Source organism: Oryza sativa, chromosome 1, assembly GCF_034140825.1.
Source record: "Oryza sativa Japonica Group chromosome 1, ASM3414082v1".
Classification (NCBI taxonomy): Eukaryota; Viridiplantae; Streptophyta; class Magnoliopsida; order Poales; family Poaceae; genus Oryza; species Oryza sativa.
This window is the reverse complement of record NC_089035.1, coordinates 1,710,552-1,832,447: the sequence shown is the minus strand read 5'-3', so window position 1 is coordinate 1,832,447 and position 121,896 is coordinate 1,710,552. Positions and strand designations below refer to the sequence as shown.

Here is a 121,896-nt window from a genome sequence, read left to right as displayed (position 1 = left end):
CGCCCCCACGCCGCCGGGCCTCGACGCCGCCACGCCCCCACGCCGCCGGGCCCCCTCGCCGCCGCCGCCGCGCCCGCACGCCGCCGGGACGGCCCACGGCGCCCCGACGCCGCCGCCGCGCCGCCACGCCACTGCCGCACGCGCCCAACATTGCCGAACGTGATTGAAACGTGACCGAACGCGAACGAACGTAAACGATACGTGGACGACCTTTGAACGAACGCTGAACGAACGTAACGAAACGTTAACGAACGCGAACGAACGTAACGAAACGTTAACGAACGCGAACGAACGTGGACGAAACGTTAACGAACGCGAACGAACGTGCACGAAACGTTAACGAACGCGAACGAACGTGAACGAAACATTAACGAACGCGAACGAGCGTGAACGAAACGCTTATGAACGTGAATGAAACGCTTACGAATGCGAACGAGCGTGAACGAAACGATTACGAAACGCGAACGAACGTGCACCAAACGCTTACGAACGTGAACACACTTGTACTAAAAGTGTGAGAACGAACGCGTTTATACTAATACGATTTACTGGTAATACATATATGATTATATATGTAGCTTGGCCCGTTTAGACTAATACATTTTCCTGGTAATGTTGCAGAGAAGACGTCGTCGTCGTTCCTCAAGCCGAAGTGGTAGCTAGCCATCGAAGGAATTCGCGCAGGCAAGTGATGTAAAGAAGTAATTGTTACATATTTAATATAAGATTGTTAGACTTAGCATATATGTTTATTACAATTTTAATATAAGATTGTTATCGATTTAATATAAGATTAGTAGCGATTTAATATAAGATTGTTATACTTAGCATATATGACTATTACAATTTTAATATAAGATTATTAGAGATTAAATATAAGATTGTTAGAGATTTAATATAAGATTGTTAGACTTAGCATATATATGTATGATTATTACAATTTTAATATGAGATTAGTAGCCATTTAATATAAGATTATTAGACTTAGCATATATGACTATTACAATTTTAATATAAGATTATTAGAGATTAAATATAAGATTGTTAGAGATTTAATATAAGATTGTTAGACTTAGCATATATATATATGATTATTACAATTTTAATATGAGATTAGTAGCCATTTAATATAAGATTATTAGACTTAGCATATATATATATGATTATTACAATTTTAATATAAGATTAGTAGCGATTTAATATGAGATTAGTAGATATTTAATATAAGATTAGTAACGATTTAATATAAGATTGTTGTACTCAGCATACATATATGATTATTATAATTTTAATATGAGATTAGTAGCGATTTAATATAAGATTGTTAGACTTAGCATATATGATTATTACAATTTTAATATAAGATTATTAGAGATTAAATATAAGATTGTTAGAGATTTAATATAACATTGTTAGACTTAGCATATATATATATATATATATATATATATATATATATATATATATATATATATATATATATATATATGATTATTACAATTTTAATATGAGATTAGTAGCCATTTAATATAATATTATTAGAGATTTAATATAAGATTAGCAGAGTTTTAATATTACGGTACGCAAATACATCCTATATACCTAACAAATATTTTTTGTATGTACAGATGGCTGATCGCGATGAGGAACATATACTATACGATACAATCGCAGAGGGAAGCAGCCAGTACTGGAATGAAGGAGAGGGAAACGAGGATCCAAACCAGTACTTGAACGAGGAGGGGAACGTGGAGAGGGATGCGGAGGGGAACGAGGAGGGGAATGATGAGGAGGAGGCTAGTGGAAGTCATCCCTCCGCTGGATAGAAGAGGGCACGTGGACAACGTGGTGCCGCGAAGAAGATAGAGGGTCGGCACATCATAACTAAGGTGGATGAAGACGGCCGACCTAGTGCCCCGGCAGAAGCAGCCAAGAATTTTGTACGCCACAGCAGTTGGGTTGTGAGGGACAACGTGCCTGTCAGCACGGTGTACTGGCGCAGAACAAGGGCACGCAGGGATAATGACAGCTTTGTCCCGGACTCAGAGAAAGAGATGTTGTGGACCACAATGCTCGAGACGTTCACGCTACCCGCGGGTACGGAGAACATAGTGAAACAGTGGACTCTGAAGAAAATGGCAGAACAGTTCCAGAGCTTCAAGGGAGATCTCTATAAGAAATACATCCTGAAGGGACTAACACCGAACTTCGACGTATTCCCAAAGCTAAGGGATCATTAGGACGAGTTCGTTGCTTACAAGACAGGGCAACAAGGGCAAGCGATGATGGCAAGAAACAAAGACAATGCCGCCAAGAAGAAGTACCATCACCACTTGGGGTCAGGCGGATATAGCGTCGCAATGCCGAAGTGGGAGGAGATGGAGGCAAGTTTGATTGAGAGGGGTATCGAACCGGCCACCGCTAAATGGCCGGATAGATCGAAGTTTTGGTACTATGCTCACGGTGGAATGCTTAACCCAGTTGATGGATCCCTTGTCTTCAGCGATCAGATACGCGAGGCTGCCAGTCGACTAACGGACGCAGTGGTAGCCTCTTCTCAGGGCACATTCCGACCCGACAGAGAGAAGGATGAGCTGTCACTCGCCCTACAGACTCCCGAGCATCCAGGACGAACACGAGGGAAAGGCGTGATTCCCTGGAAGATTGGATTTAAGGAGGACATCCACACGTACAGGAGTCGGATGAGGAGCAAGAGAGATACCGAGGCGAAGATTGCAGATCTTGAGTACAGGGTATCGAGCTACGAGCTCAGCATGTAAGAGGAGGTGGCAAAGAAGGTGGATGAACGTATGGCCGTACATCGGTCCCAAGATCCCCAGTCGTACATTCATCCTGCAATGGTCAGCCCATCAGACAATCGTAGCAGCTGCGCCTCAACGGGGCAGGTCGGATCACAGAGCATGGACGCCATGCAAACCCATGACGAAACCACCTGCCCCGTTGATGAGATCACGCAGCGGACACCATGTGAGCTGCATATTCCCTTCAAGAACTTATCAATCAAGGTATGCTCGTAGTTTGATGATTTTTGACTTGTACATTCCGCAAGTTGCTGCTTAGGTTGATTACTAATAGATAACCTCTCATCACGTGAAGGTGGCGTTGGGAATGGCCATCCCAACGGACCCTTCCGGGACTTACCACTGCAGGCCGATTCCAGCAGGATACTCGAGGGTCGAAGTTGAGCTGGTGGAAGCCGCGTACGAGGACCTCGAGTTGGACTACCCAGGAGAAGACGGTGAGACGCATCTACGAGACACAAGCCACGCCATCATACTATGGCGCAAGCGGTACATCATCCTTCCTGGGCGACAAGCGGCGTCTCGTGCACCATCTCCTCCGGCTCCGCCATCTCCTCCTGCACCATCTCCTCCGGTTCCTCCGCCACGTCCTCCTGCACCATCTCCTCCGGCTCCTCTGCCACCTCCTGCTGCACCATCTCCTCCGGCTCCTCCGGCTCCTCCAACTCCTCCGCCTCCACCGTGTCCGCCTGCACCTCCCAAGACAAGGTCTCGCCAAGCTCCACCACCTGCCCGCACAAGGGCAATGAAGAAGGCGAAAATTGATGCCACCAAAAACAAGGAGCCACCGTACGATTGCAGTCAAGAGGAGCTTGATGCTTATGTGGCAGGAGAGGTGAAGAGTCAACTCAAGCCTCGGAGTCCTGAAAAGAAGATACCTATTGACCCGAGCGTGAAGAACTTCTTCAAGGGAATGTTCACAACAAACAAGGAGGCGTTACAGATATCGGACTATGACCGAACACTTCAGAGAGCCTATCACAAGAAGTCCAAACCAGTCCCTCAGCTTGGAGAACAACCAAACCAAGAGGTCGAGCTGTTGGTGACCGGCGAAGATTTTGGCATAACGGAATTCATTGCAGACACCGGTCTAACTGTGGATCAGTTGGTTCGAGGCGCACCAATCCCGAAGGCAGAAGTGGCATACAAGTTTGAACTCGGTAAACCGCTTGTCAAACCTGAACAGCTGCAGTCCCTACCGACATAGATGTACAAATTCCATGAACGGTACATGGAAATGAGTGCCAAGGGTAGAGAAGATGTTCTCATGATCCATTTCAAGGATCTCTTCGATCTGTACCAGTTGGACGCCCTCGACGTCTCTCTTCTGAGCGCATGGATTTTGTGAGTATCTTTGAGTTCGATTTGTTTCGTTCAATAATTAGCTCATGGCATATATGTAAGCAATAATACTTTCCTTTCATCGTTGTAGAATGGAGATTCAAAGGGCCCGACGGCGGAGGGTCTACGATACTAGGTTCATCGACCCTCGGAAAATCAACACCGAAATGATCGACAAGTATGAGAAAGACATAGAGGACAATCTCGTCCATCTCCTAACGCAGCAGCATTTCAAGACGTACATACTACTGCCGTACAACACAGGGTGAGTTTTTATTGTCGTTCGAACAAATTTCGTTCCCATACATATAGCATGTACATTTTCGATCATATATATCTCATCTCACGCATATTCCAGATTCCACTGGGTCCTGTTATTCTTCGACTTGGACGCATGCAGAGTCACTGTGTACGACTCAATGAATAAAGAGGAGAAGATTTTTGACAAGGTCTTCAAACTGATAGACAGGTAATATAATGCCATCTATTCCAAAGTCGCGGGGAATCTATTGCTATTATGTTGATCTCAGATAATAATTAATCATAGCTTGCAAATGCATATGTAGGGCTTGGGATCGGTTCCGTCAATTGGTCCGCGGGACTTGGAAAGAAAAACTTGGACGGAGGTTTCATTTTCCAGTGAGTACATGCATGATCCAAAATTATATTGAATTGAATCTCTAATTACAGTTAATATAAAGAGTATATTAAATCTCTCATCGTTTCTCATGTAGTGTGCAAAGCAGGACCAGGGAACTAACTTATGCGGCTACTATGTATGCGAGTATGCCCACTGCCTATCAAACCAAATATGCACAACAGAGAGCTCGATGTACGTATACATAAACCATTCAAAAGTTCATTGCGTATCGATTTGTTAAGTTGTTTATTAATTTCATATATTGATACGTCATTATTTTTCGAATGATAGCGTATTCACATGAGGGATAATCTCCCACACAAGGATTTTATCACGGCTGTTCAAGAACAACTTATGGGATTCATCAACGAAGAAGTCCTTAATCCCGACGGTGAATTCTACTACGACGGATCGACAATTCATAACGTCGGTCCTTCCTCTTATGACATAACGCCGGCGTCGAAGTCGTAGCTATATATAGCTACCGAGCAAAAGAATTATACTATATACGCATGTATATATATATATATATTTATATATGTACATATTTACTTTTGTGTTAATATATATTTTGGTAACATATATATATGCACATAAAATGTTAAGTGCTTTAAATTATACATATGTGTGTAATATATGATTTACACACACACACATGTATATATATAACTAACCATGCAGCAAACAGGGCCATGAAAAAAAAATGGTGCACCGATCTTTACTCCCGGTTGGTAACACAAACCGGGACTAAAGATGGTTTGGCCGGCCATGTAGCTGATCGATCTTTAATCCCGGTTATTTCACTAGGGACTAAAGATAGCTATCTTTAGTCCCGGATTTATAGTCCCAGTTGGACAACCGGGACTAAGAGGGGGTTACCAACCGGGACTACAAACGGTTTCTCCACCAGTGAAACATTGGGTAAAGGATGATAAAAAAAAATGGTCCAAGTAATACTTCTTCTACTAAAAGTATTTGCCTCAACCCCTCGTCCCCAGATCCTCTTCTATCTCCCTTAATCCTAAGATGAGTGCATTGCATCATGGCATGCATCATTTTGTTTTGAATTGCATTGTCATCACATTCTCACTAGAGATCATCATGCCTGTCCGGCCAAACAGATTACTGTATGCTGTACCTACGGCTGTAGTAGTAATAAAACCTCAGACCTCAGTAGTCGAGAAAGAGAGCGGCAAGATGGATCGCTTTTTTCTCACTCTTTCGCTCGTCCCTTATGAATTATGATCGACATGCTCCAAGATCCAAGATCCATCATCCATGATTTGTTAATGTTTGGGTGGTTAGTGGCGTACGCAGTGTGGCCATGATACTATATACTCCAATCAATTTGCTCATGATCGATGCAAACCTGTCAGATCCTCCCGTGTGTAACGTGCTTTTAGTGGTAGGCGTTTAGTCTAGCCGAAAATTTCGATTTCGGTATTCAGTTTTTCGATAATTTCGGTTTTTAAAAAGTCAGGACCAAATTTCATCCAAAAAAGTTAGGACCGATAAATTCGGTCTCGGTCTCGGTCTGACCGAATTCGGAGGAGCCGGGACGGAGGTGTGCCGAGACGGGGCCGACTTGAGGCGGCACACGCCGTCGATGCCGATGCGGCGGTGGTCGGTGACTCGGTGGGAGTATGGTGGTGCCGACGCATCGTGGTGGAGGTGGAGGATGGATCCAGCGGGCAGCGCGACCGGCGAGGCGGCATGAAGGCGGAGACGGCGCTGGCAAGATGGAGGCGGAGGGTGGAGGGCGGAGGACGGAGGTGGTGGCGCCGCGCGATGGGGGTGGAGACGGAAGCAGCGCGGCCGCGCGGGATGGATAGGCATGCGGCGGCGATGGGGATGCGGACCCAGAGGGCAGCGCGATGGGGGATGGATGGGGATGTGCCGATGCGGCATGTGGGTTGGAGCGGGTGGCCTCTAGGGTTTAGTGCAGTATTGGGCTTATTGGGCCTCTAGACCTATTGGGCTTGTTCTCTCGGTTAATTCGGTTAACCGAGCCCAATAACCGAATTACCCAAACAAATTTTGGTCTTTGACAGGCTGAGACCGAATTACTAACCAAATTTCTTGGTCTCGATTTTTTCGGACTTGGTCTCGGTCTTTTTGTTTGGTTATTCGGTTAGGTCTTATATTGCCCACCCCTACGTACACAATGATCGTTGACAGTAGTGGGCCTATGGTGATCCTAGCGATGAAACCGCCTAGCCCCGTTAGGTTTCAGGGTAACCACGTAATGGGCCGAAAACTCCAGCCCAACATAGATCCCCTCGTATCCGGCCTGGCCCAAATTTTCCTGCGGCCCACGTACTCCATCCTTCACCTGGGATTAAGATATTTTCATTTTTCTCCCTCCAAAGCAACACGAAGGGCGGCTAATGCTAATCTGAAATCTCCTCTCGCCCTATCGGTTCCGCTTCTCCTCTCCCCTCGCCATGTCGCTTGCCGTGGCCACTCCCGCCTCCGCCCGCCTCTCCCCGCTCACCACCTCCTCCCCCGAACCCTGCCGCCGCCGCCGCCTCCTCCTCTCCGCAGCCGCCCCTCTCCGGCGCACCCGTCTCCGGCGCCGCATCGCCGTCGTCGCGTCCGTCCCCGACCCCGCGGCGCGGCCGGCGGAGTACACGCCCTGGCTCATCGCCGGCCTCGGCAACCCCGGCAGCAAGTACCACGGCACGCGTCACAACGTAAGCGGGATGCCTTCTCTCGTTGCGCACCTTCCTGTCCGATTTGAGATGCTCACCCTCTCACCGCTTTGTGCTCGCGTTCGCGTTCGCGTTCGTGATTAGGTGGGGTTTGAGATGGTCGATCGCATCGCGCGAGACGAGGGGATCACCATGAACACGATCCAGTCCAAGTCGCTGCTCGGAATAGGTACCGTACTCTCTTGTTGCAGTGGAGTGGACTATTTTGTTTCATGCTAGGGATCTAGTTGTGCAGTAATGTCTGCTGTTGCAACTGGTATCTAAATTAAGTCCCGTACTTGGTAACAGCAGCTAGACCTACATTTTAGCTGAAATCACAGTAGTTGAAGCAATTGATTTGGTGCAGAAGACCACATTGACCTTTGTATGAGTTATTGGGATGTCAATTTAGAGTTTGGTGACGTAAAAACATGTTTTCAGCAAGTTTTAACAGAACGAATTCAATGTTTTACTGGTTACCAACTTACCAATCTTATTCTGATATGGAGCCCCTGCCTTTTCTACTCTCGAGTTCTGTCCTTGTGGAATACTGGCGGGGATGTTTTTCATGAACTCACAATATTTACTCCAAATTTCAGCAGTTCTTAGTTTTAGCGAAACTGGATTTCGTTGTCTACTTCTCTCCACTGCCTTTTGCAGTTCCTCCAAATCCAACTTAAGAAATATTATTGTTTTTCAGACTTAAGATTCAATGAATATAGGTACTGTATTCTTTGGCCTTTTGTACAGGGATAACTTATTTTTTTAGGATAGCACAAGTTATTTAATTTGATTGCATTTAACTGTGAAAGTTCTAAGAAACAATCTTCATGTTTAAGAACAATCAACCATATATTTCTGCCGATTGACAGGGATGTTGTTTGGAAGTACCCCATCCCATATGTTGAGCTAAAGCCAAGTATGCTCATGTCCTATTTCTATTTGAAAACCCAGAACTTCATATTTGCATTGAAAGTTTAATTTGCAGATTGGATATCCGACCATTCTATCATGTCTGATCTACAGTTGCACTGAGCTGTCGTTTCTTTCATTCACATATAATGATCACAATACATACTGTACTACAGAGGATCATTGTTAAAATTGCCTTCATTAGTGCTCTCATGCCTTTATTTAGTATTAGTAATATTGTTCAGATTGTCGGAACTTGGAAGTACTAAATATGTGCAGCAGCATATGTTTGATGCACCAATTACTCCTGAAGAAAGTACAATAACCTCTTTCACTGAAGTTTGTCTAGTCCACTGAATATTTTTTTCTTGCTGGAAGTATAGTCTCATGAACTGCAGTATGTATAGCAGTCAGCGTCATAATCTTGTTATTGATATTGTAAATTCCTGTTGTTCGGTGGAATTTTTGTGCAGGTTCGATTGGGGAAGTGCCTGTCTTGTTGGTAAAGCCACAATCATATATCAACTACAGTGGGGAGGCAGTAAGTTCTTACTATTGTTTTTTTTTAATTTGCAATTTTTAGCTTGTGAATAATAAAAAGCAACTTCATACTGGCTACTACAAATAAAGGCCTCTTTAGAGGGCTCTCCCTCATTGTTTTCCCATAAAAAAATTTGTCTGCAGGTAAGTTACTCATAGAAATAGCAGCCTCTTATTTTCAAAAGAAATGCGACATATTTTTATGTGCCAAACTTTGTCGTACATGACCTGTTATAAAATATTCAGGGCAGCTGAACTATAAAATTAACTTTTTGATCTGTTTGGTTCTATGCCAATCTTAGCCAAGCCATTTTTTTGGGCAATGGCAAGATTTGGTCATACCAAAATTCTTGGCAAGGTTGTTGATTGGATTGTTGCCTTTTCTTTTTTTTGGCAAGACTACCTAAGCTTTGACTTGTATTGCACCGAAAGGGATGCCAAATAATTTGGCAATGCCAATTTTTTGGATCTAAACCAAATGAATGCAAAAAAAATTGGAATGCAAAATTTTTGGCATGGTTGAGTTGGGCAATGATCCAAACAGGCCCTTCATTCTTTTTTTTTTTTGAAAATTACTGCCTGCTAGCAATTTTGACAAAAATAAGATCAAGTAAACACAAACCTTTCCTAAATCTTTGATCAAGTAAACACAAATTAATCTCTAATTAATAAGAAACAAGATGAGTCTGCGGGGATCTTCAAGTTATATTTCTACCTTTAGACTCTCTTATTAATTAATTAATAGTAACTTTCAAAGCAGAAGTACTTTGAATTGGGAACATGATACAAAAGGAAAGCACCAAATGTTGATAATATTTGGAATGAATAAAAAATATACCTCAGCATATAACTCCTTATTTCTGCTCTTTTTTTTTTCTTAAAATATCATGCATTATGTCTTATGGTGAAATGAGACTATAAATTGTTGTTAGGACTTAAGGATCACCTGTTTTCTTCATTCTAATGTCATATAATTTCTTGCAACTTCTCAAATCACCCTGTACGATCGTGCTATCTTGTGAAGATTGGACCTCTTGCTGCCTATTATCAAGTACCATTGCGGCATATCCTTGTGGTACATCTTGTCACTGTTCTTGCGCTGATTTATGGCTGGTATTGAGTAGCATGTGCTTGCAACTAACATCAGTATGTTCTGTTTACTAAGATGTATGATGAGATGAGTCTACCCAATGGTGTATTGCGTCTTCAACGGAAAGGTGGTCATGGTCGCCATAATGGGTAATATCCAAGTTTCCAAATATCTTATACCTTTCTCAGTATCGTACTTGAATGTGAGTTGATGAAATCTTCGAAAAGGTGGATAGCTGCATTGGGTTTAAATGCTTCAGTATGCTTGCGCCTGTTCAGCTTTACTCTATATAGAGAAAATTGTTAATTTCTTTCTTGAGAGGCTCTATGGAGCCTGTTAGTCTGCTTATAAGTATTATGTGTTTGACATAGCTGTCTATGTGGTCCTAAACTCCTAATAGTTAGAGACGTTACCTTTTATTAATCCAATACCCTGACATCGCTTCACATTAACCAGTTTCTGTGAAAAACAGCCTGCAGAACGTAATGGAATGTTTGGACAGTTCCCGTGAACTTCCTCGTTTATCTATAGGTACGTCACCATGTTCACCATGCATTCTCTGGAAATTCATATTGGACCAATATTGAGCTATTGACTGCTGGATATAGGCATTGGTAGCCCACCCGGCAAAATGGACACGCGTGCTTTTCTTCTGCAGAAGTTCAGTTCAGAGGAACGGCTGCAGGTATTGCTTTGCTCTATGTTTTAGTGTTTTGTAGAAGATATGCCATATAGTGTGAAAAACTCTTGCCTGTAATTTCTTGTCTGCTGTGACCTATTTTTTCTCTGCTTCACCATGTTCTTCCCTCCTTTCGCTCTCCAGTAATGCTCCAGTACAGCTGTAGTGATAACAGGCTAGCGCTATTATAAATTTATTATAATTCATCATAAAAGGATAAAAGATAGAAACAGGAAAAAGATAAAAGATGTCCTACCATTTGGTTCGATCACCACAATCGATGCACATTGATATTGGATGTAAGTTGTAATGTTCACACTTTGTAGAAATGTTCATGTGCAAACTCATCTTATTTATATACAAAGAATAAGCTTCCAGGTTGAAGAGACTAATACTTTGGAGTACCACAACTAGATCCCCCCGACCCCCCAACCAGGAAAAAGTTGGTTCTGGAAAAGAACATTAGGGATCTTACCTTTTGCTTTGTCATTATAAAGAAAAAAAACTGCTGTTAGTTAACCCTCAAGTTTTCACATTTTCCATTGAGCCTCTATTTTTCTCAGAGCAACTCTATGATATGGTTGTTGCTTCTTGAATAGTGATCTAAATTTGTTCTGTAAATTTGATCAAGATTGACACTGCTTTGGAGCAAGGGGTGGATGCTGTGAGAACTCTTGTGTTGAAGGGTTTTAGTGGAAGTATTGAGAGATTCAATCTGGTTCAGAAGTACAAGTTCCACAGTGTTTGAGAATTATTAAGAGGCTTGGATATACTTGCTGAGGACGCATAAATACGCATCATCAATATCATTGGAAGTGTCGGACGTGGTACTTTGCACAATCTACGTAAGTGCACTAAGTTGCTTCTGCAGTATCCTATAATTTTGAGGATGCTAAGAAACTTGCAGGGTGTATATAGGTAGAGTACTTTTGCATTCTTTCCTTAGAGCAATTTTCATTAGAGAGGTAGTTGTGACCTCTAATTTTGTTCATATGTAAGCTACTTATTAAGTATAAGAGGTAGCATATACAATACACCACCTCTACACTAGCTTTATTACACTAACCCCAATAATCTAAAAGTATTTTCATTTTATTTGTTTGTTTAATCTACTCTTCTCTTTTCATATAGAGCTTATGTAGAGATTGCCCCTTGAGTGAGGGGTGGCTCCTCCTATCCCTCTTCTCTTCTCTCCCTCACCTCATCATGTGAGCCAACATGCAATCTTGGGGCAAGTGCTTAGGGGTTTATTTTAATTGCTCTTAAGAACACAAATTGTTTACTCAAATTGGAAGCTAAATATGTTATTTTGACAAAGTCTAGAATTACTTGTCACTTCTGTAGGTTAATGACGAAGACACTTTAGTGATGTAAAAGAGGAAAGAGTCTTTCCTTCTCCTGCTTCCTAAATCTCTGATTTTATCATGCAAATAAATGTAGCTGTCTTTGTTGGAGTGGATCATCTGCCTGCAAAGTGATCGTATAGGTGTTTTTATTACTCCGGCCGTACAACTCATTTTCATCAACTTGATGTGGTAAAGTTGTTTAGTAGTCTGGCATGTTATATATAGACTTATAGTTATACATGTCTATGCCCTGATGTTATCTTGTCATTAAGAAACTTAAGGAGATCCTTAGCAAATCTTTGATAAGGACTTGATATTGAATATTGTTTTCTATTTTCTTGTGCTGATATGTCAGTCTGAACTCGTGAGGGTGAGTATGGGCAGAAAATTTTCTTTGCCATGTAAAAGTTATCTCAACTTCTCGCATCAGTTAACCTACAGTACTATCTAGAATAAGAGTCAAGCTGATTTAACCCTCTACTGTTCAGGGCTAATCTGTAACTTTTGGTGATTAAATGCCACCTGCAGCTCTCTTGCAACCTATTATCTAGCTTAGCTTAATAAAAAACTAGGTCTAGAACATTGCGATATGTGATAATTTAAGGAGGCGACATCTGTTAGGCTTTGGTTAATCTATTTTCAAGTGATGACAGGATCCTCTGGGTATTAGAGTACATGAAGATGGTGATTATAATTGTATCACCTTCTGCTTTCATGCCTTGTTTCCCTATTCTCACTTTGTTTCTGCAGTCATCCTATACTTATATCTGTGCATGCTAATATGCTACCAAATGTGCACAAAGCCACAAAATATACTGAAGGCAGTTGTTTACCTCTTAACATGGGGCCATATATTTTTTAGTACCATGAAATGCAAACAATAATCTGATGCGAACATCCATAACACTAAAATCGCATCATATTGTTTTCCTTTTTGTGTTTTTTGGTGGCTGGTACCATGAGCATGAAAAATATCATTTGTTTGTCAGTTTTTATAAATTCTATTTTTTTTTCTGTGGTATACTTTCTAACAAGAAGAAAGGCAGTGAGGGAGCAATGGGTGAGGAGAGCATCATAGAGTAGAGACTGAGGATACATGGAGTTGAGCAAGAAGGCTAATAGTTTTTCTTTTTTTCTAAGGTGGAATGCCATGTGGGCTAGCTCTGTCCAGCATGCGTGATTGTTATCATTTGATGAGGCATTTAACACACTTATCCCACACACTTGCAGTAAGTATTTTTTCTGCCTTAAATGGTTGCTTGATTAAATTTATGGTTATGCATTGCATTGTCTGGCATTGGAAGTGTGTGAAAGCTAAAGGAAATAAGCATGCACCCCTTCAAAAATAAGATGCAATAGCTGTTGGGTTCTTCATTCATATTCGGTGAAGAGATGCAAATCAAATTTTAAAAAAATCATCGATGTTGAGTTACTATTATACATTGGTCCAAAATACCCGTGTTTTAGTAACAATTTGTAAGCTGCTACTTCCTCCTTTTAACATTTCTAGATCATCACTTAAAATATCTTGTGAAAGAACCATCTAGAGGTGAATGTCTCATGAAGTGGAAATTCTATCTTATGATGATCCAAATGTGTTCGTTTCTTGCTGGCTTAAAAACAAAGTGTAACATTAACTTAATCAGTTCTTTTTACTAGTACATCAAAGTGAAAATGGAAAGAACTAGTCCAAGTGCAGTACTACCTATGTTCCAGAAAAGCTAGAGATAACTTGTGGTGTGATATTACCAATAAGGCAATAACCACCAGGTGATTTGTCTAATACATCACAAAGATACGATATTTGTCAAAGGCTTAGTTTTGACCTTGGTTTAAAGACCAAAAAGCATTAGTCTAATTACCTCACTTCCACTACTTTCTGCTAGGAAAATTCCCTCCGCCTAATTCTTTTCTAACCACCAAGTGGATTCCAAAGTTTTAAAGATTATATTATCTAAAGCTCTTTCCTCCACCATCACGTTACCTAAACTACTTGCTAATCCTTTTCTTAAAGCCATCACAGAAGTAGGGTATGGAGTAATCATACATCTAATCCATGTGCATCCATCTGTTGATCACTCGCTCACAGAGGCGCATTAGATTTACCAAGTGTCGTGATTGTAGCTGTATATATTAGCTTAATTCACGGGCTATGCTGGATCCCTGTTTTAAATATTTTCTGCTGTGACGATTAATCCTAGTGCTTGGTTAAGCTTTGGACATTCTAGATTATAAGATTTTGTTCTAGGTGTTTCTTTAATCCCTCATTGCATAATTAAGTATACTGGAGAATCACTTCACATGACTTTAAGTGAAATCCACCCAATCTCAAGTACTTATTTTTATGGAGTAGGTAATGTCACTTGGCATACTAGAACATAGTTTATAGTCCTTGCTCACACTGCCTGGGTTTATTAACTAGCTTTGAAACTTATTCTTAAGGAAGATATCAAACCCAATTATTAAGCCAAACCATTCTTTAATCCCCCGTGGTGGCCCAAAAAGCACTTGTGGAGAAAATAAAGAGATATGGTTACTAACTTGAGTGTTATATATACACGCATTTATATATATATATATTTCCTAGGAGCAAAATGGGTGAGGTCATCCAGGGGATTAAACTATGTGCTAAACTTGTCATCATGAGCCCAAAAGAAGGATTTTCCTTTGAGAGCACAACTTGGTGCGGGCCCCTTATGGGATTCGGGTGATCTTAAATGTTGCCAACTTTGTGCTTGCAATCAACTAACAAAAATGTTGGGGATGTGACCAGGAGCCTTTGTTGAGGCAACACAACAAACAACAAAAACATGGGACCTAGTGTGTCTAGCTTGTAATCAAGCGGCAAGTGACATGCATTGTATCTTATCAGCACCCGTCAAGGCTACTGAGTGGTGTTTTCCTGCTGCTGTGATTAAATGCTTAAATGAATGGTTCACATGTGTTAGGTGCTCCATGGAGTAAGGTGCCGTGACTGCCGTCTAGGGAAGCCTTGTGCAAGCCATACAAGGCAGTGGCAAGCTTTCTTATCTCCTTTTTATAGCCTTGTTTCTGAGCATTATTGCAGTAGCTTTGTAGAAGATATTTGGATCAAAACTATATTTTTTCTGTTTGTATAATTGGATAGTCAACTTGATAGATTTTATTTTCTAGTTGCAAATAAGGCTCTGTATTATATTAGAGAAGCAAATATGCATAACCAGCTAAGAGTGCCACAGGAGAACTATACGAGAGCCAAGAGTGCATAATTTGTGTTTTCTTTTCCTTGAGGGTTAGAGAATGTGTAGATGAGGTGCTCAGTGCACTGCAATGCAAGGTGGAGACCACTGTAGCAGAAAAAGCTATTGACCTATGCAACACCCAAATGAAGTTGTCCCTTGTTGGATAACCTCTAATCTTTAATTGGTGGGACACTCAGATGATTCAATGACCTTATGCTTGTTTTTGGTCATAAACTAGGAAATAGTAAGTGGAACGACAAAAGGAAACGGGTACATGCATTTTATTCCCTACATTTTAGATAGGACATAATCAAATAAAGGGAGATAATATTGACATGTACAGAGATACATGTAGGAACTCCTCTTATTGTGTTCCTAAAACCAAACCTGTCTAAAACCCTAAAAGAACCTGTCTAAAACCAAACCTGGAGGTTCATGACAATAACACAATTGTTAAACTATATAAAATTATATCCAGAGCTTATGTTTGAATTCAATCCTGAGATAATGCTTTCTAGCACCGTTTTCATATTACAATGATTACTTACACTTCTGGGATCAAATCTTAATAATTTGAGTAAAGATGAATGTAACTGTAATACTATTTTATTAACTCAACTTGCAAAATATGATCAAGTGCATCTGCATGTTATGATCAAGTGGATTTTTTAGTTAACTATCTTGCCGAGTCATCAAAAACCTGAACCTCATCATACAATGCATGTGCATTTGCTGGTCGACTAGAATGCATATTAGATTCTTTGCAAGCATAAACAATTCATATTAGTGAAGGAGAACTTGCATATTAAAAGAAAAGACCATGTGCTTTGCTGCAACCTGCAGTCTGCAAGGAAAGCATTTTGGATGGCTTGCCTTCCAACCGTCCAAGCTTCTTTCAGACAATTCCTCCTGGAATAAAACATGTTAGATATTCCGAAAGTAGTTGGTGTCTTTATGGGGTCCTAGAATTGCTCATCCTATAAGGAAGCTCAGAGTATGGAAGGACACAGGACAAGTAGATGAGGACTTTTGAAGTTAAAGAAGCCAAAGTTTCTTTATAGAACGTAGCAACTTGGCTCCTCTACATTTTTGTATTTTGCTAGAATAGTCACTAGCTTGGGGGATGGGTTAGAATCAGTCCTAACAAGTTAACTTTTACTGCTCTCTTCTTGTTCGATCCATACATGGGAGATGAATATTTTTGGCTCAAGTTCTGTCCTATGAGATTGGATGGTTGATCATAATGAATATGTATTTTTTTTGTTCCACTTTAAATTATTAGATACGTTACAGTCCTTTAAAATGATATTATGGTTTGTGGAACTAGCTACATTTCTTCAGATTCATGGAAAAAGTAGTTACTGTAACTTGACTAAAACGGTGTTTGTTTGGACAAATTTATTGATAACTGACTATTAAAAATTAGATGGTTGGACAAATGGACATATCATTGAGATCGAACCTAGCTAATATGCCTTCTATGTCAAGGCAATTGGTATTCATTTCATGTCATCTTTCCCAGTTGCTCCCTGTAGAGTGAAGGGGTCTCAAAATCAGAAGAAGGTTTGAAATGAAATATGACTAGATCTGACTGAAAGGAACACTTCAACCACTCTGTTTTGGGTATCTGACAGGAAAATTACTGTAGTAGATAAGAACCCAAACAGGTTTAGTGTTCCTAATAATTCAAATTGGACCTGTACAGGAGTAGGATCTATCTCAATTATAGCATGCATGGTGGTCACATGTGTACAACTTTCCTTCCTCACATCATTGCTTTTCTGAAATGTGCATCATATTGTGTAATATTGTTGATGTTTTTTATGCTTTCCATGCATTAGCTTACAGGCTAGAAAACAATCTTTTCTATTTTTCTTCTCTGTTTCAGGACAGTCATCTTAGGAATTCACGTGAATTGGTACCTCATTTGGCATATTAATTACACTGTTCTTCGTAATCTAGAAACTTGAAACGATTGAGCTGCTGGGTTACAAGTTAATAGAATTGTTTACTAGGAGATCCTATACATTGATTGAATTAGATAGGTGATTAGTCTAGATCCTCCAATTATTTAGAAACAAAAACTCCCTCGTCCATCTGTTCAAAAAACTGTAATCACAATATGAACTCGTGCCGTGTAAAATAATTCACAAAGAAGCTTGCTTAGTTTTTGTCGGTAAACGGTCTTGAGCTCATTGTAAGCCGATAATTATGCATGATGTGAGTAATTATTGGCTCTTACAGGAATATTCATGAGCTTTGGTTATTGAATGCTTGTCTAGATATGTAGCACCGTTTACAAAATGGATCAACTGGGGAGCAAGGGAAGATTCAATGCATGTGATGTTTCTTATGTAGCGTCTGCTAGTCTGAATTAGAATCTAGGAACTGTTACTAGCTATGTATATCAAAAGTTTATCATCTATCTATTACATATATTTGTTGGTTAGTTTTGTACAGAATATTAGTTTAGGTTACAGGTGTCAATATCAAATAAAAGGCAGCTTTGTTGAAATGAAATGGGCTATCAGGTTAACTGATTCATAAGAACCTATGGACGCTTATTAAATGATTCTTTGACTCTACATTTGTTGTGGATGGAGGCTGTTTAGAATAAAAAAGGGTACGGACATATATACTTTATGGTCACCAATGCAATCAAGTATTTGATCAACTTGTCTAACCTGAAACAATTAAATTAAGCTGAAGGTCCATGATCTAAGCATAGGTAGAAACTACAGAGTAAAAAACGAAATGGATCAGATTAAAGCCACCTTAGGTGACAGCTATATAACCACCACTCCTCTATGTGAAACTACTGATAATATATTGAAGATATCGTCATTTCTTTAATAACAGCACTTGCTACCTCAAAGCTCATGTTTTGGTATTTGAAAGGGATAGAAAGAAAGGAACTGAGGGGAGCTGAGTTTAGGGGACAGGGTGGGCCTTGTTTAGAAGTTGGAGAAAGACTTTAGAAAGAGAGGAGATAAGTAGGGAATTTGGGAGTGAAAGATACATAGAACCTTTCTTGGATGGTGGAGGCGAGATTATGTTAGAGAAAAAAAGATGCAGAATTCTAGCTTTCTCTGGGGTTAGTAGGATTTGGGGAGATTTCTTTACAACCGGGTTGAAGCAAAAGTCTAACCAAAAAGGTTGCTGATTTGAACTTGAGACGCAGGAGATTCTGGGCTTGATATACAGCCCCCAATTAGTTTAGCTGTGTGAAAACACGTACTGTATTAAGATAAAAGGCAATCTCTGCGCACTAGTTACAATTGTGACTTATAAAGGCTTGCACACACACATGATCTGATCCTCCTGGATGCTGCAAAAGTTGCAATGTGTATATAGTGAATGCATGGCAATTCCTTCCTCCTTTTGATTGTAAGTCAAACATGATTTCTTCTAACAAGGTAGTTCAACTTTACAAGTGCCAGTGACCTCTCAGGAGTTGTCTTTTCTCTACAAATGACGCCTATGGCAAGTACAAAGACAAGAAAACCCACCGCATCAGCTGAGCTTTTAAGGTACATGTTTTTCTTGTTAGACATGACTGATCCAATGTTCAGGTAAAAGAATTACTAAAGATGTTAGTAAAGCAAACGTACAAGAATATCAGATGACTGTTCTTGAAGAGTTGTAGGATGATCTAGCATAGCCTGGTGCTTAATTACTAACCTGCACCAGCATTCTACTCAATTACATCATAATACTGTGGTAGTGCATAACTGTGCAAATTATGACATACAAAATAAGATCGTATTCTAATTGACATGGATTCCGCTTCTTATTTTACTTTATAGATCAATTTCTTGAAATTGCCTTTTATATTTCGATGATCCCAGCTTCCGTTGCTGATTAATTCCCACTCATAGTAGTACACCAAGTGGAACTCTTTTCACTTGAGTAGACTAGCAATAATTGAACAAATCTTAATGCTTCATTACTTAAATTAATAATGTGAAATGTTGGGGAAAATATAACTAGCTAGGTTGGCAAAATATATTTTCCATTTTATCGTGCCTCTTTTATTTCCCCTTTTGCAAAGTTTTTCTTCTGCATTGTGTTCCTTTTTTGTGATTAAGCTTAAATTTCTGCCAGATAAAAACAGATACATTCCGAACACTGGGAACATAATTGCGTCAATTCTTGTCCTTGCCACTTTTCCTGCAACATTGTTTATTATTGTGATGGAATATATGTTTAATGCTTGCTGCAAGAAAATTCCAAGTGCGTCTCAATGTGCGTTCCTAGTGACATAAAATGCGGTGAGGACGAAGCTGTGCCTGCATGTGCGCTCATGAGCTAATCAGTGAATATTCTTATTTGGTTGATCGTATCTCAATGGTTTATAGAAAGCGATTAACAAGTTTTTCGAGCTGTGGAGTGGTAAATTGCATCTAGATGAAACGAAGAGAACAAAATAACTTTTTTGTGTACGTATATGAAGTAAATTGAACAGATAATCCCTACTGTTTAGAGCATGCAACTGTGCAAATGCCTGTTGAAATCAAGCTAGAGAAATACAGCTACAAATCTACAAGTTAAGCTAAAGGGTTATTATTTCGAACTACTCTGGTTGTCGGTGATTTGAGCTTTGAAGTTGTTGATTGCTTACCATCCGTTATTAATTTGTTTGTGCTTGTTGATTTGCTTGATACAACTATGAATTGTAAGTTGATTTAGGTGCTCGAGGAAGTTGCTCCTGCGGCTTTAATCCGTTGAATGACGTTGGATTTCTTAGCACTTGCGCTTCTTCCAATTTTGTATTTTATTAATCAGTTTCTTGGAAGAGCAATAAATGTTATTCTGTCGCCTGGTGGAATCATATATAGACCCCCACTTAGCCGCTAATAGCGATTGACTATACAAGCCATTTCATATTGGCAGTATTACACTGGGATCTATATTCTACTCTGTTTTTTATAGCCTTAAAAGAAAACATATTGTTCATACCTTTTCCGTACGCAAACACGAATATACATGCATGCTAGCTAGGGCTGATTTTATGGCTAGAATATTTTTATGATGTAGGAGTACTTCATTTTATTTGTGAAAGAAAATCATGTTGAAAGTTTTCTTTTCTTGACGAATATCTATATATTGTTCTGCAGAGACATAATATTGATTCCAGGGATGGGACTCAAAGGCGATTCTTTGCCGAGGTCATCCATCATCATGATAGGAATTGAAAGCTATAGCCCACACAACGGAACAAAACGGAGCAAATACGTACGTACATCAGTACATGTACATTTCCTACGTACGTACTACTGCTATACTCTTCTGCATCATATACATTTCTACATGGAGAATTTTAAAAAGCATATAGTCCAACCCCAACACGCATGAGCATTGCAACTTTAGTTTGTACTCTACACGCGCAGATCGAATAAGTTGAACAATCGGGTATAATTTAGCTTAGCTAAGTGGCACCCACTTAATTAATTAGCTCTCCTGCACATGCATGGTCCCTCACTGATCTCTTATCTCTTTCTACATACATCGATCGAGCCATAATACAAGGCAAATTAAGATATTTAATACATAGACACAGTTATATATAAGTACAAAAGCGCCGTAACAACCAGGAACCCTTGAATAAAATTATATTGTATTCCGTTGCCTCTCCTCTACACAACACCGCGACTCTATCGGTATAAACTATTTGCATTACGTACACAAAACAACATAATTGAGCATCCGGCTGCATGCATCGGTCGATCCAGCTTTGATTAAGAAATGAGCCCTAGTACGTATTAGTTGGCCACAGACCTAAGCTACATGCCTACAAAGATATACATATAGTACTCATATATATATTTATTTATATATCTAAATATCCTATCATGCGTGTGCCTCTAGCCCCGGTAGTAATTAACAAATCAACGAGGAAGACGAGCACATAAAATAGTGCAACATGGAGCCGAGACAAGCGCAATCTAGACCTCGACCTGTCTCTTGTGACCTCTGTGTGTGTGTTGCTTCTCCTGTTCATCACAAGTACTCCAACTCATACTACTACTAATCTCTCTCTCTTTCCTACTTTGCATCGATCGTCCCTCTCCCTCTAAAGTGCAAGAGGCCGGGATATAATATTGTGTACATGCTGCATGTATTCAAATCATTCACCTGCCTAGCTATGAGCTCCATGATATATCCATTCTCGCCTGTGCAAATCCTGCAGCTCCAGGTCTTATATATACTGCCCCTTCTCACCTGACACAGCTCCAACCCATGCACATCCATCCAACTTAATTTGACAGCAACTCACTGCAGCTTAGCTCTCTTTCTCTCTTAGTTCTCTTCTTCTGTAGCAAGTACCACCAGTGCCAAGCTTCTACAGTGTGCTGCTCGCTAGCTACTCGTCTTTGCAGCCATGAGCATGACGAGCCCCAGGCTAAAGCTCTTCGGCTTCGACGTCTCCGAGGAGGAGACGGCGGAGCACGAGGAGCAGTACTCGGCTGAGCCGGAGAGCGCGCCGGTCTGCGGGGGCAACGGTGGCGGCGGAGGCGGCGGCTCGGACTCGTCCTCGTCGTCTACTACGACCACCACGACGGCCACGGCCGGCGGCGACGGGCGGAGGTACGAGTGCCAGTACTGCTGCCGCGAGTTCGCCAACTCGCAGGCGCTCGGCGGCCACCAGAACGCGCACAAGAAGGAGCGGCAGCAGCTCAAGCGGGCGCAGCTGCAGGCGGCGGCCGCGGCCGCCGGCCGTGTCGCGGGCGGCGCCGCCGCGCTCTACCCGCGCGCCAACCCGATGGTCTCCGCCTTCGCTCCGACCCCCCACCTCCTCGGCGGCGGCGAGGCGGGGCCCACCAGCTGGGTCTACTTCTCCCCGCGCGCCGCCGCGGTGGCCGGCGGGGCGCAAGGCCAGCAGTTCCACGTGTCCCACGGCTGCGTCTTCCCCGCCCGCGGCGCCGGCCCTGCCGCCGTCGCCGCCGCCTCGCCGGCTGTGTTCTCGTACACTCCGGCGACGTCTGCCGCCGCCGTCGCCGCGGCCTCGGCACCCTACGTGACGACGGACGAGCACCACGGGCGGAGGATCCACGCGAGCTCGGCGGCCAGCCTTGCGAGATATCCCGGTCCGGCGATGGTGGTGGCGGAGCCGGTGGCCACCGTGCCGGAGGACACCTGCCTGGGGCTTGACCTCCAGCTCAGCCTTGCGCCCGCCGGCTTGTGACTTCACCGCCGCGCTTGCATGAGTTCGCGCGCGTGGTCGACGACGACGACGACGATCCGGCCACACTACTGCGCGAGAGCGAGCTAGCTACTGTTTACTATGGTAAAAAAGAATTAATTACCTACTAGCTGCCTACGTCCGTAGTTGATCCGTACTAAGATCCCTCTCCCTGGCTAGGTAATTAGCACTAGTAGTACTTAAGTAAATTAAGTATTTTTAGCTTCTGGGACTTGGAGAGCTGCATGTAAGCTGCCTGTAACTCCTGTTCTTATTGATATGCATGATTTCAGAGAGATCAATGACCATGGACGCCATGTAAATTTTTGTCCCCACCCTATAGCTTGTTCCTTGCAATTTTCAGACGAAATTACCACCGATTCTTTGGTTGATCTGTATCTAATTAAATTGGAGTGTCCGTGTTTTGTTTTCTAATTAAGGAATTATAAGGAGACAAGACAATTAAGCAAGCAATCTAATTGGGCGTGCATATATACACATTAGCAATGTAATTAACCCTTTTGTGTTTGAGTGCTCCCTGAGTCAGTTTTCCTCTTTCTTTTCTGATGCCACCACCTTAGACTTTGCCCCTTGATATGTTTTACTCCATTAATTAATCATCATTTTTTCAACATGCATGGCTTGTGTACAACAAATTAAGAAGACTAATCAAGCACTAAGATCTTTTTCTAGAGTTAACCCCGGCCCCCAAAATCTGTTACTTTTGCACGTAATCAGTTACTGAAAGCTACCCATAACCTAAATTAATATTACAACTTACAGTGAGCAGCCAGCTAGCTAGTGCAACTCTAGAATTTATATATTTTTGCAGCGTACTACACATGGGTGAATTAGCTCTACTAGGTTAACAATTATCATAGCAAGTTGAGATAATTAGATGCATGCATATGGGTCATTGCAATTGGAAGGATTATGCGTGCAGCACCAAGCTAGCTAGAGATAAATGTTGAAGAGCGCACCAGAGGTGATGTAACAATCTTGTTCCGTGTGCAACAACCTAGCTACCATCAAAAAAATAATATTTTTTTATATAAAAAATGTCCATCACTTGTGCATGCCCAAGTTGTGTTTCAGCGATAGATTCATCATACTGCACTGTTCATGAATACTATTCAGTTCAGTCATACGTGTCAACGACATGCAGCTGATGAGCTTAGCAAATTAAAGATGACGTATGCATCTGTACAAGCATGCATGCAACACGTCACCTTTTTTATCAGCTGGAAATTGACTAAAAATATTAGGAGCACTAATTAGTCCAAGCATATTGCTAATATATTGATCTTGCAAGATAAGCATAGTTAAGTGAAATGAGTTAGGAGATGGCTACTCCGTTAATGGGCAATGGTCTCGGCTCTCAAACAGAAGCAAGAAAATTTCTTTTTATGGTAATGTCCGGCGAATCCCTGCATAGAGATTCTGGTGGGCCCCACACACCTACGCACACTCCGAACTCGGTTCGTCTCGGCCACATAAGCTATAAAAAAACCGGCCTCCACGTTTCGGGCTCTGATTGGACGAATCATCCACCCAGTGAGAGCTCGACACGTGTCCTGCACTCTGTGCCGTCCGATTGGCCGCCTCAGCGACAGCAGCCACGACCATGAAACGTTGGCAAACGCAGGGAAAGCCACACATGGCAGCCAATAGGATCAGGCTGTGCTGCTTTACTCCAAGGGTTTTTTTTGTTTTGTTTAGTGCATGTGACAGGGGTTTAATTGGTACTATTATTTTGTTAATTTTGTAGGCATCCCCTAAACTAATTAAGATTAGCTAGTCAACATGTGCACAGTAAAGACACTCAGGGAATGGATGATGATAGATCATCCTAAGATCCGTATCACTTATATTAATCACAGGTTGCCCACTTTTGGGCTTTATTTTAACTGATCATCCACCAGCTGTCATGCGTGGTCTTATTGGTCCCCTCTTCCTTCTTCCATCCCTTTTATCCCGCCCCTGAAGACCGTATTATAAGACAAAACTGTCGGTGATATATTGCACTCTACGCATATATTAATTATCGGTAGTTCCGTGCGCACAAGCTTTTCCTACCATATATGCTAGGTTCACCGGTTAGAGAGTGCTCCAAAACTAGAGTCCATAGATTAAACACCATTAATTTGTGTGCCTAGCGTAATAATTAATTTGTTGCGACGACGGACTCTTACCAAAAACTCGCATCGCATTCAGATCGATACGAGTGGATTATGCTAGTTTAAACTATACAGGGTTAACCCTATTCGAAGCTAATAAAATATGCAGGTTAATTGTATAATGCCCTACACAGGTCATTATGCAGTCACTTCACTTAGCAAAGCATCATCATATATAAACTAATCGCCATCAGCTGCTATAATTGTACGGGATGCATGTAGAAAGGTTTTGATAGGATGTCTCCAGACAAGCAACTAGCTTAGTTTAATATATAATCCTAGTTAATCTAATTGTCCTTGTCAGATGGGGGTGTGTACCACAGCACCAGCTCAGTCTACTCGACAAATCTATAGCTGACAAAACTGCACATATATTGACCCCCTCTACATCTCTTTAATTGGCTTAATTTAGTTAGCAGTCTTGACGAAATCAAATAAACCAATCATAATTAAACAAGCTAATTGAGAGATGGCATCATCTTTTCTCGAAGATTTACTGGCTAATTGGCTACGAATTGCATGAGATGGAACTACTGGTAATCTAGGCTTGCATCATCTTGGGATCTTGTGTTGCTTGTGGGTTTAGTTAATTGGTGGCCCAAGTACACGTAGGTATAGGTCTTTTAATAAAAAGACAAGCTGTAGGTGACGCATGGCGAGTCCTGTCTAGTGCAGAGAGAATTCATTCTATATCTCTCCTTGGAAGTTTAGACCAACAAGCAAGTTAATTACTCTTTGAAAGAGCTAGCCGGCCATTTTTAATTTACTACTAATTAATTTGTATTCAATTGTTTGGTGACTAAAACCGGAGATGAGCTCTAGGTTGTGGTTTGAATATTTGCACAAGATCAGGAAGGAAATTTATAGCTAAGAAGATAGCTGCTAGATGAAAGGGATGGCCAAATTAACATTTAATTAATTAATTTGTTTGAAGTGATATGCAATTAATCATCTTCTAGAATTGCGATGTATGCATGTGTGGGGCCGGATTGGCAACTTCTTAGGGTTCAAGTTGCCAAATTCTTGTTCCAAGTGATGTGATATGAAAGGTGATGTAAAGCTAGGCATGTTGATAAACATATTGCGCCGGTAGGTTTCTATCCTGATATCAACTCAGACTTGTCCTTCTTCTTCCTGTCTCGATTTTCTGATGCAATTGTAATCTTCAAAGCACCGAATAATTAAGTATTTAATCTGTACCATTTAGTCCACCAGCGTACGCTTTATTTGAAGACTAATTTAGTCACAATTGTACTGCAAAAAGCTTGCTTTCACTAGGCCCATAATTGCTCTTTAAGAAATTATTTTTTTGCCAGAATTAAGCAGCTAGCTAGCACTCATCTGTATGTAGCCGTTGGACTTTTCCAAAATACTAGAGTTCGGCGGTTGCTAGTTTAGAAGTTTTTATTTTGTAATTATTTGTAGTTAATTGTGTGGTCTTCCTGTGATCTGCAAGATGGGTGTTCTAATTTATTGTTTCCGCCCCTGGAAACATGTTTGCCCATTTGCCATTGCCACCTCTTTCTGTCGAGAGAGCTTGCAATGCACGTGATAAAAAAAAATGGTCTCTGATCACTTTCTTATATGCAGAGATGAACCCTCGTACTACTTATATTCAGTTTCAGGGATCGCTTTGTCAGGGTTAACATATTTTAAATCCAATTTGCTGCTACTAAACATTCCTCTGTGACCAATTTGGCACACAATGAGTACGATTCCTTTTGGACTGTGCATTGTCCAGTTTCATCAGCTTTTGTTTGGAACAGAAATGCAGGGGATGAACTGTTTCATGTAAACTTACATGTTACATGCTCCTAGTAGTTCTAAAATATATGTAACTGCAAAGGTTGAGGCGTAATATATATGTTACACAGAACAAATTCTTCTCACTGCTAGTTTGACATATAGTTTAAAATTTCTGTACAAGTGGAAGGCATACTTCCAAAGGTCAATAATTGATCACCATTGCACATTGTTATGTTCTGAAAAAAAAAAGTACCTGCTTTTGAAAGAAGGGGACATAACAAACTGAATGACCACCAAACAACATTTTCCCAAAGCTTTCTTAAACCATACTTGTAAGTTGGACACCCAACCACTAGAAGCAATAAGTTGATGAACCATCATATTTCCCAACAAACTGCTAGCTATGTTGAATTGATACCCTTATTACCACAAGGCACCTAGAAAAAAAATATTTTTTGACCCCTAGGAGTAAAGGCTAAAGAATTAATGCTAGCTAAAACCTTTGGCCTGAGGCCCATGTGAGTCACCATCACCAAGATGTCCCAACTACAAACAAGATCTCAAAAGGGGAGATTTGAAAACACTTTTGTTATGATCTCACTTGAGTCCTTGCATTGATGTAGTTTTATGTCAAGAAAACCTTATCTCAAATGGAACGTGATTAGATTGTGGGCCCTACCCTGCCTCTTATTATATTGTTTGTTTTATAGGCCTTCTCTCAACTTGATTATTATGCGCCGAAAGATTGCATCTTAATTGTGTGATTTTTGGAGAGTTCAAATATGCTATAAGTAATTGCGGTGTTCCCAATTTTGGGCAAGCATCTTAGTTGGCATGCAGCATGCATCCTCTAGTGGAACCAGGACATAAGGTAGAAGCACATCAAATTAGGCTTTGACAGACAAGGATGCACTTGTTGATTGAACCATCTATTTGTCTCCGCTATATAGTCACAATGGTTATTAGTGTTATTATGCTATTCTTGACCAATTTGGCTTGAAGCATTGCTTGATGAAAAGGACCATCGAGGAGAAAAGTCTTCAGAATAGAACATATCTCTTTTATTATCATTATTGAATAGAACATAACTCTTCAATATTCTCTATATTATTTTACTGTCAAATTGATAGGTTGCTGTAATATTCAGTGACGTAAACTCGTTTCTTACTTTACTGTAAGGAAGATGTAAATTCATTTTCATGTATATACGCTTCTCTAGTTTTTTAAGACCCTCTGTGGTTTTTAATGGGTTACTTATATGTCCTTTAATTTAACTAGGAAGGTAGCCCGCGCATTCGTGCGGGCATGTATCGTAGGTTGCATTTGAGAAACTTATAAGATAATGTACTAACGGAATAATACATGCCATATTTCAAAACTATGATTTGTCTATGTTTTCTCCGTTAGCATTGCATGACGAATTTAATTACGTTATTTATAAAATTGTCTATTGGAGATTGGATTTTATGGTACCTAGGACATCTGTCTGTTGAAGTTCTATTGGAAAAGAGAGAAAACTTAAGTTGCTATAAAAGACATTGGATATGTAACAATATATAATTAATTGCTCTACCAATTTATGTAGAAAACCAATAATTAATTTATTATTTGATAGTAGACGTAATCGAATTATCATAGCTAGCCAGCTAGGGATAGTTCCTCATAGAAAATTATGACTATTGTATAAATGGAAATATGATGAGACATACAGTTGTTTTAGTGTTCAACCTTTAATAATTAAAAAAAATGATTTAAATGGATAAAAACAATAAAATTTATGATTCAAAGGTAATAGCCATTCAAAACCTTGATATCTCAATCGACTAATGCATTCGACCAATGTGGTATTTTTTTTTTTTTGCAAACACTCTTGCACACCCTTATATTAGAAGAGAAATGTGAGATATCTACGATGAGATCAAACAGTGGAGGGGATGGACATGTAGGTTTGATTAATTTAAGCAGAAATAAGGATCATACGTTTAATTTGTTTGTTTCTTTACCATAACTTTTATAATTTCCATTAACTTATTAGAGGCGTTAAGAGAATTTTTTAGTGGCAAGGTGTTTAATACAATCACAAATATTTGCTTTGATTTAAAATACCTTTTTATGTTACTATGGGGTATTTATAAATCATATAATCATTTATCGATTCCAGGTTTAATTTGCCTTTTTCTTTATCAAATTTTTTGAATTTTCTTCAACTTATTAGAGGTGTTAAAAGAATTTTTAGGAACAAAATATTTGATCTAATCACACATTTGATTTTATTTAAATTTCACAAAACTACATGTATTTTGATCAAACTATCACAAAATTACATATTTAAGGCGTTGTATTATAAAACTACAGATTTAGCATCATATTTATCAAAAAAATAATATTTAAGGTTAAGTATCACAAAACTGCATATTTAATATTGAAGTTAACACAAAACTATAGTTTTTAGAGTTTAATCCCTAGCACCATTATTATGCTGGAGCTGTAAACATTTTTTTTGACTAAATTGGTTCTAAATCTGTAGTTTTGTGATAATTTAGTTACTAAATGTGTAGTTTTGTGACACTTCATTTTAAATGTGTAGTTTTGTGATAAATTTGGTGTTAAATGTGTAGTTTTGTGATACACCAATTCAAATCTATAGTTTTGCAATAATTTGATCATAGTATCTGAAGTTTTTTGTGTTATTTACTCTGAAATCATTCATGGAATCCAGTATCATTGTCCATGGAGTGTACATTAATTGAAATTTCAAAGGTTAGCTGATGCTTTCATGTATACAAGCATGCCAGACATATATAATTTCTGATTGGGATGAAAGAGTATATATATAAGTTAAAGGTATCAATCTATTAAAAACCAAAGTAACTAACAAATTGTAAATCGTGAAGGTATATGTCTCACACTATTTTTTATTTGACAATAAAATCATAGTCAATGTGCACCTTAAATAATTGATTGATATATTAGGATATAAAAAGATAGACTAATAAAAGAACAATTCAACATATATATATAGTTAAAAGGTTATTCATCGACGATCACATACATCAGTACATGTCCATGCCGGTAGGCTCGCATGAAGATATACTTTGAGGCCGGGAGATCCGGCTATATACCATGGAAATTTTATTTAAAATTAGTTAACAATATAATGCTTATCTTAACTACCGTGGAGAAAAAAGAGGATGGAGAAGGGCGTGCATACGTACGCGCGAGCCGTGATGGGAGAGGATCGGATCTGTGGGGGCAGCGGCGCCGTACATACACTATTTTATATATAAATTTAATGGTTTATAATATTGGACCCACGTATTTAAGTGAAAAATAAAAGGGTAGATGTTTTTGCCATGTGGCAATCTGAGAGCGTTTTTAGAACACCACATGGCAGCTTGAGAGCGTTTTAAGGAAGTTTAATGGACTTTTAGTATATAATAGATAGATAATAGATAGATAGATAGATAGATAGATAGATAGATAGATAGATGGATGAAAACCAACACAATTCACACACAACAACAACCTACCGGCATTCATCAGACTAGCAAGAACTGAAAACTTCTATAAAACTCATCCATATGACTATAAACTTAAGTTGCTGCATCTTATAGTACTCCAAAATATGTTTTTTTTCCTGTAATCAGATGACTGCTTGTTTGTTTTGGGTAATGAAAATTTCCTGTTATCTAAGAAAAGAGTACTCCAAAATGACACTAAATTGTTTTTGAAGAACATCAATTTTAGGCGAGGCAGTTTGAAGAACATTAATAAGGCCTAAAAGGCTACTGCTCATATATATGAAATAAATAAATTTTAACTAGCTAGCTAAACCAATAATGTTGCTTGCCAAGAAGAAAGAAACATGCATGACTGCAGTGTGCACTAGCATGGATTTCCAATAGAGAAGAGAACAGCTTTGCTTCTTGTTCCGGAGTTCATCAATCCCCCTCTTTTAGGCCCCCTTTGATTCAAAGGAAATTCATAGGAATTTTAAAGGATTTAATTCCTATAGGAATTTTTCCTATATAGCCCTTTGAATCAAAGGAATGAATCCTATGGAATCCTATAAAATTCCTATGGAATGGCTCTTCCCATGCAAATTTTGAAGGAAATTTAACATGAGGTTCTACCTCATATTAAGAATCCTTTGAGTCTTTCTCTCTCCTCAAATTCCTGTGTTTTTCCTGCGGCTCAATCAAACGGTCATTCCTATGTTTTTCCTGTGTTTTGCAATCCTCTGTTTTACACTTGTATTCCTATCAGAATCCTATGTTTTTTCTATTCCTCCGTTTTTTCATTCCTGTGATTCAAAGGGGGCCTTAGGGGGTCCTGCAGGAGGTAGCTAGTCTAGAACTGAAGCAATGGAGTCAATGTCTCCTTCAGATCGAATCATGGAAGACATTAGGGCATCATCATGCTCAAGTGCAAGAAGTCCCTGCGTTTTCGTGGAGGGTGGGGTCCTCCCCCTGTGGCGCCAACCAGTCACAAATCAACAAGTAGAGCCAATGTTTTAGTAGCCCTAGGAGTGAGTGCTATGATTAGAAGGAAGATGCCATGCTTAAGCTAGCAGCTGACACCTTGACATGCATAGCATAGCATTATGTAGGGGAGATCAAGGAGGAGGCAGGGATTAAAGTGCACAACTATGGTGGACTGCTGATCATTTGGTCTGATGAAAGCTTGCCCACTTTATTGGTATCTGTACTTTGCCTTTCACTTGAGACTTAGCCTGTTTTTTCTGGTATAGCTAAGCTAATCTATGCTTGCTCATCTTTTCCACAAAGGCTTTGTGCTCAACTGGTGAGTTTTGATTGGCTGGGAGAGTACTTGATAAGTCTTCAGATAAAAACACTACCTTTTTGTTCAGCTCCAGCATATGCATTTCAGGTTTCACTCCTAGTAATTAAGATAATGTTTATGCATGATGTGTGTCTGCAAGTGTGAATTTTGGCCTACTTAGTAGCTTTCAGTTGGCCAAGCACTTTGACAGTGCCCTCCACCCTGGCAAATTAAATTAACTCTGGATTAATTCTGCAATGCAATCTGATCCAAAGACCCTAGCTAGTTGCTGATGCCATTATAATTAACTCTAGATTAGCTAGGCACTGAGTTAGTTATAAAAACCATGCACATTGCTAGAGCTGAAATGTTTAAGTGTAGCACATGCATGCTAAGTGCTGTAGGTTCCACGTTTAAGTAGATGGGTCCAAACACTATAGCTTGGATCATTAAGCAACAAAGGTATCTCATTATTGAGCTGCTTTCTAATGTACTCAGAGCTAATGCTCAGCTACTGATGGAGTCAGTAACTGTGCTAGATTAGCTATAGTGTGGTGTATGCTTGATTACCACTTGTTGCATAGGTACTTAATTAGGTAGGTTTGTTAGTCATCAGTTGTAGGCAGGCATCTAATTAATGGTGATTGTCGGTCGGAGCTAGCTAGGTAGCCACCATCATCAAATTTTTCCTTTTAAAAAAACAACTTGAGTTACTTGCAAGGCAGATTAACAACAGTGACGTGTGATGGTAAACCTGACGTTGATCAGGGACATGATGCAGCACCCAACACGGAACAGCAGATTAGCTTAGCTACAGCAGCAGCAAACAGCAAATTCGGAGTTCATCAGACGACAGAGAGAGATGGGGAAAGGGAAAGGAACAAGAAAGCAAAAGGAAGCGAGATCGATGGATCGAAAGGTGGTGAGAAAAGGGAGACTGAGAAAGGAATCGGGCAAAGCTGGTGTCAACTCCTGTTCCCGATCCTTTTTTTCTCTTTCTTCCCAAAAAAACATTATTCTCGTGTATACTCTTCTTTGCTTGACATATCAGATCAACCAGTGTAGGCCCATGTCTTGGGTGAACGAATCTGCTGTTTTTGCATAATTCTGTTCGTCGAATTTGGTCAGATTCAGGAACTGAAGGGTTATTACTCTGCTTCAGATTTCAGACAAAACTTCGATCTGTTGGGCCTTGGGAGGCCCAATCACACAATCACTGGTCTAAATAAGGAATATGTATATTTTTCTCCTTCCTGTCTTGCTCTATGTAGAATCGCCTCCCTCAAGACTTATTCATCCAAAGGGAAAGTTTACTTTAGGTCCCTCAATTTGTCGACGAGTCTGAATTCATCCCTGAACTAAAGTAACAAGATATAACATGCCCCTCAACCTTCAAAACCAATTCAAATAAGGTCTCTGGACGGTTTAGATGGTGGTTTTGGCTGACGTGACGCCTACGTGGCACTTAAAGTATTTTTAAAACTATGGGACCCACCTGTTAGTGAGTTCCAATTAAAATAAAAAATTACAGTGGTCCCCCTTATTTTTCGTTCCTTCTTTTTTTCTCTCTCACTTTTCTCCTTTCTTGCTTCTTCTCATTCCCGGTACCTGGCGGTCGGCCACAGGTTGCCGTCCTCTTCTACATTCTTGATGTTGCTCAACCTGTTCTGGAAGAAGATTGGCCCGCCCTAGTCGGTCACCACGAATGAGAGGGAGAGAAAAGATGGAGAGAGCGGAGAAAAGAGAGAAAAAAAAGGTGAGATCCACTGTAATTATTTTATTTTAATTGGACACTCACTGACGGGTGGGTCCTATGGTTTTGAAAAGACTTTAAGTACCACGTCAATGTCACATAGGCTCCATGTCAACCAAAACCACCATCCAAAACCGTCTTGCAACCTTATTTGCACTGGTTTTGAAAATTGAGGAACACGTCATATTACTGCGGTTCAGGGACGAATTCCAGACTTGGCAACAAGCTGAGGGACCTAAGTGAACTTATTCCTCATCCAAATAACTCAGAATTTGCGCATTCCGTGGCCCAAGAAACACCCGCAAGTCAAGTCTCGTCATGGGCCTTCGGATAGCCCACGACGTGGTGCTATGAAGTGGGCCTCGCATTGCTTCCTCTCCCGACGAAGCCCAGAGACGAGAGGCACCCACCTGCGCCGCCGCCATCGCAGCAGCAGCAGCAACGATGAGCAAGAGCGCCGGCGCGGCGGCGGGGCCGACGGCGGCGGCCGCGGCAGCCGCGGTGCAGAAGCAGAAGACGCTCCTCCAGAAGGCCGACGCCGACGTCTCCAGCCTCGTCGACAACTTCGCCGCCTTCATCAACATCGCGCGCGTACGTCCCCCCCTCCCCACTTCTCCCTCCTCCTCTTCCTTGGTGTCGTACCAAACCCTAACTCCTACTTCCGCTCCGCTCGTCTCAGGTCAACGACCCGCCCGTGCGCAACACGCAGGAGGCCTTCCAGATGGACATGCGCGGCTCCCGCTTGGTACACACTTGCTCCATGACTTGTTTCTTCGCGGCGGTGTTTAAATCATGCCCTATAGTATTTGTCTAAATGAGCAAATTTAGAGCTACGATGCCCCTAATTTTAAGCTTTAATATCACATTTGATGTGCCGGCTGGATGGAGAACTGGAGATGTTCCTCCTACCTCAGTAGTGGAGACAATTGGTGTGTAAGAAGAAATACCGAGGAATTACTTGCTCAATTTGGTATTACCATTGTATTAGGGGTCAAATTAAGCCATGGCAGTGAATCCTTGGTGCCATATCCTTGATAGCTGTTTGTTAGGATTTAGGAGTTATAGTATTGATTTCTTGATTTCAGGTGCACCCTGATCTAGTTGGAACTTATAACTAGAAGGCAATCCTAGGCAAGAGTGAAACTAGCTTTGCTTGGAAACCTCAGCTGTTTGGTAGAGGCAAATTAATCTTGCTTTGCTAAGCAAAGTAGGCAATAACCGTCAACAAATCCTTGCCCACCATGGAGAGCCAATTTGGCTCTCCCTGGACGGCAAGCAATGAAGCCCAATGTCATGGATGCAAGCAGTCAAAGACATGCTGGAACCACTTGGAGGGACGTACAGACAAGCAACTCGCTTGAACCAAACAAGCATACTAACTTCTATGAGCTAGCGATCAGACGGCCTATCCTATCTTATCCTGGCTAAGTAAACTTAGTGAGGATTCCAAACGCGCCTCTACTGAGTCAAAGTTCAAATAGACGAAGCTATCCAACGCAGAGGAGATATCACCGTGTTTAATCCGACACCCAAAAACACTATCTGGAAAGGAGATATCTAGTGCAAACAAGGACATCGCTATAGAGATGGAATTTGATATTTGAATAACGGTAGGGATGTTATCTGGGTAGGGTGAAAATGCAGTGCATATGAAACAGGGAATCAGGGATTGGTTAGTTAAAATTCAAGCAAGAAACTGACTCTAGTCACGCAGAGTAAGATTCAGAACATGATATCATAGTTTGTGTATATCTGTGGATTGAGAAGAACCTACCTCAGACACGCAATGGCCTTACTTATCATAGACAGTATGGTAATGGTAATGAATAATGAGTTTGAATCACATTTTGTTGCCTATGTATTTTCTGATCTACCTTTATGTTAACATATTGCAACCATCCATTCTACAAAGTATGCTTTTGTAATATAATTGGAAGCTAGTTCTAGTAATCAGTATCATTTGGCAAACCCGTTGAATGTGTAATTTCAGCTGCGATATGCTATCATGCTTTTCAGATACATTCAGCTGATTCTCTGTTGAAACTAGTGTCAGAGCTTAAGAGAACAGCTATCTTTTCTGGGCTTGCTTCGTTAACTGAAAATGTGGATAGGCGGATTGAGATCCTTAGTCAACAAGCTGAAGGAACAGAGAGAATGCTGGAGAGGATTGGGCAGGAGGCAGCAGGAAGCCTAAAGGAGTTGGAGGCACATTACTACTCATCTGTTGTGCGGACACCACCGGATGAATGAGGTAAATTCTACCTTTCTCTGAGTGAAAGATATTTCCTTGTAATTGCTGGAGGTGCATAGTTGCTTACAATACTAAGATTTGGTGTCAATTCATGGTTAATTGCAATTTTCAGTCAAAGACCTTTGCTGATGAAAAATTGTACATCAATTGATATGCAAAGCATAACGTTTAGTTGGGTCTAATTTGGAATTCTTGCAAGATGGACAAGTTGGTGGGTATCCCATAGATTGTTTTGCTGCCTCCATAAAAGATAGCCAGTTAAATTTGTTGAATTTAAGGGCACCCACAATGGTTATCTATAGGCTCTCTACAAGAGATCCATGTCAGCATATTTTTCTACTTGGAAGATATTAAATGAAGAGAGAGAGCAAAGCTATCTACTAACTTAGAGATAGTCTATAGAGAAAAACGAGGCAAGGCATGAGAGAGCTATAGATACCTATGTAGACATACTATTGAGGTGGTTTACTATTAATCTAGTCTATTGCTGAAATGTACATGTTTTATAGAAAGCACATTACTTTACCATTGCGGGTGCTCTAAGCAACGTCTTTTGGCCATTCTACATGCTATGCTTATATACTACTCCCTCCATCTACTTTTGATAGTCATATTTCATCTTGGCACACAGACCAAGGATAAGTAATTCTATTTATCTTTAAACATGCTACTCCCTCCATTCCAAATTGATCTACATATAGTTTTTTTGAGGTTATTTCTAAATGATCTACATATTTATGTTCATTCATTAGGTCTATTCGTTATTTGTGCGTTGGAGTAAATGGACATTGATGCATGCATCCATGCACACAAGCATTTATAACCCACATGCAATATCTTGATTTGCTATTGGCTAGGAAATAGTGGGGATGATGCATGCATTGAGTTTGTTGCTAGAGTAAATATAGTATGAGAGAGTTATTATTTTTTTTTGTCTTGGTATACTTATGAAATATGTAGATCAATTTGTAATGGAGAGTATACTAGTTATTCCTCGTAAATATGCGATTCATTAATATTTACATTTCTCGATGCACATATAGCCAATCTTGTGTGGAAGAATAGAGAGTTACGCATTAAATCCGAGAAAGTCATTAAGAGAATAGGTTGTTGGATTGAAATATGCCTATCAAAAATAAATTTTTCATATTTGGAAATATGCCTATCAAAAGTAGATGGAGGGAGTAGTAATTAGCAAGCACCTAGATAGATTCACAGCAAAAGGTTTGCCTATTGATAATTATGGAGACATTAAGGCAGCGCGGCTGTTAGTACTCTAATGATTTATTTTTTTAAGCTTAAGTTATTTGGTTTGGCTTTTAGATGCGACCGTATATGCTCTTTTTATATATGAAATAGACTAAATGACCAACTCCTAACTAGTCAGAAATGACTAGTAAGTCTACAAGCTTTCTACTCATTGATCGTCTTTACTATGTTATCAGGATTATCCCTTCTGAATAGGCGTGGACTTTAAAGCAGTAGTGACAATGACTTGTTCAGTATGTCTTATGTAAAATCACATTTAATTTAATCAAGAACTGATTTGATCTTTTAGCCCCAACTTTACTGTATAAGTTGTTGGGAACTTGGGATGCCTTTCTGGTTTCTACCTTTTTAGGCGTTCTAGTTTCCACCCAAACGAAGCTGTTTGCTCTCGTACGGCTGTGTAATTTATCTCTACGTGCTAAATTGATTACCTTGCATTGGAGGAACAATATTGACGCTTAACATGTGTTACAGCGGACTTGTTCAAACTGGTTAATATGAGTACATACCATTTTTTGCATACCCTGCTGATGTTAATCTCAGATCGTTCTGTAGAAATTCATAGTACGTTCTTCAGAACTGTAGAAAATCTCAGATTGCTCATCCGACAGTCCTTGTGATGTTGGATTGTAGGAGTACCTATGAGGCTATGACAAATGACAATCCTTGTGATGTTAGAAAATATCAGGTTGTAGTAGGATTCTGTAGAAGAACTATGACACGATCTTTACCTTTTCGACGTCCTCCTGCCTCGTCAAATGTCAGTTCCAGCACACTTCTGTGAGCTGTGACGAGAAGGACCGGAAGAAGTGCATGGTATCGTGTCATTTTACAGTGTTATTTCCTTTTGAGTCTCTTTTTATAGCACTATCTTTGTTGGATCTTTTCGTTCATTACTTCTACTCCCCCTTTCCAATTTTTTTATTTTTTTATAGATTTTTTCTAAGTCAAGTATTTATATATTTTATTAATATTTTTTTAAAAAAAATCATAGTTTAACAACGTGTGAATAACTCTCTGTTTCTTTTTTTTTAATTACACAGTACAACACAGACACTCACAACGTACATGCACTCACTCTTATAAACGTACGCACGTAAACCCTACCTCTGTTTCTGTTTACGAGGCATGCAGGCATGCCACTATACAATGAAAATGTCAAAGCCAGCGAACTTTAGCCATTGATTCCTCATAAATGGTATTGTTAATACGCATACAAAAGTAATCTTTCACGAAACTACGTAACGTAAGAGTATAATTCTATTGATATCGTTTTTAATACTAAATGTGCAAATCCTGGAGTAATCATTGGTGAAAATTCACTAACTTTGACTCTTTTACTTTATATAGTAGCATGTTTTATAAAAAGAAATGAAGGGAGTTTATATATATCATGAAAATATTTTTAAGATGATGTTAAGCTATATGAATTTTTAAAATTTAGTAATCAAAATATATCAATGTTTGACTGATGATAAAACTATCTATTTTAGGGAATTGATGATCAAACTAGAACGAGACAAAATTTAAGACGGAGGAAGTATTTTAATGGTGAAGCTAGTGTAGTACTCCTTCCTTCCCTAAGGCCCTGTTTAGATTTCATCCTAAAACTTTACACCCTATCACATCGAAGATTTAACATCTGCATGAAGTATTAAATATAGACTAAAAATAACTAATTGCACAGATTGCAATTAATTTACGAGAGAAATCATTTAAACCTAATTGTTCCATGATTTGACAACATGTTGCTACAATAAATACTCTCTTTATCTACTTTTGATAGTTATATTTTCAAATCTGAAAAAATTATTTTTGATAGGCATATTTTAATCGAACAACCTATCATCTTAATGACTTTCTCAGATTTAATGCGTGACTCTCCATTCTTCCACACAAGATTGGCTATATGGACATCGAGAAATATAAATATTAATGAATCACTTGTTTGCGATGAATGACTAGTAGCATGTTTAAATAGATGATAAGTAGAATTACTTATCCTTGGTCTATGTGCCAAGATGAAATATGACTATCAAAAGTAGATAGAGAGAGTATTTGATAATGACGGATTAATTAGGCTTAATAAATTCGTCTCGCGGTTTACTGACTGATTCTGTAATTAGTTTTTTTATTAGTGCCTGAACACCCTATGCGACATCATATATAATACCCAATGACACGCTAAAACTTTATACCCATAGAACTAAACACCCCCTAATTAGAGGGCTGAGGATGTGAAATTTTGTTGATGTTGTCTGTCCCTCGGCTATTTGCATGCATGCGGAACGACGCTTGGAGAATTGCTAGGTAGTAACGTTTAGAGAACCGCTCTCTGCATTCCAAAATTTAACATATAACCACCCTTAATCAAAAACCAAGAAATAATTATTAACATATCCTAATTTGGATCACCAATAAATATATTTTAAGAGTAGAAGATTTTAAAAAATAATAATTTAATGGAGATGAAGTTCTAGTCAATTGCATACTACATGAATGCAGAAAAAATCATAGTCAATTGCATATGAACGCATGCCTTATATTATACTCCCTCTATCTATTTTTGATAATCATATTTTATCTTGGCACACAGATCAAGGATAAGTAATTCTACTTATCATCCATTTAAATATGCTACTAGTTATTCCTCGTAAATAAGCGATTCATTAATATTTATATTTCTTGATGCCGAAGTAGTCAATCTTGTGTGGAAGAATGAAGAGTCACGCATTAAATCTGATAAAGTCATTAAAAGGATATGTTGTTGGATTGAAATATGCCTACTAAAAATAATTTTTTCAGATTTGGAAATATGTCTATCAAAAATAGATGGAGATAGTACAATACTAAAAAAAAAGTTATACCTTATATTATAAAATGGAGGGAGTACAACCATTATAATTGAGGACAATGAATAAGGTTAATTAGGACGTGATCTTTTTGGTATTGGCCTGTGTATAGTTCACGGCAAAATTAGAAGTTTGATTAAAATTTTAATGATGTGACGAAAAATTGGAAGTTTTTGTGTAGGAAAATTTTAATGTAATAGAAAAGTTAAAGGTTTAAAGAAAAAGTTAAAAACTAAACCAGGCCTCGGTGATTTTTCTTCACGCTCTCTGATTAGGGACGGAGAGGGAGTAGTATTGACTTCAGTCCTTGCATATCCCGGTACCGCCAAGTCTATCTTGGCCATGAAGAAAAAACATCTGAGCTTGCAGGTGTTGATAATTGTAGTAGATCGATCTTGAAGAGGACGAGCGTGGCCTCGGTGCACAATCCGAGGAGCACGAGAGCTGCCGACACCGCAGAGCGTCCAGCTCGACCTCCCCTGGCTCGAGATCTGTGGACGCATGCATTGCCCAGCACAAAATGGTCACTCAACTTTCCTCGCGATAACATTCATCTCTAGCTTCATGTTGCTTAATTAACTTCCCGTGTAATGTTAGTATTACTTAACACTGTCAGTTGTGACCATTTATACACGGGAAAAGCTACTTTCCAAAACCGCCAGGGCCGGGGTTACAGCACCCCGGCGGTAAGCACGGTTACTGCGCGGTAATTGCGGTAACCGTGAAAAACCGTATGAAATCTATCAAAAATTTAAATTATTTTTTAAATTTATTTAAATTTAAGAAGGTTACCGTTGTATTTATATTACCGTACCCCGCGGTAAGCGCGGTTATCGACGGTAAGTCGAACCCTCCATCCATGTCATATGGTCTCATTCTTTTCTAATTGATGCATTTCATGAAAAATATTTTTTATATATAGAAGCTTCAAAATATCAAATAATTATATCTTTCAAATTTAGTAGAATTAAAAACTTAATTAATCATGTGCTAATAACTCATACTTAATCATATAATCGTGCGCTAGTTAGACACATAAAAGTTGATTTCATTTGAAACAAAGAGCATGTAATAAGTACGTTCGTGTAGCACGTTGTGTGTTGCATGATTCCATAGAAAAGGCAGAAGCATCAAACACATCCGCACATTCAGTTGCGTGAGTTCTTGTGCGCCATACACATATACTCTCCCTCCGTTACTAAATATTTGACATTGTTGATTTTTTAAGCACATGTTTAACCGTTCGTCTTATTCAAAAACTTTTGTAAAATATATAAAACTACATGTATACATATAAGTATATTTAACAATGAATCAAATAATAGAAAAAAATTAATAATTACTTAAATTCTTTAAATAAAACGAACACTCAAACATATTTAAAAAAGTCAACGGCGTTGAATATTTAGAAACGGAGTGAATACATACGTACAGTTCCAAGGCGAGAGAAAGCTATGATGCTCGTTGACATTGTGTATTTTTCCTTTCTGGAATCAAATACGAGAAGACTAATTTAGTTTTGTGTCAACGCGTTGACAGTGCACCGCCACTGAACGAATTCGACGGAGTTTAGCACGTGCCAGCTGAAGGCTAGGTTTCTCTTTACAAAATTTTATTACAACGCGGGATGTCTTGGTCAGAATCTCACCCAAAGCACACATAACGGCAACTTTCTCATGCACGTTTAAATTAAAAACTTTAATTACAACTTCTTACAGAATAGTAATTGAAGTGGATAACCTCCGTTTTCTACTCGCAAAACCTAAGAATGTTTTGGTCTCAGATGCAGGTGTGCATTTGCAGATCATTACGGTTGGACTACGTTGGCACTGTTCAGTACTGGAGTAGTACAAGCTCGCTTTTGTCCTCACCCCCATTGCTCAGCAACCACGGAACAGGGTAGACTTCTGCCCAAGTACGGCTGCAACTGCAACAGCTGCACTGCAAGTCAGCAACTGCTATCCCGAATCATAATGCACTGGGTTTGGGAAAGTTCCTGAAGCTTTGCCAAGCACAACCCATTTCTTGAACAAGAACAGCACTACACCTGTAGGACTCTCTCAATTACAGTAAAAATGCTTTCAGCAAAACAGTTCCTTTTGTCGACTGTCGACATGGGGACTCGATGACTCATCATTTCATCGTCAGTTGAACGATCATTACTACTACCTGCCATACTTTGTCAGAGTTGAAAGTATCCCAGAAAGAAGGAACTACTGCTGCTACATGTTTGAGCAACAATTGCATCCATGCATGTCGCCCTGTTGATATTATGTTAATCCCATATGAATGTTAGGTGCAATGTCAAGGTCGCACGTATGATCGATCTGGACCATCCGCTACCAATCAGATGGCCTCTACTGTACAAGGATCGCCCTGCAACTCGACCTGCAGAGGAGAGGACCATTGGCGTGCCGTGCCATCTATCCATCTAATAATCTACTTGTCCACAGTCTCATCACTGTTATTTACTCACTCATCACCACAAATCGAGCCGTCCAAAATTGACCTAAAATGGTAAGGTAGCAGTCCAAAAATTTAATACCACTCCCACTAGCAACCCGTAATTCCGTATCAATAGCTCTCGTTTAACACATGAAAACAACCGGCGCAGCAGCAGCAAACCCTCTTCCGGCTAATTCCAGCAACGTGCGTGGACCAAGCCCACCATGGTCCGACTGGCCGAGCAAACCTGGCCCGGTCCACGTCCACGACCGGGCCCACCCGTGATTAGATACGTGTCAACCATCCTCAGTTCCTCTGACAGGTGGGTCCCACGAGGCACTAAAAAGCCAAAGTAAAAACAGGCGACGAAAAGGCTCTCCCTGTGCTCACTGGCAAGCAGGCGCCAGGGTTTGCAAAACTGTTCGGCTCCAGTGCGGGCCGGGCCCACCCGTCAGCCTCACTCCCTCTGCTTGCGGCAAGCGATGCTGTTGGCCCAGCCGCAAACCCAGCAGTTACCGGTATGCGACCATGATTAAGGATAACATTGGTAATTAAATACTATAAAACTTACTGATTGGAGTACTACATAGTCAAATAACTTGCATAATATCGTTGCCACCTTGAGCATGAAGCAGTGCAATCGAAAAAAAAAACAAAAGGGAATTTAACGATGGATGCATGGAAGGAAGGTAGCATTAACATTGCAATTGAGATGTTGTTAACAAATGTACCATCAAGGAGGACAATACCACTACTGCTACCACTTCATAATTAGGAGGTCCTTCTGCTAACAAGAACAGCTACTCCTTAATTAATTACCACTGCTAATATTGCCGCTACTCCCACTCTGTTCAATCAACCAATCGATTTACTACTACTAGCTCGTAACAACAACACCATAACAAGGGAGGAATTTAACATGGGGTTAATAAGGATCGATTAATAACAGGAGATTGTTGTGATTGTGATGATCGATGAATTACTAGCTTCTGGGATTTCTTGCCTGATAGTAGATGTCACAGTGCTCTGATCTGCTCTGCTCAGCTCACCGATCGTCGGGCACCCGGTAGGACTCGACGGTGATCTCGGACAGCCATGCACCGGGAAATAGCAGCTGGGGACGTGAATTTTTACGAAATTACGGATGGGTCCCTGGAGGATGAACGGTGGGGGCCGAAGCGTAAGGAAAAGGGAAGAGATGGAGGAGGATGAACTCACATCGAGTTGCTTCTGCACGGGGCGAGGTCGCCGCCGAGGCCGGCGGCGAGGGCGCGCGCCGGTGACAGCGTAGACGTCCTCCTCGATCTCCTCGCTCGTCAGCGTCACCGAGAACCGCGCCCTGTCGAGGGCCTCCGCGCGGGCCCTCGCGGCCCTCCGCTCCGGCGGCGGAGACGCGCTCGACGCCGGGGCGACCGCCGGGCGACGTCGACTGCGCAGCTTCCACGGGCGCGAAGCAGCCGCCGCCGGGGCCGGGGCGGCTACCGCCGCCGCAACTTCCGCGTCGGCCACCACGTCGCTCCCATCCACCTCGCGGAGGTGGAGCAGGAGCCGCTCCTTGACCCCGTCGAGCTGCTCCGGGGAACGCCTGGCGGCCGCGATGGCGTCCCCGGCGCGGTTGACGTGGGCGCACCGCAGGACGCGGTGGCTCCCCCACGTCTTCAGCGACGGGAACGACGAGAGGACCGCGGCCTGGTGGCGAGCGCTCGACGCCGCCGCCTCCACCGCCGCGGCGCCATCCGCGACGGGATCCGGGGGAGGAGGCGGGTGCGGCTCGGCGGAGATCACCATGGCCGCGGCCGCGGGCAAAGCCGCGACGACGAACGCGCGCGTGGAGGCCGCCGTCACCCAGACCTCCTCCGACTCCGACTCCGGTGGCGGCGACAGCGGGGGAGGGGGAGGGGAAGAGCGTGGGACGTGGAGAGGAGGGCGGCTTTGGCTTTGGGGCTTGGGTGGGGCGATGGAATGGAAGTGTGGGGGAAAGGAAAAATAGATGGAATAGTTGGTGTTGCTTGTGAATAAATATTGGGGGCGTGTGCGTTGAGGCCAAGTTTTTTTTTCTTTTCTTTTTTGTTGTTGGATGATTTTTTTAAGGAGAGAAGTGTGTTTTCTCTTGATGTTGATGGGTGGTAAATTTGGATAATTATGGAACTGCATGGGGGTGTGGTTTTCTATTTTCATGCAACACCTTCCTGCCGTCTTCTAGGTCCATTCTTTAACAATTGACTAAATTTCGCGGTTAAGCACAGCACGGATAAGCACTATTTTAGGATGATATTAGTAGGATCGAATGATGGTTTTTCCCAACGTTGTCTCCCGACACGGCAGTTATAGCAAGATTAATTGAATATTAGTAAAAAACTTGAAAAATATATTAATATATTTTTAAAAAAAGTAAATTTTCATATAGAAAACTTTTTTAAAAAAATATACCATTTAATAGTGTAAAAAGCGTGTGCGTAAAAATCGAGGAAATTGAGTTGGGAAAGAGGAGAAAATAACATGGCCTTTAGGCAGTCCCAACCCTCTACCTAGGATGGTGTTTATGGCATTAATTACATTGCTATGTAGAACTTTTATCTTATGTGGCACTATATTAATTAAGAGAGAGTGAAGAGAGGAAGAAATTGGGTCTCATGCAAGACACAGCTTTAACACGAGAACCTATGCAATAGACACTATCAAGTTTTGCATTGGGAGAGAATAATGTCTTCATAATAGATGAAGAATAAATATGATTGGTAGAGAAGATAGATGATGTATTTATTAATGGCCCACTTTATGAAACCATGGGTTGTGAAGTGTAGTTTCTATTGTGATGTCTTATTGGCATAACATCATAGACACTACTTATGGACATTATGAGTTGGGACTGCCCTTAACCTCTACTCCTATTTATATGTTCTTTCCTCAAGATTCCTAGCCTCACCTCTCATGTTATCCATACACACGCTTTCCAAAATACTAGACTATGCGAGTTTTTTAAAAGTTAATATGCAAAAGTTACTGTAAAAAATCATATTAATTCATGTTTTCAATTTTTAAGTTAACACTTCATTAATCATGTGTTAATTCATCGTTTCGTTTTACGTACGACGAGGATGATATCCTAACCTCTTCAAAATAACAAAGCCTTAGAATTTGATTAAACATACCTTTGTATATGCTTGGTGTATTTCCATGTTTGTTTTGTGCTTCACAAAACAGCGAACATATTTTATTCACGGGATATAAAATATCTACTTGAGTGTAGTGATACATTAATATCTTAAAAGAAACAAACTTTACAAACAACTTAGGACAGTTGTCTAAGCAATTTAAGATTTTTTTTGACAAATCCTATTTTTAGAAACATAAAGCAAATAATCATAAAAAACAATCCAATAGATTAATTACAAAATCACATAAGACCTTATTGGTTTGGAGAAGATTAAAAAGGATTGGAGGGAATTGATGGAAAATAATTTAACACAATAATAAGTGTAAATAAATTGCTTCCAATCCCTCCTTTACGGGGATTAACTGAACATGGTCTAACTGAATTGTCACTACAGTCGATTGGTATTATGAGATGAAAAACTGAACAATTGTTGACACGTGCAATGGCAATATCTCTCCGAGCATGATCCGAATCCCCTGCAGTTTGAATTGCTAATGCTACAGTCTTTCTCGGTAGCACTTGAGCACTTAGATTAAAAACGAAACGGTTCAGATCAGCAAGTATTGTAGCATCAATATTTTATTTTTTAGCTTGTACTATCACGTTAATACCGTAGAGGTTGGTTATAGCCCTAGAATTATGAATAGAAGGTGCAGATTTCTCCTAATTTAATTTACTGTAGCACCTCTCCATTTCATACTCTAATGCAGAGGATCCCAATCCGAGCAATACATGCTTGATGAAACATGCTGGATACAACACAAATAGGATTGTGATATGATTACGAAAAGTGGTATGGATTTCGTGATGATTGTTGCAAAGTACCACTGCCGACCATGTACGCAAGGAAGCGCGAGATGACGAGGGGCAAAATGGGGAAACCACACTGGAAACTGGCTGCGCGGCGTAGCCCGAGACCAAAGAGCATCCATCTCCATCTCCGAGCCCGACCTCGCGAACAGCCCACACGTACGTTACTGACGCCATAACGTCCGAGCCACCCACCAACTAACCAACCGACATGTGGGCCACAGCCGTTGAGCCCCACACTCCAGTGTCCGTTTACGTATCGCGTCCAGGGAGGAGAGCACGGATCGCAACGGAAAGTGCGGCGTGCACAAAAAACTCCGTATCCAGCAACTGGCATGTGGGCCCCACAGGATGGAGGCCCCACATGTCAGTTTTTTTGGGGGGTGTCTCCGTCTTTTCTCTATGGTTTGAATGTTCTTGGGCGTACGGCTGTCACGTGTTTCCGGCGGACGAGTCTTTTTTCAGCGGTAGGGGTAGTACGGCTGCCATGTGGGACCCACCACCGAAAACCGTAGTGACTCTCTCTCTCTCTCTCTCTCTCCATGCAAAAGAAAGGAAAGAGAACAGCTTTCGCGATGGGACGGTTGATTCTCCTGCTTGTCTCGCTCGACCGCCGACGACGAAGATACATTGTACTCCCGTCTCACTGCCAGGTGGGCCCGGACGTCGTGTGCGGTTGGCGCAACGCGCAACGATTTGGGCAACACGACTACCACGCCGGTTTCGAGGTTTTTGTTGTAGACGCAGTCCATGGACCGACGCGATCAGTAGCCGTCCATTCTGGGCCTCTAAGATTCTCGAAGCGGTCGATCCTGTGGACTGGGTCTACGCTGAATCTACGGAACCAACCGACTAACGAGGTAACCAACTGTTTACTGGTCTCCATCAAGTTTATAACCGCTCGCGTCGCGCCCATCTCCACCAATCCACCACCGCCACGCCACTTCACCCTTGTTTTTTTTTTCCCCTTCTCGCAAAGTTCAAACCCCCTCTTCTTCCCTCCCTCCTCTCCTCTCCTCGCTTCCGGGTTCCGCCGCGGCTTCATCCGATCGCCCGCGCCAAGAACTCGATCCTCATGGAGGAAGGCAAGCACGCGGTTGTTGATCTCTCCGAGGAGGAGGAGCGCAGAGGAGGAGGGGCTCCGGGGGAGGGTAGCTCCGACGAGGTCGGCGATGCCGTGGGCCTGGGGCGAGGGGCCGAGTCGACGGAGCCGGAGGGCTCATCGGCGGTTGACGATGCCGGCCATGGGGTCGCGGCGGAGGTTGCCAAGAACGACGATCTCGAGGTGAGTGGATGAGGGATGAGCCGCATTGGGTGCTGGGTGCTCGACCGACTCTAACTTCTCTGTTTCTTGGCGGTTCGTCGGTGCAGGAACCGTTGCTCGAGCCGGAGGGAGTCACGGCGGTGGGAAGCGGCGGCGGAGATGGGACCGCGTCGGACGGCGGCGAGAACGAACTCCATGAGGTGCCCAAGAACCCGATGGCGACTCGCTTCGGTGAGTATTCCCGAACCGCTCCCCTGTTCTTGGTCATCTTCTTCCCGAATGAATGTTCCCCTGTTCTTGGCCATCTTCTTCCCGGATGAATGTTCCCCTGTTCTTGGCTATCTTCTTGATTCGTCTGACGATGATTCTTTTTCAGCGTTCCGAGCCACGGATGCAAACGCGACGCCGGTCTCCACCTATCGCGGCATGTTGTCACGAAGCAGGAAGAATGCCGGCCCGACGCGCTTCGTCTCCGCGGGAGCTCCCCCGTCGGCTGATCCCGAGACTCCTGCTCTGAGCACGTCGTCGTCAGAGCTCGTGAAAAGCTCACCGGAGAATGCCTCTGCAGTGCCCGATGCTGACCATGGCGCCTCGCCAGGCAGAGGAAACGAGCAGGATCTTGAGGCGGCCGAGAAGCAGAGCGAGGCTCGCTTCGGTAAGATCACTAACCCCGACGAGTTCTTGTTCTTGGTTTTCTTCTTGATCGATTCGTCTGACGACGAGATTGCCAGTGTCCGGCCACACGGCGGCGAACGCGATGCCCCCCTCCACCTTCCGCATCCGGCCGTCTCGAAGCAGGAAGCAATCCAGCCCGACGCGCTCCATCCTCAGGGAAGCCGATCCGCCTCTGCCTGGTAAGATGACAATTCCAATTTTCCAAACGGCTTCTGTTCTTGGCTTGGTTTCCATTCGATTCCTCTGATCAATCGACTTCGATCGCCAGCTCCGGACGCGGCGGCGGCGGCGGCGGCGGCGGCGGAGTCCTCGCACCGCGAGCCTTCTCGGAGCAAGAAGCAGCCCCGCCCTGAGCGCTTCATCCCGGAGGAAGGCGAGGCGGCCGCCCGCGCCAAGGCTTGCCGGAGTGGCATTGCTCTCGACAGGTTCATCACCTCTCAGCTCAACAACCCGTCGGGACCGAGCACGGAGTGGGAGAGGGAAGTCACGGCGGCTGACGTCGTCGGCGGCGGCCAGGGAGAGGAATGCACCACGAGCGATCAGCCTTCTTGCTCGATAGCCATCTCTGATTCGGGGCCACCTGAAGAGCCGCTACCTGACGACAGGCGAAGAATCTACAGCGTTCTGGCCGTTCTTGGCGTTTCACTGGCCGTCAGTATGGCCGTGCTCGCGCTGTTCTACATCTTTGGATCCGAGTCTCCATCTCCGCCCAGCGACCCGAACCAGGAGGTAATCTTCAAACAGTACTGATTCTGAATTTCTGATGCATGGTTTAATCTGTTGGTTTTTGTGAGTTCTGATGTGAAATGTGCTGTTCTTGTTGTCTGTGTTCTTCAGTGACAGGGAGCGATCTGAATGATTCAAGATTCAGGAAAGGATAGCTGACACAATTCCTTATCTGTAATTACTTTTTCCTCTTCGGTGACGCGCTGGTGTTATCTGCTTCACTGCTTGTAAGGGAGAAGATTTGCTGAGTTCTGTTCGACGCGTTGCTATTAGATGGTTGTAAATGTAGCAGAATTACTGATTACTGTCTGTCTTGTACAGTTTCGATCGTGTGTTGTTACACGGTCGCTCTGGTGCCTGTATATAAGTGAAAGAAAGAATCACTGCAAGATAGCATTAGTTTCATGAACTTCAGCCTTTCTGTGTTCAGAATGGTTGCAATATGCAGTTTCCTTTTTTTTCGTAAAGAATCTAAACGATATGGAGCTGCCATTTTTCAGTTCCACAGGATGAAAATATCAGCTTACAGATTAATGAATTCTTGTTATGTGAAGTGTGAATGTTATGTCGGAGATGTATTCTCCCCTCTTAATTGCGGTGGACATCTGTACACTGTTTCAGACCTTGTATGTTCATCTGAATCGTGGATTCTTTGCTTTGGCCTGAAAAATAAGGAAATGGAATACTACTGTTCTGAACCTCCTTATTCTTGGTCTTTCTTAAGGAAAGCAGGAGCTCTGCAGTGCATTAAATATAGTACTCTAGAAAATAAGTAGGGTTACAACATTTGCGTAATGGAAAAAAACTGGAAGAAACAGAAAATAAAATGAATAGAATTATGGATTCTTTTCATAATAAAAATATGCTTTCGTTGAGAGTCGAACTCAAGACCTCCCGCTTACTAAACGGGTGCTCTAACCAACTGAGCTACGAAAGCAACTGTTAGCTCGCAAAACGGCACTTGTTATGTTAGCTTTGTTCTTACTAAACTGCATTAGTACAACATGACCAGAGCAACAACTTACACTGGTAAATCATAATACTCATCTCTTGCATTTACCAATGTGTTAATTTGAAACATTCACAACATTTCTTCTTTATTTGTTCTGCTCTTGAATCCAACCCCTGAATCCATCGACTGCAGACGGCCCAAGACTCTGAACTTTGTGAAAGTGCAGTGTCCCGTAGAGGCCGGATTGGATGCATCCATTGAAGTTAGTATCCAACAAAGCTGGCCCAAGCACTAGAATCCCAGAATCACTGCTTCCATTTTCCTTCCAATTTTCTTTTCCAGTAGAGAGGAGACACCAACAGGTACAGGCGGAGGCTTGTGCTATCCGGCATGCGCTGTGGCTGGCCAAAGAAGAAGGCTTCCATAACGTGATTGTTGCTTCCGACTGTCTTTATGTTATCCAAAAGCTAAACTCAACTGGGCAGGATCGCTCCAAGATCGGTTGCCTGGTTGAGGACGTCAAGAAGTTTGGTGTTGAGTTTATCAGTGTTTCCTTTATCCATGTTAGTCGTTGTTCTAATGTAGCGGCACACACATTAGCTCGTTGCTCTGAGCCCTCTGTCTGTAATGTTTACCGTAATGAGACTCCGGACTGTATCCGTGAGATGCTCCTGTCTGATGCTCAGTAATCAATAAAGTGCCGTCTTCATCTAAAAAAAACAGGTACAGGCGGCTGGACAGCGCCAAGCTCGCCGTAACAACAGTGTAGTGAGCTATAAAACGTCAAGAAACACCATAGATCCAGGGGGTTGGCCCCCTAATCTAATCAGAGAGCAAGCAAACACGAGGGCAACTGTAACACCAGCCTGAAGCCAGTAGAAGATGCCAGCCGAGTGAACAGTGATCACTGAGGACGAACAGAAAGAACTGTTACTATACACAGCACAGCCAAACATTCGTTCATATGGCTTCCCTGAATACAAGGGCGACCCTGTTTCAGATGCTCCCCTATACTTTGACCATTGCCGCCTCCATCCTTAGGTTTCAGTTTCTTCAACATCAGCTTAATCTAAAGCTCAGGTTTTTGTTATTAGTAGTACTTTTTTTTCTCGCACGCACAGAAGGATTGCACGTCAATATATTAGAAGAAAAGAATATTTGTTACACAACACATTAAGCCAGACCGACTTATGCCAATAGAGGAGAGAAACAAAAGACTAAGGAAAAAAAAAAGACTCGGATACTACGACTCCAAACAGCGGGAAGGGGGCATAGCCCACTACTCTCCTAATAAAACCCCAAAATTAGCAATGCCAGCTAACAAACAAAGATGGCCCTACTAGTAGTACTTTTTACTTCTTTCTCATATTGAAGCAACATTTGGAGCTGGTGTTAGAAGTAGAAGTGAAGAGAGGTTGCATTACTGCGTCAGAGTTGTGTTAGCTGTGACTGATTAACAGGTCACTTGAACTAGATGTGTCAGTGAGATATGATCATATGGTTGCTAATTAAAAAAACTCTTTGGCAATTATGTTAAATAAATCGTTTGCATGCATGGCACTGCACAATGATTTCTGATCTACTCTGGTCCAGCATCTCTCAAAAGCGAAGGCACGGAAGAATAATTGGGCGTGTGTTCAGAAGGAAGGTGACTGTTCAGTTGCTTTAATACTTTTATACAACTATATATGATGTATTGTCCAACACGCTGTTTCCTGATCGATCATGCAGACGTGTACACGGTTGGAGAATGGAGACAGTTACCTTGTCATAGATAGAGTTCATGACTTTTTACCAGAGACCCAGACTAGATTCACCTGTGTGGTCAAAATGGAGAAGAATTCAAAGATCTTTTCGCTTTTTCTTGTTTCTTTCTTCAGTGCGGCGCCTGAATGGAGAAAGAAAAAAGGAAAGAGAGGAGGGCGAGAGGCTACCTTTTCTGATATTTGTTTCTGTCTTACTGTCTAGAGAGCATGATTTTGGGATATTTGATCGAAATATGCATGAAATGGAGCCAACATGGGTTGCCCATCCCCCCGTGTTTGCGCTGGTTTCACTGATTGAGAGATAGGGACTAGTTAGGCCACCCCCATCATATTCTGTTCCAACAAAGAGCTTAACAATGTCTTGCTGTCGATGTCTCGCCATGCATTACATTACAGCATCAACAGTGACACAGTGATCATGCATTTTCTAGCCTTCGTTGTAAGTTGTACTAACTAATTGTGAATATCTCATTCTCACCGATGCTAAATTTAACTAAATCCCAGTATATATCGATGTCGCCTCTGTACATTGCGCCTCATGATTCAATGATGGTTGAATGCATGGGACTAGCATGGATTTTAGAAAATGGACAATGCTGCAAACTGAGTAGTACGAGCAGCAGTACAACATACGAAATGATTAACATGACGGTTTTGGGTAGAAAGCAGAGCAGCGGCCTATGTACGTAGGCTAAGCAGGATGAAGGCTGCACGCCACCAAAAATGCCAAGCTGGATTGCCAAAATTTCACATCCAAATAAACGAGAAAACGGCAAAGGCATATGTCATTCACGTAGGTAGGTGACCGACCAGGGGACCCGTCCCGCGCGCGTTACACCGATCGAATCAATCGCGGTCCGCACCAGAAGTGGATTTTTATCTCTCGGGAGATATCTCTTTCCATGTCACTTAGATGATTATAAAAAAATTTAAGAAAATATATTAACATGTAATATATCACTCAGCAAACATACAAGTTCAAATTCAACTTCTACGTATCGCAACGAAAAAGATAAATTTGACTGTGAATGTGAATATATGTTAATTAGGTGCAGTTTAATTTGTTTTTTTACGAGATGTAGAAGTTGAATCTGTACTTACATGTTTATGGAGTGTTATATCATATACTAATTAATCTTTTTAAATTTTTTCTTAACCATCTGACTGACATAGAGGATCAAAACGGTTTCCCGTCCGCACCCACAATTCCGCTGCGAAATTTGCACACACACATGCATGGGTCCCCTGCCCTTCCAGGCCTCCGCTCTATTTATCCATTTCTTCTCTCCAAACCCGCTTCGCCTCGATCTCGATCTCTCGCTCGCTTGTGGTCTCACACTACTACTAGCTGTGGCAGTGGCGCCAATGGAGGAATTAGCACCGGAGCTGATCGGCCCGAGGATCTCCTTCTCTCACGACGGCGTCGTGGCGACCGCCGGAGCGGCGACACCGGCGGCGCGGTCGGACACGTCGCTCGTCGTCGTCATGTCGTCGTGGCGGCGGCTCCCCGAGCCGGAGTTCGACTTCGCCAATGCGGCCGCCGCCGACGTCGCGCCGGCCGATCGACTCTTCGCCGGCGGGAAGCTGCTGCCCGTGCCGCCGTTGCCGCCGGTTCATCCCAAGCCAAGCCCGTGCAAGCAGCAGCAGGCAACAAGCGGCGGCGGCGTGAAGCCGACGAGTTACCAGAGGCGGCCGGGTTCTTGGACGTCGCCGTTCACGCGCAGCTGCAGCGTGAATTCCGCCACGACGGCGGCGCCGCGGTCGGGGTCGGGGAGCTTCAGCTGCCCGTCGTTCCCGCTCATGCGGAGCCGATCGGCTGGCTCGGCGGCCGCGGCGCAGGGCGGCGGCCTCGGCGGCGTCGTCTCGGGCGGCGGTCACCACCGGCCGCCGCAGCACAAGAAAGCCGGTGCTACAGCAGCAGCTTACTACTATGGGGGCAGCAGAAATGGCAGCTCCGGCCATGGCGTTAGGGTTAGCCCGGTGATCAACGTGCCATCCATTGGCACCAGCATGGTGAACATGCTGAGCTACTTGCTCTGCGACTGTGGCAACAAGACCACCAAGAACAGGGGTTTCGGACTTAATTGCTAGCTTAGGTGGTAGTAGCTTAGATAGAAGTAATTAAACGATTAAGCAAATGTACTCATCATGCTTGCTAAGATTCTAAATTCACTACTACTAGTCAATTGGGCTATGAATTGTGATAAATTTTCGCTAGTTTGACGCTGATGATGATGCTCCTCGATCTAGCTTGTGTGAGGGGAACAGATGGCAATCAATTTAATGAAGTGATCTTTCTTGAAAAGATCCCTTTAATTTAGCTAGCTAGCTAGCTATTGGTGCATTGATGATTGGTTTTGTGTTTGGCAAGGCATGGGTGAGCGACGAGGAGAGGAAAGGGGGGAAGTGCATGCATGTGTAATTGTGTGTGGGGGACGTGCGTTGGAGGAGCCATGGAAGGATGGATCATTTTGCGGGGTTGATGGGGTGCATGGGGGAGTAAGGGTCCCCGTCTTTCCGCCTGCGCTTGCTTGGCTTCGCAGCATTCTTCTCCTACAGCAAAATTGCCACGAAATCGACGGGCATACTTTCATTAATTTACCGCATAGTTCGTTGAATTTGTAAAAAAAAAAACTTTCGCATTCTTCACGGCATATATAGTACGTCCATTTGCCACAGTTTGATACTGTGGTGTAGATCGATTTGCACCTGTGTTTCTCCCTGTTCCCTGTCTCTTCTTCTTCATCCTGTTGTTTGCATCCTGTATGTCGCACCGGATGCCCTACCTCTACCTATTGGACAGACCATACTAAACGAACATGTTTAATTAAGCACAGTTGTCTAGGCTTCAGCTCTAGAAAAGATGGAAGAGCTGTGCCAAACACACCGTAGCTAAGCACGGATAGTTCGATTGCAGATTTTACATTTTTTAGGTCAACTGTAACCAATTTTGGCCAAGTGTACTACAGTGTACTACTAATAACAACAACAATTGGTAAATGGTAATGTCATAACGCGTAGCAATAACTATGATCTCGTGGAGTGCCGGAGAGGAAGCGATCAAAGCGAGGCATTTCTGAGACCCACACAGATCACATATTCACATGCCACCGATCTAACGTGCCTGGGCCTCCGAACCCTGATTTTTGATCGGACTTGGACGATCCAGATCGGGTCGCTATTATTGGTAGCTCTCCTGTTTCCGTTAGTCTTCGTGGGTGGGCCTACAAGCAGCAACAGGAATTTTAGGCAGAATGGGCCTAAAAAGCCCTTCTAGTAAGGTTCGGCCCATATTAAGTTATTTACGGCCCAGGTACCAGGTGGCCCGATTCTCTCGTACCAATTTCCACCAGCTAGGCCCACTTGGTGGTGAGGGCCCACAGTACCAGGCCTCGCTGCGAAGAACCGGCCCAAGTGAGCTTAATGGGCTCCGATGGAATCGCCGCCGCGGTCGTGCTCAGATCACGCCGCCGCTATCTCGGTGTGGGGAACCCGCCGCCGGCTGCACATCCGAATGGCGGAGCTCGCTGCTCGGGAACCAGGCAGCCCGCAGCTTGATTCCCTGCAGATTTCCATGCGCAGCCAGCATCTTGGCTGCGCCGACGATGGCCGGACGGCTGATGCGTCGATAGCTTGTGGCATCGAGCTCCACGGCCTTGCCTGGCCGCGCCGCACGCCTCCATGCGCAGCTACTACTGAAGCCAGGCGTTGCGCGAGCCACCCGTGCGGCGCCGCGCGGAGCTCGGCGGCACGCGCCATGGCCATCGGCTGCCGCAAGTGCCATCAATTTATTCTTTGATGAGTGACGGTCGGCAGTGGTTGAATCGGTTAGTTCACTGACTTGTCTGTTCATCATGTTAACGAATAGAAGCCCAAAATCCTAGTTGGTCATATAATTGATCCGAATGTCTCAAGCTTCACCAATTGCAAATGGGTTAATTGCCGTCATTGTAAAGAATTGGCAACCTGTGGTTTGAAGCACAGTTGATCTGATGACCAACTACCCAACGAGAATTTTCAGAACATAACACCCAATACGTACTGCTTTCAGGATTTGTCATCTAATTCGTACTACTTTCAGAATACACCACTGGAGTGCGAATTTTCTTCGTTCCGTAACACTCCGTCCCCTAGCGTCAGTTGGCCCGTCGTCCTCCGTCCTCCCGGCGCCGCCGTCGTCAATCCGCCACCGCTCGCGCCCGCGTCAGCCCCGTCGTCGCCGGTCCGTCGCCGCCCGCGTCAGCCCCGCCGTCGCCCGTCCGTCGCCACCATCGGCGCACGCGGTGGAGGGCCGGAGGAGAGGGGAGCAGCGGTGGAGGGCGGAGGGCGTCGAGCTCCGGCGGCGGAGGTTGGACCGGCGCCGGCTCTGGGCGCGGTGGCGGCAGCCTGGTGCGGCGGCGGCGGCGGCTGAGCTCGGGGACGACACGAGCTAGCTCGCCAGATGCGTGCGGGAGGAGGAGCTCGCTAGCGTGGGGAGGTCGAGCTCGCCGGCGTGGGGGAGGATGAGCTCGCCAGCGGCCAGATTCGTGCGGGCAAACAGACAGGCGTCTTTGGGTGGACGGAGTGTTACGGAACGAAAAAAATTCGCCTCTAGTGGTGTATTTTGAAAGTAGTACGAATTAGGTGATAAATCCTAGAAGCAGTGCGTATTGAGTGTTATATTCTAAAAATTCTCACTACCCAACCTCTAGCTGGCTAGCTGTGTAAATATTAGTAGTCCAGAAAGTCAGTAAGCACTTGATAAAATTTGGCAGGCGCCAGGCGTTCTTTCACTGGACAGCTGAGGAAAAAGAGAGAAAACCAGTAAATGATTCCAAGCTTACAGCAGAGTGTATCATCCTGAGTAGACATACTACGCATACCAACTACTAAAGGTGGTGTAATTAGTACTAAGAACTGAATCCATGTGTTATAAGTAGTAACTAATGAAAATACAGATATCAAGCTACACATTTATGCATTGCACCTTATGTATATGCAGGTCAGGTTCGTCGTTGTTTGACCAGAGAGTGAAACCGTCTGCTACACCTCATATATATTCAGGTCAAGTTCGTTGGCGGCTGACCGCCGAGTGAAACCACCTGTTAATCCAACTCGTTTTCATCAGAATACCTACTGCAAATCCAACTCCAAAGCCCACGCCAACAAAGAGAAACATCACAATATCGACATGCTCAGAGGAGCTCTCTACATGTGGTTCAGCACTTGGAGGACTCCAACTGGCACATTTAGGCAATGGGTCTCCACAAAGTCCTGCGTTGCCTTCATATGAACTGTTTTCAAATGTTGCAAATTGACGTGACTCTGGTATCTTTCCCTCCAATTGGTTATTGCTCAGGTTCAAGACGGTTAGAAATGTCAGGTTAGTAAGCTCTTGAGGAATCTCCCCTGAAATCCAATTCGAAGACAGGTCCAGTGACTCCAGAGCAGTTATGCCGCCAATCTGGGGTGGAATTCTTCCACTGAAGGCATTATGTGACAGGTTTAGCACATGTAGTGAAACAAGTTTTCCGACCGACTCAGGAATGCTTCCTTCCAATGCATTATCAGATAAGTCGATTGCTGTCAAGGTAGTTAAGATCCTTTCAAAAGTCATAGAGAACCCTTTGCATGAGATTGTGACAGTATCTTGGTAAAATCCATCTGATATGCTATGACGATGGCTGATAGTTTCTCCTGTATTATTGTACTTCTTCATAGATATAAACTTTTCAAACCATTGCGGATGCAAACTGCCAGTGAAGTTGTTTGAGGCCAAATCAATGATTTGCAAGTTTGGGAAGTGATCTCCAGATTTGTCCTCAAACGTATAACCTATAGAACCGTACAACCGGTTTGATCTCAAGACAAGGACACGAAGATTGGAAAGACTTCCTAGCCAAGATGGAAAAGTGTCGGCAATTTTATTATTTCCCAAGTCAAGGACTTCCAAATATGTGCAGTTACCTAGTGCCCTTGGAAGCCGACCTTCAATCTTATTCCCATTTAAATCTATTGTCTGGAAAGCACATCTTGTAACATTGGTAGGTAACATCCCTTCAAAGTGATTTCCCCTCAAATTTAATATGTTTCTGAAGTACGTTTGTTCCATTAGGCAGGACGGAAATGGCCCACTAAAGTTGTTATGCGCCAGGTTAAGTACCAGCAGGCTTGAATTGCAAATAGAATGTGGTATATTTCCACTTATATTATTCTTGGACATGCTGAGATACCAGGTTTTACTAAGATATAAAGTGAAGTTTGGCAGAATAGAAGAGAATGCATTATGTGAATAATCCAAGAATTCAGCTGATAAGTTTGGTATAGGAATCTGTCCTTGAAGCATATTGGAACTAAGATCCAAAGTTTCAAAGTGCCTATTAAAAGGGAGAAGATATGAAGCAACTTCCATACTGGTGAGCATGTTGTGGGAGAGATTTAAATGCACGACGCTACTGCTCCATTTCTCCCATATCCACTTTGGTATGTTCCCACTGATTTTATTGCAAGAAAGGTCCAAATAAGACATGTCACTCAGACGAGTCAAAATACTTGGAAATTTAGTTATATTGCAACATGCAAGTCCTAGCTCTTTAAGTTCAGAGAGATACGTAGATGAAGAGTTATCGCCTTCGTCATCCATAATGACAGACAAGTTATTGTGTGAAAGATTCAAATCACGGAGCTTTTTTAACCTTTTAAAAGATGAAAGATCCACAGAGCCTGCCAAGTTGTTCAAGTCGATTTCTAGAGCAATTAAACTAGTGAGTTCAAAGAATGACTTGGGAAACTCTCCTGTCAATTCGTTGCTGGTCAACTGCAAACTCATCAGATATGAAGGCACAGCATCAAACTCTTGTATAGGACCAGAAAAATGATTACCAAAAAGATCCAAGAAGAGTAGTGCTGGAAGAGTGAAAAGCCGTGCTGGAATTTTGCCGCTCAGATAATTTGCTGGAAGCCCCAAATATATCAGTTTGCTCATGTTGACAATTGAATTTGGTATTCTACCAGACATATTGCACCCTTCAATAAATAACGCCCTCAATTCCTTAAGTTGTCCAATTGAATAAGGTATTGGTCCAGAAAACCGACAAGCTGCAATTTCCAAGGTCTGCAACTTAGTGAGATTGCCAATTGTGGATGGCATTGGCCCAGTAAATTCACAATTTGAGAATACCATGCTCTTCAAGCTTTTGAGGTTGCCAATTGCAGCCGGCATTGGCCCTAAAAACCCAGGGCTGTTGATATACAAGCTTTTTAAATTTGTGAGATTGCCTATTGAAGATGGCATTGAACTGTATGTATTGCAGTTTGACATATCCAAGCTTTGCAAGTCCACGAGATCACCAATTGCAGACATTATTGGCCTAGTGAGGTTACAGCCAAACAACCACAAGCTTCTCAAATTCTTGAAGTTACTAATGGATGAAGGCTTTGTGCTAGAGAAGTCAAACTCAGATAGTATCAAGCATGTCAAGTTCTTGTGGGCCCCTATCCATGACAACAAATTGGATCCTGAATCTCCTAACAATTCCGAATTAAGGAGTTCTAGATGGCATAAAGACCAGATCAAACCAAACGACGTGAGAAAATCCTTAGAAATTAATTTCCCTTCAAGACCCAACTCCTTCAGCATATTGAAATTGCTAGAAGAAATTCGTTTAGCATAGGAAAAGTTGGTCCCCTCTAGTCTCAATGTCTCCAAAGAGGTTGGAACTTTTGGCAAATGCCCTAACAGATTCATATTAAAGGACAAATCGAGGATTCTTAGATTTTTCAGTTGGAAGAATTTGTCAGGAAACCACCCTTCGAGATTATTATGAGAAAGTCGGAGCACAGTTAAATTGGCGAAACCCATGAAGAAATCTGGAAATAGATTGACAGCTATACCAGGGTTGGACTGAAGATTTATCACTGTGAGAGAATGGAGCCTCAAAAGGGAGTGATGAATAGGAGTGTTGAGAGAGCAACCATCTAAACTAAGTACCTGAAGACGAGGAACTGATTGAGCAAGGGTTTTGCACCAGTCATCTACATTTGTAGACATATCCACATGGTCGAGGTAGAGCTCTTTCAAATTGCTTAGGTTTTCTACTAGGGACATTAACCTGGATTCCTGCAGATGATTATAACTGTCACCTGTAAAGATAATCTCATCATCACTCTCATTAAAAGAGATATCACTGTTATCGTTAACATAGCGCTTGGAAAGGTCCAAGGACACAAGGTTAATGAGTTTGTTGATGCCCATAGGTATCTGACCATCCAAGCCCGAATTGGAGAGGTTGAGGTGGGTGAGCGAAGTGAGCCTATCGAATTCAGCATCTTTGGTGGTACTGCTGGTACCCAAGGAATTCATGCTAAGGTCTAGGCGTTGTAGGGATGTGAGACTGAAGAGTGCAGGTTCAAAACTATCACTGTACATGCCCCGCCCACTGAGATCAAGTACCGTGACAAGATGAGAAGAAGCATCGCAGCCAACTCCCTCCCAGGTACAACAATCGGTTCCATCTTGCCATGTCGGAAGGATGACCGGAGAATTAACCCAGAAGAAAGATTGCTTTAGCTGGAGGAGCGCTGCAGCCTGGTTTGGATGGCACCTAACAGTGTTGTTACCGCCAAAGTGGGCACTGGATCCGGTCGCTATTGTGGGAAGATGTAAAAGGAAGAGTAGTAGTGCCCAAACTATGAAAGCCATTGATCTGAACACAAGCACTTAACAAGATGGATTATGAGTAGCAGGATGTGGTATGGTATCTAAATGACACGAATATATAAAGGAGAGCAGCTGCAAAACTAGCGCATGCAGTGGATCAGAAAAACCAAGGATAGCTCTTGTGACGGAAGACTAGGTGTAACGTGTTAGATGGGTTTCACGATTGTAACTCAGCTCTTACATAATTTTCCATTAGAAAGCATCTCGTAATCAATGTTGCTTCCTCCATTCCATAATATTTTTTAAAGTTATTTAATAACGTATACTCCTCCGGTTCTATAATAATTGACGTTTTGGACAAATTTGAGGTCAAACTTTAATAACTTTGACCATCAATAACTTCAAAAATATTTAGTTTAAAGAAACTATAACAACATATATATATTTGTCTTTCAAAACACTATAATAAAAGTAAACATGCATTTATTTATTGTGTATATTATAATAAAAAATAAGGTCAAAGGTATATTTTGTAGACCGTGTCATTGTTCAAAACGTCAATTAAAATGAAACCGGAGGGAGTAACTATTTTTTAAAGTTATTTAATAATATAAGACGGACATGCATGCATGTCATTACCTAGCACATATTTTTCACTAAAATATTATTATTCAAATCCTTGACCATCAAGATCTATAATTGTAGGGTGCATGTATTCTACTCCCTCTGTCCCATAATATAAGGGATTTTGAGTTTCTGTTTGCAACGTTTGACCACTCGTCTTATTTAAATTTTTTTAAATTATTATTTATTTTATTTGTGATTTACTTTATTATCTACAGTACTTTAAGCACAACTTTTCATTTTTTATATTTGCAAAAAAAAATTAAATAAGACGAGTGGTCAAACGTTGCAAACAGAAATTCAAAATCCCTTATATTGTGGGACGGATGGAGTATTTATTAAGATAATTCAAACTATAAGGTGATAATAATTACTCCCTCCATCTACTTTTGATAGTCATATTTCATCTTGGCACACAGACCAAAGATAAGTAATTATATTTATCATCCATTTAAATATGCTACTAGTCATTCCTCGTAAACAAGCGATTCATTAATATTTACATTTCTCAATGTCTATGTAGCCAATCTTGTGTGTAAGAATGAAGAGTCATGCATTAAATCCGAGAAGGTCATTAAGATGATATGTTGTTGGATTAAACTATGCCTATCAAAAATAATTTTTTCAGATTTGGAAATATGTCTATCAAAAATAGATGGAGGGAGTATTTCTTAGCGTTTAGGTTAGAGTGGTTATATTTTAGAATGGAGGGAGTAATTAACTATAGTGCGATTGTGCGAACGTGGACTGAATTTGGTTCGCGGAATCAATGTCCAAGAGAAACTAGATTTGAGTACCAATAAATCAACCACCATACATTGCTGTAGGTGGCACCATCACCTTAAAAGAGCCGATGACCAGTCCTGAACAGTTACCTCTGTAACGGGTTACACGCTACTGTGACTGACTCTTGCTAGCCCAATCGTCAGTCAACACAGGACCATTTTGTACGTCAGGATAATTATGGATGTCCAAAAGAAACGGAGAAAAGGCCCCGAAAAGAAGGGCCTATATAGATTTTTGGCCCATCATCATGAAGATTTGAAGAATTAGGCCCAGATAGATACAGAGATTAAAAAGCGGAAAGGAATAAGTCTACTTCACCTCCCTCCACTCATGCGTCTGGGTGAATCACACCCCTCAACCGCAAAACCGGATATAACTTGTCCCTTAACTTCAAAAACCGTTGCAAATCGACTCCCTCGATGGTTTCGGAGGCGGTTTTTCCCACGTGGCACTTACGTGGCGGGTTTATCTGGTCTTCATCCCATGTGACATCGACGTGGCGCTTACGTGGCAGTAAAAAACAAACCTAAATAAAAATAAAAAGAAATTTTGGGCACACGTGTCAGTTACTCGTCTCCTCACTCGACGGCGAGCGAGATGGAGAGAGCGGCGGGGCAGACGGCGGGAGCTTGGCAGAGCGGTGAGAGCAGCAAGACGTTGGAAGCGGTGGGACGGCGAGAGCGGTTGAGGGATACGATTTAACCAGGTACATGAGTTGAGGGACGCAATGTAAACTTATTCCTTAAAAAGCCATGGAGGCCCATTTATCAGGTTTTCCAGATGGTACTAATTGAGAAGCAGAATTGTGTTGAACCACGCAACATCAGAATGGTCAATGCTTCTTAATTAGCCGCCTGCCGCCTTCAACATCCAATCCACACGATGCCATACTGACAACCTCCTGTTTGACACAGCTCCACCTCCACCTCCACCCCTTCTGGAGCTGGAGTTCAGCCAAACAGTTTCAGCTCCACTAAAACTGGAAGCGAAGTTGGGAAGAGCTCTCTCACAAAATAAACTAGAGTTGTGAAGCTGCCAGCTCCACAACTCCACTTCAGACCTAACTCCTAGAGCTAAATTTAGGAGTTGAAATTGTACCAAACAGACCATCAGATGCTCTGATTTCGCTAATGACAGGTTGGTAGTGAGGTTTGGCAGCCAGGACGTATTTACGTGGAGCCAGAAACATCAAAAGAGGGTTTGGTTTAACGCTGGGCCAGTGAGAGTAACGCTCGATAGCGACCTGTGATCTTATCCTCGCCTCTTGTTTGGCTTTGAGATGCTAGAGCTGATCAATTGATCATGCGCATGGCGGATTAGCCAAATTAATCTGCGTTTCTTATAGACTTGGGCGGAATGTCATGATATGCAAGAAAGGTGTCGTGTTGCCTAATACCGATTATTGGTTTTGGAGTCTATTATCTCAGAGGATCATGTGCGGTCTTCAGCTAGCATTATTGTTTTTGGGTTTTTTAAGGGCACAGAGTACCTTCTCTCCCGTTGATCAGAGTTGTGTTTAGTCGCCGCGGTAGCTTTTCTTTTCTATAGCTACAGTTTTTTTCTTTTTCTTCCTTCCTCTATCGCCAGTTTAACTGATTGTACCGTGTAACAAAAACTATTTTTCTCTAATATATTAACGTACAATTTTTTTACGCGTTTGAAAAAAAATTGCTTTTCGAGAATGAGCTCGTGATTAATCTCCCAACGGACAGCTCAGCTTGCTCGGTTATCCAAGTTTGCACGTACAATCATTTTGTCATCCAAGTGTGATGAGAAGATCATGATATACCTGTAATAAAACTGGGTCCATTTCGATACACAGTACAGTTAGTCCTGATAAGCAGGGGATGCTGACACGCAGGGACTCTAGTAATCAGTATTACCATTTCTAGTTAAGCCGCAGCATACTGCTTTTCTATATATTACCTTCGTTTTTTAATAGATAACGCAATTGACATTTTATCACACGTTTAATCATTCATCTTATTTAAAAAATTTACGTAATTATAATCTATTTTATTGTGAGTTGTTTTATCACTTAAAGTATTTTATTCGTGATTCAAATCTTATGTATTTATATAAAATTTTTGAATAAGATGAATAGTCTGATAAGAAGTCAATGGCGTTATCTATTAAAAAAACGGAGAGGGTACATCCTAGACGAGTCCAAGGAAAAAAAATAGGACTACTAGTTGATAAAATAGTGTTTTGAACCCCCATGAGTTCTATTTATACATAATAATATAAAACAGGTAATTCGTTTGTGTGATGAGATGGGGAAATCATTATTAATTCCCTTAAAGATTTGCAAAGCTTACCACTGTACAACTGAACGATTTTTGTTGGTGCTGGTGGTGTCAATTTCGTCCATTTTGGACCGCTGACGAGGACGATAGGAGCGTGAGTGTGACATGGAAGAATACAAAATGTGTTCAACGCCTCACACTCTAGCAGCCGCGTCAGTCAAAGGCACGCCTAACATGCATCCCCAAAAAATATATTCGATATCAAGCATGAAAGAATGGCATTTGGCAACATGCTAATATGTTGTTCAGATCTGAACGCCTATATATACAGATGCTCTCCTGGGCTTTGGCCATAACCACAAACACAAAGCGTAAAGCCATCTACTAGTACCAAGTAGAGGAAATAGCTCAAGGCTTTGGAACGCAAGAACATCACCATGAAGAGCAGCACTCTCTTGGTGATCCTGGCTGTCCAGGCCGCTCTTATCATGGGAATCTTTGCTGCTGTTGCAAAAGAAAATGGTACTGTACTACTGTATACATTAATCTCTTGCCGCTGATGGATATATATGATTCGCCTATCTTAGCTAGGCTGCTTAACTGCGTTCTCACACTGACCATTTCTGTCTTCTCAGATGTTTACTGATGATAATGTCATGCAGTACAATGTAGTCCCTATGATTGATCTGAATGATCGAATTTTCATGTGTGCAGCCGTGGGTGAGAGCAAGGCGATCGACATCAACCCGGGGCAGCTCAAGTGCTGCAGCAACTGCAACTTCTCCTTCTCGGGGCTCTACACCTGCGACGACATCGTCAAGAAATGCGACCCTGTCTGCAAGAAATGCGCCGTCGTCAAGACCTACCCTGTGAAGATGTTCAAGTGCACCGACACCTTCCTCGGCATGTGCGGCCCTCCCTGCAAGCACTGATCGATCGATCGATCGATGATGACCTGAATAATGCATGAACGCGAGCCATTGCTGTCATATATCTGTGATCTGTGTGATATACAGTGTGCATTATATATCATATCTCGATGCTAGTATACTGTATACTCGAACAATAAGCCGTTGTCTGAGTGAAGGACCAAATAAAAATAATGAAGCTAGAAGGTGTTTGCATGTTACTTGGGAGACTTGTGTTTCCCCTGGACTTGAGAGGGACATGAGAACAATGTTAATATTATCTTGTGATAATAGATATATATTGTCTATATTATCTGTCAGCAAGGAAAATCTGTCTACCTTAATAACCATCAAGTTTAAAAAGATCAACTTCTTTTATTACACTTTACTGATTAGCACATCATCATGTCAGAAGAACATATTACATATACTCCTAGTACTATATAACATAGAGAATCTTTTTCATGTAATCAATTAATGATTAAACCTTTCATAACAAAAATATTCCTTTGAACGGGGAAGCATCCCATAATTCCACCCACAGACCCACCAGATTTGAATCATAGTGTGCACAAATATTATGTATGCTTGAGTGCATAAGAGGTGCCACAAATCATAGTGTACCACAAATATTTGGTACATCGGCATATTTTCTAGTGTAAATTTTGGTACCTCTAGTGTAAAGTTTGGTATCTCAAGATACCAAACTTTTATGTGTAAAATGTGGTACCTCGAAATACCAAATATTGGATGGTAAAATTGCTCTTTTTAATAGGATAGTAAAACCATAGATTTGTTGATTGGATTTATTTCTTTGAGTGTGATAAGAGGTGCACTCAACGATGGGGTGGAAAATAAGCTCAAAGTCGTAGTCTAATGAGTCTAGCCAAGCTAAGCTTTTAGCTCATTAATATTATAGTTTCATGTAATTAGCACTTCTTAACTAAGTGTTTGGTCTTTCGGTTATATCTAAATTATTTGTATTAAGATGATAATCGTGTGGCTACATTTAGTTTTTAGTGCCAAATATTTGATAATATCTATAGAATTTTGGCAATATTACATTGAGTCTATTCTACCAAAATTTTGACAAACCGTCACTTTACTAAAATTTTGATATTACTAAATTTTGGAAAGATTTATTTTGGTATCAATCTGACTCTACTAATTTTATAGGACGGAGGGTGTGATTTGTTTGTTGAGGCTGGGGCATGTTCTCGGGGAATAGATCGAATCCATTCCTGTAATTATGAGAGGTCACCGTCAGGTTTGCAAGTTGTTGCAAATGGCGAGCATCGTCCACGTGATATGTAGGAAGAGTTGCTTAATTAGCCGTGGTAGATCACTCGACTGTACTGTGCTGTGTGTACCATCAGATTATGCTGTGGAATGATGCTTCTCTCCATGTTACTGATACTGAGAAGTGACGTTGGGTTATACATTGTAAGGAGGTATAGGTTTTGCAATTGCCAAATTAAGTGAGGTTAATTAAGCACTGATGTCTCCTAATAGCTACAGTTCTTGTACTTTAGAAAGTAAGCTTGGGAGAAACACCAAGCTGACATGTGCATTCCAGATCGCAGACCAGGGTCAAAAAAAGACGCACCTGACGAAGTTAATTTCCAAGAGAAAAAAAAATCCGATCTGGACACCTATAAATAGAGCTGGTCAGATGCGCTTAGCCAGCAGCAACCACAACCGCTCAAAGCACTCTGCAAGTAGACCGAGCAAGGGCAAAGCTTTGTGCATAGCTATAGCACGATAACAATTTACAGGTGGCCATGAAGAGCAGCACGCTCATGGTGATCCTGGTTCTCCAGGCCGTCCTGGTCATGGGGATTTTTGCAGCTGTGGCTAAGGAGAATGGTTACGTGTGTTTCTTAATTGTCAAATTAAGTTTTGGCCCGGGAAAATGCTAGTTAACCTGCTCTGTAAACTGGATTTACACTCTCACGAGATTTCTAATAACTGGATCCAACAAAAGCCAGTCAACTACTTTACAGTTTTAGAAAGAACAACCATGGAGTGTGCCTTTCCATTCCCGTACTGTGTTGTTGTTATCAGGATTCGGAATTGCGGTGATTGATGATTATGCATCGTATACTTTAGAGATTTTTCTAAGGCATACCGAATGAATGAAACTACAAGGTCGCCGTCGAGAGGATAGGCTCGTAGATCTTGCCATCTTGGGGTCGGCCACTCTCATTCACTGGGCTCACTGTCACTGGCACTCGACATGCACAAAAACATCCAAAGCATGCATTGGCTGGGCTCCATCATGCCAACCAACCTAACAGCCTGTATACACAAGCATCATTCATCCACATAAATGGATATAGGCTCAAAGCCGGAAAGAACCCAACAATTCAACCCAAGTTTCTACTGCTGCGTAACCAACTTTCACCGTTTTAACTATCCAAATTAGTGTAAAAAAATGTCTGATTAATCACTGAATGGTTGCACGGATAATTGGTTGCAGCTGTGGGAGAGAGCAAGGGCAACACTGAGACCAACGGTGGCAAGCTCAAGTGCTGCAGCAACTGCAACTTCTCCTTCTCGGGGCTCTACACCTGCGAGGACGTCGTCAAGAAGTGCGACCCCGTCTGCAAGAGCTGCGCCGTCGTCAAGACTCACCCTGTGAAGAAGTTCAAGTGCACCGACACCTTCCTCGGCATGTGCGGCCCTCCCTGCAAGCACTGAAATCCTCTCAATCCAAACTCCAATGTGCTGTGAGAGCATGGCCATGGTGCTTGAGTTCGTGCATACGCATGCCGTCCCAAGTTACATGCCAACAAATAAGCCGTTGTTTCTTAGATATATGTACTACGCAGTGAGTGAAGATGTAGCTGGTTGATGTCAGTACTTCACTGACAGTCACTCTGCCAGCACATGTAATGCATCTCTATGTGCTCAATCGAGCTGGGGCAAGAATAAACGCAGCCGCTGTTTCTGTGCTTTTCATATGCTGCTTCGGTTTTCCATCAATTATCCTAACGTATGGCAGATGCCAAATTGGAAAGAGCATTTTGCCTAGGATGCACAATGCTTAATCGTCATGTTCATTAGAGGATTGTTACCAGATCTACATGTGTGAGTCTACTACAGAACTGATCAGATAGAGCAGAGCTGCTCAAGATGTATAGGAGTCTGGCAGGTTGAACTCTGAGAGAGCCATTCGATCCCGGATCATTACACCGGCCTTGGGCATGACATGCCAGTGTAGAACAAGCTGAACTTTCTTCCCGCGCAAACTGCTTCCCTGATGAGAGCAGAGCAGATGATTCTAGTCAAGAGAAATTCCAAGAATGCATGCAAACTAACACTCGATTTTGAAGCACGATTGACGCTTTACCTGGTCAATCAGAGGATACTTGCTCTTCACCTCCACTTGCAAATTCGCTTTGTCCTTGTCGGGTATGATGTGGTCCCACAATGAAACCTGTCAAATATCACAATTTCAACATGAGCATGGATTGATCAACCGCAACCACTAGAATATAGAATATAAATTGACCAGCTTAATTGTATATCTGACTACATAGTATCAAAGCAATGAGCAACTTGTTGGAACAACTTGATCAAAAGTTTACTTGCTGGTTAAAGGAAAGACTGCACTATACCAGCACAATGAATACATGTACCAGAACATTACTACAGATTTCAGCCAGTTTCTATAAGGTAGCGTTCAAAACAAATTATTCACAGAATTATTGCCGCAGATTATCTACTTGGTTATAGGGAAATTAAATATTTTGAGAAATAACCTTAACAGATAGCTTAGAACAAGAGGTCTAAGCAATTGTATTTGTAGAAGCGTGGAGCAAATAATCCAGTGAAAAAGCTAAAAAGAAAGGGGTAGGTATGTACAGTAGTCTAAACATTCCATGCATGATTACAGATTTCATGTAATCACTGATTGAAGACCAGCTACTTGTTCGTAATAGTACAGATACTGGCAGGAAGAATCTGCTGGCCAAGGTAAAATGTGAACTAGTTACCTGGTTAAGCGAATTCTTCGAGTTCTCATACTCAGCAGTCAGAAAAACGAACACCTGTATCAAAGGAACAACTTAGTAACTGGCTACGAAAACATTGAAGTAAACCAAAACTTTACAAAATCATGTGATAAAAATTGGGAAATCCTACAACTGAAGTATGGACTGCCAAATTAAATATGTATGTAGCAAGTCAATAACATTCAGTAGATCGTCGGTGACCATCTTTTTATTACTGGTTTCACAGGATAAGCAATCATGAACCATGACAATGTTAAAGTATCAAATAGTGATGGTCACTCATTGCTCAAGTTTTTCAATGCTTCTATATTGAGGACAGCAGTCCAGTTTCTCAGTAACATTATGTGAATTGCTCAATCCCTACCCGAGCATGTTACTTGCGATGTTCAGCTAATATTGTTCGCCGGACTGGCAGGGATAAACGTGAGCGCAGTTTTCTGATATACCACATTTGAAACATGAGCTGCATATTCTAGTGAAATCAAAATATCACCTGTTTTGTGCTCCAAGTGAATAGTGACTCCAAATTTGCGGACAAGTTGAAGGTCAGTGTCACCTGTCACACAAATTTACAAAGTTTTCATTGTAGTTGCAAAGGAAGTAACACAGTATATTTATGAGATCGATATATTCGCAGAATTTCACAAAGGAAATATTGCAACAGCAAATCATCAAGTAATTCAAACAGATGTGCATATTAGTAGTTGAGGAGAGAAACATATTATATCATAAGCGGATTTACAAGACTCTGTTCTAGATATGAAAGTGAGATAATATTACTTTGGAAAAATCATTGTTGTATATTTATGAATATCATGCTATTGGAAGTTGACAGATTTTGTTCTGCAGGTGGTTGGAAGTTGGAACATGTCTACTCTATTTTGCATTCAGTATAAGATAGTAACATTTGAAGCCTTTGCACAAGAAAGGTTTTTTACTAAAATGTATTTCTTGATTACAGATATCAAAGCAGATTTGCATTAAAAGAAAGCGAAGGCAAGCCTTTGACTGTTAATTCATAACATCGGAACTTCAGACCAAGCAAACTCTCCATAGCACATAATGAAATGTATTGAATCTAAACTGAAAAGGCGAAAATACACAATGGCAGAACCCAGGCTACTTGATGAGAAAAGGTAAAAAAACGTACTATGACATAATTATACAGCGTAGAAGATTATAACAGAATAGCACATATTGAAATCTTGCTCTATTTAGAAGACACTACTCTGAAACTGTGATTTGGATAATTTGAAATTATCGCATAATGAAACTAAATACGTTTAGGCCTCTGGCAGCACACACACGCAAGCACGAAAGGTTAAGGGCCTTAAGGCACAGACCTTGTCGTTGCCATTGAGCTGCTTGTGGAATCGGTTTATCTTTGTAACCTACAAGAAAAAAAAATTACATAAGCACATTGATGCTAATATCAATAGGCAACAAGACCAACAAAGAGATGATAACCGAGCACTGCTTGCAGAGATAACTGATACTCTGATAGATTCACAATTTTACCATTGTTGAAAGAATCAGAATTTGGCACCCAACCTTCCAAAATTCTACATTTCAGCCAGACAAATCAGTGTCTACATTCTATATGTACATGATCTAGCCGAAAATGACAACAACCTACCAGTAATAGCATCTCCATTTGTAAACAAGAATCATCAAAGATCCTATAACCCCCAAAATACCACCTATTTTGCCACACCAATGACCTCCCAGACATCACAGAACCCTAAACCCTAACCCTATAAAGATCTTCCAGTGAACTGTACAATTTCGCGTTGCTAGATAGACTACGATAACCGGCTAGAACAAATACCTAAACATTTCAGAACTATCTCAGCCATATCAACATGCTGCGCAATGCAGAGAAGATCCCCAATTTCGAGGGTTCCGAGTCGCGGATGATTCCAGGCGTGATAGTGCAAAGGGAGCAAAAAGAAGAAGAAGAACAGACGGATTCGTACATGGGCTTGCGCCTGGACGGAGGGGACGTGGAAGGCGTCGAGCGCGGAGGCGGCGCAGCAGGCGGCGAGGAGGAGGAGCGCCGCCGTCGTCGCCGTCGTCAACAGCCGCTGCACCCAAGAGTGCATCGCTCCGAGTTTTTTTTTCCCTTTTTTTTTCTTTTCGGGCTCTTTCTTTTTCTTTTTCCTCTCGAGTTTTTTCCTCGCCTTTTCTATATGTGAATCAACGGACGGCGATCTTGCAACTGCCACGAGTGCACGGACTTGCGCGCCGTCCGATTAGAAATGGTGAAATTGTGTCTATGTTTGCTCGTGGATTAGACTGAGCTTGGGCCAGGTGGACCAATGCATCTTCGTTTTGGGCTAAATACTGCTGTGTTCTCCGGCCAGGCCAGTATGGGCCTATACTGCAATATTGTACTTATTATAAGTCATCTGAATTTTTTTAGTCGATTTTTTTATTAATTTTGATCAAGATTATAGAAATTTTATGCAACATTTAAAATATTAAATTATTTTCATTGAATTTAACATTGAATATATTTTGATAATATGTTTGTTTTATGTTGAAAATACTAGTACTATATTTCTATAAACTTGGCCAAACTTAAAAAGGTTTGACTAGGAAAAACGTCAAACGACTTATAATATGAAAAACGAATAGAGTATGTGTTTTCTTAATACACGGATGGTTGAATTTTTTATATGTGTGTCATTAACAATTTCAAATGTAATTTTAAAAACAAAAAATGCTGAAAAAAATAATTTTAAATTTTAAATTTCAATAACGGTTTATAAGATGGAAGTCATTCGAGTTAGGAGGAGACGAGGAGTGGAGTTTTTAGTGTTCAAGTGATAGAGGTTATAGCGTGGGACTTAGCAATGGATGTCAACGACGCCAAGAGCGTCCTCATCTCGACTAGCGCATAATATGGCAATAAGATGAGGGTGATTTCCCAATGTGATTTATACAGGGAGATTCTATTTTCAGTTTATGAGTACCATATAATGCGAGTAAGCTTCATTTAAGGTGGGACGAAAGTCACTCTAGTTGTGTTCGGGAGAAGGGGTTGAGAATTGTTAGAATAAATGTCAAATATACTAGTACTATTTAGTTAAAGTTGGACTTGGAGTTGTAATATTTGGTAGGGGTGAAGTTAAAGTCGGACTTTATAACCCGGTATTCTCTTAAAGAGAGGAGGGCACCACAATATAAAAGATGGCGACTATAATGTATCATAGACACGCAGGAAGACTATGGCGGTGAGGCCATAGACTCGTAGCGTCTTGGTGTTGCCCATAATTAGAGCCCTGGGATGCATGTAGGCTTAGGCTAAATCTCTTTAACAAATATCATGTGTTCTTATGTCGTCATTTAGCGTGTCTTAGGTGACCAATGACTGAAGCGATCGAAAAAGTTAATTGTCGTTCCATTATATCGACGTACTTTTATAACAATCACATTAGTGTGCGGTTAATTAAGTATAAAAGCTTAAAAATAGTTTGATATAACTTTTTAAAAGCAATTTTCCTATAATAATTTTCTAAAAAAATATCATTTAACGGTTTGGAAAACATACACGTGAAAAAGAAACAAGTGAAATTAGGAACATTGACTTAAAAACACAACCTAAATAATCAAGTGTACCTTAGTCTCTAGTGGACTGATCACATACATATCCGCATAACATCCTCCTCATGTGTGTGCCTACGACTACGTGATATCCTACTCAATGTACTCGACGCAGCAAGAATTGATGCGGTTTGCCGTTTTGGTGTATTGGTCTGAGGTTTTTACATGTTCATGTAACAGGCTACACCTACCTTGTAGCTCCGCCAACGGTATAATTTACTCAAAATTAGTTCAACATGTTCGGGGAAAAAAACATTGAGGCTGTCCCCTTTTCTCTTTTTAGGATTTTCACTTTAGTACATATGATTATTTTTTCCTCAATATATTGAAATAAACTCGACTCTATTTTATTACTAGTAATGCCTTCGTCCTAAAACAAGTTATATTCCACTCACCCTACATATCGATATAAAATCGAAAGGACCATAATATCCCGCTTCAGTTAAATCCCGATACAATTATCCATTAATTTATCTATTTCTGATACATTTATTTGTACTTTCACAAACTCGATACAATAATTGGTAAAAATGAATTTGTTTGGGAACAAACGTGAGAGGAAAAAAAGTTACTAGAACGGAGTGAATGCTATTTATGATGAAACATTCAATTTTCTGCATATCCTAAACAGGCTCCGTACAAGAAGATATGCGCAACAGTGGAGTTTGATTAGAGTGACAGAAAGAGGAACATTGCTCCAAGCGATACTACCAAAGTAGCGAGCTGGCTTGACATCTCTCGAAGCCGCAGGAAATTGTAAACAACACTTTAGTGACAGCATTAGTGCTTGGATCTTTCTACTAAAAGCGATTCAGTACAGTGATCCACGCACTGCTCAGCTCTCTAGAGTGAAAGCAAAGCAACCGGCTACTACCTACTACGACTGACAATCCATGAGTTGCACAGGTCAAAAATATCAACGGCAAAGATGAGCCAGGTGATAGCCAAGCCAAGGGATCGAGTGAGAGTGCTCCACACCAGGTCACGAATGATTGATTCCACGACAGTAAAATACGCCAATAATACACTCCCTCGTTCGTCCAACTTGGCTGCAGCCTCCGGAGTCGTTTTGACCCCAGATCATCAGCAGGGTCAGAGGCTGGTGCTCTGTGTCTCCCTCGAGCCCTCACACTCACCTCATCTCGCGCACAACACCACGTGACAGCGACCACACCACTGGCCCTGCTTGCGGGCACCACGGTACCACACGGCAAATCTCGTCAGGAAAACGTTGAGAAATCGGGGGCGGAGCTCACCATGTCGACCGGCAGCTGGTCGGTCAGACGCTGTCGTTGAAGGAGAAAAAAAATAAAAATTAAAACTGAATCTTGTCTCAACTTGCTTGGAGCTGTAGCAACGAGCAGTACTACAACTGTGCGATGTACCGCGATTCCTTTTACCGGCAGCTTTGGATCTTCTCGCAGGAGGACGGACTTGTCACCAGCAGTAGTAGTATATGGACACGTTTGCGATTTTGATGTTTTGTCTTCGCCGTAAGCGGCAATAGCCAGAGGGATAGTAGCAGTAGTATACTCCTATATCACAGGTTTCGGCCGACTAATCAAATGGATTATATTTTTCCATCGACGCAAGCGATATGTTCCAGGAAAAGAGTGGATAATTGGAAGAAGTTGGACTAAGCCACGACTTTGTGCGATTTTCTCCCCCTGGTTCCATCACCGATTTGACTCGGGATGTCGCTCGCGATGGGGACTGTCTACCTGATCGGCAACACGAAGCATAGATCCTGTCAAAACTCGAGCAGGATTAGTGTAGATCCGGATCTGATGCAGACCAAACAGGGCTAGGGCCAATTCAAGGCCGCATTAACAAGCGCCCATCGTGCGATGCCTGTGATGAGCTAACGTGAAGCGCGAGCGATCTGCGTGGCAGCTGCACGCGCCATCAAGCGCGCCACCGTGTCGTCTCCGTCGAGTTCGGCCGTGCGGCGCGGCGCCCGCGTCGCGATCGGCAAATAGCAGCGCCGCACCGGGGGATTGAAGGAAGATTCAACGAACGAACGAACGATACGGACGATGGAGCCGGCAATAACTCCTCTTCCAACACGCAACATTGCGATTTGATAGGCGATGCGCCGCATGCCGCCACCAACTGTTTCGGCATGCGGCAAAGACGACCGTTTCGATCCACACACATCGTCGAGTGGTGGCGAGTCACTCGACGGCCAGATAGCGTACAAACGAGAAGACGAAAACTGTTAGTACTTCGTAACAAGATTCGGCAAAAATCGCATGGATACACTGTATCTCCGTAAAGACGAAGTAGGAACACGCCAAGTTCTTAAGCTTGGATGTCTGCTGGATTCCGCACAGAACGTTCCAGAAAGAAAAATGACACGTCACTCGGTCACTCGTATTCCCGGAGGGAGTGAAGATGTCAACATGGAAGTGAAGTTGGGGGTTCCAATTCTTTTGGGGTTAGGACTGTTCCTTTCCAAATATCCTAGTGCTGTTAGGTGCCAAAAATCCTAGTACTATTAGGTGCGGTCTTAATAATCATCATTATTGCCTTCACCTGGCTCGTGGCCATTCTTCTTGTTGCGTGGACTTTGTTGACGAGTAGTCTATGGCAGAAATCGAACCACCTATCTGAACCATTTTTCTCCGAAAAGACTATGGTTAGCGATCATATCAAGTGTGACTGCCAACAGTTTTACTTTTGCACCACCGTAAGTCCGTAACTAACCTACCTACACACGTGGATTATTAGCCAAACCTAGTACTGCCACAGGTAGCCTAAACCAACTTAGCGCAATGATTCGATGCGTGCACCGGGCGCAAGAGATGAGCAGCAGCAGCCGCCATGACGTCGAACGAGACAACACAGCCACACGCTATGACGTGCGCGGCAAAAGGTGGAAAAAGCAGAGGCAACAAAGCCGTGCGCGAGCCGGCAATTCGATCGGCGCCGCGCCACATGTCAACAACCGTGGAGCAACAAGCGCGCGATATCTCGACCTTGCACGGCCACGCCAAGCTGACATCCGACTTCGATTCATCCTCCACCCACCTGACCCAACCCAGCCACGTCCCCGTCCCCTACCAGCTAACGCATTCACTCACCTCACTCCACCTTCGCAGCGTGGCTTCCAGCTGTGCCGTACCCCGTCCCAAGTGTGCCGATGCGTGCGAGTCCTTTCGCAAATTAAAACAAGTTAAGCTCTGGGAAATGGTCTTTCGGAAAAAGGTTAAGCTTGTGGGAAAATCACAACAGAAACGGCATGGACGGCATGTGAGCGAGAGAGGGAGGAAGCGAACAAAACGCGGGGTGCCATGCCAAAGGCGTCGACGTCGTGGCGTACCAGCGCGGCCGGTCCTAGAATAGGATAGCCACGCCATCCGTATCGGTATCGCCCGTATATCGCCTCCCCGTCGGGTTATCCCGCGCCGCGTCATGTCTACGTACACGACTACACGACGCCGTTTCGCGGCCGGGGATAGGACGCGCGGACGCGCGCGGGGCGTGACCACGCGCGGGATTTGCCCTGGTGAGCCGCGGTCTCATCGGGAACCTTATCACCACCCGCGCGCGCGGCGCCACACCACACAGCACCACACGCCCCCGCGGGGGAAAAACCATGGCCCCAGCCGGCCAGCCGTCTCGCGTCGCCGCGCGCCGCGCCAAAACGAGACAAGCAGCGGCTGGCCTGCGACTGCGAGGTGACTCACGCCCACACCTCCGTGACTCACACCAAATGCTACTGCTCCCAGCCGTGAGCTGGGTACGCATTTGCTGTACCTTGTCACGTGGGGCTCAGTTTTGTTTGGCACAGGGCGAGCGAACCACCTGTCGCGGCCTACTCTCCCCCACGCCGCCTTCACAAAAGTGCACCTATAAACGAAGAAAGGAGTGAGCACTCTCTCACTCACTCGGTCGATGCCTATGGCCAACTTGCTTGATACTCTCTCCATTCTCCAATATGCTCAAGTCTCGCAATAAAAATCTCAGGCGGCTCAGCTCACTACTACTGTACTAATACTAGTATACTCGCTCAGTCCCTCTCTAACAGGTCACAACCTCTGAAAATACTTTTAGTACGCACCACCGTGCAACGACCAAGCTCTCTCCACATAAACAAAACGCATCACTGCTCACAGCTAACACTGAACCCGGACTTTGTCTAGCAGCTTGTACGCATGCGTATCGGATCTAGCCGCATCTTGTATACCAGCACCTGTAAAAAAAAACCGCACGATCTGCCCACCAGCGTCCAAAACAACCAGCTGCACGATCACAGCATAGGTAAAATATCTAGCCTCATTAGTCAAACTCATAAAATTAGCTGCACATCCTCAGTGCAGGAATCTCAGGGTAACAGCTCATTAACTACACAATCTCAACATTAAACCAGCAGAGTAAAATGCATACAGACGAGACGAGTTGCAATGCGACGACATGACCAGATCTCGAGAGCAAAAGATATGTAATGTAATCAAAACTTATTTTTCTTTCCATAACAGAGACGACAGCCCCAAATACTTGACTTGTCCACTATGATTTTCTTGACAAACTTAGGTACCAGATAACATTGAGAAAAGAAAAAGAAAAACATAACATACCACCTATAACTTACCATACTTTTAACCTAACAAAATTACTCTCCGAATGCTAAATGTGCGTTGGAGTTCTTATGGGCGGAACTGAAATCTCAAGGGCACGAGCAGATTGATTTTGCTCGGGGAAAAAACCCAAGAAATCTCCTCCCAAGCACCCACACTCACAGGCCCATCACACCAACATGAATAACTTTAGCAAGCTCTTAATTCACACGCAGAAATCCACCTGCCGGAACATATCACCACGGCCGAAGTCGTAGCCGCTGGGTATCTCTGGGAAATCCTCGCAGAAGTCATCACCGATGTCGTCGAGGTCGAGGTCATCTTCTTCAGCGAAGTCTCCAAGCAGCATGTCCTCAGTGAAGAGTACGTCTTGTTCGCCATTCATGTAAGCCGGCACATCGGAGATATCCAGAGCATCCAGCCCAGCTCGGAAATCCATCGGGTCAATGTCCGGCAGCTGTAGACCGCGCAGTATATCCTTGTAGAACTCTGGGTCATCCGGCAGCTCGGCGGTCTCGTTGGTAGCCTCCACCAGGAGGGGAGTTGCAGCTTGCTCCGGCAGCGGCGGCGACTCTGGCTTTGGAGCTGGCTTGGTGGCTTCGAGCACAGACGACGGCGAAGGGTGGGCGAATGGCGCGGCAGAAGTCGAGGACGACGAGGACGCAGTCGGAGTAGGGGTCGCCGAACTAGCAGGTGAGGCAGAGGAGGCCACACCACGGCGGCGCTTCTCTTCGGCGAAGTTGCGGGAGGCAGACTGGTAGGCGGCGGAGGCCGCATCAGCAGTGTCAAAGGTGCCAAGCCACTCCCTATGGCCGGTGAAGGGGTTGCGGATCTCCGCCGCCCACTTGCCCCACTTCCGGAGGCGCACACCACGGTAGCAGGTGCTCCCAACCTTGCCGATGTTGGCGTAGGCAGCGACGGTGGACGCCGGAGAGGCCTGCTTCGTCGACGAAGCTGGCTTGCCAATGAAGAGCTCAAAGTAGCGCTTCTTTGAGGCGGCGCCGGCGTCCTCGTCGTCGTCAGAGTCGGAGTCCGTCGCGTCAGGGTCCTCGAACACGACGCGGACGCGACGGCTTGGCTGCAGGGAGGCCGCCGCCGACGGCACATGGGGCCTGGAGAAAGCAGCAGAGGGTTTAAGGCCAAACCCGGATAGCCTCTTCGTCTTGGGCTTCTTCGCCATCACCTTCTTGAGGAGCATCTGCTGCTGCTTGGAAGGGGCCATTTCTCTCTTCTTCTAACTCTTGCCGGAAAAGAACTCTAAAATTCCTCACCAAAACTGACAAAACTGAAGGGGAAAAACTCTAAAAGGGGGAAACTTTTTTTTTCTCTTGTGCAAAAATTTGACGGAGACGAACACGAATCGATCGAATCCGTCAATCTCCTCGACAGAAACCACACGGCCTTATGTGGAGGAACCCGGAATACTTGACCCCGAACCCGTCCCTGCAAAATCACAGACGAGAAACAAACCCATCAATCAAAAACCCCACAAAAACCCACCAAGAACCCTCCAGATCTGGACGAACCGGCCGCGAAACCCGGTCAAATCCACTCCAGATCGGCGTAAACCTCGCCAAAGATGAAAAATTTCACGGTGGGGAAGGGGCACCCGGACGCACCTGAGCATCGACGTGGACTTGTTCCAGCCGTGGAGCCTCTGGTGCATAGATCGGCGGGCGCAGACGAGGGGGAGGAGGACGGCTGCGGCGACGACGGCGCAGACGAGGAGCACGACTACCACCAGATCGGAGAAGGGGCTAGAAGACATATACGGGTGCTGGTACTGGTGCTTCCGCGGCCTTCTTCTCCGACGGCGGCGCGGTCGTCGTCGTCGCCTCCGGCCTCCCACGCGCTCGCTAAAACCCCGACCAAAACGGCGAGAGGAGCAAAAGGGGTTGGGCTCGTCTCCTCCGCCGATATTTAATCCCCTCCCACTCCTCCACCCATTCCTCTCCCTCACGCGCCTATCCCCCACCCCATCACACTGACGCGTGGGCCCACCCCACCATATGGTCCCTCATGTCACGCGGGAGTGGCCTCTCTGCCTCCGGATGATATTCTGCGGCTTCACGCACCAGATTTCTGCACAGTCGCCTGCTACGAACACAGTGACGGGTGGGCCACTACTACGTCCGGGCCCACGCGCAGTGACAGAGCGGTCACCTCGCGGAGTAAAAATCTCGGTACCGGTGCTACCGTCCGGAAGCATGCGGGGGTTTTAGCTGACATGTGGGGCCCGGGCGATGTGTCCCCACCACTCATGGGGATAAGCACCAAATGGCAGAGGTGGGGAGGGTTTTGGGGGGGCTTTATGACGGGGAAGCGAATGGGCGAGATGAGGCGGCTAGCAAATGATAAATGCTTCACCTACACGCCTGGCCTGTACATCATCGTCTCCATGACATGTGGGCCCCTTACACTTCTGCATAGTGACCAGATCTAGTGATAGGGCAACGGAAAAGAAGGGGATTGGGATTCTATGGTTGAGATTCCACGCGGCCAAGGCTAATCTCCCAATCAAGACGTCCTTAACTCAGAACTAATTTCTGACACATGGAAATGGCGATAGATATTTTTAGAATAAATAAAGTACTTAATGCTGAAATTATCGTGAGAGGCCCCACGACAGAATTGGAAGGATTTTGTGTTTCCAGCTAACTTGAGGGCCAAGGTAAACGGGCACCGTAAAACGGAACGGAATTTTTTTTGGAAAAGCGGGCAAAAACATGTGGCCACGGAGGGGCCGTCGATTGGTCAGCTTCCTCTTTTTTCGTAGCGTGCCTCGTTTGACACGTAAGCATGTTTTGTGCGAGAATCTCTCATCTGATGACCCACGATATATTTTGGAAGATTTTCCTCTACGTGGACTTGGCACTTGCTGACAATCCCAAGATTTGTTTACTATACAGTGATTCTATTTTTAGGAGAGACTGTTTCATATGGCCAGATAAAAAGACGGAAGCTAAAACAAGTCTTCCGTTAATCCGCAGATCTGATTCTGTTCTCGGCACTGTATCTGCATGCAGTTAGGCGTGATTCTTCGATCTTATTATGCGCCGTAAACAGGATTCTTCGCAGAAAAAGTCAAAGATTTGTACATTCGATCTATATTGAAAACCGAAAAAAAAAGTTTCTTTTGATTATTTAAGGTTGGTTACCAATGTAAAAAAAAGTGTATACTAACAGTAACTTCTGCACTTGTTATGTAGTACCCCTCAATCTACTTTTGATAGTCATATTTTATTTTGGCACACAGACCAACGATAAGTGATTCTACTTATCATCCATCTAAACATGCTACTAATCATTCCTCATAAACAAGCGATTTATTAATATTTACATTTCTCGATGCCCATATAGTCAATCTTGTGTGGAAGAATAAAGAGTCACGCATTAAATTCAAGAAAGCCATTAAGATAATAATTTGTTGGATTGAAATATGTCTATCAAAAATAATTTTTTCAGATTTAGAAATATGACTATCAAAAGTAGATGGAGGGAGTAATTAGGAAACCTTGGAAATTATTCTATGTAAAGGTATTTTTTTTTACTCAATATGCATAAGATGGAAAAAAAATTCTTTACTCAAAATGCAGTGACTCGAACAAAATATTCGCTCCTTATAGGAGCACGAGCACTAATCTTGTACAAACATTTAAACCCTAATATGCTATACCTGGAATATAGCGAGTATATTTACACGTTGGAGGAGAAAAAAATAAAGAGGGAGATAATATTCGGGAAGGAATTAGTTCGGCAGGAAAAAGCAAAAGGAATTTCTCATCGTGGCGAGACCAACGTGGACATTTGTCGCAGGAGATGGGCCTCGGCTCGCCTTTGCAGCTGGCACGCCCGCCCGCGTGAGGTGTGTCATGTGTGGACTCGATGTGGTGCGCGTAGGCGGCCGCCACGCAGACCCAGACCCAAAGGTGCTCACTCACGAGGCCCAGGGAGTGAAGCGAGCCGGTCCGGTTGGGTGGGTGGGTCCCAGATGGAAGCCCTTGTCGGTTGGTGTGCGCAATTTGACTAATCTTTCTTTCTTTCTCGCTAGTACCGGTAGTGTCCCTTTTTCTCTTCTTCTCCTCTTTTCTTTTCTCCCTTTTCGAGGCGTGCAAGCTGTTTGCACTGTGCACGCAGCAGCCTTCCCTCATGGCCCAGCACGTGCGAGCTGCGTGCGCCGTTTTAGTTTTTCATTTTCCTCTCTCTCTTTTCAGACGGGATAATATACAGTATCATCAGCTGCAGCAGTATGCATGGTCGAGTAGTAGTAGACAGTATAGTAGAGTAGACCATGCCGGTTTTTGTTTCGGCGGCGAAGAAAAGCATCGGCGTCGGCGTGGCACGACCACGAGCGGATCCGATGAGTCGCACGTACGGGGCGGCATGCGCGCCACGTGACGCGCGGCCGAGTCGCCACCCACTTGGACGGACTCTCGCTTTCTCATATGGTGGTACAGTACGAAATATTTTATTTTTGTGAAGGAAGGTGCGAAATATTTTATGCAGCCAAATGGATTCCCAACTTTGTCGTGGAGTCGTGCGGTGCGTGGAGTGGAGATCCCCTGCGGTGACCAAGCGAACACAAACAGCGGACCGGTCAGCGTGCAGCAGTTGCACCGCTGCGTTGCACGCCGAGTAGGAGTAGAAAGGCGGGTGAAACGAGTAAAAAATGCAGTGGACGGTGCGGGCCAAAGGTTAACTGCAGGGTATACGTAGCGCGCATGCGTGCCGGTGGGGATTTACCGTTACAAAAAGGTTCGTGTGCTGTTTTACCTTTGCAGTCGCGGTAAATGTCAGTTTGTTAGCGCACTGCTTCTTTTTGTGAGGTACTACTCGTTTTTGCGTGTGCTCGTAAATGGCTATGAACAATTCATGCGAATGGCATGAACATGTTTCGAGAGAAAAAGGTTGGCCGGATATTTGTTTGGCCCATCACAGTCCAGATCCGCACGGTGGGCTAACAGGCCGCATGATTTCACCATATTCGCTCGCCGTGTTGGGCTAAGGGAACCGAGCTGCCCTTACCAGTCATTGATACATGGAATAAGTACATATGAGGTCCCTTAACTTGTCAACGAATACGATTTTCGTGCTTCAACCGGAAACCAGATACAACGGGTCCCTCAACTATCAAAACCAGTGCAAAACCAGTGCAGATGAAGTCCCTCGGCGGTTTTGAGGGTGGTTTTAGCTGACGTGGCCCCTACGTGGCAAAATTTGACTTAGTCTTCTTTTGATGTGGCATTGACGTGGCGCCATACGTGGCAATTTGATCCGGAAAAATAATAAACTTCGTGGGACCCACATGTCAGTCTCACATAAATCAATAAAAGAATGGTAGGGCCCACGTGGGCCCCACAAGTCCTTCTCGGCTCTCGTTTCTCTTCCTCTTCGCTCTTCCTCGTCCTCGCGGGAGCGGCGGCAGGAGCATGCCGGCGGACGGAGCGGCGGCGGGGCTGAGGGGCGGGCGGAGCGACGACAGGCCGCAGGCAGCGGAGGTTGCCGGCGAGTGCGACAGCTACACTCCGTCGGCCGCTCCGCCCGCGATGCCCAGCCGGACGGCGCCGCCCCTCCTCGCTTAGTAGCCGTACGCGCCACCTCCCTCCTCGCCCGGCCACCTCCGCCGACGTCCTCGATGGTCACATCCGGGTCGGAGCTGCCCTTCGTCGCCCGGCCGCCGAGCGCCGCCTCCCTCCTCCCCCGGCCGCCGCGCGTCGCCTCTCCTCTCCAGGCCGCCAAGCGCCGCCCCCCTCCTAGCCGCGCCGCCTCCCTCCTCGCCGGTCCGCCGCGCGTTGCCTCTCCTCGCCCGGCCGCCACGTGCCACCTCCCTCCTCGCCCGGCTGCCGCGAGCTGTCATCCCTCACCCGGACACCGCCCGCCACCTCGGGGATGGGAGAAGGGAGAGAGAGGAAGAAGAAGAGGGGCTCTAGGTGAAGAGAGGGAGATGCTGAGAATGACATGTGGGGCCCACGTGGGCCCCCACCATTTTTTTATTAATTTATGTGTGAGGCTGACATGTGGGTCCCACGAAGTTTATTATTTTTTCGGATCAAATTGCCACAGATGCGCCACGTTAATGCCACATCAGATGAAGACCAAGTCAAATTTGCCACGTAGGCGCCACGTCAGCCAAAACCACTCTCAAAACCGTCGAGGGATCTCATCTGCACTGGTTTTGATAGTTGAGGGACCTGTTGTATCTGGTTTTCTGGTTGAAAGACGAAAATCGGACTCGTTGACAAGTTAAGGGACCTCAGATGAACTTATTCCTTGATACATTGGGCCTTAGGCCCACCAAGCGTATGTCTTTTCTGGACTATGTTTCAGTAGAGTAGACCGGGGGTAGTTCAGTGAGAGTGATATGCTCCCGAAATTTCACCGTCACGCACCAGCCCATCAGAACCAAAGGAAAAACTATTCAACGTCACTGCATTGCAACAGGTCGCACCGTTTGCAGTTACAGCTCGATATTATTATAATATGGGCAGCATCAGCCACAGAATCACCCACTTCAGACCATCGTTTTCTCACCACATCCTGAACCGGTTCATGGCTCTCTGATAAACCACCCACCTTTGATCGTTTGAACAAGTAAAGAAAGAAAGGGGGAGAGCTCACATCAAAGACCAGACCACCACCAGCGGTTGCAATGAGTTGAACACAAAGTCGGTTATTTAGATGAGATCCCCGATCCAACCACCGGCACCGGCACCAGTCCATGTGCGTGATCTGCAGCTCGTCGCACGCTGCATGGGCCGGCGGCCAGTTTAGACGCTGTACCGGTAATAAAGATATCCACACACACATTCGCATGCAATGGCCATCAGATGCAGCCTCTGCCACCACTCCACCTCCACCTTTTCAATTCCTCCTCCGCCATTATTGCCGCCTCCTCTCGACCTCCCGTCACGTACTGTTTGCTTGCGTTGCAAACCGCCGTGGCAGCGGTCGGTCGCCACCGCCGCTGCCCACCATGTGGCCGTGTGCGGTAACCGATCTCGCATGCCGTCCTCTCGCGATCCAACCACCTCCCCAACCGACCGTGCATTACTCGTACGTACTATACCCCCTCTCCCTATTGCATACCACGCAAAACGCCAAGAGAAAAACCGTACCGCACTTGACCGAGAAAAAACGCGGTGCAGTTTGTTGCTTCTGGACTACTATAGATATGGGGTACTGTACCGGATCGATGAGTTTATGTGTTTCGTGAGGGGGGATGACGAGGAAACAGCCAAGATTGGTGTCCATCGATCTATACAGTGTACATGATGAGTTTGGATGGGTCGGGTGCAGTTGGTGCCGGGGAGTAATGGTTTTGATCGGCGCGCCGCGAACCACATGAGAGCAGGCGAGATATCACACGCTACAAACGAAATGAGAAAACCCACCGGCAACGCACATCTGAAACCGGCCTTACTCATACGAGAAAACGACGTCCCGAGAGAGAGAGAGAGAAATCAAGCACCGATTATTCCTAAACAAGCACAACGCCGTGGGTGGCTTTAGCTTGCGTGGTTTGAACACAACCTTTTGTGGTAGGACTACTTTGCAATCCGGGGCAAGCACGACGTGTGCGATGCGATCACAGCAATTAAATTTTCCTGGTAAATGGCCCTATCAGCTTTCCATCTCCCAATCCAACTTTCCTGCTCCCAAAATAAATATTGCCAGAGAATTACAGAAGGTTTGATTGCGAATAAGTTACTGATGACCCGTAAATATTATACTTGCAGTTGCAGGAAAAGTATTTTTGTGGTTTGGCCCCTAGCGTCAATGATAGCACTAGACAGGCACTGGAAATCTTCAACCAAACATGGAAGACACAAATGGAGAGGGAACGAAAAAAAAAAAAAGAAGAACACTCGATTTTCGTTATGTCATGTGAATTGCCGCCTAACTTAAAAACGCAAGTGTTAATCAATGTCAAGTAGTACTAGTAGGGAGTTTTTCAGAACAAGATTTGGTTTGCGCACATACGACCTAGACTTTGATATCATATGCACCCACAAGATATTGTTTTTTATTTTGTTTATTAAAGATTAGGAGTAGTAAAGAAAGGATGATTCCACGGGAGTTTCGTGAACTCTTCTCCAGCGTTCCCATTTACCTCAAGCCGACGGCAAACCTGAAACCGACGTGAAAGACGTTGGCTCACCATCTTTTCCTGTGGGCTTTATCTCGCTCCACGAAATTGCATAAAGATTTCATTTCTAGGTCAACCATGCCGGCCTCAATTATCCGCTCCTTTTCAATTAAACGTTCACAATTTCCCAGCTTCACCTTTTTCATGCACTCCAAGGAGGACTGGAAGCTTCGGATTTCGAATTTTCCGTCCATTTTAGTGCTGTACAGTTCATTTCAGATCTTTTGTTCCATCTCGGTTTGTCATGTGTGCAGGTCAACGTCGACAGTTCATCCACCATGAAATTATTTTCTCTTCCGTTCACAATATCCTTTTGAAGTTTGAACTGCTCCATGTAATTTATCGTGGCAGCTGATTAAATTAAATCTTTCGTTTGCTTGAAATAAAATATTTGTAAGGTCGTAGTACTGGTATGAAGGCATGAAGCCATTCTTCTCATTTTTGTTCGTGAGGCATTGTCATCAGATTTTTTCTTTTAACCATGCCTACATCTGTTTTTTTTTTCTCCTCTCCATCCATGAAACTTTTTTCCAAGTTTCCTCCCCTCTGTTTTTTTAACCTTCTACTAGAAACTTTACATCCAAGGTTAAACAAGGGTAGAGCTAAGGTTAGCCAAATTTAAAAAAAACGAGGAAAATAAAAAAAAACTAATCCACTTCGGCCCAGGCCCATCAGACGGCCGGCATGGTCTCGTGGCGAAGCGCCGAGACCTCGTCGCCGAAGCCGAACAAGCCGGCGTCGAAGCCGTCGTCGTCCCACTCCGCCGCGGCGGCGGCGGCGGCGACCGCCTCCGGCGAGGTGAGGGCGAAGCCAGCGTAGCCGCCTCCGCCAATCTCGTCCTCGAACCCCCAGATCTGTCCGCCGAACCCGATGGCATCCTCGGGCTCCCCAGCCCCGGCCTCCTCCTCCGACGAGGACGCGGTGGCGGGCGGCAGGCCGAGCTCGTCGTCGGAGGCCTCGAGAAGGAACCCGAGCTCGGGCTGCGTCGTGGGGGCAACGTCCCCGGCGACATCCCCAGCAACAATCTCCTCCTCGAAGCTCCGCATGACGGACGCCAGGTCGCCGGCGGCGCCCCCGGCGTCGGTATCATCGTCGAGCATGTCGAGCAGGTCCTCCGCCCGCAGCCTCTTGGCCTCGTCGGCCTCATCCTCGGCGTCGCGCGCCCTCTTGTTGTTGTTGTTGTTATTAGAACTGTCCATGGACGACGGTGTGTTTTGCCGCGTAAGGAAGAGAGAGAGAGATAGAGAGATTGTGAGATGGAAGAGTACAAAAAGCAAGGGGGGGTTGCTTTGCGGTGCGACGCCGAGTTGGGGGCCGCGTAATATATAGCGTTGGACGCGGGTGCCGGGTGCGCACTCGCGGGGGGGTTTTTGCGCAAAAACATGTGTGGCGTGCGTGCGTGGGAGCGGCGCGGCGCGGTGCGGTGAGGGCTTGGTTGGCACGGCTGGCTCTCGTGAGCGGAGAGACGTTTTCTTTATTTGGTTTTGGTCGGGGAGGGGTGCGTGTGGCATGTGGAAGACCAGCAAGCAGCCGGCAAGTCAGGTTTCTATGGATGTGGTCGTGCCTTTGCCTTGACGTGCCGTGCGTTCTAGACGGGGGTTGGAACGGAGACGCCTTCCAAAGGGAGTGATATTTTTCTGCCACCGGTTTGGATTTTGATTCGCTGTAAAGTCATCCGTCTCTGCCTCGTGGGAGGGGTAATTGCTAATCGGTGCTGTTTTAACGGGTCTCTTTTTAGTTAAGAGGGGAAAAAAGAATGGCTATATTTTACCCACGCGGATCTTGATATTTCTTCTTTTTGTTCTGTGTGTGTCACTGCTGTGCACATTTATATGGTTTTACAATAGTACAGTATGGTGAAAGGAATACCTTTAGAACAAAAAAAACTTAATTAATTGTTTTGGAGTGATAATGACAAAATTAGGATTCCAAATGGATACTACAACTATAGAATCGACCATATATATTAATCGACAGTGAAGGGTTAGTGCCGGCAGCTATCATGGAACAGTGTGAAGATCTGACCAACACCCAAAAACTTAAAAAGCATCCCTCACAAAAAAGAAAGAAGAAAACAGTATTCAAGCACGGTTTCTTTGTTGTCCAAAATGGCTTAGGCAGAAAAACGGAGACGACCCGGCGCACCGTACAGAATGGACCACCCAACCCAACCCAAGTACCCAACCAACCACTCTACCCTTTATCCGGGCAAAAACCACGCTCCCAACCCAACCAGCCAAAGCGCCAAGCATGTGACCCCAACTGTCGGATCAATTCTCAAAACATGAAAATCTTGGGGTCTTAAACGCAAATACACCGCACATTCAAGCACCAGAACAGTGGGTACTTTTTCAAATACTTTTATTCAGAGGATTGATAAGATAAGAAATCTTGGCAGGGGCTAAAGCGCAAAAAGTGGCGGGAGCGTGGAGATCGGGATTCTGGGGCCATCCGTCACGGGCGCGTCGCCTTTTTCCAGTTTCTATTTAATTTCCCGATTTAAATTTCGATTCTTAAGTCCGCTATCCGCTGCGCTTCAAGTCCGCGGGTTTGGCGTCCGCGAGCCGAGCCGACCCAAGATGAGCCGATAGCGATCTTCTTTTCCGACCAATCGCGAGTGGACGGCTCGCTTGGAGCCGGCTCAACTACGGCTGGTGGTTTTGCTTTTTTTCTATTTTTTGACTTGGATTTTTCAACGGTGGGTTCTCGGCGCTTTTACAAATTGGCAAGGCCAACTGTGCGCGAGACTGCATTTTGCCCACTAGTTTTATGGAAAATGCACACCCACGTAACCATCACCAAGTTGTGGTTTGTCTGATGATTAGTCGTAAATAGGGTTGCAGCTAGCAGCCTCTCACCAGGATCTTGTCTTGTATATTATAGCCTCTAGAGTTTGAAAAATAGTATAACCCCTTTTTAGTTTCATTTTTTTTGTGTATTTGTGTTTTTTTAATTATCCATGCTTATATAGTCATGGATGCTACCAGTACTCTGCCAGTCATATACTTAAAGATCGTACATAAAAAGCAAGCTAGTATATCTTTTAAGATCGTATTCTTAGTAATCTACTACCTTCATCCCAATGTAATAACTTTTGGCTATAAATCTGAACAACTACTATGATGTTATCCAGATTCATAGCTAAAAATACTTATATTTTGGTACGGAGGAAGTAATTAATAGATATTCGTTTTACAAACTCTATAATAGTTGTTTGTATTTTTTTGAACTCTATAATAGTTAGTTGTAATAACTTTTTTAAAGTAAAGATCGAATTAAATTTCACTATGAAAAAAGGTATTCATTATATTTGCAGTTCAAAGTATGAACATGAGTTAAGACAATCGGTACCTCCAATTATATTTTTCATATGTAAAGTAGTCTCAAAGTAATAACGACGGTGATGTGTTATCGATGAGTTATGCCTCGATAATCCAATTTGTACATATATGGTTTGTTTGGAAGATGTAGGAATCAACTGATATAACGATACAATAGATATTATACCGTCTTAAAATATAAAAGATTTTAGTTTTTATTTTGAGATAGAAGTGTCATTCGTTAATTTTTGAATTTGTGCCAAACATGACCGAGCACATATTTGTGCCAAACACTAGTATATTTTAACTCTTTTGTCATCAAGTTCTGCCATTTTGGTTTGTTCCCTAGCTACTTAGTATTGTATCGATTGTGTAGAAAAAGGTTGAAGTTAACAACTTTTTGTAGACTTAATTAAATTAGTTGCTCAGGTGGTAACTTGTTAATAGAGACAGGCAACTAAACGCAGGCCATTTGCAAATTGATTAGTTCTAAACACGTTGTCACAGATCCAACCACAACCAGAGACTTGTAGCATCACTTGTATTGACCGCAAGCCAGAACGAGAGAACAACAAAGCACCCTGACTGGTGGTTGCTCCCTTGCAAACGAACATGATGCACTTGTACTACCTTGATCTTTTGCACCTAAGAAATTTCGTTGGACAATTACGTGTTCCATCCAAGAATTGCACCAGCGGCGGATCGAGGAAAGAATTTTGACAACCACGTTAAATTCGTCCTTGCATAAGTTGAATAAATTCATCCAAAGCAACTGTGTAGATCATTAACCACCTCATATATGCAAGGTAATAAATAGTATTAGTAGCGACCGTTGTAACAGTGTAGCGGACATCTACCGTTACTGCTAGAAGGCAGCGGACTGAAGATAGCGTGTTGAAACTTAGCAGGTACTGCAGCGCTCCGCAACCATTATAGTAGCCTGTTATAGCATTTCGTGACCGCTATAGCAATCCACTATTAACTTTGTTGGATCGCTATAATGCTTAAATGATATTATTCACATATAATATGAAAACTTTGCATCTTGTGCCTTCTTCTATATTTTAAGTGAAACTTGATGTTAATATTGATACACAATCTAAATGTATGGTTATTTTTTAATTTCGCTATTGGAACTTAGCGTTCGTTATCTTTAATTCGCTATCTAGACACTAGTCCTCTGTCAATCTACTATATCCTATTTATTAGTCCTTGCATATACAATAACAACATAGTATTAGGTAAAAATAACAATCAGTAGACAAACTCGTCAGTTAACTTTTCTGACGATAACTCATCTGATTGGAATAGCCTTAACACATATAGAATTCTTTGAGCGTTTTCCCTCGTACCTATGGAACAAAGTCGTGTGTGCACGATCCTGAAACGCCGTATTGCCGTGGGTTGTGTACCAGGTTATGGTGGGAAACTGGATAGCTAGGCCAGGTCAAACACATGAACACGTACACCCTAGTGACCCTGCGGCTACACGCATGACGATATATTCGATTGATGCAAATGGGTGCGTACACGGTGGAGGTCGCTTTCCCGTGTGCTGTGCGGTGCGTGCAATCCATCACTCATCGCGATCCGTCGATGGGTCTAGAGATATGCTAGCTAAGCTAACGGAGTACAAGTCAAGTCGCCTGCATATGCCGAGATCCACAGGTTGGAAGGCATCAAGGAAGGCAGGCAGGCAGGCAGCCGGTGGATCGAGTCCGAGTCGCGAGCGTGGACGCACGCATCGACCGATCGCTCGCTTTGCTTCACGTATAGTTTGCCCGGCACGTTGGTTCGCCGTGTTTGCAACTTCGAATGCCATAATCTAAATTATTTTCTTTAAAAAAAATACATTAGTCGCTCATATACACATATCGGCACACTATATTCCTACTACTACAATTAAAGACTGGATCAACTTTGTCGAATTCACCATAAGCGTCTCGTTGTCATCAAAAATTCGAGCATCGTGTCACTAGATTAATTCCAGTCAAAAAAGCTATAGTAAATGTGAGCACCTATGTCACCAAACTTGATTTCGGATAAGTTTTACCAACAGAGACCTTACTGGCTGAGCGTCGCGTAATCTAAATTATTTCTTTCACACCTTTATGGAAACACACATACATCTCTTACCTGATGAGCATCTCTAAGTATCTCGCTATCAATCAACACATTGCATATCAATGATAATAACCCGTAAACATAATTATCCATGCCAAACCTATAACTTAAATCCAACACTACTGTACCCTACGCCTTAAATTGTTCCCCACGAGGGACATGAACAACATAGGGAAAGAAAATATCTCTACCGTATTATAAATCAAACGTAGGGAAAGACAACACTCCCTACTATCATTTCAATTTCGTATGAAGAACCTAACCAGGTGGGTCATGGTCAGTTCGTATATAAATCTTAAGGGTGTGTTTTTCTCCTCTTTCGTAACTTCTATTTTCTTGTTTTTTATGTGCACATTTTTCAAATTAGGTGTGTGTTTTTTTAAAAAAATAAACATTATTTTTTAAAAAATTATATTAATGAACCATTCCGTTTTATGTGTCGAGAGGGAAGGGTTTTGAACCCTCAAAGGAACCCAACCTAATTAATTAAAATGAGAATAAAAGGTGCGTCTCTGTATGTGACATATCACACGCGCAAACGTAATAACACCCGTTCAAATTGGGGTACTAAATGGAAAGAGTACTCCTAGTTGTTCTCTCTTTCTTTCTCTTTTTGTTCTTTTTGGGTGACACGTTATTTCGGTTTGGCCTCACACAATCGCTATCTGTGTATTCATGGTTTCCGGCGGCTACTTGTTGCGTCTCTGGCAACTTGGATTCGCTTGGCAGTTCTTAGCCAGGAACAGGAGTGAACCAGCGATACCGTTCCGATAGATAAGAACTGATTGGGTTCTGCAGGTATTTTTTTTCTCGAAAACTATTCGATCTGCAGGTAAATGTAAACATCATCCACGGATCCGGTGCAAGGAGAAAAAGGCCATGCATGTCCATGCATCTTCTCTGTTCTAAAATAAAATATGAAAATGCCCATCTTCTCGATTCCCGGATGTGATAATGTGCTTGTCAGTTTCTCGTCCGCAACTTCTAATAAAGGATAGAGTAGGCTACAAGGTGATGTATGAGTCACTGTTTCATCATTTCTATCTTCTTAAATAATGTTACATCAGTAATGTAATTATTGACAAAAACGTGTCCCTCTACCAATGGCGAACCCATAAAAAAATCACCAGAATCCTATACATGTCCTAATACATATAATACTCTAATTTGCAATTAATAATATACTGTAATTATTATAAGCTTAAACAGCTAAAGAATGGAATATCCGGGGTCTTGTGACCCCGGCTACAATACCGTAGGAACACCACTGCCCTCTACAACACACACCGATCATTCTGTTTGCAACCCACAACGGTCTGAAGATGCTCCGCTATGGGGATACTGAACATCCCGTCAATAAATCGGAACTTCCGGTGTTAGTATAAAGGGACCTCGTCATGGCACGTGCTCTCGATCGGCCGATGAAACCTAGGTAGTAGAAACAAAAGAAACCTAGTGCCAATTCTAGAAACCGGCAAGAAAAAATAGGGTAGCGCACGAGATTAAAGTGGATGAGTAAAAGGATAAAGATTTAGATATGTTTAGACTCTCTCGACGAGAAGTAATGCTCTACTCCTGTTTCAGGTATTGTATCTAAAAGAGGTTGTATTGATCTGAAGATCTTAATGTGTTTATGCCCTGAGGGGGCTCTTTGCCCACCTTATAAGGGGAAGGATCCCAATCGTACATGACTCGGTTTCCTCATATATTTACATAATTGTACACTACTAAGACTTATGGAATATGCCTGGATAAACAAGTCTAGTCTATATTTACATAATATACATATATAGCCCACCTCCTATCTTTAGTTGGATATGCTATCCATGCGCGTATACAGTATCTCTGATCTTCACACCTAGGTAGTAGAAATAAAAGAGAGAACGAGATTCAAAGGGTAAAGGGCCAAGGAGAAAAAAGAAAAGGTAAAACTAATAAATTGATTTTGTCAATTGGACGATGTTTTAATTTAACTATAAGATCTATTAAGACAAGACCACACCTTCTAATTAAGCCAATGCCGATTGAAACAATAGCCCATCAATAAAACTAATATATTATTTCTCTTCCTTTTCCTTTAAAATCGGGTTCAAATCTGTTTCAAAATCGACCTAAATCTTTCTAAAAACCCCAGTCCTGAAAAAGAATTCCAATCCATAACTCGGAAATTCTGGTTAGGGTTGTTTTGTTTATCAAATAATTCCAATAAGAAGTTTTTTTTTAAGAAACGACGGTAGGAGATCTATCGGAATTTATAAGCATAAGAGAATTGACCCTGTTTATAAGGAAAACCAGGCCCAAAAACCATACAACTGCACTGTTTACTACGGGGAAACCGGCAAAAACCCACATAGAAGACAAAGCGAAAAAGCATGTGATAAAACAACTACGAGCCACATAAGAGACCGAGGTAAGAGCTAGACCTTCAAAGCGAAGCCTCCAAGGAGGGAAGCAACGATAGAAGCCGCTGCCATCGCCCATCCAAAACTGGATTGGGTTTTAACCTGAAGGGGAAGAGAGTCAAACAAAGCGACACCTCCAAGGAGGACACGGCACCCACAGGTGTCGATGTCGCCGATCCTGGAATACTAGGTAGGGCTTTCGCCTGAGACTCCCTCGAAAGGTGCAGAACCTCCAAGAAACCAGAGCAAAAGTGCCGAGAGTTATCGTTGCCCAGCTCATCGGTTAGACCCGATGCAGTAGCTCCGACTCCGCCTAAGCACTAAAACTCTAGCACTACAGAGGACAAAGCACACCGCTCCAAACTCGGCCCTATGACATGTTCACTAGCACACAAGGCACTTGAAGCACGGGTGAGACCAAAAAGCCCTGACCACGAACAAGTTGGACCAACTTCACGGACGAACACGTCTCCTCATCCACCGATAGACTCCACGACCAAGGTTTGGAAGCAGACCGGCCAACAGAAGGGTGGAGCATCAAGGAAGGCGAGGAGGTCTGGCCTGCTGGAGGAGGAACTGAAAGTTGAAGACAGGGCAACAGAGACATCGGAGTCTTCCATGTTTCCGACAAGATCCAAGAAGAGCTTTGTGGCGGAGGCCACATCTCCACCAAGAACCATCGGGCTTTGCAAGAGACCGTCCCTGGCAACTAAGACAACCACCTCCAACTTTACCACCAACGCAGCGAAGAGCTGGGGCGAGTAGAGCAGCAGAGCAACTAGACAACTAGGTGGGAAAAAGAGGAAGGGAGGAAAAGGAAGGGGTGGGAGGAGGAGAGGAAGGGAGGTGGCAGCAGAGGTGGGTTGGGGGAGGGGATGGACACCTGGAGAGGCGCCAGAGTCGCCACGGTAGTCTAGAGAGGCGCAGAGTCACCAACGCGCCCTGACGACGACCGTCCCACCGGACCATCGAAAGGGCGACGCGTGCCAGCCTCCGCCACCCGCGCGCGCCGGCCTCGCCCACCGACACACACTGCAGCGCCCCAATGCCGGCTACACGCCATGGCGTCGCCACCCGCTTCGACCAAATCCAGCCTGTGGCGGGCCAGATCCGGCGACTGCAGTGGCGGATCTACCGCCGCCTTGCCGGGAGGGCACGTTGCTGCCACTCCTCGCCGTCGGCGCTCGCCGCCTCCCCCGCGCCTAAAAGGATGTGCCGCCGTCGGAGAAGGCCCCGTCGTCGCCCTCCTCGCTCACCAGCTGGCTTTCCGGTGGTGAGCTCTGGCGGCGGCCAGGGGGGAGGCGGCGGCGCTGGGCGTTTCGCCCCCCGTGTCGCCTGCACAAGGGCGACGTGGGGAGATGCGATCTCTTAACGAACTATCCAATAAGAAGTTTCGATATGAACGACGGAAGTTCCAGAAATACTGTTTTCTGGAAATTAAGGTGCTAGATTCTGATGTAAACAGTAATATTTTCATACGTAGACAGTAGAAGTACAACATCTAGGAAAATAATGGGGGCTTTCATGAAGGTCGCTTGTGTGTGTGTGTGTGAATTGAGCTGTTTTTTTTTTGGATATTTTTATTTTTCATCCAATTATTAGATGCTACGTGAAACGCAAGGATCGTTACGTGGTACTGTAGTAGAATATTGTTTGGAAGCTGCTGGTGGACAATGAAATAGCGCGTGCCTGTAGTAATTCTCACAGCAGACACGCGTGGCTTAGTCACCGTTTTGTTGGCCACATCTAAATTTGTCCCTTGCTTCGTTGCTTGTACATGCAACTTTAATTAGGCTAGCTAAATTGCATGCATAGCACCAGGATTCTTTCTTGGAAGGCTATAGCTAGGTATGTACACTTTAGCGGACTAGCGGTGGAAGTTACGGGTGCAGAACACTGTTCGTCCGTGTTGATATATCTTAGATTGACAAAATTAGGGAGAAATTTAGAGGTTGTTAGACGTCCAACCATTGAGAAAAGAATGGCTGCCAACTCATTCTTGATCGTGATCGAAAAGAGTTGCACAAGCAAGGCCCTCTATCGGTTGAATCTCATCACAACTCGATCCCACCTCATCTAAAAGAACAGTAAAATTATCAGCTCAACGGATTGAACAGAACCAACCAGATACTAGCTGAGCAAGGAGATTTATAATAATACTTCCTTCCGATAAATTTGATTTATCATATTAAAGAAAAAATAATTATATTTTATTTTATTACAAATTGATTTATTATCAATTTTATTCAAGAATAACTTAAATTCTATATTTGTAAAAGAAATTGAATAAAACAAATGATCAAAAGTTTGTTAAAAATTAATGGCGTCATCTATTAAAAACGAAGATAGTATCATAGTTGTAGAGTCAGGCCCTGCTTTGATCCCAACCAAAAATTTTACTCCATGTCATATCAAACGTTTGAACACCTGCATGAAATATTAAATATAGGCTAAAAATAACTAATTATACAAATTGCGACTAATTTGCGAGACGATTTTTTAAGCCTAATTGCTTCATGATTTGATAATGTGGTGTTAAAGTAAACATTTGCTAATGACGGATTAATTAGGCTTAATAAATTTATCTCGCGATTTACTAACTAATTATGTAATTAGTTTTTTATTGCAAAACACCCTTACGACATCATACTAGATATAGTACACCAAAACTTTCTGAATCTAATCACCCCTTATATAGAAAAAGTTTTACGTGTCAAATAGTGGGACTACTTTTGTGGGCCAGAGCACGTGAGGTGAGACGAAGAAACCGATAGTGGCACAGGGGTAAAAACCTCTCGATGCGGGTGGCTTGGGTAGCGGTGCGGCAGGCACGGCACGGGATCGGATCCAGATCGGATGCGGCGTAGTAGTAGGTGTCCATGCCTATCCCCGAGCCGGATCGGACATCGGAGCCCGACTCCGAGCCGATGCGGCCCATCCAAAGCCCACGTGTCGCCCTCGTTGCGACCGAGACGTCGCGCTGCGCGAGGCCTACTCCTTGTGGGCCCCACCGGCTGCGTATACGACCGGAGGTGGGGCCCCGCCGCGTTAAATTCCGCGCCTCCGCGGCGCCTGACCTCGAGTGGATGAAAATGCCCGTTTTGCCCCTCCTGTCACTACGGTGCCACGTCTCAGGTTAGAGAGGGTGTTTCCGTCATTACGGGTGCAAATGCGACGAGTGCACGGATTTGGCACGGCGTGGGGTACCGGAGTTTATCGCTTTGCCCCCTGTCTTTCTCGTTAATCAGTTGCCTCGGCAAGACGTGGGTCCAGGTCCGTAGTGGTAATTATGGCAAAGTAGAAGTACTCCCTCCGTCCTATAACATAATGGATTTCGAGGTCTTACTCTTATTCAATTTTTTTAATTATTATTTATTTTTTTACTTACTTTATTCTCCAAAGTACTTTAAACACAACTTTTTATTTTTTATAATTGCACAATTTTTTTAATAAGACAAGTAGTCAAACAATACAAACAAAAACTCAAAATTCTTTATATTATGGGACGGAGAGCAGGGGCAGAGCTACAGTATAAGAATCGGTGTCAGGCGACACCGACGACTTTCGGTAAAACCTATAGCAAAACTGCTTATCCATATATTATAATATCATGATCTAAGTATAATTAGTATACTATAACACCGATAGATATATCATGATACTAACGGACCGATTTCTGGATCCGCCACTGACGGAGAGAGTACCATAGAACTATGGAGTACTGTATTGTATTCCATGGAGTAATAGTGTTACTGGTACTGACGACTTTGTTTGGTGGTGTCACAGCGAGATGGGCGAAAAAGTCCGTTTCTAAACTTACTGGATCGTTGTGGAAAAAAGAGCAGGTTATGGAAATATTAAACGGTTTATTTTTCGCGTAGATTAGGGTAGCACACGGGACATGATGAAGGCGCGGCGACAAGGATGAAATTACTTATTTATCGTGGTAGACTACCACGTTAATAAATCTGGTCGGTGTAACCAGGGGGCGTGGTCCACGTGAGCCGGACGTGGCTTGGATGGGCATTCCGGTCATTTCAGTCGACGTGGTACACACGCCGTGTCAACACATGTAACCAAGCCAAAGATGCTCGCGGTAGAGTTGGGACCCACATGTCAGTATAGGAGCGTCCGTGGGCAACGCAAGCGCCGACGCCAAGGTGATCGATCTTCTTCTTTTTTTTCTCTCTTTTGTTTCTTTTCGTTTCGCGGATGTTCCTTGTGACTTTAGCCTATAGCAAGCAACCCATCTTATCTTGGATTACTCCATGCAACTTGGCGGTGTAGGACAAATTAATGGCGCGACTCCATCGATGGGGGTCTCCTTCGCCGCTGTACGTTTTTCTCTCCGGCGCGCGCGCGCAACTACAAAGCACGCGCCCACCACCACCACCACGAGGCGGCAGGCGCAGCCGGCCGGAGTCCGGAGAGTACGCAGGCTGCGAAAACGAAGGGGGTGTTTAGATTCACAGGTTTAAATTTTTGACGTTTTATATTGGATATTATATAGTGTGTCGTATTAGGTGTTTTGGCACTAATAAAAAACTAATTATAAAATCCGTCAGTAAACCGCAGGATGAATTTATTAAGCTTAATTAATCTGTCATTAACAAATGTTTACAGTAGCACCATATTGTCAAATCATGGAGCAATTAAGTTTAAAAGATTCGTCACGCAAATTAGTCGCAATATGTGCAGTTAATTATTTTTTTAGCCTATATTTAATACTTCAAGCAGGTGTTTAAACATTCAATGTGACAGGGTGTAAAATTTTAGGGTGGGATCTAATGGGCTGTTTAGTTCCAAAAATCTTTTCCCAAAAACATCACATTGAATCTTCAAACATATGTATGGAGTATTAAATATAGATAAAAAGAAACTAATTGCACAGTTCACATGTAAATCGCGACACGAATCTTCTGAGCCTAATTAGTCTATGATTAGCTATAAGTGTTACAGTAACCTACATGTGCCTACATGTACTAATGATGTATTAATTAGGCTCAAAGATTCGTCTTGCGGTTTCCAGATAACGAGTTATGAAATTAGTTTTTTCATTCGTGTCCAAAAACTCCTTTTGACATCCGATCAAACGTTCTGATATAACACTAAAATAAAATTTCATTTCACTAACTAAACATACTCTAAACACCCCCAAGATGCGTTTGCCTAACGGAGCTGGCCCAGCCGGCCACGCACATATCACTGGTGAAGAAACCATTTATACTCTCGGTTGGTAACCCCCCTTTACTCCCGGTTGGTGTTACCAACTGGAACTAAAGAGAGGGTAGCGTCAGTCCCATTAGGTCTCTTTTTTTCATTGTTTTTTAGCTAGAGTTTAATCCCTGTATTTTCTCCCAAATCAAGTGGGATACATATCCCCAAATCAAACCTCAAATCAAAGTAACATCCCAAAACATTCACATCACAAATCTTAAGTTACTTATACACACAAATCAAATACATCACAAATCTTAAAAAAATTACACACAAACCAAATACATCACAGATTATACATCTCAGATCATGCAACAAATTATAAAATTATACATCTTAGTGAATCACAAATTGTAAAAAAAAAAAGATGCCGGCAGCGTCTGCCGCCTACCGCCGCTCGCCACTGGGCCCGTGCGCGGCCCAGCCGGCCGCCTGCTGCGTGGGAAGGGAAAGGGAGAGAAGAGGGCCGGGGATGGGAGGGGAAGGGGAGGAGGTGGAGGGGGAGGAGGAGGGAGATCGATCTGAGAGGGAGGAGGGGAGGAGGGGATGAGGAGAGGGAGATCGATCTGAGCGGATGGGAAGGGAGGACGGGGAGGAGAGGGCCGGGGATGGGAGGAGGAATGGGAGGGGGAGGAGGAGAGGGAGATCGATCTGAGAGGGAGGAGAGGGAGATCGATCTGAGAGGGAGGAGAGGGAGATCGATCTGAGATGATAAGTGCGAGGCGGTTGTGGAGGAGAGGATAGGGAAGAAGGATTATATATTAAGCGTTGAATTTTAGTCCCGGTTGGTAATACCAACCGGTACTAAATCTTCTAGATCTTTAGTCCCGGTTGATAACACCAACCGGGAGTAAAGTTAGGATCTTTAGTCCCGGTTGATAACACCAACCGGGAGTAAAGATCCCGGGGGGCCTAACAAGGCCTGGCAGGTTTAAAACCGGGACTAAACATCATCTTTAGTCCCGGTTGGTTGCCAACCGGGACTAAAGATCAAATATGCCCACTGTAGCCACCAACCGGGACTAAAGATCATCTTTAATCCCGATTTTTAGTGGGACCGGGACTATTGTGAATTTCGGCCGACCGATTAAAGATGGTTTATCCACCACACCAGCGTATGCACCGGCGGTTACACTTGCCAACATGCTAGCTAGCTTAGCTGCATCTCGACACAAATTGGGCATGTCAAGTCGGTGAAGGAACGTCCTTCACGTTGCCCAACCTGCCAGATTACACCACCGATCCTATCTATCTCCTTCGTCGTCACGCGGCGTAGTGGTTATTTTCTGGCACCAGCAACGTACTGGTGGTGATTATTCTTCCAGAGGAGCTCGCTCGCTAGCTAACTAGTAGGCACGGATTTCTCTCTTTTTTGCATGCAACTGGGAAGCTGTAGCTACTAGTCGTCGTCGTCGTCGTCATCTACTGATCTGCAACGAACTTCCGCCACCGATCGATCACACAGCTAGCACAGCTACCGCTCCGTCGATCGAAATCATTCATGTTGACGACATGTTCATCGCGTACCAGCTGTATTATTGTCGCCGTAAATTTGATTAAGCTCTGCACCACTGGATCGGGATCTCATCCTACACGTCGCTGCGTACGTACGGATTGCAACTTGCTATAATTGCCAAGTGCTGACTCAACCGTCACCGTCCAAGTGTGTATATACGTGCCTACTGGACGTATCAACAGCGAATCCAGCTAGCAGTACGTAAGTCAATTATGGCCTTGTGTAGTTTCCAAAACAAAAACTTTTCATCTATCACGTCGAATGTTTAGAGATATATATATAGAGTATTAAATGTGGATAATTTTTTTAAAAAATAATTATAAAGTTTGCGTGTAAATTGCGAGACAAATCTTTTAATTCTAATTGCGTCATGATTTGACAACGTGGTGCTACAGTAAATATTTGCAACTGACAGATTAATTAAGCTTAATAAATTTGTTTTACAGTTTTCTGGTGAAATTTGTAATTTGTTTTATTATTAGATTACATTTAGTATTCAAATATGTGTCCGTATGTCCGATGTGACAACCAAACTCAAAATTTTTTCCCAACTAAGGCCTATATTCCTTTGGCACGAACAACACGTAAGTACTGTACTTAATCACGTAGCTTAAGCTAGAGCCTGTAGAACTCGTGGAGACGATCCATCGACCGATCTCGATTCAATTCATCACTCCTTGTTTTTCTTGTCTTGGCTTGCAAGGGATTAATGGATGTGGATCCTTCTGTCGTACAAGCATATGCAGTTGTAAAATATCTCTCTAAAATTTATGGCCGGTGCTTGTACATGTTTAGAAAACGACCAACCTTTTAAAGTCTCTCGCAAGCGTGCCAAGACCAATCGAATCGAACCCCAGCAATTGATCGATCGATCGAGCCAACATTGCACATCAAGCAATCGTATTCAACAGTGGATGCATGTTTGGTTAGTTGGGTTAGCAGCAAATGGAGGTTTGAGTATAGTACTACTAACTTAATTAGTACGTTTGCCATTATGTTCGTCAATTGTCACGAAGCCAACAATTAGTGCACACGAAAGGTACATATGGCCATCTGGGAGAAACTACTGCTGCAGCTGCATGCACACCAGTTTTGCTTGTCTGCAGATAGGGTCACTCGTTATGATTTGAAAATTAAAAACATTGATTCAACAAGAGGACAAATGGATAATAATCCACTGCAGAGATGTTCTTCTCTTCTCTTCTCTTACGAGGCTAAGGGCATGTTTAGTTTGAGAAAAAAAAATTTGGATGTCACATCATATGTTTGACCGGATATTGGCAAAAGAGTTTTTGGACACGAATAAAAAAACTAATTTCATAACTCACCTGGAAACCACGAGACGAATCTTTTGAGTCTAATTAATTTATCATTAGCACATGTTGGATAATGTAGCACTTATGGCTAATCATTAACTAATTAGGCTCAAAAGATTCGTTTCGTGATTTCCCCCCTAACTATGCAATTAGTTTTTTTAATCTATATTTAATACTCCACGTATGTCTACAAAGATTCGATGTGATGTTTTTAGAAAAAAAAAATTAGGAAACTAAACCAGGCCTAAGAACGATGGTTTAAAACGGTTGGTTATCTATGCACTCCAATCCTAGTCTTGAATTGATACTACTCCCTCTGTTCCAAAATATAAAGACCTTATATTTTGGGATGGAGAGATCACTTATATTTATTACATTATTTGACTAGATTTTGACAAGAATTTCTTATAAAACTAGTATAAAGTTGTACCCAGACAAATTCCAACCATCCAAAAGCCTTTGATATATTTATTTTGTCACTGACATCAAGAAAAAAAATTAACTAGTTCACCATGTACAAAACAAAAGAACATGTAACCAATAAATATTAAGATGATTGTTTGGTTTTTGGTCAACAATTTTATTTATCAAATAAAGACTACAAATATGTAATTTGAAAAAAAGCAAAAAAAATATGCTTCAAACTTTTGGATGGAGGAAATATATAATAACAATATCCATCCAGTCAGCCTAGATAACCCAATCGTTTCCATCTTTCATTCCGATTTCAAAGTCAAAGAATGTATGTATTATGTTAAAAAAAAGCGTACGTTTATGCATTGGATCCCAGAGAAATTAAAACATGATTTAGGGAGTCTTTTACCCCTATGCCATTAAGAAAGTTGGAGGTTACGCGTGTGCCACAAAAAAGTTTTGAGTTACATGTATCATGGTATACATGATACAAACTTTCGTTTACCTGTGTGTCATTCCATCTACCTTCTGTTAGAGAATGAGCTACAGAGCGTTAGATCAACTATTGAATAAAATTTTCCCACATTCCCATGCATTTGATATACTCCCTCCGTATCATTAAAAAAACGAATCTAGAATTCGATGTGACACATTTTAGTACAATTAATCTGGAGAGGATAGAGAATATCTATATCCATATTTATTGTACTAGAATATATCATATCTAATCATTGTTTTTTTATGAAATGGAGGGAGTAAGTAGCGCGATCTACCACGTAGCGTGTATCATACACATACAAGTACATAGCATGCACGTACGTAGGCAAACATATATATAGCTCATTTGGACATTTAAAAGCATATGAATGATAAAACACAAAAACAAAAAAAAAACTAGTATTTTCAATTTGATAATATCTATATTGCAAAACATATGGAAAAAATACACGAATGACCAATTGGATACACCATAAAAAACACAAAAAGAAAGTGAGGATAAATAGAGACTCAAAGTAATTTGCCGTTGGTTTCTGTTTGTCTAAATGTGTGTTAGGAAACATATTTGTTGGGGTGTGGGTGAGCGTGATACTATGTTTATAGTAGTGTGTGTGCATCTGTCGTATAATTGTGGGAAGAAAATCCTAAGAATTTCATAGCGGCCTATAAGGTCCGTAACTATGTTTCAAATGATCAAAGAGGAACATTTTCCATCGTATTAAAAACCTATAAAGTTATCCTTCTGAAAGTATGATCGGGTGGCGAAATTTTGTTGTGCATAGCGGGGAGCAAGACTTACCTTACATGATGGCTGGGCTACTGTAGTATACAATTTCTTGTTTTGTAAAAGAAAAACTAAGATGCTATAATTTACATCATTTTGCCAATATTTTCTATTCTGAAACTTTACAGTGTAATATATTTGGGTTTTCAGGCCTTGGGAGTAAGGTTACACAACCCTAGCTGCTCTGTTCCTGTCTCTGCCCATGGTTTTGCTCCTCTAGTCCTCTTGCACCCTCTATAATCAAAGGATAATTAAGCTCTCCACTAATGACTTAGACCAGTTTTGGGTCAAAACTGTGTACATCTGTACCAGAATGCAAGATCAAAATCATCCGTTGTGTACGTTTCTCCTTTACTTTTCACTGCAGACAAGCTTGGTCTTTCATTAGCAAAATCAAGAGAAAAGAATTCCTCGTCACAAATCCCAATTGCTTGAAAAGCGGGGAAAAATCACAGTTCCGTCCAAATCAATCAGACATGTTCAGCCGTAAGCACACATCAATGACCTTCTGACTTTCAACCAAGAACAGCAATAGACCAAATTAACAACTGAAATTTGTTGCTCAATGAGAGCAGTACAATGGCAGACTATTAGCCAGTTATAAACATATTTTAATGAGATAAAAGATGAGAGAGAAAAGCAGCGGGCTATAAATCTGTAGCCAGCTGCAATACGGACTCTAAGACGCAATATGTGTATGACAGGTGGGATCATATACTAATAGTATAGTAAGTAATTATTGTATGAATTGGCTATAGATTAATTGGAGTTAGTAGTAGGCTATACTATTAAACTTGCTCTCAAAACTGCAATTGACATTCCATATGACCGCACATACACGTACAAAAAGAGAATAAAAATATACATCAGCTAGAAGAACAAAATAATTTATAAATCTAAAGTATTCTTGATGGTATAGCAGTGAAGTTGTGGCTACATGACCCTATCCAGCAAAGTTCAAATCGGCGTACAATTACACAAGTGTATTTTCAATATAAACGAATTTAGTGAGGCTAGTAATTTGCCGCTGGTTCTCTTTTCTTCCTCTTAGGCATATGTTAGAGGCACACTTGTTGGTGCCTACTCCTTTCATTCCCTAAAAAACCAATCTAGAATTGGATGTGACACATCTTAATACTATAAATCTGGATATACATATATTCAGATTCGTCGTACTACATTCGGTCTTAGATTCGTTTTATATGGGAAAGAGGGGGTACATGTGTAGTGTAGTGATGTGTATATGCCCGTGCATTTTTCGAAAAAATAATGCATAAATCCAACCATTTGTTGAGTGGAAGAGTCGCTGCTTCTTCCATGTTCTAACCGACGCCGTCGTCACACGCAGCACATGTCCACTGATACGTACGCTTCATCGATCGCCCACGGCTAAGCAGCCACCACCAACAAGTCATCCACAAACAATTCCATCTGCATATATTTCTTGACCAAAGAAGAGAGAGAGAGAGATGTGACTTTTTAATTCTCGAGGGGGGCAGATTCCACGTCTTAAGATTACCTACTTGATCTCGCTCTCCTCTTAAGAATTGTTCATGATCGATCGACGGCAAGTCAGCAGCGAACAAACGTCAGTTCGATCGAAAGAGAGGTAGGCCGGAGATTATAATAATTGATTAATAATCATTCACCACTTCAGCAAGTTGCACAGACATGATATTCCTCTCGTCTCTTTTGTGGCTTCTTTTTTTCTCTGGATACGAATACGAATGAGGCGAGGAATCGTTCTTTTGTCCAGGTCAGGGAGATGTGCGATTTGCTAACCTGAGGAGATAAACAACTACTACTCCAGCGTTGTGTTGCTCCAATAATTCAGACACTGACGCGGACATGGAGAGGCCGGGCAGCGAAGGAGAGAGCACGGTGCCGGCACTTGGGCCAGACAGAGATAGGCACTGCGATTTTTGGTCCGGAACTGATCTGTGCGTGACTTGGCAAAAGTGTGTGCAATCATCCATGCGCATCTACAGATAAAGATCAAAGCAAAAAAGAATGGTACTCATATCAATCAACTCTATAAAAGTATCTCTCACTCAAGAAGAAACAAAAAGAACCGGTGAATTTTTTTCATATTTCTAAGATTCCGAGGGCCCTTTGAATCGCATGTTAGAAAAAATGGAGGAATAGAAAAAACACAGGATTTTGACAGGAATTGAAGTGTAAAACAGAAGATTGCAAAACACAGGGAAAACACAGGAATGGTCGTTTGATTGGAGCGCAGGAAAAACACAGGAATCGGATGAGAGAGATAGACTCAAAGGAAATTTTCCAAGAGGTTGGAGCTCTTGCTAAATTTCCTCCAAAATCCACATGCAATGTACTATTCCATAGGAATTTCATAGGATTTGGAAAGTTTCAATCCTTTAAATCAAAGGGCCAAATAGGAAAATTTCCTATAGGATTTGAATCCTATGAAATTCCTACATAAACCCTTTGATTCAAAGGGGCCCTGAAGGAGTGCAGGGCACCTCTAATATATGTATCATGTATTTGCCAAAAAGATATAATATGTGTCAATTGTGTGCAAAATTGTACTATTTTTTTAACGACTCGTACGAGATGGTGCGAAGTTCTATTAATATAGCATGAAAAAAATTATAAGATTACAACCCTGTAAGGTCATAACCAGTAAAAAGGAAAAAAAATACAACCACCCACACATTGACAGCGCCAACACACAGGTCCGGAAGAAGGCTAGCACCGGACCGACCGCTGCTAGACCAACCAAGCTCCACCACCGCTCAACCTCTGTCGACATGTGGGACCACTGTGTACCGGCGCCCCCCGCCGGCAAGCCTTCGTGCGCCGTAGACCGTGCCACACCAATCGGCAGCTCCTCCTCGCACCGTGGTCGCCTCCTCCACCGCCGGCCGCGCCTCTCGCGCCACGCCGGCCTCCTCCACCGGGTGCGCCTCTCGCGCCAGTCCGGCCTCCCGCCATCGGCTGTGCCTCTCGCGCGAAGCCAGCCTCCATCTTCGCCGGCCACGCCTCTAGCGTCGTACCGGCCTCCACTACCATCGGCCACGCCTCTCAGCGCCAAGCCGGTCTCCGACCTCTCCTCAAAACACTGCTGCGCGGGCCAGATGCAGCCGTTTGCCACGCCCTCGGCTAGCCGTCCGAGACCGCCATGCCTCCTCCACCCGCAGCCACGGTCGCCCACGGTAGCTATAGCAGCTGCCATCGTCTAGCTACCTGCTGTCCACCGGCACCCGCTGTCGTCGCCCGCGAGCTCCACGCCGCTAGCCGCTACTCCACACCGCCACCGGCCTCCACGACGCCCTTCCGCTACCGCATGCACCGCTCCCGGCCTCCGACGCCTGCACACGCCGCCGACCTCGCCACCCACGAGGCCGCACGACAGCCTCCACATGCCGTCGGCCTCCACGTCGCCTGCACAGCAAACCTCTCCACCACCCTCCGCCATCACCGCTGCTTACCACCTCCTCCCCGCGCCTAACTCTAGATCCACCGGCGGCCGACACAGATCCGGTCGCAAAGTCCGTCGCCGCTGCCTTCGCGCCCTCGGCCGACGCCATCCCCGCCGCCTTCATCCACCATTGCCCGGCGCCGCGCGCCCCTGCCTTCGCCATCACCCTCCCCGCCAGATCCGGCCGGAGCAGCCTGGATCTGGTGGTCACTGCCGCCGCCGCGTACTATAGTTCCAATACAACAAGTACATGATTTATTTATCTGTTTGGAACTAATAGCACAACGAAAAGGACCAATAAAATCTGCACAATAAGTCTATGTTCATCTACCATAACAGCATCAGAATTCCTAGAATATGTAGCATAGCTACTCTGACGAAGACCATCAAAATTTTCCATATCTATATCTATACTAGTGTTAGGGCTGTCCAAGAGATGCCACCGATAAGTTTTTCCGGCACTGCTAGAATACGCTATGATCGATAGAGTAAAAGTGAGCTTAGCCATCATAGCCGGTGTTTTATATCTAATCAAACATTATAATCGATTCAGGCCTGCGTTAACCAATTGGATCACTTAATGTATCATATCTTCAGTTACTGCCCGCGGTATCCGGCCGTAAACAAGTTGCAAGATAATTTGAGTGCGTAAGTGGCGAATAACAGTAGTTCTGAATTTCACGGAACCACTATACGAAGCATATTCAGAGCACAAAAGCAGAAAACCATAACGCTGCTCCACTTGTTCTGTTTCCAATTCTGCAACATGGAGATTGTTTACAGTTAAATTGTAACTTAATCTTGACATGAACCTACCTTCTTTTCGTTGTCTGAATGTTTTTTTTTCTTTTGCATCAGCCAATTATATGAACTAAATCAATTGTGGATTGTTTTGTAATGCTAATCTGATCTGTACCTCAGAATTAAGATAGGATTATTAGTGTGCTCGAGCAAGGACTAGAGCACTTGCGTCTGTGCAATCGTGAGACAAAGCTCCACCAGAGATCATGGACGATTGCCAACCTACGGTGTTGACCTAACATGGCATTTCATTTGGGCCCTCTCCTCCTCTTAAATCTTAATCATTCACGCATGACAGCAATTTCTTTCCGGCCTCACTGCCCACTGTGAAATGATCACCTGTCTCCCATTGTTGTTGATCCATCATCCGACCATTTCCCAGAATTTCCTAGTGCCAAAAAGCTTAATTAGTTGATTCATTACTGCAACTTGGATAGTACTAGCAGCCTCAAGTCTACATTTAGGACGACTTAGTTGGGACCTCACCTCTAGTCTTTTAAAATTCTTTCGTTGGCTTTTACATGTTTTCTTTTGTCTTTGATGCGAAATGAAACTTCCAGTAGTGGCCGTGTCAAACGCAGTGCCAACTTCCTGAAGCTGTCCCGGTTAGTGCGCAGGAAATTTTTGCTACCATCCATCCAATAAGAATCTGAGCTATTATATGGATAGAAAGCTCAAAGTCTAGTTCCAGAAACTAGGCCTTGAGTTGAGCAACTTTGTCTCACTTTTATACAATCAGCTTTTGAAACTGCCACCATAAAGTGCAGCGGCTGAAGAACTTCCTGCAATCTCATGTGAAATTGCAGGCAATAGAGAGGAAGAGAAGGATAGATTGGCCATCTAATCTTCCTCTGAATACTGACTACTCCTACTTAGGTTAGGTACAGCCATTCTAGAACACTTCTTTGCAAGAATCATGGTACAAGATGGGCTAATAGCTTTATGTCGCTGCTTCAGGCGCAACTTCTTTTTTTTTCTTCGATAATGGAATCCAATCCGGCCTCTACATCAAAGATGTATCCGGGGCAATGTGTGAACGGTTTGCACCAGTGATTGGATGATCCAGTTCAAATCTTCTAGTCGGATCAAGGCATGGTGAATTTGGGGAAAGAGATGGAATTCCATCGAAATGGATGCATCAAAAGATGCCGCAGGTACAGATGAGTTGGGAGGCCTTTGTTCCTAGTAAAGCTGTGGGAAGTGGCTTTGGATCTTTCCTTTATTTAGCACTCTGGCTTTTGCTTTTTGTGGCACTCTTTTGTTCATGGTCCGCAGCAGCATACGTGTTGATCATTTCTCAACGCGACAGAGACATTCACAAATGGAAGAAGGCACCATGAATTTCATGCAAATTCACGCTGTTGGAGTATGACATCACTGGTTTTTCTTCCTTGTGAGGACTTGTGAGTGACGACTTCTTAGTGAGCATGCCCTGCTTGTTTGTTCTGTTTATTCATCCCAAGAACATATGGGTCACTTGTAACTTGTAACATATTCCGTGCCCTCGTCGATCTTGTTTTCTGAACCGTGACTGAGATGCAGGGATCTGCCTACTGTATGTCTGCACATCACTGCTTTTATTTTATGCCAGCGCGAACCACTAAGTTAGGAAGTTGCATCATCTGAAGAAGTGGTTCGTCAGTAACAACAACGCCTTTTCTTTTCATTTCTTTTCCTTTTAATATAAAGCAAAGAACGACCTCTCTTCTTTCTGGATAAATCGACAAAACAATTGTGGAAACGCAGCCCAACTATCTTGCTACACGTCTGTTTGGTAATTTGCAGCGTCGAAGTAGATGTGATCAAACTGCCAATTCAGATATTCAGAGATGCACGCGTCTTCAGAGAGAGAGCGTTGTGCGGTAGCTTCACGGAGCGGGTAGACCAACCCTCCCTACCCCAGCACACCCACCCCGTCTCAATTTTAATCACGAAGAAAAACACTAAACACGCAGCATGTTGTTCCATCACCGGCAATGCCACATCAGCATGAAAAGGGGTTATGGAATGCCAGGCATAGTTTACGTAGCGCCTTCGAAAGAATAGATCGACATATCTTGAGATTTACAAAGTCATCATGTAAAAATGGTAACTCCTCCGGAAGACTAGGTCGACATATCGTAAAAATGGTAACTCCTCCAGAAGACTAAGTCAAGATATCTTAAGATTAATGAAATCACCATGGGCGCCATCTGTGTTAAATCTAAGATTTGAACTCAAGTGGGCTATTTCCACCACAAGAAACCTAATCATGTTACAATCCTCACTAAATAATTAAATTGATAAATGTGATTGATTCTCAATCAACCGAGAATCGATTTCGTAGATATGCTACTGTTTTTGACCGTTTCGGATCATTTTCACCCTTACTAATATCAGTGGAACTTTCTTCTTCCAATCGTCCAATGTAGCCTTCGTTTGCAGCATATCTTGAGGAAAAGCTGGACGTGTGCGAATATTTGAGAGAGATGGAGGAGGGTGAGAGAGAGAGAACAAAGGTGTACGACAAGTCGAATGTTTTCGGGCACCAAATCACATGAAGCGAAAGGGACGCAAGACGCCGGCCGGTCGAAACGTGCAGCCCGTGGTGGCCATCCCCCAGCATGCAGTAGCAGTGCTGATCCGAACTTCCTTTTTTCCCTTTTGCGTTTCTGTGTGTTTTACATGAATCATGTAGCATGCATTTTTACTATACTATCTGCTACAGTGTGTGAATCGATTTGACCGTGTTAGCTTTTGGCGACAGGAAGAAAAGCTAAGCGTGACCACTAACATATACTCCCTATATACTCGTAAAGGAAATCATTTAGGACAATGCTTAAGTCAAACATGGGGAATATAAATCATGAATAACTCTCAAGTTGTTAAGTTTGAAAATGTAAAAATTATATGAATAGATTTGTCTTAAAAAATATTTTCATAAAAGTATACATACATCACTTTTCAATAAATATTTTTATAAAAACAAGAAGTCAAAGTTGTGTTTTGGAGACCGTGTCGCTGTCCAAAACGACTTCCTTTATAGGTACGGAGGGAGTATACTACTACTCCCACCTTCCAAAAATCCAAGACCTATTTCTTTCTGCATCAATACCAAGAAGTAATTAACTCACTCACCATGTGGCAAAACCAATGAACATACAACCAATAAGCACTAGAGTGGCTTCTTGGTTTTCGATCAACATTTAATTTAGCACATAGTGACTATAAATAGGACTTAGATTTTTGGAGAAACCAAAGAATGAAATAGTTCTTAGGTTTTTGGAAGGAGGGAGTATATCTTAAGATCCACCGGAGTGCTGTAGCTGGGATGCTGTCACAGTAGTGTCATTGGCATCTCCTTTTTTAACGGTCATAATCAAACATAGCGATGATTCATTAAATAGAGTAGAAAAAATTATAAAACTATTGTCATGTAAGACAATAGCTAGAAAAGAAGATTAACACTATGCACCGATAACGCCTACGTATAATCAAGGAGAAGATTAACACCGAATCGATCTCTACTGAGCGTGACCGGTTGCCGCTAGACTAATAAGAAAGTTATAGCCGAGACTGTCCAAACCTAAACTCTTCGGCCACCAACTCAAATCTATCCAAGATTTTGAGATCTCGTTGTTCAGCAATTTGCATGTTTATGATTCTAAACTTATAGCAACCAGTACCACGAAGGTTACACTCGCTGTGAGACTTAACGTCTTACTGCACGAGCTGACGATAGACATGCATCACCTGTATCGGCGTTCTTTTTTTTTTCTTTTTTTTTTTTGGAAGCCACCTGTATCGGCGTTCTGATGCCGCCTTCATGCGTCTTTGGATTGTCGTCTTCTTTGCAGAATTGCAGTTGAGGGCACAGCCCGGTAAGGTCAAACAAAACCCAATGAGTAATGGTGGGCCGGCCCATTCAGATTAAGGCCTATGTGCCGGCCATATAAATCCGGCCCGTTTGTCAAAATTGCTGCAGATCAGCATCTGCGTGGTCGTCTCGTCCCAAACCAGACACGGCCCAGTCAGATACTAGTATTGCCTGCCAGGCTGCTAACTACTCCTAGGTGGCTCCATAAGTGAGATTTGAGACTTGTGAGGGTACTTTGAGATACTCGTACGTACGTACAGTATCAAATAGTACTGTACTATACACTACTAGTACTCCAGTATTAGCCCGAGTACTAGTATCTTGTTCCATCACGTTGTGGAGTAGGACTGTAGGAGTATATCCCGTCACGTCAGACGGCCAAACGTGGGCGGTGAGACGAGCGAACACGGGCAGGTGCAGACGTGCAGCGCCTCCTCCTCTCGGCGCAGGACCCGGCCGACCACGAGGCAAGGCACGAGCCTCCTCTCGTCAAATCTGGTTGTTCTGGCAGAGTGGCGTGCCGTCCCGTCCGTGCAACGCATTGTAGGAGTATTATGCATGTTCCTGCATAAAAATACTCGTATTATTACGACTCGAGCGGCGTCAAGTTGGCAAGGTGTTGGGTCCCGTGGATCTGCGAGCCATTACTCACGCCTCTTTGCCGACATATGGCCACGCCCCTGTCGGCCCTTAAATGACCCTTAATCCATCGCTTTCTCGACTGAGATACGGCTAACACACACTTTCTCCTCCCGTCCCTTGTGCCACGATACAAATATACAATGCCGCTATCACCACTAGTATACACGTAAAATATCTGTCAACCACACGATCGATGCACGTCAAGTATACGCATACTCCGTCTGTAGTAGTAGTAAAAAAACACGAGACTAAAAAACACTAGTAATACCATGAAAAGTAGAGATTGGAGAGCTTTGGAAGCTAATAGTTGTACAAAGGAGTGGTTCACGATGTCGGCATGCGATTTTGCGTACGCAGACAGACAGGCGCACGCCCTCGTCGACGCCCAACCTCCCCAAGTTTCCGGGGGTTTCCACGTGAGCCGTCCCTCCATCACTGGCCGTTGCTACGCGCACATATCGTGGAAAAAAAAAACTGCCAAAGCCACACACCCTGGCCCGGTACGCTGCACAGCACGACTGCACCCAACAAAATATCAGGAGGATTACTACTGCTGCTCGTTTCCCTGTCTACAGTACAACCTCGTGCGCTTCATCAATTAATTAACTCGTTAATTTTCACTATCTGAAGGGAAAAAAAAAGCGGTTACCTACAACGTTGTGTGATTGGTGCGTTTACCGGTTGCAAGTTGCCTCGCCGCACGGGCTCCCGTCACGACTCGGACCTGGCCCGATACACCGCACGCCAGGACAGAGGAGGCGACGCGACCTGGTCCGCACATACCGGCTGCGCGCGCGCGCGGCGACGGCGGCGCGCCAAACCAGCCGAGCCACTCGATGCTGGAGTACACTACAAAAGCGCGAAGAGGCGGCCGCCTCGCTGCCAAAACACTCCCACTCTCACTGACTCACACCCCGTCACTCCCCTCTTCTCCTCACCTCGCCTCGCCGCGCCGCGCCGCGCGCTGAAGAGGAGGCATGAAGCGGACGAGAGCGCAGCAGCCGAAGCTCCAGGAGGGGCAGGACGGCGGCGGCGCGGCCGGGAACGCCAACCCGAAGCCGCAGCGGAGGGCGAAGCAGCCGAGGCAGCCCAAGGCGGCGTCGGCGGCAGCCAAGAAGGCGGCGGCGGCGGCGGCGGCGCGCGAGTCGTCGTCGTCGTCTGTGGGGGCGGGGGCGGCAGTGACATCCGCGGCGTCCTCCTCCTGCTCCTCCGGAGCGGACATGGCGCCCACCGTGCCCGACGTGTGTGGCGGCGGCGGCGGCGGCGCGGGATACGAGGCCGGGGCGGCGACCACCGTCGAGTGGGACCTCGACGGCGGGCTCAGCAACGGGTTGTCGTGGTGGACGTTCGGGGTGGAGGAGGAGAAGCTGCTGGGGTGGTTCCCCTTCGTGGAGGAGGACTTCCGCTGCCTCGGCGCCCGCGGCGACGCCGAGATGGCCTTCGACGACGACATTTGGAGGATCCACCAAATCTACGAGATACCCAATTACGCCGCCAAGTGATCGATCGGATTCATCTTTGGTTTTTTCCCCTAGATTACTTGGTAGTAATTGTTGCGTGGTACAGGAATCAATGTCGAGTGCGTAGCCAACAATGTGTTGACGAGGTTAGCTAGCTGGAGTAGCTGATGATGTGGTGGCATCTCAATTCCCAGATTGCAAATTGCTGCAATTCCAAATGCCCCTTCTTTGCATTCTTTGCCTGCTTGCTTTCGATCACACTTGACGTGGTATACCTTCCTTGATCAGCATGTCATCCCTGATCAGTGATCATTCAAAGTGGGGCTTGCTATCAACATTCGGAATTCTCTGTCCAGGCTGTAGAAAGGTGGAATGCAGTATTCCCAGCATTTTGCGGTTGACAGTTATGAAATGGATCGGGCTCGTGACAACTTTGTTATTTGTCGGTATTGAAAGATTTATTTATCAGTTCAATTTTCGTCCATCCCATACGATGGGAATGGGAGGCTTATTCAATTCCAACAATCGAGTAGTCTCTTTTAATAAAGAGGATGGCCGATATTTTAAGAGTTTGGGGCCATTGGAATGTGGAATAGATATTGCTCTTTTTAAACTAGTCGTTTTGATTATTTTTTTCCTAGATAAACTAAATCTATAAAAATAATCAGCAACATCAGCAACAAAATACTATTAGTTTAATTAAATATAATATTAAATATATTTTGGAATGTGGAATAGATATTGCTCTTTTTAAACTAGTCGTTTTGATCATTTTTTTCCTAGATAAACTAAATCTATAAAAATAATTAGCAACATCAGCAACAAAATACTATTAGTTTAATTAAATATAATATTAAATATATTTTGATAATATATGTATTCTGTCTTGGAAATGTTGTTCTACGTACATGATCAAACTTTAAAAAGTTCGATTAAAAAAATGTTAAAATAATTTTATAATATAAAACAAAGGGAGTCACAATGAGCTCCAATGAGAGGAGTCATCTAAATACTTATTAATTGCATATTTGCATTCACTTTTTGATTTTAATTAGATAAATTAAATATTTAATTAGAACTCAAGGAGTAATCTAAATACTTATTGGCTGCATATTTAAATTCACTTTTGATTTTATAATATCCAAAATGATTTAATTTTTCTTTAGTTTTGGTGACAAAACTTTTATGGATGGAGGGATTAAATCGTAACATATGGTTGTTGGTTGGTTATCATCTTACCTAATATGCTATTGATGGTGTGCCGCTATGGTTACTTGCCGTTGAAAGTAGTAGCCAAGCTCATATATTACGGATTTACTACCTCGTCCCCATATTATATAAGGGACGCAACCATTTTAATTTATTTTCGCAGTGTAGGTAATCTAAAGTATTAGCTACCTAATCTAACTCACATTCAAGTTTCTCCTCGTATTGCCCCCAACCACTTTTTCCCGGTATTTGCCAATTTTAAGTTTGGTAATTATCCAAATGCCTCTTTTAGATTCACGCTTAATATTTTACCACTGCAGAGAGGTGATTTCTTGACTATTTGCCACTTTTGTTCACGTGGCTTGCCATCGTGGCATGTCCGCGTGGAAAGCAACGTGGACCCCACCCGTTAGCCCTCCCCTTTTCTTCTTCTCCCTCTCTAGCCTTCGACGAGGTGAACCGGCGGCCGCGAAGCCAACGGGCGTAGGGCCAGCGGCCGGCGCGAGGTCGGCGGGCGTCGATGGCGCGGGTCTTGAGGAGGAGGAGGCTTGACGGAGACACCTCGTCCTCCCCTCCTCCAACTCCTCTCCTCCTCCAGCCAGACGAAGGATGGCGGCGGCGATGGATGAGGACTTCGCAAGGGCGGTGGAGGACGACCTCAAGCTGTCCAAGCGCCTCGTCCTCCCCGGCGGCCGCCCCCGCCCCGCCCCGTCGTTGTTGACCCGGCCGCTGTTAACAGCCCCGATGTGCCCAGCTACCAGCCACACGTATACGGCCGCCTCGACCCGCCCTAGCTCATCCCACTCCACAGGCGTGAGTCACCTCGTTGGAGGCCGGAGAGGGAAAAGCAGAGGGGAGGGGCTGTCAGGTGGGATCTACGTTGCTTCCCATGCGGGCATACCACGAAGGCACGCCACATAAGTAAAAGTGGCAAATAGTTAAGAAATCATCTCTCTCCAATGTCAAATTATTAAGCGCAAACCTAAAAGGAACATTTGGATAATTGCCAAACCTAAAAGTGGTAAATAGTTAAATTCCCCCCCCCCCCTTTTTCCACTCTTCCCTTGCCTCTACTGAATCATCCTCGGCGAGATGGATTTGGCAAGAGTTCAGTGGCTCGTCTCGGTGTACAAACTAAGTGAAAAGGTGGAGGAAACTGCCATGCATATGTGCATCCATGCCTTTCACAAATGCATTTCGGTAATCTGTTGGTATATACTCCCTCCGTATTTTAATGTATGACACCGTTGACTTTTTAATCAACGTTTGACCATTCGTCTTATTTAAAAAAATTATGTTATTATCATTTATTTTACCGTGACTTGATTTATCATCAAATGTTCTTTAAGCATGATATAAATATTTTTATATTTATAAAAAAAATTTGAATAAGACGAATGGTCAAACATTGATTAAAAAGTCAACGGCATCATACATTTAAATACGGAAGGGAGTAGTAGATAACAATGTCGCCCATGGAGGAGCTGGCGATTTTGCGCCCCCCCCCCCCCCTCCTCTCTCTCCTCTTGCCAGGTGAGGATGCCGCGCATGCACTACCAAATGTTTTAGAGTATAATTTGTTGCTGGGGTTTATGGAATCGTCGCCACAATGTTGTTTTGCACGTACTGAATAAGATCCTGTTTAGATGGGACTAAAACTTTTAAGCCTCTATCATATCGGATGGTTGGACACTAATTATAAATATTAAACGTGACTATTAATAAAACCCATCTATAATCTTGAACTAATTCGCAAGACGAATATATTGAGCCTAATTAATCCATGATTAGTCTATGTGATGCTACAGTAAACATTCTCTAATTATGGATTAATTAGACTTAAAAAATTTGTCTCGCAAATTAGCTTTCATTTATATAATTAGTTTTGTAAGTAGTCTATATTTAATATTCTAAATTAGTGTCTAAATACATAGACTAAATTTAAATCCTAGATCCAAACACCACGTAAGTCGCTACCTCGCCTTGTGACTATATTGAAGACGGCACACTTTGGGCGAGCATCTCCGACGATCGGCCAATTATTCTCTTGGAAGGAGTTACTTTCCTCCTCTCTTCCATAATTTGTACCCCTCCGTATTTTAATGTATGACGCCGTTGACTTTTTGACGAATGTTTGATCTTTCGTCTTATTCAAAAAAAATTATGTAATTATAATTTATTTTATTATGACTTGATTTATCATCAAATGTTTTTTAAGCATGACATAAGTATTTTTATATTTGCATAAAATTTTTGAAAAAGACGAGTAGTCAAACGTTGGTTAAAAAGTCAACGACGTCATACATTAAAATATGGAGGGAGTAATATGTAATTTGAACGATTTGCTGTGTGGATTTTCCCTCTAATTTAATAAAATTCAGGTATGACAACCCCCTCCCCCTCCTCCCGGGGACGGGTTTGATATTCTAAAAGAAAAAAAAATAGCCCATTTAGTACCGGTATGTCACACGCTACCAAACATGCCGGTGCACGCTGCCTGTGACGGCATAGTACTCCTTTGGCGGTAGCAGAGGTGTGTGCCTGTTGGGGCACGCGCACGTACAAAGGCAAAGCTACCATCCACCGTCCAAACTCGGCGATTTTGCCTTGGATTCGCCAAATTGACTGACGTGCTTGCTGCTGTCGTACAAACCGTCCGGGCGATCGATCGAGGTCGTCGATCGGTTCCGTGACACGATGGAACGGCCAGGCATGTTCATCCCGTGAACGATCTCGTAGACCACACTGTCTAGTACGCATGAGTCATGACACGGCTACTGGCCGTGCTACACTGCCTTTGTGCCTGGGAGTAGTCCCGGCCGGGCCGGAGTGTCACGCAGCAACACGTTGCGGCGCGCCGACATATGGGAAAGGGACGTGACCATGTGTGTGATTACTGATTAGCAATCGGTGTGTCTGGACTGCACTCCATTGCTCGCATGTTGTGCTGCATGCCTGCGTTGCGTTGGTCGCTTGCTCGACCTGGCTGGCATTGTTTTATGGGCAACCGCAGTTGCATGCGCAATCCAATCCAATCGATCGCAGCCGATCGTCGCTTTTGCCTTTATGTAGGAGTGAGTACTCTGCTCCACCCTCGCTGAATCCTTTTCTTTGACTACTGCTGGGCCACTATTCCGGCTACCAACACAAAGACCAGACTGGCTGTCAGTTAAAAGCGGCTCCAATGTTCATTTGTTCGGTTTCCGGCCTGAGCACGAGCTACTCCAGCTGTTGCCAATCATTAGGCGCCACTAAAAATGATTCCGGCGGAGATTGCGCCCCTTTACAACGCTCACGCCGTGTCCCTTGATCCTTGTAACACTGTATAATTACGTGCACCATTGCGCACGCACGGATCACGCCGTACCGAATGGCAGTGTCGGCAGGGATACGTTCGTACAGCGAGACGGAGACGGAGATGGTCCAGTCCAGCCACGGTGGGCGACAGGGACGCCTGTGGCAACCGTCGGCGTCGCACGTACATACAGCACGTACCGACGGAAAGGGATGGCAGTGGTGGTGGTGGTGGTCACAGGCTGTGGTGGCGGAGGGCGGCAAGGCAGGCAGGCGAGCGAAAGGAATACCGAGACGGAGACCCCAATCCGTGCGTTGCGGTCCATGGCTGGTACGTGCTGCGACTGCGATCCGGTTGCGGACGGTCCAGCCAGCGCCAGCCACGGACGGCCAAAGTTTCGGCTGGATCACCGGGTCGCCCGCTTGGGCTGGACCACCGGCGGCGACCCGTTGTCACGTGACGGATGGCTGGATTGATGTAGGACTAGTACTACTAGTACGATGGTAGTACGAATATGATATCCATCCAACGTCCTGCGTGATGTGTGCGCGGTGGATGCGATGCGATGCAGTCGGCAGCCAGGGCAGAAGGCAGCAGCAATCGTTGGTTCCATCGATCACCTGGGTTTTGGCTTGGCGCTTCTCTCCGGCTTTTGGCGGGCAGCTAGCGCAGCAGCTTCTGGCGTCCGATGGAGACGCGACGAGGCCAGCCCAACCCTGCCGCCGCGCCAGCCATGGAACAGTACAACTTGTGGAGCAGTAGTACGTGCACCATCGAGATCGGTTTTGGATTCTGATTGCACGGACCGATCGACGCAGAGCGCTGCACTGCCCCGCACCGGCCGCGGCTTGACCGGACACGGGCCTCTGCACTGCATGTGACCAGCGATCCGGACTGCCAGGGAACGAGAAGACAGATCAGTCGCCGGAAAATGTCAGGTCCTCGTCCTCGCCATGTTACCCCTACCACAACTGCTCCCTGTCCAGTGTCCACCACCACGGTAAAAAAAAAAAAAAGCGACGAAAACGACAATGCGCACCCTGTAAAAATAACACAGTTTTTTTTACAGCGGTGATTCTGACCCCTTTGAAGGCTCATCCCCGACAGGGGCATGCGAGAGAGAGAGAGAGAGAGATCGGTCATCGACCTCGATCCACGAGACGGTGGCAGTCTGGCATGGCCGAACAGAGCATTGGACGTGGTGTGCTTGCGCGGAAGCCTTATCGCGGACGCTTTCTCTGACGACCCTTTCACTGCACGGTGGCCCCCGCCGTTGCCGGCGAAGTACTACTAGGCCTCGGCTCCCGGACTCTAGACCAGCTACGGCTTCCTCGTATTGGGAGGGACCCATCCACACGCAGGCTTTAAAATATCGCGGGAAGGACCAAAAAAAAAAAACAAGAAGAAAACGCCTTTCGCCCCAAACCGGGGCTTGGCTCTTCTGTAGCTGCACGGGTTTCGCGGCAAAAGTAGCTGTCCTTGCGTTGGCTCGTGGCTTGTCGATCTCGCGCGCGGCAACTACGGATCGTGCATGGATGGACGCGGAGAGCCTCTCGTGTGCTGAACCGCGCGGCACACCGCAAGCGAGAGTTGGTTAGTCTTTGGCCGGGGCTCGAACTCTATTGATCAGAGCAAGTACACCGTCTTGGACTCTGCCAGTACAGTTTTGGTGATGTGCAGTGCCCGGAAAACCGGGCTAACGTCCAAACGGATGCCGAGTATTGGCAAACATGGTCGTCGTCGCATCACGTACGCCACTAGCCAAGCCAAATCGAGGAAATTATTGTTGGTGAGCACATAAATTCCAGAAAAGCAAGTAACTCCGTCGACCATTCTCGGTGTGTCGGCACGATCACTTTCTACAACCGCCTGCGCCAACGATCGCAAAAACGAATCCGGAAATCCACCACCACTAAGCGCCGATAAGGAGGCAAAATAAAGGTGATACGAAAGGCTTGAACCGGACATCCCCAACAAACCTCGGCGCGATGGTGAAACCGGGCATCCAAGTGGATCCGGGCTTGCGGCGGCTGCGGAGGCGGTGCGGTGGGTTTCGTCGCGCGGCAATGGGGTCGTGTGTCGTCGTCAGTCGCGGGTCAGCGCCTCGAGCGGCACGAAAGGTGCGGTGCGGAGTTTTGCGGACCGCGACCGCGCGCTGCGGCTGCAATGCAACTGGCCTGACCTGACAACGGCGCGGCGCCCGCTCTGTGTTTTGGGGTCCGGTTGGTTGGCTGGTTCGGCGTCGCGTGGTGTGCCGTTCGGCAACTTGTGCTCTGCCCGCGCGCGGCGCGGCTGCAGCTGCATGGCGGCCGACTCCTCATCGGGCCTCGGCGCGGCGTGGCGTGATTTGGCGCCGCGCGGCTCACGAGTGGGGGGGACGTGACCTGACGTGACGGGAGCCGCGCGTCGCTTTCGGGTGTCGTCCGGCGCGGAGCACGGACAAGGAGCAGAGCGGCCACAGCAATTTGCAGTGAGATAACCTTCCAGACTTGAGATAACCTTCGCCTGCCGACTCGATTAGCACGAGGACGAGGAGTACGTACTTGACGTCGACATCGCAACTCAGAATCGGTTCGAGGACACAATTTGCAGGTGGTTAGAAAAAGACGGAACCGAATAGACTAAGACTAAAAGATTCGGTCATCAATTCGGTTAGTCTTCTCGGTTAACTGAATAGACAAAAAAGACTTAATTATAGAAAAATATCTAAATGTAACCTATAATCCACTATGTTTAATAGGATTAAACTCTAATTTTCACACTCCTACTTCTTCTAAGCATGTAACCTAATAAGAGTTTTTACTCATAAGTGCTTACGATTTTTTTTTGTGATTTTTGTGTTGAAAATTTCCATTATTTCTTTGCATATATGAAAATGTTGTTAAATTTCGGTTTGGACCGAGACCGAGATTGAGACTGAATTTGTCGGTCCTGATATTTTTGCGCTGAAATTCGGTCTTCACTTTTCAAAAACTAAAAAGACCGAAAACCGAGACCGAAATTTTCGATTAGACCGAATGCCCATCCCTACTTGATAACCTTCGCCCGTCGACTCGATTAGCACGAGGATGAGGAGTACGTACTTTACCACTTTACCAGCTCTTATACATAATCAGATTAATATTCAAATTAGTACTCCCTATGTGCCAAAATATAATAATTTTTAGCTATAAATCTAGAAACACAGTTATTTCAATTCATAGCTAAAAATGCTTATATTTTGGGACGAAGGTAGTAGTTTTTTTACAGAGGAAGTAATACTATTATCTGATCCATATTAAGTTTATTTCCACTCATACTATCATTTATCTAAAATAAGTTTCCTTTTAAATAATCATTGCATAGAAATTTATGAAAGTAGAGAATAATTGTATTGGAAATAGATAAAGTGGTGAATAGTTGCATTGAGATTTGATAAACTATAAACATTCAAGTCTTTTTGTTATTTTTTATTGGAATGCATGTAAAATTAATTTATTCTAAATTTAAGTCGTTGATAAACGAAACTGAGATGTGTAGAGCGGAGAAATACGCGCATTTTTCATGGCAAAATCTAAACCGAGAAGCCTCTCAGTTTAGCGTTAACCAGCGACGAACCAATTTGTAAGAAGGACTGCTACACGTGCTGACATGCATGCTTGTTTTTCCTCTTAGACATGCATGTGTTTTTCTTCCTTCTTATAAAATTTTCTCTCAAATTACTTATCCGATCTAAAATTCGATTACACCAGTGTGTTCGTTACAATTAAATCTTCACAAAAAGATCTTACATGATTATATTACGATGAAAAAATATTTATATTTTTGAATTACTTTTATTATAACATAAGTTACTTTTATCATATATATATAAGTTACTTTTAGATTCGACTAAGTTACTTCTTAGACATATAAAAGTAAATTCAATAAAGTCTAAAAGTAATTTATATATATTATAAAAGTATCTTAAAACAAAACGGAAACATACTATATTGCATTTTTCAAGTTGAAAGGAAACACTAGATGGAGTACAAACCAGCTACCACTAGTTGTGTAGTCACGTCCAATGAAAAAAGGCATGCATTAAAGTTACTTTCCTTTTGTTATAAGTTACTTCTATAATATATGTAAATTACTTTTAAACCTTATTGAATTTACTTTTATATATCGAAGAAGTAATTTAGTGAAATCTAAAAGTAATTTAGATATATTATAAAAGTAATTTATAATTTTTCATCAAAATATAATCACGTGAGATATTGTTATAAAGATATAATTGTTACGATACAACGGTGTAATCGGATCGTAAATTGGATGAGTAGTTTAAGAGAAAATTTTATTTGAAGTATAGATGGATAGGAACTCTTATAGATAGAGTGGTAGCTGATTTAGACAAACTAGTTACCACTAGCCGTGTAATTTTTCAGGGTTGTACACAACTACTATGCCTCTCGTGACGTGACGGTGGTGGTAGCCACGCACTATCCCACCTTTGTATTTGGTCCACAAATGTTGTTCACGGGTTTGTCAAAAGTTTCTGATGGGCTTATTTCCTTATGGGCCACATGCTGCGGTATGACATGACCATTCCTTATCAAGGGCTTCAAATAACTATGGCCCGAATAATTTTCCTGATGAACCAAGCCTGCAGCAACCATCGGTTTGTTTCGTACCAAACCACAGAGAAAAATTCCGAACATAAAACCGTGAAGTAGGTCACAAAACAGCTTTCCAAAAAATACTAAAACGTTCAAATCAGAGTTCATATGCAAAATTCACTCTTATCATTTTTGTGATGGACAGTCTAAGCTGTCCAAGCATAATCCGAATTAAATTCAAACTTTGTTACCTTCGACTTCCTCCTTTGGAAAGAGTAAAGAGACGGGAGATGTAATATATTTCTACTAGGGACTGCCTATACATTATGTGACAGATTTTCTAGTATTATCTACTCTCTCTCAAGTTAGTACCACTCTCTC

The 121,896-nt window shown here is 43.5% G+C and overlaps 12 protein-coding genes and 1 non-coding gene across 26 annotated transcripts; 8 read left to right on the top strand and 5 right to left on the bottom strand.

Annotated features, from left to right (window-relative positions):
- The first annotated feature begins 7,185 nt into the window (after nucleotides 1-7,185).
- LOC4325801 (chloroplastic group IIB intron splicing facilitator CRS2, chloroplastic-like) lies at nucleotides 7,186-22,799 on the top strand. 14 transcript variants are annotated; one of them, XR_010734704.1, is made up of 11 exons: nucleotides 7,186-7,496; nucleotides 7,599-7,683; nucleotides 8,879-8,946; nucleotides 9,970-10,020; nucleotides 10,111-10,184; nucleotides 10,508-10,566; nucleotides 10,644-10,720; nucleotides 11,346-11,559; nucleotides 13,201-13,289; nucleotides 18,716-18,811; nucleotides 20,399-22,799. XR_010734704.1 is itself a non-coding variant. In XM_066303724.1 (8 exons), the coding sequence occupies exons 1-8, from the start codon at nucleotides 7,248-7,250 to the stop codon at nucleotides 20,474-20,476; spliced, it is 741 nt and encodes a 246-aa protein (XP_066159821.1). In that variant the 5' UTR covers nucleotides 7,186-7,247; the 3' UTR covers nucleotides 20,477-20,627. The 14 variants fall into 14 exon arrangements, 2 of the variants coding, with proteins under 2 accessions (XP_066159821.1, NP_001388444.1); XR_010734739.1 differs by having other exon boundaries at nucleotides 18,733-18,811; nucleotides 20,399-20,627; XR_010734729.1 differs by having other exon boundaries at nucleotides 18,698-18,811; nucleotides 20,399-20,627.
- On the top strand, nucleotides 21,517-22,799 carry LOC9268514 (zinc finger protein GIS3). The gene has a single exon (XM_066310852.1). It carries the CDS (start codon nucleotides 21,664-21,666, stop codon nucleotides 22,465-22,467), a length of 804 nt encoding a protein of 267 aa, XP_066166949.1. The 5' UTR covers nucleotides 21,517-21,663; the 3' UTR covers nucleotides 22,468-22,799.
- A 10,504-nt stretch (nucleotides 22,800-33,303) lies between these two features.
- LOC4325800 (mediator of RNA polymerase II transcription subunit 22a) lies at nucleotides 33,304-36,962 on the top strand. The gene is made up of 4 exons (XM_015773717.3): nucleotides 33,304-33,513; nucleotides 33,602-33,667; nucleotides 34,939-35,173; nucleotides 36,619-36,962. The coding sequence occupies exons 1-3, from the start codon at nucleotides 33,367-33,369 to the stop codon at nucleotides 35,170-35,172; spliced, it is 447 nt and encodes a 148-aa protein (XP_015629203.1). The 5' UTR covers nucleotides 33,304-33,366; the 3' UTR covers nucleotide 35,173; nucleotides 36,619-36,962.
- A 5,452-nt stretch (nucleotides 36,963-42,414) lies between these two features.
- LOC4325799 (uncharacterized) lies at nucleotides 42,415-43,731 on the bottom strand. The gene is made up of 2 exons (XM_015773706.3): nucleotides 42,958-43,731; nucleotides 42,415-42,853 (listed from the first exon to the last, which is right to left on the bottom strand). Exons 1-2 carry the CDS (start codon nucleotides 43,525-43,527, stop codon nucleotides 42,785-42,787), a joined length of 639 nt encoding a protein of 212 aa, XP_015629192.1. The 5' UTR covers nucleotides 43,528-43,731; the 3' UTR covers nucleotides 42,415-42,784.
- Nucleotides 43,732-46,632: 2,901 nt separating this feature from the next.
- LOC4325798 (uncharacterized) lies at nucleotides 46,633-48,887 on the top strand. Its single transcript, XM_015790733.3, has 6 exons — nucleotides 46,633-46,991; nucleotides 47,078-47,201; nucleotides 47,347-47,625; nucleotides 47,702-47,824; nucleotides 47,914-48,374; nucleotides 48,483-48,887. Exons 1-6 carry the CDS (start codon nucleotides 46,782-46,784, stop codon nucleotides 48,483-48,485), a joined length of 1,200 nt encoding a protein of 399 aa, XP_015646219.1. The 5' UTR covers nucleotides 46,633-46,781; the 3' UTR covers nucleotides 48,486-48,887.
- Nucleotides 48,888-49,234: 347 nt separating this feature from the next.
- Nucleotides 49,235-49,308, bottom strand: TRNAT-AGU (transfer RNA threonine (anticodon AGU)). Its single transcript has one exon. It is a non-coding gene; the product is annotated as a tRNA-Thr (tRNA).
- A 2,968-nt stretch (nucleotides 49,309-52,276) lies between these two features.
- On the top strand, nucleotides 52,277-53,433 carry LOC4325796 (uncharacterized). Its single transcript, XM_015790587.3, has one exon. The coding sequence runs from the start codon at nucleotides 52,326-52,328 to the stop codon at nucleotides 53,178-53,180; it is 855 nt and encodes a 284-aa protein (XP_015646073.2). The 5' UTR covers nucleotides 52,277-52,325; the 3' UTR covers nucleotides 53,181-53,433.
- Nucleotides 53,434-63,737: 10,304 nt separating this feature from the next.
- On the top strand, nucleotides 63,738-64,599 carry LOC4325794 (Bowman-Birk type wound-induced proteinase inhibitor WIP1). Its single transcript, XM_015767326.3, has 2 exons — nucleotides 63,738-63,905; nucleotides 64,098-64,599. Exons 1-2 carry the CDS (start codon nucleotides 63,821-63,823, stop codon nucleotides 64,313-64,315), a joined length of 303 nt encoding a protein of 100 aa, XP_015622812.1. The 5' UTR covers nucleotides 63,738-63,820; the 3' UTR covers nucleotides 64,316-64,599.
- A 1,376-nt stretch (nucleotides 64,600-65,975) lies between these two features.
- On the top strand, nucleotides 65,976-67,521 carry LOC4325793 (Bowman-Birk type wound-induced proteinase inhibitor WIP1). The gene is made up of 2 exons (XM_015769892.3): nucleotides 65,976-66,157; nucleotides 66,771-67,521. Exons 1-2 carry the CDS (start codon nucleotides 66,073-66,075, stop codon nucleotides 66,989-66,991), a joined length of 306 nt encoding a protein of 101 aa, XP_015625378.1. The 5' UTR covers nucleotides 65,976-66,072; the 3' UTR covers nucleotides 66,992-67,521.
- LOC4325792 (probable signal peptidase complex subunit 3) lies at nucleotides 67,213-70,468 on the bottom strand. Its single transcript, NM_001401493.1, has 6 exons — nucleotides 70,284-70,468; nucleotides 69,651-69,698; nucleotides 68,801-68,863; nucleotides 68,290-68,343; nucleotides 67,644-67,730; nucleotides 67,213-67,550 (listed from the first exon to the last, which is right to left on the bottom strand). Exons 1-6 carry the CDS (start codon nucleotides 70,407-70,409, stop codon nucleotides 67,422-67,424), a joined length of 507 nt encoding a protein of 168 aa, NP_001388422.1. The 5' UTR covers nucleotides 70,410-70,468; the 3' UTR covers nucleotides 67,213-67,421.
- Nucleotides 70,469-76,363: 5,895 nt separating this feature from the next.
- Nucleotides 76,364-77,924, bottom strand: LOC4325981 (ethylene-responsive transcription factor ERF118). The gene has a single exon (XM_015761053.3). It carries the CDS (start codon nucleotides 77,713-77,715, stop codon nucleotides 76,699-76,701), a length of 1,017 nt encoding a protein of 338 aa, XP_015616539.1. The 5' UTR covers nucleotides 77,716-77,924; the 3' UTR covers nucleotides 76,364-76,698.
- Nucleotides 77,925-85,047: 7,123 nt separating this feature from the next.
- Nucleotides 85,048-85,935, bottom strand: LOC4325980 (uncharacterized). The gene has a single exon (XM_015766969.3). The coding sequence runs from the start codon at nucleotides 85,836-85,838 to the stop codon at nucleotides 85,311-85,313; it is 528 nt and encodes a 175-aa protein (XP_015622455.1). The 5' UTR covers nucleotides 85,839-85,935; the 3' UTR covers nucleotides 85,048-85,310.
- A 25,920-nt stretch (nucleotides 85,936-111,855) lies between these two features.
- LOC4325978 (uncharacterized) lies at nucleotides 111,856-112,873 on the top strand. Its single transcript, XM_015776056.3, has one exon. The coding sequence runs from the start codon at nucleotides 111,952-111,954 to the stop codon at nucleotides 112,474-112,476; it is 525 nt and encodes a 174-aa protein (XP_015631542.1). The 5' UTR covers nucleotides 111,856-111,951; the 3' UTR covers nucleotides 112,477-112,873.
- The last annotated feature ends 9,023 nt before the right edge of the window (nucleotides 112,874-121,896 follow it).

Coding starts and splice junctions, on each gene's coding strand:
- LOC4325801 (NM_001401515.1), top strand. CDS start 7,248: ATGTCGCTTGCCGTGGCCACTCCCGCCTCCGCCCGCCTCTCCCCGCTC. Junction 8,947..9,969: donor TCAACTACAGTGGGGAGGCA/GTAAGTTCTTAC, acceptor TATCTTGTGAAG/ATTGGACCTCTTGCTGCCTA. Junction 10,185..10,507: donor GGTCATGGTCGCCATAATGG/GTAATATCCAAG, acceptor TGTGAAAAACAG/CCTGCAGAACGTAATGGAAT.
- LOC9268514 (XM_066310852.1), top strand. CDS start 21,664: ATGAGCATGACGAGCCCCAGGCTAAAGCTCTTCGGCTTCGACGTCTCC.
- LOC4325800 (XM_015773717.3), top strand. CDS start 33,367: ATGAGCAAGAGCGCCGGCGCGGCGGCGGGGCCGACGGCGGCGGCCGCG. Junction 33,514..33,601: donor CCTTCATCAACATCGCGCGC/GTACGTCCCCCC, acceptor CGCTCGTCTCAG/GTCAACGACCCGCCCGTGCG. Junction 33,668..34,938: donor ACATGCGCGGCTCCCGCTTG/GTACACACTTGC, acceptor CATGCTTTTCAG/ATACATTCAGCTGATTCTCT.
- LOC4325799 (XM_015773706.3), bottom strand. CDS start 43,527: ATGGTGATCTCCGCCGAGCCGCACCCGCCTCCTCCCCCGGATCCCGTC. Junction 42,854..42,957: donor CCGTGCAGAAGCAACTCGAT/GTGAGTTCATCC, acceptor TCACGTCCCCAG/CTGCTATTTCCCGGTGCATG.
- LOC4325798 (XM_015790733.3), top strand. CDS start 46,782: ATGGAGGAAGGCAAGCACGCGGTTGTTGATCTCTCCGAGGAGGAGGAG. Junction 46,992..47,077: donor CCAAGAACGACGATCTCGAG/GTGAGTGGATGA, acceptor TCGTCGGTGCAG/GAACCGTTGCTCGAGCCGGA. Junction 47,825..47,913: donor AGCCGATCCGCCTCTGCCTG/GTAAGATGACAA, acceptor TTCGATCGCCAG/CTCCGGACGCGGCGGCGGCG.
- LOC4325796 (XM_015790587.3), top strand. CDS start 52,326: ATGGGTCCCCTGCCCTTCCAGGCCTCCGCTCTATTTATCCATTTCTTC.
- LOC4325794 (XM_015767326.3), top strand. CDS start 63,821: ATGAAGAGCAGCACTCTCTTGGTGATCCTGGCTGTCCAGGCCGCTCTT. Junction 63,906..64,097: donor TGCTGTTGCAAAAGAAAATG/GTACTGTACTAC, acceptor TCATGTGTGCAG/CCGTGGGTGAGAGCAAGGCG.
- LOC4325793 (XM_015769892.3), top strand. CDS start 66,073: ATGAAGAGCAGCACGCTCATGGTGATCCTGGTTCTCCAGGCCGTCCTG. Junction 66,158..66,770: donor AGCTGTGGCTAAGGAGAATG/GTTACGTGTGTT, acceptor AATTGGTTGCAG/CTGTGGGAGAGAGCAAGGGC.
- LOC4325792 (NM_001401493.1), bottom strand. CDS start 70,409: ATGCACTCTTGGGTGCAGCGGCTGTTGACGACGGCGACGACGGCGGCG. Junction 69,699..70,283: donor CCGTCCAGGCGCAAGCCCAT/GTACGAATCCGT, acceptor TTTTTCTTGTAG/GTTACAAAGATAAACCGATT. Junction 68,344..68,800: donor TCACTTGGAGCACAAAACAG/GTGATATTTTGA, acceptor CCTTTGATACAG/GTGTTCGTTTTTCTGACTGC.
- LOC4325981 (XM_015761053.3), bottom strand. CDS start 77,715: ATGGCCCCTTCCAAGCAGCAGCAGATGCTCCTCAAGAAGGTGATGGCG.
- LOC4325980 (XM_015766969.3), bottom strand. CDS start 85,838: ATGGACAGTTCTAATAACAACAACAACAACAAGAGGGCGCGCGACGCC.
- LOC4325978 (XM_015776056.3), top strand. CDS start 111,952: ATGAAGCGGACGAGAGCGCAGCAGCCGAAGCTCCAGGAGGGGCAGGAC.